This window comes from Ooceraea biroi, chromosome 9, assembly GCF_003672135.1.
Source record: "Ooceraea biroi isolate clonal line C1 chromosome 9, Obir_v5.4, whole genome shotgun sequence".
Classification (NCBI taxonomy): Eukaryota; Metazoa; Arthropoda; class Insecta; order Hymenoptera; family Formicidae; genus Ooceraea; species Ooceraea biroi.
Genome location: NC_039514.1, coordinates 9,423,619 through 9,531,589, shown reverse-complemented (window position 1 = coordinate 9,531,589; position 107,971 = coordinate 9,423,619). Strand labels below are relative to the sequence as shown.

Genomic DNA, 107,971 nt, shown 5'->3' with positions numbered 1-107,971 from the left:
TCATCTATCAATCTTCCGAAATATATTTTATCTGCGAATGAGGGCAGGTGCGAAAAGTACGTCCCGATTTACTTCTCCATGTCGTCCACTTGTGAATAACATTTGTGAATAACACAAAGTCGTGTCGAACTGATGATTACCCTCTTCCGCCGCGTTTACAGCGTTTCATCGGAGGAAGAATTCGAGAACAAGTAGTTACAGCGTTTCGCCGAGACTCTTCAGCATGCCCGTCGCATTGTTCGCGTCGTAGCATCTGGTTCCCCGGGTCCGTAAGCGGGTTTTAATTATGTCGCGGGGACTACGACGACGCAGATCTCTGTCGCGGGATTCCGGAGGCGCGCGAAACCTCTAGCGGGGTCGGTTTAATTTTCAAGTTCACGAACGGCGAGGCCGGTTCTCTCGGGGCGAACCGGAAGGGGCCCGCTCGTGAGAGGCCTCGCAGGCCTCGGAGAGTTCAGAGACCCGCCAGTGAAAGTCGATCGGTTAAATGATGACGGCGCGATGCACACCTGTGTAAGGTCCTATTCTGCCCGCAGGTACCACGTGTTCGTCCCGCCAAACGTGGTCTCTTTGATCTCTTTTCCTTGAAATCAGTAATCAGTCCATCGTGTGTTCAAGCTAACACGTGGATTCTCGGGCTGCGGAGCGATGCGCGGCCGAGGTCTCGTCATCCCTTGAGTTCTTCTCCTGAAATTTTCTCCCGTTGCTTTTGTTAGTCTGCCTCAAGGGAAAAACACGAAAATCGTAATAGTTGTTGTAATTGTTACTAGGATTACTCGTTGGAATTTAGTTGAAGTCGCGAGCAACTTTGTGTGGCATGTTACAGAAAGATGATCCAAGCTGCGTTTTAATCGGCTTTAGAAAATCGACTTTCACTTTTCGGGGACTCGGGGCGCTCAACGGTAAATGGAAACAGAAAATATTTCGTCTGACTTGACGAATATTGTTTGCGTTTAGTCATAATTATCAACAACTATCTTTTGCTATTATTACGAATTAATAATGATACTGATTAAATTGATTGAATATCATGTATGCGTGAAGGTTCCATTTGAAATTAATCTTTCGGAGAATATTCGATGAATCTTCGTTATACTTAATATTAAGGGGGGAGCCTGCTTTAGAACGCTGAAAATAAGGTATATTTTACGAATTGGTTTTGGAGAAACTATACAGCGGATCATTATAAAACTTTGATGCATTTATTAGTACATGTTTAAAGATAAAAAAAATTATTTTTTGATTTGAATATATCGCTTGTAGAGGTCGTCCTGAAGAAATCTTAGTGCAGCCGCGTCGCCGGCATTGCAAATTGGTGAGCATTCTCCTGCCTCCAAATTTCGTCTAAACTGAAAAATTGAAATATGTTCTCGTTATTTATGAATTCCCATCTTCGATGAACCAAAGAGAGAAGAAAAATGTTGAAAAGTGCCAAAATGGTGGAGCTTAGAACACAAAAGTACGATTTTTAGGCAAAGTTTTGAACTTTTTCATGCAAAAATAATTGTTTAACTTAATGTTTTTATGAATATTAAAGGTTCATCGACGATGGGAATTCATAAATAACGAGAAAATATTTCAATTTTTCAGTTTGGATGAAATTTGGAGGCAGGAGAATGCTCACGAATTTACAATGCCGGCTGCACTAAGATGCCTCCAGGACGACCTCTACAGGCGATATATTCAAATAAAAAAATAATTTTTTTATCTTTAAACATGTACTAATAAATGCATCAAAGTTTTATAATGATCCTCTGTATAGTTTCTCCAAAAAAAATTCGTAAAAGTATACCTTATTTTCAGTGTTCTAAAGCAGGCTCCCCCCTTAACAGAATTTTCGATAAAATCAGATGTACTAGCTATAAGATTTTGATGTCGCGGTGTCTCACGTTGGCACACGAGCACGATCGCAAGTAATATGGATCAGTAGGTAAGTGTGACCCGTAGTAACGCATAAACGCGCAAGGAGAAAGAGAGAAATTGCAGTTCCCTTGAATGCGGCACAATGTAACTAATACTAAGTGTATTATCACAGTTGAGTGAATCGCGTGCATCGCGAGATCAATTATAATTGTCGATCAATAATAACATTAAGGCACAACCAGTCGTTCGATCGGCTCGTGACGACATACAATTTTTCATCCGTAAAAGAGAGCACATGTCTATTGGTAATTCTCGTGACGATGATTTATGCGATGTTTGCCCGGATGTTTTTTATTGTCTCAGCTTCTCTCGACGGGTAGGACGTTCGTCGTCAAATTATCTCGTGAACGAGAAGAGCGAAAGAGAGAGAGACAGAGACAGAGATAAAGAGAATCTCGTGATCCACGACGATGGTGCACGAATCATGTAACGAGTTTCTCCTCTCGAGTCTCACTACGGGTCAACATCCGGCTTTCGGTATGCCGCATGGAAATCCAACGCAAATCCAACGTTTGAAAGTACGAGCGGACGTCTCTCCGCCGGCTAATTGAGTCTCTATTGAGACGCAAAGCGGGCCCAGACCGCGCTCGAATTCGTTTTCGTCCGAGAGCGGTGGCCTGTAAATTAGACGTACCACTTTCTTTTGCGTCTCGCCCACCGGCGACGCTATTTATTCACTTCTTTAAGAATCTTCCTCCTACCTCGCGCCATAAAAGCCTTCCGTAACATTGTCATCGACACATTCGCTGCAACGGACGTCAATAACAGAAAGAGTAAGGTAGAAAAATGGAAGAGTTAGTTTATTCAAAACAGATTTAATTCTCCATCCACGCGAGGCATTGCAAACAATGTATTCGTGAAGCTGACATAAATGATTATTAGGATTGGAGACACAGCATCTCGTTGGAACGCAGTTGGCGGAAAAAAGCTGTTTACGAAATCGAACATGGTCAATAATAAATTAAGCGGCGACACGGCCCATTAATTAGCGACGAACCTTCGCCTCAAAAACTCTAAAAAAACTCGCACAAGGTTACTGCAATTTGTATCCTTCACCCTGAATGGACTTCGATGCGCCAGCGTCCTCGGAGCATCTGCCTGTCTGTCGCAAAGCACGAGTTTAAAGAAAAACAAGAAGCGAAGATGCTTGATTACGTAATCTCAGCAACCAGGAAAAGCGAGACGCGCACGAGACTGCGATTTCCCTCGAGACGTCGAGAATTTCAAAATTTTGTTTGCACCATTTTCTGATATTTTGCGGAAGCTTCCTCGCAAGGAACCTTCGGCGTCCTCGAGCTGCTTCCTCGCGATCAGCGAGATCGCGTTCTCGGGATTACGGTCACGTACATTCGGGGTTGCATTGTACACATGTACAATGTGTCGTCGTGAGTGCGCGAAGGCCTCCTCCTCTCTCGCGACGTTTTCCAATATCGCTCGGCATCTCGGGTACACTCGTTTTCCTTGACATACCTATTGAAGACGATCCCACGTACGTCCTACGTAGATCCTCGCGACGTCGTGACGGAAATTCGCGGCAGGCGAGTGGACATCCCGATTTCTTGAACGTCCGGTCAAGAAGAGGATCCGTCCTAAAAGGAATCCTGAGTGTCTCTTCTCTCTTCTTTTTTGCCTTTCTCCTTAATTATTTTTTCTTTTTCTTCAGGCGCAAGAAGATGGAATCGCTCACGGAGGGATGCCCTCGCTCGCAACCCCAAATCGAGAATTAATTGACGGCTATCTGGAAGATCGCGGCGCGTCGTTCCGCACGCGTGTTCCGCAACACGCGCTTTCACGTTTTGTGAGCCGCATCACTTCCGTCCTGGTGAAACCCGCGATTATTGAAACGAGCCGTGCAACGTGCGTTGAGCCACGTCGCTGTTTAACTATGCATTTAACGGGCAAGACGAGGAGCAAGGCGGATGATGAACGACGATTTGCACATAGCACGACGGCGCGCGCGCCTGTAAGATATTTATCTTCCATGTAGCAATGTCGCGCGCGCGGAACCGACAGGTTCAAGTGTAAAGCCGTGAAAGCTTCATATCGCCTATACACCACATCTTGGAATATTTATGTGCAACGATAGCAAATAATGTTCCGTTATTTCATCGATGATTTATGTACTTCCTGTCGAAGGCTCGGGCATTATTTTTATTTTTATTATTTGATCCTCAAAATTGCAGGTCTTTCGCCAATTAACCAACGGTTGCGATAACTGCAACCTATAAATTCCTTCTCAAAGAAATTAATTCAAAAATATTTTAAGAATCTTATTTTAAGATAGTTTGAAAATATTGAAAGACACTTCAAGATATTTTAAAGATATAAGGTAATTTAAAATAGAAATTAATTCGGCCGTTCCGCCGTTGTTAAATTGGTCACTCGAACGCCCTACAAGATCCGCGCGTCTATCAATCATTCGGATGCGCGTTTGCACGTGCGTTAAGTGTGACAAATTGTTGTCGCGTAATGAGACCGTTGCCGCGACGGCACACATCATTTTCGCAGACTGTACGATTTAATTGTTCGTGCGCGATCTCTCCATGGAGAAAAGACGTGACTCTGCTCGTCGTCGTGGCTGCGTGGGTTGATGTCGCGAGTGGGAATAGCGTGCAATTATCGCGTTAAACTCGACAAGTGAAAACAAATCGCGCTATACGGGCAGCCGCGTTTAATTATACGCATGCATCCGTCTCGAAATATTAAGGCATTATATTTATGATAAAAAAAGTCATGAGTATGCGACGAAGCATGTCCTTATCGAAAAGTATCGATTCTAATTGTCCCTTATGATATTATTTAATATTATTATTTAATGTAGCTTGTAATATTACCTTGCTCGTCCATCCGATTGGCAAATATATATGTGTATATACGCGCCATAGACTACGTTGAGCGATACATAAAAATAATAAATAATATCTATATGTTCCATCAATAAATCATTAATTACATCAATTATAATTTCTATCGCAATACTTGGGTCGGTAAATTTTTAATTTCCTCAGCGATGAACGGATGCGAATTAGAAAAATATTCACATCGTGGGAAGAAATGGTGAAAGTCTTCTTCTTTTTTTCTTTTTCTTACACATGGGCGGAAGAAGGACCAACGCACGCTCATTTATCCCCGGAACACGGAATGCCTTGTCGCCTCATGCATTTTCACAAGGCGCGTAGGTCAGACGATGGTCCTCCATTTCCCTGAAGGAGAAAAGAGAAACGAGGAAAACTGACGAATTTTCTTCTTCTTCGACGCTTCAGTCGCGGGCAGAAATGCGTGCGCTCTTCCGTTTTACGAGCGATCTCGTTGCTCAACCGTGCTTGAAACGACGAGGCCTGCTCACGGCCGCGCAAAAGTAGAACCGCCGAGAAGTGGCTCACTTTCGATGCCAAAACCACCGACTAGCACGGCCGGCTTTCGTCGTTTTCGGGAAGCCAGCCTTATCGATCTCCGGAGAGATCCTCCTAATCGTCCTTGAAATTTTTCCGAGTGCCGGATCCTGGCACTTGAGCTTGGATTTAACTGACCACTGCGAGGAATTTGGTCGGGTTTCGACATCGAGTCTGAAACCGAGAGACGACTTTACCTCGCCGGGTTCGAGCCGGCGAAAAAGAAATCTTTTGCCGAGAATCCTCCACCGAGGACAATGACAAATGGCAGACATGAATAATACAATATTATCGAGGGGAGAGAAGCGGGAGATTAGCATGGCTTGGGCGAGTCATTGAACCGACATAATCAGAAGCGACGGTCGCGAGTCGCGGCGGGAATAAAATTTCGATTCAGGCATAGAATTTATGGAGGACCATCCAAGTGCGCGTAACGAAGAAATCGTCGGATTTATTTTACTGCGCGTCGGGCAGTCATTTCGCCGGTTATCTTTTCCGTATCTCGAGATAAATCTTTCTTTCTTTCTTTTGTTTTTTTCATGTGAGTCGCACATCCCGATTAGGACGTACATAACGAACGAGCGGCAAGCGGATTCCTGTCGCGAGGAACTCGCGGCGCCTCCTCATCGTGCTCAAGTGCGCTTCGAGCATATTCTTACGTTTATTCACTGGCGACAAGAGGGCCGGAGGAGGAGAGCAGGGGACGATCATTAATCGATTCGACTGTGTCGACGAACCGACTGGTTATCAACGGGAGACTCGTGGTCTCTCTTGCATTCCTGAAGTGAAAATGGAGAAGCGACGGTGCGTCACGACCCGAAATCCGATTCCTATCCGGTATTCGTCTCTTTTACTACACTCTTGTCCCTCTTAATTGCCAATTATCCTTTTATTGGCACGCATCCAGGCGTACATCTCTTTTCGTCCGACTTCTCTCTCTCTCTCTCTTGAACGGACTTTCGCCGCGATATGATATATTGACATAGAATGATATTTCGCGATGTACATTATTTTTTGCATCATCGCCCGCCTCTCTCTTTACATCTCGCGCGTGATGCTTTTAGCATTGCTGATTATGCGCATCGTTTGTCCTTTACAAAAGCGTTATGAGTATCATCAAGCAGATGACATGTTTCGAGTGGCACGAATAATAACGATGATCGTGCACACAGAGCGACAAAAAATACGTTCCAAATATTCTATGTTGTAAATGCCTCTTAAGAGACTCCAACGCTTAATTATAATACATCGCAATCGAGAGTCGCGAGGTAACTTTGTGTTTTCTTCCTCGATAAGTTAAATTTTATATCGCAGCAATTTTGCGGCAAGCAAATTACGCTGTACACAAATTCCCTGATGGTATTTAAGCACGGATGCAGGCTATAATTTTACCCGAGGTGCCCTATTTTCTCCTGCATCATTTTTTCGTGGCAGATTCTTTCGCTATGTCAATGCCATTTTTATCTTCGCCGGGAGAGATCGTCGCGTACTGCGGCTTTCTAATTACCAGCATTACATCTCTTTGTAATTATAATCATATAAGCCTCAGAGTCCAAAATAATATTAATTTGCAGTGAAAACCAAGCAAAATAGGTTTATTCTCGAAAAATTGAAGACAGACGCCTCCAAATTAATTAGAAAATCCTCCGTCAAAAAGTAACACATTAAAATCTCGATATTAGAGCAAGATCTGTGCGAAATACACGGGATATCAGTTATCAGCGAAATATAAATATCAAACGCTAACGAACATTAAATAACGTACTCTGATTTTCCATTTGGTTCCTCCTTTTCTCTCTTATTAATCAAGAATCGCGTGTACCGTCGCAGTTCTCGGACACGTGTAATTATTGTCAACGCTAACGTGTGATAATTGGTCAGCTGGCGTGTCCGTCGTCCGAAAGCCCGGTCGCATCCATAAATTCTTCGAGTCGCGTAGAGTAATACTCGCCGACCTACTTGTATCCTCCGCGATCACTACTTTCACTTGCGAGGACGAGGTCGACGCAAACGATGCACGGGCGGAACGAATTTCCGAATAACGTGCTGCCCGTTCGTCTCCTGACACTTCATTCTTAAGGATTCATTCTTAAAGTTCTCTCTCCTCGTTATCCAACGTCTACCTGTCAGGTGAAGAACTTGTCAGTCGCCGTATACAAAAGAGACCTCGTTTGACAATCGTATATTTTTTTATTAAGAATTATCGCTGAATTACATAACGTGACGTCACGTGCGGTTAAAGCTAGACTACGGTGGCAAGATCAACTGAGATTTTTTTCTGTTGAACATAATTTTCTTAATCCGAGACCAACTAGTTGATGTAACGGGGATATTATTCATTCGGCGTGATTATATGCGTCGTAGAGTGGATTGGAATATCATTGATATACGATAGTACTTATGATACGGGTTGATTTTGATGTCTCTAAAGGTGTTTTATCGGTTTTTGTACTTAAAAGGTGTTTTATCGGCTCTTGTTATTTAACGAAGTCGAAGACGAATTTGCATAATTTGTGAGAACATTGACGCGATAAATAAATGAACAGAAGAGCGAGCTTGGCTTCATGTGGCTGTAAAGCTGGTTTCTACGTTTCCTAAGTGGCCAATTAAATTAACAACTGATTGTCGTGCAGTCTTTTTTCTTCACGGCGCTGAACACCTCCCGAAGACCATTTCTCTTTGCGACGTGGTCCGGAGTTCTGCCAAATGTAAGTGCGTATTTTAGTAATCATAAAGAAATCATAAATCCTCATGAAAAATATTAATCTATCAACTTTGAAGAACAAAAATTGCTATCGTGTAAAAGATACTATCACGAAACATTAGACAGACAACAGACTTGCAAGACTAAAATAACAATTCTACTCGACTCTTACATACATAAATTACTCGCGGATCATTTTTTCTAACATTAAACAAATTGTACAACTAAACCGTATTAAGCTGAAAAATTATCATAATTACATCGATCACGACGCAAGAGGTTCATCAGGAACCCAAATACATTTGAAAAAGTTGATCACCTCGTAGCCAAGTTCCACAGGATGTTCTGCAGGATGTCGGACTGCGGCTCGCCACCGGCCAGGATCAATTCGCAGATCGATCGGTCCTCACAGACCTCGGAATGATCGTTGAGCATGCGACCTCGTTTGTGTTCGATCGGCAGGTCGGCAACCCGAAACTTAGAGAGGATGATGTTTGGCTGGCTAAATGGAATTCGTCCTTGATTAAAAATATACGAAACGCGGAGACACGTTTCTAAGTTTACTGACAAAAAATGGAAAGAAATAGTTAGTACTCACGTTGTCGTGTTAGTGATCCGCACTACGTTAGGCGTCAACGTCGCCAGCAGTAGACCCAATGGCAAAAAGGTGCCGATCAGGCGAGCGATCTTCTTCCAAGGCGACATCCTGTGAACAACATACTTCTGTTAAAAATTTGAACGAGAAATCACTACGAACGCATGTCAGAAATGGATCGTCAGTTTTATGACTCGATCGCGATTTGTCGAGAAAAATATTCTCGAATTGGACAGAGATAATATACAATTATCTCTTCCAAGTTCAAAACAAATGTTTAGATAATTTATGTAAGCTTCATAAATCTGCTATATCATTATCTACACAGTTAATCTTCTCGATTCCATCATTGGGACAATAATCCATTGCCAGCCAACGCAAACAACTCGCATCGTAAATGCTCACCTTCTCGTCCGCGGATGAACCATCGTCGAGTGTTGATGCTCCTCCGTGAACTGCGCCCCATGATGCTCGCCACTGCTCGTCGGCTGATAGAACTGATAAGGGAACTTGTGCTTTCTCGTGTAAATAGACTCCTGTTGCTGCAGTAGCAACACACCGTCGTTATCCGCAGGTCTGCGAATCGGCACCTGGAACACAATCTCGTGCGACGCCGGTCGAGCTTGCTCCTGATGCTGTTCCTGATTCTGCGCAGCATAATAGCTGATGATGTACGGAGTCGTGGTAGGTTCCAGATACGCGCCGTTCAACCGGTGATCACCCATCGTCTTCCCAAGGATAATCGGTGCATCATGTGTCTCCACGGGTCTCTCGACGTCCTGGAAGAACGACTGATCGACGTACACGTGACCCATGGCAGCGAGTCCCTCGAGTGGCGTCCTTAACGCGCTCTCGGTCACTCCGACCTGCCGATCATCGAGATGATGAGCTGGCGTTGGCGCCGCGACCTCGTCCTGGAACCGGATTCTGCTCGAACGCGTCGCTTCGTCCAACAGACCAGGCATGTCCCGGTACACGTCCCCAACGTCCTGAGACCGCTCGCGCTGCACCGCAATGAAGGGCTGCGCGCCGTCCTCGAACCTCACATGCTGCACGCCGTTGAAGGGATTGCTTACTCGAGCAACTGGTTCCTCGATCGCGCCTAGGTGCACACTGGGTCGGAAAATGTCAGACTTATTTTCTGGACGATCGACAACGGGCTCGACGACAGTCGGCGACGTCAGTCTTCGGTCAGTATCGGCGACGTCGGCTAACTCCGACGGTGTCGTCGCTTCGGGAACCGAATGTTGTTGGTTCCCCAAGAGGGTCGCATCATGGAAATCCTTATTCTCGGCTTCCGGGACTTCGGACACCTCAACGCTACTCGCGTAGACAAGATTGATGATTAGAAGATAAAACAGGAGGAGGAAATGACGTTCGAGAACTCGACGCAGCCGCATCATCTCTTGTTTCTCCAAAGGTTCATTCAAAGGATCCTCCGAAGATTTCGTCTCTGAGTCTCCAAGCGGGTGATCAGTGCTGAAGGGCGTCTGAAAGGGTGGACGACTAGCACGGGCGACGATGATAGCTGACCAAGACAGTTGTTTCCATCGCGAGGTGCCTAAGACTAAACCATTCAGCGCGGCGCACCGCGACTTTAACGCTCGCGAGTGCAACTCGCGGCATGACTCCTCTAAAAAGCGTGAACATGGAAACGCGGGAGATTCTTATTTCTTAATCGCTGTTCCCTTAATCGTCGCCGGCGCGCCGATTGTCGTTGACCGTGCGAGCGCGGCGACGACGACGTTTAGTTCCAGCAGCGTCTCGAACTCGGCGCGTGACGCCAACGCGAACGATCTCGGTTTCCACGAACGTTTTCTCAAGCGAGAATTAATGACGATCGATCGGAGAAAGTAACGCATCTCTCGTTATCTCCTTTTACTACCGCTTCCTTTTTGATCTTGCTTTTTTCTTTCATTTTCCTCATCGCGATTATGTACGCGGAGATTCGGATTATGTACGAGAAATTGCGAGTTTATCACAATCGCGAAAGTCATGAAAGCTCGGACCGTGATTTTTGCATCTCGCTAATGTTACACAGAAACGCGGACGTTAATAAGCAAATCTCTATTACCCGCGTGAATGCGGATGATTCCGAACGGTCGAAGAAGTAGGACTGCATCGAGGTGTTTCTCTCGATATTTTTATTTTACGACCTCACGGCGGAAAAAATTGCGAAAATTCACGTCGAGTAGAAATGAGGAGAGCATACCAGGCCGCTAAATTGCATAAGTGAGATAGGAGATGCTCCTTGCTCCAGAGCGGCACTCGCGGAACACGAGTAATGAGCGGAAGGGGTGAAAAGACTTTCTAAGCCAAGTTTTATCGCTGAGCGGTGAGAGTCTGACCCTGTTTCGTGGCGAGGTCATTTCGATATGTTCTATTATATATTCCTCGCGATGTGCATATTTTATTTTAATTCCGCAAACTTCCGAGAAAAAGAAACTATTTTTACGTCATCCGTAGAAAATTAAAAATTTCCATAACAGAATGTAATTTTTTTAATGAATTCTTTCTTTATTAAATTTCTTTAATAAGTTCCTATTTCTAATCATCTTTATAATTAACATATTTTCACCGGAATGTTACATATAAACTGTAACAGTTACAAAGTACATTTCGATTAATTGCACAAAATATCATGAAACATTAAAGATGCATATAAAGTGTACTACACCAAGAGAGATATCTTTAAGATTTCAGAAAATGCTCACGTGCATTGATTATAAGGAGACTGAACGAGTCGTGATGCGATAGAAACGCGATGGTTCCGTATAAGGAATCCTGACGGTTTATTCATCAAGTCTTTATACAAATCTACGACTGATTTCTTGCGGACAGTTGTTTATTTTTCTTACTTTTCACAAGACCGTCCGCGATTCATCGCGGTTTCACCGACGTAAACGTTCCAGTTTGGGACTCTCGCGCGTCAGCCTTCCCGGCGAATTATCTGATACCGATCTGCCTAAATACTTTCCTCGGAACTTTCTGTCATCGCGCGGTTCTCCAGCATCTAGGCTAGATCGCGGTACCCTTTTCACCCTCCCCCTTCTTCTCCTTCTCCACCTCTCGCTCCTCGCATATCGCTCTCGCGATCGCGACTCTCCCGCCGGTATGACCGACAATGAAAGTAGTCGTTTGCTACACTCGCGGACCATTCTTCCTTTTTTCAGCGGCGTTATGGTTGTTTTCGCGGTTAGCCGCGTCTAAGCCGACCCAATTCCGGTTTCGAGTAGGCCAGCTGACCGCGACGCGGCCGGCATCGGAAGCGTCAGAGGTACGAAGGATCGAAGATGACACTCGGTGACGCAACGCGTGACATGTCCGTCGATTCTGGTCCCGCTTGACAATCGACTGATTGATCAGCGCACCGCGAAAATCGACGGGAGCGCGTCGCGATGCCGCGCAAAGAGAGACGCGCGCGCGTTTCTGGGTCGGCCGCGCCGCGCAAAAAATCCTAGATCGGTGAAAATCCGGCGGAGGAGTCGGAAGCTGCTGCTCGTAAAACGGAAACTGCTGGAGGCGCGTTTCACTCGCCTGGACGACGAGCGGGCATCATCGGCGTCGCGGCGAACGACGCACGTGGAGAGGCCGCGAGCGCGCCGGAGCAAAAAGTGCAACGAGAGGTTTCTGGGCCGCGAAAGCGCAAAAATCGGTAAACGGCCGATTCTATGTTCGCACCGTGGGATTCCCCCCGTAGCACCTACGATCGAAGAAGGCCAAATCGACGATTTGCCGAGCATGAAAATCAACGGCGGCTTTCTTTGTCCTTTGCACGCCGCTCGCGCGCGTTCGCCGGCATGTCCTTAATTGTGGCCGTTCAGTCAGAAACTCCGTTTCCCGCGCACGCATTTAACTCGCGGATGTACACTGTGGAACGTGATAAACAAATGATATATCGAACAAGTGGTTTGCATCATCGGTGAAAAAATTATTACATTGGAATTATTCATTTGTGGTAGCAATATAGAAACAGCAGTGGCAAGTATACGTATTAGCTTTTCCAATTAAGATAATTAATACGATTTGTAAATTACATGTGGAATTATGAAAATTATTATTAATAATTTACTTGTGTACGTGGCTACAGCAACTACATGCGAAAAATCGATTTCTAAAGGGCCGGTAAATCTTCTTCACACATGCGCGATCTCTCCGGCGAAGCCGAAACTCCTCTAAGACCGCGCCTAGAGAAGCCACGGTCGAGAAGAGAGAGCAACCATCGTCGTCCCACGGAACGTCAGTTCCGGCGCGTTTAAACGGTGAAAGTAGCATTTTGACAAAAGGTAAAATTTACGTAGAAACGACAGTGTCACCCGGCGTCGTCGTCACCGTCGCAGGTGGCGAGCGTGAAGGCAACGCATCGTCATCGTCATCATCATCGCCTTCGTCGTCGTCATCGTCGTCGGCCGGACCGATTGTTACGAGCGCTGTGCAATTAGCGCGTGACGAGCGGTCTGGATCTGTTTCTTGTTATCGTCGTTCCGCTGGCTCATCGTCGTCGTCTCTCGCCGTACTCGCACGGACACGCTTCCAGAAATCGTCGCCGAGGGAGAACGACAATGTCCGTTCAATTAACGTGCACGATCAACGAGAATGATCGATGATCGAATTTACCGATCCGCCACTCGCGTCGCTTTCTCGGTCAGTCGCGAGGAAAAGACCGCGCGCGGCTCCTTCATCGTCGAGACAGAGTTGAATGGATCCGATGGCGATCGGCGCCGATCCTGCAAGATCGACGAGAGGACGCGTACGATCTGGTCTGGTTGCTAATACTTCGGATGTGTCAGACATGTCTCGAATTACCGGCTGGCATTTTTGCACGGCGCGGCGTAAGTGTGCCTGATAGACACGCTGATAAGCGGGAAAGCGCAATTGTGAATAACTCGTCGAAGTGATTGTTTTAGCCGGACCGATCACGATTCACGATGATTCGTCAATAACGGAAACGACTCGCGCGATGAGAGAAAAAGAAAGAGAAGTGCACGGGGATGCACGACTGGCAACCTGATCGGCGATCGATGAGCGGACGATGAATAACGTCAAAGTGTCAGCTTGGATCCGAGTTGAAGCCCTGAAGCCGAGTTAGACCGCTTGATATTAAATCAAACGCGATCTTCGATACATTCAATACCAGTATCTGATATTCCCAAGCGGAATAACTGTAAGAAGAACAACGCGTCGTTGCAACGGTGTGAGCGAAGCGGGAAATTTTCATATCAATCGCGCAGGTGGAGACTATCAAGATTGTTGAAGAAGCAAACACCTCGGGAACCGCTATTTCTCAGTGCCTCGCGTAAGAAATCCTAACCGCGCACCTTGCGCTCAAAGATACACCACTTCGGTCGGAGGCCGATGGATGCGATGGACTCGTTCGTCCCATCGATCATCGATCGTAGCCGGCGCGGTTGACCTCACCTCCTATTGTGTCCATTGTGTTCCAAGAACGATCGTTATCCAGGAGAAGGTGAGAGAAGGAAGCGTGGGGAACTTAGCTCGTGGGATAGCGATTGAAGCAAGATGGAGGGACTTCGCCAGGAGCTGGACAGAAAGGAAGAGAAAGAGAGAGAAAGACGCGCGTTCGCCAGGAGAGAGGGAGAGGCAATGTGGCGCCCGTTCTCCGAGAACTGTTGACCAAGCCGCGAGAGTGGCAAGAACGGAACACGCGGGACGGCGCCGAGGATCGGAGGAGGACGCAAAATGGACCAAGCCACGACGAAGTGGGGATCTGGATTAAAAGCAAACCAGGGCAACGTCTCGGCGACAGAGCCATCTCGGACCTTGGACGAGTCGAGGCCGCGACTCGTTTACTCCACTTCCGTTTTCCTCATTCCGGCTGCATAACGTTCCATTACTGTTGCTACTGTTACTGCTGCTGCCGCTGCCGCTATTGCTGTCATCATCCTCATCGTCTTTGCCGGTGAACGTCGTGCGTTCGTAACGGATTCTTCTCCTAGAAGCGACTGCAAACTCGAACGCCCCGTTGTTCATGTAATTAAAGGCGGCGGCGACTTCTCGGACGACCGACACCGGACACGGTCAGTGCGACGCGCTGTGCACACGGATTTATCGCCCTCCCTCGTCCTCCTTTGAACGCGACACGCGATCCACGGTGCGGAGAACGTCGAGCGGATCGGCACTCGCGTAGCTGATGTGTACACGAAACTTGTGCGACGTTCCGCGAGCCGGTGAACGGCTAGTGATGTCGACGAATACAGAAGAGTGCCCCGAACATTTATTTGGGGTTTCGATTTTAATTGCAACGTTACGCCCGCGCCCCTCGCTCGCTCGATTCCCGTGGTTGGTGAAGCAAACGAATTAAAGTTCTTCGTGTTGTTTCAGATGATGCCGAGGAGAGCGATGTGCCTGCTCCTGACGATCTTGACGTTGGGAGGATCGCAGGGCAGCACGCGGTACTTTGTGAAGATGAGAACGAATGCGTCGGAAATGTTCAAAACAAAGGCCGACAATCTGCGAATTCTTCAAGATCCAGTGGCGATCACGCCGAATCCCTTATACGACAACGTGAGCGAAGGTGAGCGCGAGTCCGAGGATGAGAGGAGGATCAAGGAAATCTCGAGCGATCAGTACGACCGCAGGAATTCGTTCGTCGAGACTTCTACCTTTAATCCAGACGTGCTCAATAAGTTCTTGGAGGAATATGCGAACAAAATAAAGAGCACCACCGAGAAGAGTTTCAAATATCCCTTTAGGATCGTGAAACCGCCCGCGGAACCGCTCATCCTCGAGATCGACGACGAGGAGACGACTGAGACTACGACCGTCCAAGAGGAAGAGAAATTGGATCAAAGTGCGAACGCTACTTCGACGGACGATGCGGTAAGAGATAACATGTTTCGAATAAAATAATAAAATAACGCTACATAGCGTAATAGATATCAATTTCTATTAATCTTTCAACGCTTACGCGTGAAAAGATAAAAATATTATATAAAAATAAAAACAAAAATAATATTCTATTAATTTAAAAGTTCGGCTACGAAAATTACAAATTCAGCGAGCTTCTTGTCGCTTTTGTTGGTGTAGCTGAGCGAATCGCTAAACGACACTTTGAAGAGGAACAAATACTACGGCTCGAGCACCTACGATGACAGGAACGGCTGGGTGACGCTGGAAGCGATCCCGTGGTCCAAGAGCAAGATCTCCAAGTGGCAGGCGAATCCCACCACGCAACGACCTTGGCCGGAGATGAAGCCCTGGGATAAACCGAGCGTGAAACCATGGGCTGGAGATTATTCCATCAGGCCCACTTATGAAAATAACAAACCGTGGTGAGTAGTACCGCAACCACCAATTTTCCTTTCACTGCGTGAAATTACATGCAATTCGCGGATGGGCATCGCACTTATTGCGACGAGAGATACTCGCCATTAGCGTCCAATTGAAACTTTCTTCCTCCCAGCTGACTCCCATCGCTACTTTGTTTCGTTCTATCACGTCGCAATAACATCAAGAAAAACATATTTTTTACAAATGTTCTTGCGAATATTTCACTGCTTTCTACTTCTTCAATCCCCTTTAATCATATCTATGTAGTATGAAGGAAAAGAGGACAATATCTCTATTCTCTTAATCTATTGTATCGAAGCCTTAATAATTATTCTTTTAGAATGAAGAAATTTTTATGAAATATCAATCGATATCGAATTGAACATCCGACTTTACGCCACATCACAAATCATAGATCAGTTTTAAATTTTAAACCCGAATATTCCAATTACAGGTACGACAAGTCGAAGCCCAACTGGGCTGATAGTAACGAAAAGCCATGGCAAAAACCGAGCAGTCGTCCTCCCTATCAACCGGACAAGTACGACACGTCGAACCAGGCGCAAAAGTGGCCGCCAGAACGGCCGTCCTGGAACAAGTACGATCCGCATCGTCCTACCAGCGAGATCATCACGGACGACAAACCGGCCAACTTTCCCAGCACTTGGTCATACGTAGGAAAACCAGGATATTTTGCTGATAGATTCTCGGAGAAGGACCAATCGGCAGATGGCAATAACTGGCACGACTATCCGAGCAGGTACGAGCAAGATCGGCCACGACCAACTTTAATTACCGAGCGACCGAACTTCTCACACTATCAGTATGTGAACAATCATCCACCAAGTCATCCAGCGAGCGGTGATGGTCAGTGGGTCCTGCTGTCGACGAATCGAGGATACTCCAAATCGCGGCAGAGGTCCATCAAGATCGACGCGATGACCTCGGAAGCGCTGAGCAGGAGGAACCACACTACCAATCATGGGAACGAAGACAGACAGGAAGATGCTGCAGTGGTGCCCGTATTGACCTCGAGGCGGCAGGTTAGGCTAGACGATCAAAGAAGACTCGCGCGGATGTAGCACCTTCGATTGAGACTCGAAATTCTTGAGAAATTTTCTCTTTTCATGTCACGTATTAATTGTACGTCGTCGCGATCTACATCAGTTAATTAATTAATTTTGTAACGCAATATTAATCTCACAAAATTTCTAATTCGTTAATATAAAATTAATGAATCTAGATTCTTAAATTAATGAGATTAAATTTCACAATACTATTAAAAAGTTCAAATTTAGTTTAAAAATGTTCAAGAATCAAGATTCAAACAATATAGCATGTCTTTCGTTTGTAAAATACCATATACATTTATAAATTATACTTAAGGTATTTTTTTTTTTTTAGAAAAAAAGTTGCGCTTAAGTAAATCTTAGTCTTTGTAAATTGATTCTTCGGGAGGATTCCTCAGGAGGATTACCATTGATGGCTGCTTTATGAAAGATCGTTTACCTAGGTCAGATTGACGGTGTTGCCGTCGATCAATGGCACGAACACGACGACGTCCCACGGAGGTCTTCTGGAAGTCGAGAAGACGTTCAAGAGCGTCGAGCAGAGCCGCAAGGAATACGAGATGGAGAAGCTGACCGACCTAAACATCCAGAAGAAAAGACCGATCAGGAACACTCTCACGCACACTCTAACTAGACAACCGTCAAGTTCGGCCGTTCTGGCAGCCGTTGGAGCAGGTACGACTGTAACATACAAAATTATAAAATAAATATATTAATCATTTAGATTTATTAAACACTTAAATTGAAAAATAAAAAATAAAAATTTTAAGGTTTCTCCGACATTTATATATAAAGTTTACAATTTGCACAAGTACGTTTAGTATTAATTATTAAAAACAGAATAAATAACGAATTTGAATACCTTGCAGGTATGTTACCCGCGACAATGGCGATGATGATACCGATGATGCTAGGACGTCGAAAGAGAGATCTCGGTCTGCTGGAGCACACCTTGAAGAATCCTGATCACTTCGCCGTGAATTTGCATGAACTCGCGACTAACTACGACATCCGACGAAGGAGACCAGTAGGACCGTAGATGACTCAAATCGAGATAGCTGCATAACTCGAACGACTCACCAGCAAAGGAAGACGAGTGCGCAGCACGTGCAAATGACATCAAAGTTTTGAAATGCCGAATGAGACTTCAGCGGGCTGGAACCGGAGGCATCATAATATTGGATAGCTCGGAGCCCAGAAATCGGACTCTACTCGCGTCGCGTAGAATGAGCACAGCTTGATTGAACGAAATCGCACGTACATATCATTGGCATACTCTGCAAGTTGTCGTGTATTTATTCGCAGTTCGGCACTCCGTATCGACGCGATTAAATTGCCGTTATTAACTACTCGATTGCGCGGAAAAAGACACAATATTGATCTTTTATCACCGTCCACGAGAATATTTATGAGCCGCGTCTCGAGTTTGATGAGAAAAACGCATTGTCACGTCTTATTATCTCGGCGGAAAGGAAGAAATTCGCAACTCACACATTCGCGATGAGCGGCTAACGTTTATCGCCGGCGAACTAATTGTCGATCGCGCAAGCGAAGTCGAATCTCTCACGTTCCGCGCTCGTGATCTAACGGTTCAGCCACTTGAGATTATACAATCCGCTCACAGATCCGAGAGTAAATGCGCGAGTTCTCTTTTCTTGGAGAGCGCGAGGCGCGAAAGAAACAGGCATATTCGCAATATTTGCAATATTTATTTACATAACGCATATCAGGGTATTACATAGATTTTGTTGCATACTTATTTATTTATTTATTCGTTTGTTCTTAACGTTTTGTCGTTTAATTATATAGCGTACTTTACAGAGTAATAGGTTGCCCAGCGCAATCGGCTCCTCCGTCTGCGTCCTCGCTCGCCCTCCAGCGAGAGGGTGACGGAGAGAGGGAGGGAGGGAGCATCATAGAATGATTGTAGAGAGATTAAGCGACCATCAATAAAAGCCTGATCGATCCCGGAAATCTTTCAGAACCCCTCCACCAATCCCACGCTATCTCGGTCGTCCTGGTTTCGAAGAAGTTTACTCCTCAACGCCACGAAGAGCACCTCGCCATCTCGAAGGTGTGTTCCGCGCGAGGACCCGAAGACCAACGTTTGTTATAAGCCTCATTGTCACGTTTAGTCGAACGTCCGTCGTAAAAATCTTTCAGACTGATTGCGTCTTCATGGTCGTCGATCGTCGATTCCTCGCGCGTCGAGCAGCGGCCGAGGGAATCCTGCGGGAGGATCCCGTCGCGCATTTCACGGCGATACCTTGAAGAGGAGAACACCGCGCGTCCGCGTCGCGACATCGTAACAGTAGTTCGCGCTTCTCTTCATCGTTTTAGCTTTCTAAGTGAAAGGACGAGCAGCAAGAGCGGACGAACAAAAATGACCGACCGTGAAATCGCGAAGCCTCGCGAGTCAACTCGGATCGACGAGGATCAGGGGGAGTCCCTCGCGTCTCCCCCGATTTACTCTACCGTTACGAGGTCGCCGCACTTCTCGGGATTGCGAGCGTCGTTGCGTCGTAATTGAGCTTTGCTCGAGAGATCCGAGTAAGTCGCTCAAATAACTCGTACAGCTCGAGCGGAAACAACGAGCGGCGAATCCTTCATCGCCCTATTATTCGTCTTTATTTTCAGGTTTTCGGATATCGAATCTATTAAATTTCGAATATAAATATCCTTCAGACAAAACGAGCTTCAAGATCAATCCGCACGCTTTAGAATATGATCCTGAAGCACGAATCGCTCCGCTCGCAACGTCTATCGTGATCCCGATGTGAACGTGACGCGGAGGCGGACACGAGGCGTCCCGACACCTCCCTCATCGCTCAAGTTCGATAATTTGATGGCGATCCGTCGTTCGCTCGTGTTCGCGGTGCACACCATGCCCCACTCGTTCTCATTCCTCGCCGTTAATCCGTTTTTGCACATGGCCCAGATATCGCGCGAAGCCCTCGCTGGCGTGTTTCAGGATCGTCAAACCCAGCCTGAACTTGATCTCGGCCACCTTTTTCACGAAATTGAACAGGCTGAAACCCTCCGTGGGTTTCTTCGTGGTCGAGCTCTCGAACCACTCGACGGTGGTTGCCTCGGAGTCCTTCGGGCTTGACGTTGAATGCATCTCCGCGTCGGAAGGAGATGAAGTAGAAGTCACGCCATCGTCGTTCGCCTTCTCGGCCGTCTTGGAGGTGGAATCTGTATTCTCAGGGACGCGCGTTGTTTCCTCCGTGTTACTGCTCATTGTAGTGAAGGTTTTCGTGGTGGACTCCTTGACGCGCGTGTTGGTCTCCTCCTGGTGTCTCTTCCTCTGTCCATCGAGATCTTCCACCTCGTTATTTTCACCATTGGTCTTCTTCTTCTGCTCCTCTCCACCTGGCAGTGCCGAATCGATGATGTCTAGAATCTCGTTGCTCAAGTCCTCCTCCTTCTCCATCTCCTCGCGTTCCTCCTCCAGCTCGCGCTTCGATGGTATCACCTGTATCACTGACTCCCTCTTGAATCGCGAGTGCCGCTGATTACTTTTATCAACGATTGCGGCCCGTTTGACTTTCAAGGATCGTGGTCCATGCTCCACCGCCACCGCCGTCGGCGTTATCTCGATCTCCTCGTAGCCGTCATCCGGTCTGCTGACGGTTGATGCCCCCAGATGTCCGTACGCGTTGTGCACATTAGCTGAATTCGGCGGGAAGTTGAAGCCCTGCGCGATGTCTCGCTCGAATTGCGTCTGTCCGGCAACCTCCGTTGACGCGTAGCCTACGACGCCTTTCTTGCTGCTTTCTACACCGATCGTCTTCACCTCGTACGGGTATTCCTTCGGCACGTTACCGACCACGAACTGCCGATTCGCCGATCCCGCGGATTCCGATCCATGATCTCCCAGGTGCTTGCGATCATAGTGGACCGGCGTGGTATGCGCTTCCGGATACCGGAAGTCTGTATTCCGGTACTTGACCGTCGGCAGCGTGTTCTCCGCTGGTCTGTAAATCGGCGAGGTTGACGGATAACGAGCATCGATCCTCTTCGTGGTGTGTGCATCGTAGGCGCCGTCGTAGTGCTGATAGCGATAGTAGTCACCGCCATGGTCCTTCGCTGACTGATACTTGCCGTCGTGACTCGTCATACCCTGAAGCACCTTGGACAATACCTCTTCCTCGCTCTGTCCATAATTGCCACCGTACTCCTCCAGGTTGTACTTGTAATTCGGTTCGGTCTCGTAGTTGCGTCTCGCGATCGTGCCGCCGAACGGATACAGGAAGTACGAGGCCAAGCCGAGACCCAGGCCGACCAGAGACATGACGCCGAAGCTGGGCATCACTTCGCGGCTCAGGAAGTTGTAGATCTGCGTGCTGATCGCCTTGGGCGGCTGCTTCTTCTTGAGTTTGATCGTGCTCGGGGCGATCTTGGTCTCAGGCGCGATCTTCGACTCCTGGATCGCATTGTCGACCGTGGCGATCTCGATCGCGCTTTCGTCATTTGCCTCTATCAACGTCACGACTGTCGTCGTACTTGGCGTCGTCGCGGTTGTCGTCGTACGGGACGGCTTACGTCTGCGTACCTTGTTTTTCTTCCTCTTCGAGTTGTGGCGTGGTCGCTTCGTCGTGCTCGATGCTGTTGCCGTCGGCGTCGTCGTCGACGTCGCCTCCGTCTGCGTCTCCACGTTGATCTTCGTCAGTTCAGGATTAAAGTCGAACTTGAGGTCTATTCTAGAGTTGCTTAGCTCATCGGTATCTTTATTCACGATCTCGTCCATCTTGTCACGATCGACTTTCTGGATCTTCAGCACCGGCGCATTCACCTTGATCGGTTCCACTTCGATTTGCGTGCTATCCTCTGCGGGCTTTTTCAGCTGCACCTTCAGTATGTTGTTCACCTTCGTGCCGATCGGCTTCGACCTCACTGGCACCTCCACGAGGTCCGCACCGGCCATGTTCGACTTGAATGTGGTAACGGGACTGGTCGGGATGGTCGTGATTGCCGGGGTAGTTGTAACCTTCTGTGTATCCATCAGCACAGAGGCCTTTATTTTGGTGACGAACATCGGTCTTTCAGTATTGTCCTGCTTCTTCTGCGTCGTCGTGATGATCTGGACTGGCTTGAAGGTCACCTTTTCGATCTTGCCGGTCGATGCGGTCTCGTTCTTGGTCGTTTCCAGTTTCACCGTGGTCCTCCTCGTCGCAGTCGGCTTTGGCCTGCCCTGCTGACCCGGTCGTGTCGGTTTCATCGTTCCTGGCTTCGCCGTTCTAGCCGTGGTGACCTTCGGCTTGGACGTAGTCCGTGTTCCTTGGTTCTTCTTCGTCGTCGCGGCGGTTGTTGAGGAAGAAGAGGTCGCTACGTCGCTCGGAGAGGTGTTGACAGTCGTAACACGAACTATCTTCAACGTTGTCGCGCTCGGAGTTGTTTCCACCCTCTCCGGATCCTGAGTAACCCTTTCGGGGCGCGCGGTAGTCACGATCTTCTTCAGTGTGGTTGCCGTAGACTTCTTCGTGATCGTGCTTACTTTTTCCGTGGTAATAACGGGGGTCATTTGCGGCATGGTGGTCTTCTCTGCGATTGTCTCATCCTGCGCGATTGTCTCCGTCACCCTGTCGACCGTGCCTGATGAGCTCGGTCTCACCGTCAGCTTCACCTCCGTCTGAAACGGTTGCTTCAGCTTCGTTCTATCGACCTCTGCACTCTTCACAGTCGTGGACGGCGGGTTCAGCAGGATCCATGTAGAGATGCCGCCTGTGGTAGTCGGGTGGTTCTTGTAGGCTGTTATCAGCCGAGTCGTGCTCATCTCACGCTCGAGCTCCTCTTCCGTGATCGCCATCGCTTGGCCAGGATGGCTGCTTTCGAAATAGCCGAACTTGGAGTTTATCGGTCGGCCAAAACTCACGCCCATCGACTCGAGGTTGCTAATTTCCGAGTTGACCTCTCTTATCAAGGCTCCGGCATCGTTCGGCTTCTCCGGGGACTTGGACGCCAAATCGTGTTCCGGTTTAATGCTGGTGGAGACTTTGACGACGTCCTGCGGACCAGTAACGTTGAGCAGCTGAGTGGCGACAGTTCTTAGGGACTGGTCCATGTACTGCAGGTCCTTCAAGTCACGGTGAGTGTCATTCGACTGGCCACTGAAATGAAATTCCGTTGTCAGACGTCGTCGCGAGTAGTAATTGAATGATTAAGACGATGCGGGACGATTGCGATGTTGTGTATGTAGAAAATACAAATTTATTGGATGTTGCTTTGATTATGTTGCACAATTCATTATTTTCGGTAAGACGATAAAATGAAGACTCGTTATATTATTGAAGGATTAGCATAAAATGTTACGCACAACTATGTTTGAAACGTTGTTCTTACCTTTTCTACGCGATAACTAGGGCTCGATATTTCGCACAGTAATATACATAGAATAAAATGGGCTCCATTATATCACGCATCGCGCATAAAATTAATTACGGTGAAACGGTGAAAAAGCAGCATGTATTAGAGCAGAACAATACATCTTGAAACGAATCATTGTGTCTAGCAAGACACAATGACTTGTCTTGGGAATCGAATAAATTAACTTGAGCTAAGATTCCTTGAAAGAATTTCAAATCAAGTTTTTTAAAATAGAAGTATCTAAGCACTTGTAACTTTCAAGTAATTTTAATATGATTAAATATTTTCTAATTTCTCTTCAAAAGGAATTTAATAATATTCAAACTTGAGACACAATTGCTAATAATTTAACATTACAGCATTACAAATTTAAAAATTGCATACAATTAATTCTTAACACAAAATTATTTTAGTTTCTGATTAAATTGAGGAAGAATAGAATAACATTAACTGTGTTTAAATGCAAATTTTGTAAAGAATGGTTATTAAGAATAATAATAAAGTAGGATTGAAGGGATCATAGGTGTGAAACAATAGGAATACGTGTATTTTTTCTAAAACATATACGGGATTACAAAAATGATACAGTCACCTATAAGAAAGTATTAGTTATTGTTTCGAATGTTTTATTATTGTTACATGTTTGTTGGCACACAAATACTGCAAATGTCCTGAAATGGTGTAATATGAATTAAAATATCAGCATACAATGTGAAATGTTAGTTATAAAAAATTATACATCGGAAAATATATACTCTCTAACGAAATTTGCAATATATTATAGGAAACGCATTATTATAATCTAGTTCATTATATTCTACAAAAGACCGTAATAATAAATGGTGAATATTAGTAATATGATAAATTACGAAATTGATAATTGTACTTGATTGTTATCCAACAACTCTAGTATGTAATACCGATTATTTTCGTACTACTCTACTTTGGCAAAAATAAGGCTAACATCATATAAAAATATATAATAAACGAGCTTATGCGCGCTATAATCATCAATTATTCCACATAAAATATATATCTATAATGGACGGAGATGCTTGAGGGTAAATGTTATAATCATCTAATTACTACGTTATTTAATTAATAGATAGACAAGCTTTAACTTGACCGAACGAAAATATGAACTGGAATTATCATTATATCTACGTCTTATCAACATATACATGCACAGATTCTAAAATAAATGTAATTATCTCTTTCGCATTCTCCGTTAACCATACGTGACCGATTTAAACTATCGCCAGTATACTTTTCCGAGTTCTGCAAATCCATTAATTAATTTCTCTAATTAAGATAACGGAACCGCACTTGTTTCATACAAGCTTATGCCACGGATTCTACTGATTCCCGAAGAAGAACGCATGATTCACAACGCGAATTCGATAAAGTAAGAAGCCTCGAAGAAATACACGAACATTACAAGATCGATCAGAAGATGATTCATCTCCTGCGCTTCCTACGCTTGCTTTTCCATTCGTTCAGGCGAGCATACTTGTGCACCGCTTGCCTGACGAATTCTTCGAGGCTCGGCCTGAAGCGGACGGTCACGCTGTCGGCGGCGCGACCGAGATCCAAAACATTCGGAAGTGCCCATGGAAATACGACCGCTGCGACGCCGAGCACGCCGGCCGCCATCGCGGCAAACGGCGCCGCGGCAAGGCTGAAGAAGCTGTAACCCACCGGATTCATGAAGCTGAAGTACGTGAAAATCGAGGCTATCGATTGCAACACGCCGCCCGGCGACATGTCATAGTCATCGTCATCATCATCGTCGCTCTGCACAGACGACGACCCTGAAGAAGCGGGAGGCGACGAGGGCGAGCCGATCGCACTCGCCAGGCCGGGCCTGATGGAGAGATTCGGCCGGGCTGGCAGCTGCAGGGTACCCAGGGCGTTGTTCGACTGACCCATCACGGTTCCAGCGGTGTGCAAAGATGGGACCTGAGCCGCGGACGCCCCTGAAGCCCCGTCAGCGATCGGTGATTCATCGCCCACACTGGGACCATCAATGGATGATCCTGAAGCATCAGGTGGTTCCGCGGTAGCTACAGAATCCGTCAATGGCGCACCCGAGCTGATCACGCTGATCTGGGTACCCTGAAACACCTCAACAGTGGAGACAGACTCCCCTGCGTCTTGGATCCCAAGTGGGTCCTTCTGAGAGTCGTAATTCTCCTCGCTGAGACCATCCGATTGTTGTGTCACTAACGGAACTGGACTATACGTGCCAGCTGACGCGGTTACGCGATTGATCGAGGAATCTTGTTGAAAGAGATCATCGCCCGCGTACTTGTCGCTTCCGTCCGCATCGTTGAAGTCTCCCGTCACTGACGGGGTTGGCTGATCTGGTTCGGCAGTTGGCGCTCCGCTCGGCTTGAACACGTTCGTGTTCAGCACGTGGGAATTGACGACTATATTGAGGTCATTGCAGCCCTCTTTGCTCTGGATCGTGTTGTTTACACGGGTATAAGTGTTGATCATGATTGTCGGACAGTTCGTGCCAAATGTCGATGATGAGGGGAAACTCTCGGTCTCCTGCTTCGTAGGCACCTCACCCTCCTCATCTTTCTGCGAAGTGAACATTATGTGCACGTTGGGTCTTGGCGGAGACTCCGCGGAGGATCCTGAAGAGACGTTCGCCTGATCGCTGGTCCCTTCGGGTGTTTTCAACTGTGTCACCGTCACATTCGGCTTTTTCAGGCCGTTGTTTAGTATGTGCACTACTGTATTTTGTGTCACGTGCGTTACAGGCTTAAAAACGGTCTTGTTTCTCAACAACGCGTTATTGATCTCGGTCCAGGCTAAAGGAGTTAAAGTGCTCAAAGAAGGATCCGTGAAGTCCGTCGTGTACTGAGAGTGCACCGAGCTCGGACTCGGCCATTGAGTCGCATAGTCTTTGTAATAACCCATATCATCGACATTCTGACTTTGCGGCGCTTCTTGAAGAACAACCTCAGTATCGTAATTGCCATCGTGATTGCTGCCCAGCGGACGATTAGGATCTAAATTCTCGTAAATGGATTCCAGTACCGACTCGATCGGCTTACGAACTTTATCATCGTCGTCCGCGAGACGCGTGTCGTTCGGCACGATCATTGGAATTTTTAACCATTGGATGATCTTCTGCACGCTGGAGTCGAGGACCGGATCCGGACGATTTACGTAACCACCGTTCAGCGGTAAAATCGGTGCGCCGTCGTCAGAGTGAACATGAGGAAGAACGCTCAAGGACTCTTCATGACTCGACTCGTCCTTCAGGGGCGAAGTGTACTTCTCATAATTATACAAATCCTCAATGCCCTGAAACGCCTCGTTCGGCCAGTTCTTTGAGTACGTGTCACTGTATTCATCTTTTGTCTCGTTGTTTTCATCGTCGACTCTCTCAGTCATCTGACTCGGCGACTTCTGAGCTAGCGACGAGTTACGATTCTTCGTTAACTCAAACGTCGCGCGATCTTTCAGGTCGGGCCGCTTCGCAGCTGTTCGCGTCGAATAGTCTTCCATCGGCTGTTGCCATTGAAGTATAGCGGACTGGTCATTGTTGTTCTTCAACTTCACTCGATTGCTCGCATTCAAGATGTTACTGGCATTCCGTCGATTGGAAGTTGAAGAAGAGAACGGATATCGCAGTTTGACTAAGTTTCTTTTAGACGTCACTCTGTTTCCGCGGGACGCGAATTGGCCGACGACCTCCGATTTCGGATTCGGGATCAAGGTCGGACGAGGCCTCTCCGTCGCCAGTTTTCCTGAATTATTCAGACCGTCGCGCCGGATGGAATCCTCAATGCGACGAGAAGAATTGCCGATGACAGCTGGCTTTAAATCTTTGTACGGAGTCACGGTGGAGCCTATTCTATCCGCGCTTCCACGAATTGTATTGCGATTCCCGTGGATCGAATCGGTGGCAACGTTCCGTCGGGAATTGCTCGAGACATTTGTTCGTATTGCTTGAAAAGAAGAGACATTCGAAGGCCGCTTCATTTTCCAACGCGATGTATTGTTATTGTTACTTTCATTCAAGATTGAACTAGGCCTAACGGAAGCAGATTTCCATTGACCTTTCAAAGCTGAAGAAATACCGTCGCTTTCCCTGCCTAAATGTGACTCATGATTTGCTGAGAAATTATTTTCTGCTAACGAGAACTTGACTGGAGGGACCACCGATCCGAAATTTTGATTCCAAGTCACGGCAGACTTCGATCTTTCAAAGACCCCGGCGTTCGTCATTTCCGAGTGACTTTTTCGATTGATTTTCAAGCTATCGTTCAATGCTAAAGCAGAGTTTGACAGGGCTATCTGTTCATAATGTCTCTTGTTTGAGCTATCAAGATCACGAAGCGATGATCTGTTAGTCTCATTTGAGTTTCGGACGACACTGACCCCCGCGATTCTACTTGACGTCAATCTCGATCTGGGAAGATCAAGAGGAGCATCTACTGCTCTAAATTCAGGCATCGTCCAGATATCTTCGATCTTGGAACGACGCGCGCTCTGGAACGATCGCGCCGGCCCGTTGCGAGCGGAGCTGCTCGCGCGTGAACCGTTCGCGTTGCGCTCGCGCGACAAATCGACATTACCGCGGAAATATGATGTGATATACGACTTTCTATTATTTCCGGAAGTTCCCGTATACCTGCTATCGTCTCGAACAATGTCGTGCGACTTGTTCAAGACACGGACGCTTCTCCATCCCGCGTCGCTTGTTTCCATCTGCGTCGCTGCATCCGCGCCTGAAAAATGAAAAAAATATTTCGTCAGTTTTCAAAAGCCTAAATTATGAATTGTAAAATAAGTAAGTCAAAGTATACATAAAATAAAATATAAAATAGTATATATAAGGCATAAATAAAGTCGAATTTTTTAAAGTTAAAATTTAAAATTTAATGATGATCGTTGACGAGTTCAGCGACGTTAGCGACCAGTTTGCGACATCTCGATAACGATTGCCAACGGTTGCTGATAGTGTGAAACCACCGGACATATTGCGACGCGAGAATTTCTCGAGAATGCCGTAAGTCCAGGCAGCTGGCGGTCGTGAACGCTTCCGTCTTAAGAAATTCGATTTTGCAAGGGACAAGCGTAGGTGGTAACGTCAACGCGCGCGACGAGCAACGCCGGTAATCGCGGCGTTTACGAGAAGAACGAGTCGCTATGGGACGACCGTGCACAATCGATGTTATTGAGTAATTACACGCTTGATGCCTCGCACGCGTTTTCTCCATAATGGGACGTCCGACGAGGCTCATTTCTTGAGGAAACGAACGACTCGTCAAAGAGGGATGAAGGGGAGAAAGAGGAGGAGGAGGAGGAGGAGGAGAGCAGTCAATGATTGAGAATAATCGTCGCACGCAAGTCTGTCAAGCGAATCGCGAAATAAAACTAATCAGGCCGACATTTAGAGTAAACGATGACCGCCGCGACAGCTGGATCTTATATACTCAGGCGCTCGGAACGATATTAGCATGGTACGTAACATCAACGTGATATTAATGTGGGAAAGATAACCGCTTTGCGATCAGATAGACACGCTTCATTAACCGCAATTGCATCGCGAACGGGGCATCAATTTCGCGGTAGAAAACGTCGTTTCCTGCCACCGACTCGTCACGTTGCGCGGCTTCCATCGGTGAGTATCATCGGGGCCGTCGTTTCCGTCGCATCGCAACCCCTATCGGAACATCGTCGTGCAATTTCACTTGCGAAACCTACCGCTTGCCTGAGGCCTGGCGTCGCCCGATCCTGCGATCAGCAGGACTACCGCGATCTTCAGCATCTGCATCTGCATTTTTGCACTGAAACAAAAATCAAACAGAACACCTTGAGACTTCCCAGGCAGCACACATCGGTTTCAAAACCGTTTCATAAACGTTTTGCCGTAACGTTTCATAACCATTTTATTGAAACGTTTATTTAGCAGAAAAATGTCCAACGAAACAACGTTAGGAGAAACGTTTCAGAAACCATCAGAAAAATATTTATCAATTCTATATATCAGTGCCTCAAAGATAGACAGAGTTAAGTCACATTTTTGTAAAAAAACTACATTTTTATATTTTATGAATTACTCTCTAAATTTCGTGTAGTGGAATCTCGCTCCTTTGAAATATCACTTCAAGTAACAGTGATCTCAAAAGTTTCAAAAGAAAAGAAGAAGAAAAGAGTATTGGATCGGTTTTCCGGATGGTTATTTATAAGGTGATAACGCAAATGTTACTTGCGAGAACGTCACGTCTGGCCTGGCCACCTATCGGTCGCTTGGTGAATCAGAGGTGGGAATCGCACACGCTTGTGTTGATTTTTGTCTCTTGTTCCATAATCGAGTACATTGAAACGTATGACGCAAAAATAATGAATACTCGCAAAATAAGTAGAAATTACTATTTTTTCTATATTAATTATATAATTTCAAATCAATTTAATAAAACACATTTTTCGTTTCTGTGGAAAGGTGAAAAATACGTTTTTAAAATTGAGGTCTAAAAACGGTTTCTATTGAAACCGTTTCTTAAATGGTGCTTTATGTTTCTTAGACATTAGATACGTCTAAGAAACATATATTAGGCTAACGTGTGCTGCCTGGGTTGTTACTTGATATTTGAGACTCAAAGAAAATCTAGTTAAATCACATGCGGTAATCTTGTTGGCGCAAAGGATGCGCCGCGAATCGTAAAAGAACGAAGGGAAATTCCGTGAATCAAAGAGGCTGTCCTCGACACGATGACCTACACTGAAATGCCGAACCTGATCTTGAGCAACGATCTAGATCGGCCATCTCGTTGCACGCGAATGGACTGTGTGCGACATCGAGAACTAGTCGTCAGGGCTCGCAAAAACAACCTCGCGATCGAGGAGCGCAACTGAGCAGATCGTGCGCGCGGAAAGAACGACGATCGGAAGTGGCGACGGTGATGCTGCAAGCGCGGAAGTCGAAGCTCTTAATTTTACGACGAACGCGCGACGCTTGCATCAATAATCATGAAGACAAAAGTGCGTAAGCGAAACTATTGCGGATGATAATTCGCGCTCTGTGCATTTACGTTTCCGTCGTCTTCGACGATTATCCTTGCAACATTTTGAAGATGCAACACGTTGCATAAAGCCTGGCCAGACATTAATTAGACATTATCTTTAAATTGATGGCAAGCAATAACGAATGCATGTAAAAACAAAAAGAAGTGACGTAATATAGTTGCTTTCTTTTATTTTTTTCTTATAATATCATGATAATCCGAATGCCGAAGATAACATTAAAGAAACACATCGACTAAAGAGTCCAAAACGCAGATCGTTAATAGTTCCCAATGACGCAATTCGTACCCATTGTTCAGACGATCGCCTTTGGCGATTTTACGCAGACTGCGCGACGCGAATCTTTAATCATCAATTTGATGACGAAGGCCTCGGCTGAGAGGATCGTTCGTATTCGATTCTCATTGCTGATAATTCCGAGCGCGGATGCGCGCAGAATGTAGACGTGGCATTATTGTATCATCGACGTTTACAAAAACTCAGGTATGTGCGCATCTATACGCGACGAAACCCATAGAATCATTCGTGCAATGACGTTTACAGCGCGTTAGTGCTATATAAAATTCATCCGAACACAATAATAAAGAATTATATTCTCATAAAATCACGCCTATGAACACAGAGGAACAAGTTTCTAAATACCAACAGAGATGGAAGAGAAAGAGGAAAGGTAGCGAGCGAGCGAGCGACTGCAACGTGTTTGCCACGCGTTGAAGTCTCCGAAACGAGATCTCTTAGAGCGATGTTGGCAACCTGTTCTTATATTAAGATTCTCTCAAATATAATCGCATAAAATGTTAATATACAACTTTCTTTATTATGATATAAGATATCTTCATTCTTTATTATCGTATAAAATAATAAAATGAAAAAGATATTAATAAAACTTTCTTAGTAGCTAATAAATATCTTAATCGATAATACGGGACCTGCTTTAACGCAAGTGCTGTGACTGAATTCCGGTTTGATTCCGGTTTGACTTAGCACAAGTGCCCTGACTGGATTCCGGAAACGATTGACGCGGAGGCTCATCGGCTTCAATCCGCGCCGAGCCGGGCGCTCGCGCGCTGCACCGGCGCGACGGAATTTCCCGGCGATCGACCGATTGTCACTCGCGGGCGTTTTTTACCGTTGCATCTTTTCTTGTTTTCATCGTTCATATTCGTGTCCACTAACGGTACCGAGCCGGGCGTCGATCTTCATCGGAGCTCCGCGGCGCGTCGACGCGCATCTCGGGAACGTGAACGCGAGAAAATGCGCGCGGGACGCTATTAGTTGGTCGGTAGAATGGTCCGTGGAATCCGACGCGTGAATTCTACGGCATGTACCGCACGTACCGTTAACCATCGCCGATGTTTCGTAGGAAAGGTTGCCTCGCGCGACATGACTCGAATCGTAGTTAACGTTACAAAGGAATCTCCAAACGCGCATGAACGTGATGAATGAAAGGCTGATTATTCAAATAAGTCGTTATTGTACCATTAAATATAAAATGTGAATATTATAGGAATTTTATGATCGCGTCTTGGATCTCAATTTTAAGGCGATCATGACCTTTTCGTTACACACAAACATATTATTGAAAGTTAACATTGAAAGAAATGTGCACCCACAGAAAAGATTTCTGGACTTAATGCTATTACTCTTCAATCTATCATAAAATAAGATCGCTATAGCGACAATCATATTTATTATTGAAAAGAAGCATATTTTAATCTTGAATAGAAAATTCGAAAATCTAGATTTAAATAATCTTCGTGCTATCTCATTCATTTTCTCAGAAGGATTTAGATAAAAATTTCTAGCAAGTTCAAAATATTCTTGATTTAAGAATATTGTGAGATCTAAAAGACATCTTATTCTATTCTTCTAAGAGAATTTGTAGAATCTGCACAAAACGGCCAATATTTATGTGTTGCAATCGAAAATCGGGAAAGTGTTTCTGTTATTTACAATGAATAAGTGCAATACTCTACAAGAAATATTAAAAGATATGGAAAGGTCTTATCTCGAATCTTATTTCTCAAGTAAGTATATTGTATATACTTACTTACATTTCCATATCTTTTAATATTTCTTGTAGAGTATTGCACTTATTCATTGTAAATAACAGAAACACTTTCCCGATTTTCGATCGCAACACATAAATATTGGCCGTTTTATCCGAATAAAGGACGGCGCTGAGTCGACGAGCGACTGTGAGAAAATGATGCGTCGCATCGACAAAGCCTATACTATAAAGTGGCGCTAATATCAAATTATTCTACATACAAGAATATATAAGCCTAAATTTGTACATGTTACTCTTGTCTGAAGACAGTAAGACAATCTTATTTAATTCGAGAGAGAAGAATAGAAATTACTGATTTAAATAAAAAATTGTTTTATTTTCATATTTTTTATACTTGTAATACGATTAAATTAGTCAAGAATATTTTTCGTCTTGTTATCAGAAATCCTTTCTGAGGGTGTGTGTACAACGAAACTGGTTAAGTTTCTCGTGCATTATATAAATAAATACTTAAATTGATAAATATCTCTCTCTGATGATTGTAACGAGATAGCCAGTTTTCACATTTTCGAGTGGTAGGTTAATACGTAGGGATCATGAGATCGGTAATCTTTCCTTGAATTGAGTAACCGCGGGATGGAACCGTTGTGTGCAACAATAATTATTGTAATTCGTGCCCCTTTTATTTACGCACTGACTATTTTCGGTGGCGAGCATGGCAGCAATTTTCCGTAACATTCTAACGTAAGTGGACGCAAATGCAGTTACGGGGCAACCGTTCTTGTGCCATGCTTGCCTGAGCTCGTTAAATAACGCGAGATTTAACATAGAAAGTAGCAGTAGGAATCGTAACGGATAAACAAAATGATAATGTCGATCTGCCGGACAGCGCGGTTACCACTTCCTTGAAGCTCGATATTCTCATTAATGTTATCAGGCCGATGATAAAATAAATTGGAGTAAAGCGAAATCGCACGAGATCGGTATCGGCCTCGAAACCTTTGATCCGATCCGCGGGAGAACAGCCTGAAGACGCCGCACGATTATTGCAGGATCACTACGGCCGGGGGAGGATCGGGCGAAGAAACGGAGTACCCGTTTCCGGTACGCTGAACGGCAGCGGAAAAGATCGCGTAACAAACGATACGCTGTTTAACAAACAGATCTGTGCTCCAACGAGCGCTCGAACGGTCCGTCGTCGCGAAAATTAGATCACGCCGGATAAGAAACGTAACAGAAAGAAGAGGAGAAAAGGGGACCGGCCATGAACGTTCCCTCGCCATCCGGATCAGTAAATCATGTTAATCTTGACGCGTTAATCCGGGACGGATCCTGTTCGAGAAGGCGGAAGGCGGACGGATAATCCGACCGAGGATTCTGATTTGTAATAATCCGCGGGGAAAAGCGATTCATGCATAGAGACATTGATCAGAATCGGATTATGATTACAATCAGATCGAACGCGGATCAGAGCTTAATTCATCCATGACGGAGTAGATGCGCCAGACGCGCGATCGTTATCGAATCGGAATATCGGGATATTCCCTCACCGTGACCGACCCGCACAATAGGCGCGTTCTCACGCGAGAGCGTGCCGCCTCCCATTGATCCTTAACTCGCCGCCGATTAATAACGATAACCCCCATTACCACGTTATCGTGGAAGCGTAACGGGTAGCTTCGCGCCTGCATGCAGTTAGACTTCATCGCGGGAGAGACATTTTCACCGAAGCGTGAAAGACCGAATAATTCAAGCCCGAGAGGAAGAAGGAAATGAACGGGGGAAAATTGAAAGTATTCATACGTAAGAGTAACGTTATTTTTCTCACGACGCTATTTTCCCTTTTCATCGAATTTACGCGACGAGCCTTCGGCGATCCATTGCGAGTGCGCTGCGACAGATTTGAAGAGCTGTATTTAACACGCAGGTATTTGATCATAACTGTTCAACGATCGTAAAAAAGAACAGTACTTGATGAAACCGCTTTAAGACAAGATTATTTTAATCGACTGTGTGGTTATTAAGGATCGTGCCATCTTCATCAATCACTAATTGATCCTAATCGATCCCACCAAAGTGGGGCATGCGTCATATTAATCGCGCCGATTATTATAATTGGCGCATTTGTTTCCCGATTCTTTTTGGAGCGTGGCTCGTGCATCCCCAAAGTGTTCCCGTCGTTTAATCGCCCAATCGAACAATGCGGTGGGACATCCGTGAAACGCGACCTGACAAGTGTAACGTAACGTAATGACGCAAAAAGAGAAACGGGAAGATGAGCAAGAAGCTTCTCGAGGAAGTGACTGCGATCAATGCACCGGCGCGATAACATAGATACGGATCCGTCATCAGCGGTACCGCGTCCTGGACCTAGATCGAATGCCACGTTCATTTTTGCAATCGATGCAATGTCGCTCGTTTGCATTTCTCGAGAAGGTGACGCCTCCGCGTCGAACTTCTATTAAGGAATTCGTGGTGATTAAGTGTGTCGGATCGAGCGTGCGTCGCGCATAGTTAATTGCGAGAGGAACAAATCGTCTCTAATGAACCGCCATAGGCGATAATACGCGATTCTTTCCGCTTTGGGAAATTGAGGAGCGCAATACTCATCAGCAATCGTGCATTTGACGCGGTGACGAAGATATTTTTGTATTCCACGGAATACTGTAAAATGTTCGTTAGGAAATCGCCGTTGAAAGTGACGTGATGTGACGGTAACGCAATTGATGACGGCAAAACACCCCGAAACATTTGAGAAATCAGAGAATCATGGGTTCTTACCTGTGTCTCTCGATTAAGACGCCGCTCGATGATGCATCGAATCACACCAGACGCGATTTTCAACGATCACACAGCCGGCGATCTCGCGGTGATCGCACGGACAAGCGAGACGAGCTCACCGTCGACCCGGAACTCCGAACTCTTTGAACTCAAAGACCGCACTCGTTCAGGAAAGAAATCAAGTCTCGCCGAGAGTATGCCAGAAAAAAAAACGGACAAAGAAACAAAGAAGCTCAAGATACAAGTCTTCGACGCGAACTCCGCGAACCGATGCAAAATCGCGATGTTCGAAAGGGTTTCGCGCGGGAAAGAAAAAAAAAGAGACGGCGAGACCGCGACCCGTCGCGACGCCGACCAAAGCGGACTGAGGACTATCGGAAGCGGACGCGCGCTCGACTATCCGGACGATCTTTCGACAATGGTGCACGGCTGACTGGCTGCTCGACAAGTCGTGCTCGCGTACTCGAGCGAGTTGGAGGCACTCGGGGAAGGTTTTACGGGACGGGCAGGTGAGGAAGAGGGTTCCGACGCCGCGTGCGCTCGCCAGGCCGAGTGCGCGAGGAGGTAAAGCCGAACGAAGAAGACGAACGAAGGTGGAGCGCCGGTGATGCCCGGCCGGCGTGCGCGGGCCTTGGGACCCGTTACTCGACGCGGTGCTACGAGAGATCCGCCCGAGTTGAACAACCTTCGCCCGTCGTCGTTACGACGCCAGATACAACGTGTATGCTAAGTGCGAGAGAGCGAGCGAGCATCCGAGCGAGTGAACGAGGGAGAAAGAGAAAGAGAGAGAGAGAGAGGCTCTTCCGTGGTGGCTCGACGGCGATCGATGCGCGAAGTGGGTGAACTTGACACACGGTGCACGAGGATACAGTGTTACCTCACGGGAGTACCTCGAGTATACCTGAGGAGTTAAGGATCTCAGAAGGACCTCTGAGCTGGAAACCCAGTTTCTTTGCTGCGACATCCGCGACGGTTTCGTTGCCTACTACGCGTCTTTCAGAGAAAAGGTTTGGAGGAATTTGTTCTGGAAGTATAAAAATATTGAACGGTAAATGATTTCGTGATATTCATCGCAGAGCGTAATTTTGGAAAATTTGGAGGTGTCAAGCAATGGAAGCGGACTCGAGCAAAGTGAGCAAAACGCGGCTGCGAGAAAAGTAGTAGTTTCGAAATAGATCAGGAAGTCAACATTCGTGCCTCGGATCAGGAAGAAAAGTGAATATTGGAACTTTCACGGGCGTGGATGCTGATATCGGCCAATCGGTAATGAAAGTATTATGTATAATATTTGTAATTTTTTCCCTATTATGATACGCAAGCACCGCAATTACCCATTAGAATTAATCGAAATTGAATCTCGAAATCGGACGTTGTACGGTTTTGTTGGATCCAAACGCACGAAAACAGCAAACGTGTTTCTCGCAATGAGAGTGTCTCTCATTTTTTAATTTCTGGATTTTCCATGTCACCTGAATCTATAGTCATATGCTGAATTATGTTACGCTGAAGTAGTTCAACCACCATCTGTGCTCCCAAAGTGAAGTAATAAGCAGAGAAAGGGCAAGTCATTGCATTTAGTAGCAGGAGAACGGCTCGCGAATTTGTTTCTCTTATTTACTTATAGATTTATTCATACACTGATCGAGAGTAATTTCTAGCAAAGCAAAACGTCCACCGGAGCTACCTGATCTTGCCCGTCATCGCCGCGCAAACAACGCAAGGTATCCATCCGGAAACGAAGCTGCAGAAAAAACTAGACGAAGACATCGGAAGTCGATTTCCCTGATCGTACTGCCCATGATGAACCGTCGGTTTTTTAGGATTGAGCTCGTCCGAGGAACTCCCCGAGGCTTCCAGTAGTACGTAGCAGTACGCAGGAGCGATTCGCGCAAAGTCGCGTGATCTTCTCTCGACGAAGGAAGAGATTTCTCGCCGATGCTGAAAAAAATGACAGAAGTGCGCCAAAGATACGGCTCGCTCGGGAGCCAAAAAACTCGGGAGCCGGACCCGGAAGGTACGTAATAACCGAACGCGCCGGTCGGCTGTCCCAGAATCATCCTACGCCGGCTTGGCTCTTATGTGGGACATAGCGGCACTTCTTGCGGGCTTAGATACCTTCGCCGGCTGACAGCGAGTGGAATCGCGTCGACGTCATCACGTGCGGGGAGCCGTTTTCGAATTAAATCCACACCCTCAGAAAGGATTTCTGATAACAAGACGAAAAATATTCTTGACTAATTTAATCGTATTACAAGTATAAAAAATATGAAAATAAAACAATTTTTAATTTAAATCAGTAATTTCTATTCTTCTCTCTCGAATTAAATAAGTTGTCTTACTGTCTTCAGACAAGAGTAACATGTACAAATTTAGGCTTATATATTCTTGTATGTAGAATAATTTGATATTAGCGCCACTTTATAGTAGGCTTTGTCGATGCGACGCATCATTTTCTCACAGTCGCTCGTCGACTCGGCGCCGTCCTTTATTCGGATAAAACGGCCAATATTTATGTGTTGCGATCGAAAATCGGGAAAGTGTTTCTGTTATTTACAATGAATAAGTGCAATACTCTACAAGAAATATTAAAAGATATGGAAATGTAAGTAAGTATATACAATATACTTACTTGAGAAATAAGATTCGAGATAAGACCTTTCCATATCTTTTAATATTTCTTGTAGAGTATTGCACTTATTCATTGTAAATAACAGAAACACTTTCCCGATTTTCGATTGCAACACATAAATATTGGCCGTTTTGTGCAGATTCTACAAATTCTCTTAGAAGAATAGAATAAGATGTCTTTTAGATCTCACAATATTCTTAAATCAAGAATATTTTGAATTTGCTAGAAATTTTTATCTAAATCCTTCTGAGAAAATTAATGAGATAGCACGAAGATTATTTGAATCTAGATTTTCGAATTTTCTATTCAAGATTAAAATATGCTTCTTTTCAATAATAAATATGATTGTCGCTATAGCGATCTTATTTTATGATAGATTAAAGAGTAATAGCATTAAGTCCAGAAATCTTTTCTGTGGGTGCACGCGTCCAGATTAACGTGCCCGTGTCTATTTTCCTCTCGCAACGGAGAACTCGTCGAGTCGCCGGACACGCGCTCTCGTGAATTTCAAAGTGCCAACAAGCCGATTCGTCGCTCGAGCGCTCGGCGGCACCGTGACCACTTCCGGCGTGCGATCGTCGGGACGACTTAGTATCGACGAGATCGTCGATTCTTGATCGGAATCCGTAACGACACTGTTTTAGGCATCCGTCGTAGCGTCATCGAGCCGATAAAAAGCTCGCGAGCGAGTGATGAAGAAACGGGAAAGAGAGGCCAGGCGTGGCATCATTCATATCCCGGAAGATTATAATGCGGAATCTCTCTGATTGCGATAAACGCTAATCCGGCACGAACAGGATCGCGCACAGTATACACAACTTGCACGAAAGGCGCATTCGCTCGCGCGCGATAAGATAGACGAGGCACGGCAATGATTAGGTACCGGTATTTGAGCAGCGTCGGTAATTGGCACCTTGACTCGCGACTACCGTCGTACACGCATATCTGCCTGGAAATCGGGAACTCCGAGAGAAAATGGAATAGAACGACCAAATCGGTTGGGAGGGGCTGCTCGATTAATTTCCTCTACGTTAATTCATGATACCAATTATTCGTCCCTCTCGCGTAATCAGGAATTATGCGAGCGGTGTAACTCGATACCGGAAGCAAGTTCCACCCGCTCGTTTGACGTTAATCTCTCATCTCTCGCGATATTCTAAACGTCTCGACTGCAATTTGGGAAAAATGCGCGATCGGAGTTTCACGAGTCTCGGAAATCCATCGGTTCTCTTTTTCAGTCCACGCTAGTTCGCGTCCGTCCAGCTGGGTCGCTTAAAGAAGAATACGATAGCAAATAAATTCGCTAAATTCGAAAAATTCTTAGCTGTATTAACAAATAAGTGTCTTCAATTCAGCAGATCTGTTTGCTGTCTCTTTTTTTCCATGTTGATTTATTACATCGCTGTTTGTGGTGGAATTTTGAGAAGTGAATAAGTAACTTCATGACCGTGCAAGCGTGCACAAGAGATGCGCGCGTTTACGACTATTTGTTCTAGCCCGAAAATGCTCGAAGCCATTCGGTGATAAACGACGCCAATGAGCCGCATGGTAGTTTTTCCTGGCACATCAGCACCGTTACCGGACACAAAATATCCCGCGATGACGCGATCGAGCGGATGGCTAGTCTTCGCACGATCGCTCGATGAAGTGCAGGCGCCGGCATCGCATCGCGCGCATAAATCCATTTGCCCAGAAACGAGCGACAGGATCCGCTCGAAGGCATACATGACGCGTATATATTTATAGTCGCACGTCGTCGAGATTGATAAGCACGCGTTGCGGTGGCCCATATTCGAGTGTGGCTTGCACGCGAGACTATTTGCAACTTTGAAGCGGAAATGGCGTTCTCGTTAGAAACCAATCTGAAAATCCGCCTGCAATCGAGTCCTCCTCGAGTGGTGAAACTTTTGCGTGAGATATGGCGAGTGATGCACCACGCGGAGATCAGAGCGATCAAGGATCAGCGTGAGATCGCGAGAGATCGAAAGCCGCTGCGGGCGCGGAAACCGATGATCGCGAGGAAAGTCAAAAGAAGCTGCTGCGACATTAATGATCGCAAGAGCTGCTAATTGCGCGAACAAGCCTGGCTGACGGATCGCGACACTGAAAAAGAAGTACTCCAAGATAAATTTGTTCGTCGCTGCGATAGGATCTCGATAAGATCGTCCAGCTGCGATTGTCTGCGATCTTTGATTCATGCTGTCTCTATAACGCGCTAATGGCAGGAACAAAAGGCTGAATTTATCGCGGACCATCTGTCCCAATCCTCGCGCGCGTGGCGCATCGCGAAAGTGATCGTTAATTATCGTCAAGCTTAATAGCTATTTAAATGGCTTGTTTGTAAACAGCGGCGCGCAGTCATCTAACAGTGATTTCCTTCATGAAATTCAAATGGAATGATCCACTTCGCCTACTACTCTAACGGACCGCTGAACCCTCAATCCGCCTCGCGCAATCCTCCACGTGTTCCAATCGCACTGCTACGTCATCAGCGTTTCATTTCTCATGCGGGATTGAGTACGAAATATTCGCACGTGAGAGATCATCGGTCACTCGGCGACTAGGCTTTCAGGAGTGATATTTTACAATCTCGGAAATGATTGAGCAGGTTAATGGAAACTTGATGAGGAGTTTGATTGACTTACCAGCTTCGCGCTTAATGCGGGTTAAATTGCAAGATTTCCACGGCTTTCGCTGGGCATCTTTCTGTCCAAAGACTCTCGAGGATGCGGAAAAAATCCTGTAGCTTCATATCCCGCGGTTCCTTCCGCAGTTGGCGATAAGCGAGATCGATGTCTGGGACGTGCTGGCGGAAGAGGACTCGCGCTGACACGGTCTCTCGTGCTCGCGGAGACGTTTACACGGCTGGCGGATTTGCGAGGCGAGACGTCCGATCTGAAAGACAAGCCTGCCATGAAATATCAGATTAAGTGGTGTTAATGCGAGACGTAAAACACCCGGCTCTCCATTCGAGAGAAATGCTGAGCGGAAGTCGTTCTTTCGCGCGCTTCGCAGAGTACCGAGAAAGAATCACCTCTTTTGTTCCTCTTATTTCTGAGGCTCACTGCCAAATGGACACTAAACCTAAATCGGGCAGACTGAGCAGGAATTCTCCGCTATTCTCACGAAATAAATCCGAGCCGATCAACTTGCAGCAACGTTTGTGAAACGCAACGTCGATTAGAAGCCGTTCGCTTTTATGGTGTGCACGACTGCACATCTCTTTAGGATAATTACATGTCTGTACCATCAGCATGTTTGCAATCAACTGATAATTGAGTTTGAACATCGCGACGCAAGATTGAATCCTTCGATTCTTCCCAACCTCAGGGTGCATTATTAAAGCTTTATGCGTGTATTTTATACTTTATCGTATACTTTATACTGTTATTATAATTACCGTTCAAATCACCGCGAGCACCTTCGAGTCTCCGATTTTTCCAGGCTGTTCCAGGCTCGTTCGGTCGATTCAGGACGCGAGGTCTCCGCTCGTAATCTCGTTCCTCCCTCAATAACGTCCAATCTTTCTCTTCCTCGTCTCTTTTCTTCCTCTCGGTTGTCTGTTTACGAGATGTGCGGGATTCAGATGCGCGTATTCAGACGTGGATAATGGCGTATCGCGATTAACGTCAGGCTGATTAATCGGTGCGTCAGCGCAAAACCACGCTCGTCCGTCGACACCGCCTCGTCTAATGATCCCGGCGAGTGATCGGCGCGGATCCACAAGAACCTAATACCCTCGACAAACCGCTTCTCCACACCTGCCGGCGAGTGTCGCGATGGATTTCACCGGCGGTTTTCCCTCGGCGAGAAAAAGGAAGAATCAGTGGAATCGCTCATTCGACAATTACAAGCCGTTGCAAATTCATGGTTCATTGGAAAAACACTCGTACGTCAGTAAAACGACCGCGTTTGACACACTCTCCTGCGCCAACGATAATCGTGACCATCGCGACGAACGGTCGCGGGAGTTTCTCCGCGTATTAATCTTCTTAAACGTCGCCGTACGATCACGCGCCGATTAAGAGCTCGATAAATCCGTGGGCCGCGCTACCGCGTCTAATCGCTCTATTGACAGATGCGTCAGACTTTCTGCCGCTCGACTGGAAAACCCTGAACGCTCTCTTTTAACGAGCCACTAGGTGGGATACGTCCATCCGTCCGACGTGCGAATTAATCTAGAAATCTAGAAATCGCTCGGGCGTATCTGCGTGTTAGAGTCCTCCAATGTCTCTTCCGCTGAAAGCGACGGCTCCTCTCTCGCGGCAGCTTTCGCCCGAAATCCTCACGCGAGACCGCGATGCGGCCAGTACGATTCAACCAGCGTGTGCCCAGTCTAATCGAGGTATACAATCGTGAGAGCAATAAAGGAAGGCAGATTCCCTCGGCAGTACGCGGTATCAGCGGTTGCGGCAATTATCGTAACTGTTGTTGCGCCTTTGTGGCTTCACGCGACTGACGTGGTCTGGCCCGCTCCGCGGGAGACCGTCCGTTCCATCAGCGTACTCGTGTTCTCTTCAGGATGAGCCTCGGAACGAATCCAAGAGGACAATGTAACCAGCACACTCGCCTCGTCCCGCCGCTAATTCCAAGCTTGCTTCTCACCGCCACGAAACCGCCAAATCGGTCGATCTCTTCTTCTTCTTCTTCTTCTTCTTGCTGCCGGTATCCTCTCGCCAATCCGCTTTCGCCGGATTCTTCCCGCGTTTCTTATCTGCACGCTTCGCTTCGCCTGCTCGACGTTTACGACGCCTCTTCTGCTGTCGAACGCCTGTTTGTGCGCCGATCCGATTTCCCGGCGGCGAGCGAATTTCGCGGACGAGCGTTACGTACGCAAATCGGTCAGCGGCTCTCCCTCTCGCCTCCCTCTGAGATCTCCCTATCGAGACGCAAGATCCGAGACTGCTCGATGCTACTCTGCGCGCCTTTGCTTTACGATCCGTGAAAAATAGTACCCCTTCCGCGGATTCGCAACCGGATTATCGGCGATATGTACGATATCCTCGATATCCTGCGCGGCCGCTTTCTCCAGATCCTCACGCGTCTCTCGATTTACGGCGATGGGCCTTGACGGGAGCCCCGACGTTTCTTGCGTTTCGTAGCGATACTGCTACGAAATTTACGAAGCCGCTTAGCACACTTTATTAATGTAATATGGATAACGGAGGTACGCCACGCATATCGTATTTCATCGTCGTGCCCTGTTCACGGCTCGCGTGGCACGCGTCATTGAGTCTCTGATTAAAGTCTCATCGCGGTCTTCTACGCGTCTCGTTCAATCGCGATATTACGATACGACGATAGAAATATAATTGTATTTCTCTGTTCCTGCGACCTAACGTCCTAAGGCAGAGAATCTCAAAGAAGATCCGATAAAGGATAAGAGGGAACGTAGTCTTCGTTTTGTTCTCCCTTTGCGTGATATCCTCGAAACGACGTCAAAAATCTTCTGGGATCTTTCTAAAATCCGGACAATCTTCTCAGATTCTCTGCGTCCCTCTCCTCTCGTTGCGTCCTTCCCGCGGCGTCCCAGATCCGGCTCGTCCTGAATACTCCTTTTCCTCGGGGGTACGCGTCGTCCGGCCGTGACGCGATTTCTCCGCGTGTAGACCCCACGTGGATCGGTTTACCGTGGCTCTCTTGTGGCGCAACAATAATTCGATATCACGCGAGATCAGGCGATATCTGTCCCACTGTGTTCGCGCGTTCCCGATCCAGTCTTCTCTGTCCGATGCTGCACGGTCGCCCTTTCTCCGTCTTCTTGCTGGATTCGCCGATCGTAAATTACACCCGCCACGAAGGCGTATCATCGGCCGCGCATCACCGAGTCCCGCGCCCACGAAATCGCCGCGATCCTTGCATCCATCCTCGCGTTTCGACCTTTCGCGCCCTGATCCCGATTCTTCGGCGCGCCTTGTCGGCTCCGTCGTGGATTGTCCACCGATGCAATTTTCCACGTATCTCAGTCATCCACCGTCCTCAGAGTGACTCCCTTCGTCTCTCCATTGTCCTGCCTCCTGCTCGTTCCAGCCGCGTAGTTGACACGAGCCTGGTGTCATCAGCGGATTCGCTCTTCCGCGTTCTTTCCGCTTCCAATGTGTCCAATGTGTCTTCATGCGATCGCAACGTCGTTTTCCTTGGCTGACCTTCTTGCCCTCTCGCTCGTTCCGCCTCGCGCGTTTTTCGAGTCTGAAGGGACTACGATTCACACGATTGTGTACAAAGAGCTTTAGAATCTCCAGATTTCTTCTGGTGCATTTCCATCATTCATGGTCTTCTTCTTCTTCTTCTTCTTCTTCTTCTTCTTCTCGATAGTAAAGTAGGCGAATTGAAGTTAGACTGAAAATTAAAATAGAATTAATTATGTGATGATAACATGTATTCGAACATGAATGCGTGATTCGTATCTTTATAGAATACTAGAATAGGTTTATCTTAGTAGCGTGATGTGTGTAATTTTTATAATAAGCGAAACCGTGGGAGGCATTTTATAAAATTTGTGTCATGATTATATATATATATATATATATATATATATATAAACTTAAATCTAAGAAAAGACTCACTTCCTATTATCGCACTCGCTTGTAATCCTCCTTGGATTCTTTCTTGAAATCTTCAGTACGTGCTCGCTTCTTCGCGAGCTCTCTCGACTGAATCCATTTCGGCGATGTGATTACACTTCCCGCGTGTTTTGTTCTTCTTTCACTCCGACTCCGAGGCATCGACACCGTTCACGAAGCAGCGTGATGATTTCCTCGCCTTTGTAACAGCCAGCTCGACGCACACCCGGATACCACCGAGTCGAGCTAGAGGTACGCTCGTTCTTTGTGGTGCAGACAGGCTTAATTGTGGGAACGCGGCTCCCTTTTGCCTAGATCACTCGCGGCCTCGTTCGTTTAATATTCCCGCCTCTGTGTCATTATGTTGAACACTTTTCGTGATCTCCCTCTGGCCTCCTCTTCGCACGCTTCATTCAAAGAACAAAAGTCCCAAGTTGTTTGCCATCGAACAATCACCAAATTACCTGCATTTTCCAGGCGGGCCACTTGAACGCCGCGCTTTTCCACGATCGCGCTCCGCGAGACGAAACGAACGCGAGCCTAGGTGTGTTCCTCTTCGCTGCTTAATTACAAATGTGAAATTAATTAATTAATTCGTCCGCGCGAGCATGCGCGTTCGTGCGCTCGAGCTGCAGGGAGGGTTGTCGTTATGGGATCTCGGCACAGTTACGGCAATCAGACGAGTTAGCGCTACACTCGAACTAGTTTCCATAACAAAATCTTTCTTCTCAAAGCCTTTTCTTATAGCCCAGACATATCTTTCTCAACGTTCATCTTGCGTCCATAATGAAAATAAAATGATCCCACGATGTACGGGGATAAACATTCTTGATCCTTCAACAACCCTTATCAGCGTCGTTTCCTTTCTCGTCTCTCATATTAATTAATTTTCGATCATCCGGCCGGATTTGTCCGGACTCATGGCCAACACTTGCCGGAACTCCGTACACTTGATGTAACTAAACTTGGCGGATGGTGGAATTGCACTGAGGCCGGATGGTGTCGAGCCGCCCCCAATGTAGCTCCTCCTTGCCTCGCTCGGCCGCCTGGCCATTTAATAGTGGGGATCCGGATCCCTTCTTCCGCGCGCTTCAAAGCCGCGGGGCTTCCTCGTCTACTCGTGTCCTTGCTCCATCCACGATCCGGTGATCCTCGTGATCAGGAGCAGTGCACCTCCCTACCGCCCTTTCCGCACGCGCGCGCGCACTCCCTCTCATTCTCACGGTTCCTTGGCTCAGTTCCTGGCTCCAGAGTGCGAATCCGTGTCGACTGGTACATTTTCGTTGAAACGTGGTTTTCGTTACTTCCTTCCTCCCCCGATCTGGAAATCTGCGAGTCCGTTGAATGCAGATGAGCGAATTTTAATGAAGACCATGCCTTCCGGGACGAAGCGCTCGTAGCGTATACGTGGTTCCTTAACTGTAGTTTTTGTAAATGTAATTTACAATTGCAAATCTGTACTTGAAGAGTCAATTTCGTAAATGCGAAAATTCGAAAATATAAATTATGCGCAAGAAAAGAATATCAAGGCAATTAATTAATTATAATACACTTACTTAAATTAGATTGACCGCTGCATATTTGCGATTTACAGAAATAGGTGATGTAAAATCGGTAAAAAATTAAATCGTTTAGTTTGGTTTGCTATGGCCACCTGTCATCAGTCGCTACTTTTCCGGTCCATATTATAGAGAAAACGAGAAAAATGTTACTGTCCTAGAATCAGCTGAAATGTCACGTACAAAATATTATTATTCACCGTGAGAATACCTGCAGAACACTGAGAAAATCACCGAGAAGGTTCCACCTAGAAAAAGGGATTCGCGGATTCTCACGCGGAACGCCTGCTCCGGTGGTGCTAACATTCGGCATTTTCTGGGACGGCGACCTCGATGTTTGCATATCGTGTATTCTGCCGGAGCGGAAGTGCTGCCCGTTTAATTCGTAAGATCGAGGATGCCGTCCATGCTGAAGGGCTCAGAGCGAGAAACGCTCGTGAGGCGCGCTAATATGCAATGGTTGTAACATGCTAATCAGCGAGCGTAACATGACGCGAAGAAATTTCGTGAGGAAATGAATGATCAACGTCAGCCATTGTTTAATATCGAATTCGTCCGGATTTCCGTTTTTCTTTTTGCTTTTCGGGTGAAATCAACTCGATATTTTTCTACGCAATGATCTAAAGACTGCAAAAATATTGGATCATGAAAAAATGGACGTAAATAACAGCTTCTCGGTTATCTTAATGAGTTGCGGTGGTACAAAAAGTAATTTGTTGTAAAGCGTGGAAGTGCCTTGATTTTGCCGCTCGAACGCTCATTTAATCACGGCAATTACAATGTCACGGTCTCATAATATCTTTAATACTCAGATAACCCTGATAAGTGCGTATGAATAAATTATCGAACAGTTTATGATAATATTAAACGATACGTTTCGCGCAAAATGCGTAATTTGCGAGATGAGAGGGAGAGAAAAAGAGCGAAAGAGATCTGCGAACCGTCAGCATCGTTGTGCTTCGTACCGCAAAACGATTTGGCCTCTAAATGATCTGGAAGCCAGATTAGAAGGAGCGAGTACGCATATACTCTAGCCGCATGTATAATTAAGGTAACAATTATTATTACGGTACATACGCGCGTGCTTGCCCCGGCGGAGTTTACGCGTTATAAACGCACCGCCATCTTTTCACACGAGGACGCGGCGTCTTCTCTTCACGCGAATTATACGGCTAATAGCCGTATCTCATCACTCTGAGATGATGGTCGCAAGAAACCCTCTTCCCGCAAATAATGAGAATGGTTCTTTTTAGCCAAACGCATATCCGTTAGCTTACTGTCTGGCGAAAATTGAGAGAATACGAACGGATCTGCTGTTATCTCGTAGCGAGCGTGAAGCAAAGTGATTTCGACGGCGATTAAATCTCGATTAATTTCGATTGAGGAGCAGAATAGCATGTTGAGGAAAAAGATGGCATTTCTTACGTAGAACAGCTGTCCATAACTATTTTTTTATCGACAATAACTTAAAAAATCGGTAATTAGATTGATGACAAATGCTGATGACCGATACTGTACCAACAGTGTTTTACTGAATAATCGTTTCATTTTACATTCGCAAAATTAAAATTGAAAGATTTTATAAGAAGAAAGCCCGTGTAATCCTGCAAAAACTTATCGTTTCAAAAAGAAAGATAGCACAAGGTATGGTATAAAGGATGAATTTTATATTAGAAAAGTATCTTTACTTCTTAAACTTTTACATTTTCGATTTGTTCGGAAGAATATAAAGATGTAAAATAATTTATATATGTATTTATATAATTTATATATCCCAGCTAAATGTTACTGCTCCGGTGAAACTTGCGTATGCATTATTGGCATCATGAACAATGTCCGCGGAGCCGCTACTTGAACGACGTTTTATAATATAATATCAACAGTAACGTCCATAATCTGCGAAACTGTCCAGGTAAATGATAGTCAACAAAATACAATTTCGAGTAAAGCACCACGTGTATGAAATTATACAGTGGACACAGAAGGCCAGAGTGAATAGCGGAAGGTAGCAATAAAAATGAATACAGCTGCGCGCAGAAGATAAATGTCTTGCGGTATTCCGCAGCAATGTTGAAGCGGTAAACGCGCACATCGTAAAAATCTAAAGACCTTTTCTTTCTTTCTAAAATATCATCACGATTAATTAATGGCACATGGTTTTCGCATTGTGATAGAAAAGAGAGAGAGAGAGAGAGAAAAAAAAAAGAGATTTTTGCATCGATTATCTGTTGATGGTCGCGTCGAATTCACGCGTGAACCGTGATTCTGAGACTCGCAGCCGCATTTTTGCATAACACACAATGTGAGAGTTAAACTGCCAAGAAAGAACCATGTCTATTGAATTTCCGGTGCCGCGTGGTTTGCTTAATGAGTTAACGGGTCGCGAACTCCCAAATTGTCTTTTAAAATGGTAACGGAAGTCCCGTGCCCTCGTCTTCGGGGCCACTCCAGGTCGACCCGTCACGAATTCGCGAAACTATTATTTCCTTGCCGCTCCACTTTTGACGATTGAACCATGGCCCGGAACATCTGCTACATTACGTCGGAATTCGTGCAGATTTGATGAACTGCCGCGATTAACGTAGAGTTTAGTGCCACGTGCCGCATGCGAAACGACTCTGAATTATGCGACCAGAATTCACGGGAATTTTCATACTTCTCGATTTGGGATTATCTTCTTCATAATTAAAATATCCAGGCATCAACAATTCTTCTTCTTTATCACTCGACTCGTGTGCGATTGAAACTGAAACATAAGATATAGTATATATTAGGGGTGTGATTTAGTTTTGCGGGTTTTTTTGCTCAAAAACGCATGTATTTAAATATGATAATGAATGAATACCTTAATCAAAATATTTTCCTTCGTTTTCTATAACTTTTTCCCATCTTTCTGGCAAGAGATGGATTCCACCACGATAAAATCACTCTTCTTTTCAGTTGATTCATTTGTCGACGAATTTTCGCACTTCTTCCAAATTATGAAAGTGTGTATCCTCTAAAGCGTGTTGCATCCACCGGAACAAATAATAATCGCATGGAACAATGTCCGGAGAAGACTTGCCATTCAAGCTCTAATAGTGTTTGCTTCACTGATAACGCAACGTCAGGTCGAGCGTTGTCACGAAGAAGAATCACTTTCCGTCGTTTACTCGCAATTGCTGGTCGTTTTTGGTCCAATGCTTGCTTCAACTTGTACAATTGGTGTCGATAACGATCAGCCGTGACAGTCTCATGCGGATTTAACAGCTCATAGTACACTATCCCACCAAATACAGAGCATTACTTTTCAACCGTGAATACTGCGTCTCGGAGTGGATGTTGATGGTTCGCCTGGATCCACCCATGATTTTCTGCGTTTCGGATTATCAAAATAGATGCACTTTTCATCCCCAGTAACGATCCGAGACAAAAGACTCTTCTTTTTTTGCCTGGCGATCAACGAAATGCAAATGTTCAACCGGTTCGCAATGGCACTTTCCGATAATTCATGTCGAACCCATTTCCCTTCTTTCTGAATTTTTCCCATTTCATGTAAATGTTTCGTAACTGTTGTACGATCAACATTTAATGCTCTGGCAAGTTCTGAAGTGGATTCTGTTGGATTTTCGTGCAATAATGCTTGCAAATCTGCATTTTCAAGCTTTCTTGGTTGTCCCGAGCGTTCTTTGTCCTTCACATCAGTATGACCACTTTTAAAGCGTCTAAACCAGTATTCACACGTCTTAATTGATGGGGCAGAATCACCATAAGTTTCCACAAGAATTCTATAACCGTCAGCCGCAGTTTTGTTTTGATTAAAAAACAAAAGCAACGCATGTCGAAAATGCTGTTTCGGAAGTTGCATTTTTACGATGATACAAACACGACTGTTATTGCATCTGTTGCTATAATGCTACTAAATGTCATGGATAATGTCAACACTGTAAGAAAGAACAGTTATCGGAAACAGCTATTGGAACAAACTGACACTACAGCCATCCGTTGCAAAACCCTCAAAACTAAATCACACTCCTAATACATAATGTAAAGTAATTACAAACTTGCAACTAATGTAACTATGAAACTTGCAGAAACCTGAAATATTAGAGAAAAGGAGAAGATATAAAATTACTCATTCTGTGCCTTAACTTTATTTATTTACACGTAAATATATTATGTATATATATAATATATTATATATATCACTGCCTCTTGTCGCTATACCCACGAGATTTACATGTAAATCAGCTATTATCTTCTATATAATCGTCGCTCTCTCGCTAATACAGATTTGAAAACATTCAAGTTCATCGTTATTTTCTCTTCTGACATGTAACAACACAGCGAAAAAGAAGGAAACAAGAATAACAAAACGGTTAACGTTGATGGGCCGAGCGCGTGACCGATTACCTGCAAATGAAGAATGTGCTTTTGTCTTTTTTACAATCGATTCAGTTCCCTGGCGAGGTGGCGATCTCCCGGTCGATAGCGACGCAACGAAGATCCAGCCTCGATAATACTGCTTAGACAATCGTCCTCTCGTCGATCCGCCATCGTTCAGTGCTTTCGCCACTTTCCTGCTTATTGTCAGATAATTTTGAATATTGAAAGAGAGCAAGTCACATGTGAAATTTTTATAAATGCTGAACAGCGACACGATCGCATAAATGCGAAAATTACAACCTTCCGATGTTGACGTCGCGAAACATAAATCATGCGAGTTCGCGATTCGATAATAATGGCACAGGGTGAAATGGAACTCCCGAGACGTCGTCGCTTCGTTGGCGGCTCTACGTCCGCTCGACTTTTGCATCGTGATTACTTTGTTTGATACCAATCCGGATAAAATTGACAGAGCTTGGTTTGAGAGCACTTTCTTTTAAGAAATAATAAAATTCTGCACATTTACTTTTTCGTTTGAAAAGAAAAATCAAAAAATGTAAAAAATAATATATTTTATGTAACAAATGTATCACGTGATTCAAACTTATATCTAGACTCGCATTATTCGTTAGACCCCGGGATAAAATAATAAAATTCGTTCTTATTCGTGTGTATATATGTGTATGTGTATTTAATTTAATGCACAGTAAAGTGTTCTCGATTCGATTTCTCCCTATTGCACGCGAGAGAACGGCTCGTATGTATGTGTATGTACACTAAGGTGCATTAATTCGCGTGGTAGCGAATATATATATTTATTAATATTAATATATATATTATATATATGTGTATATTATAATATTATATACATGTAATATATATGTATATATATATATAATATTATTATTATATATAGTAATATTAATAAATATTAATATAAATATTCGCTACCACGCGAATCAATGCACCTTAGTGTACGTGTGTATGTACATCTGAGGTCTAACACCATATGACAATTTAATTATTAACAATGTCTTTTACAAATGATCTAGCGATTGAGCAGTGAAATTTCAGATGCCTGAATTGTCGAAATTTAAAACATCACTATTTAAAATAATCTTAAAGTCACAAATGGTTGCCACTGGTCGTGCTCTTTGAGAGCACTGCCTTGCTGCCGACGTGTCTCGCAAAACCAAAATATTACACACTTTTACATATGAGAGATACAAAGAAACTGTAATGTCTAGCCTATCAGCACGAAACACACGATTATTTTTGTTGAATGTCATTCCGATAAATCCTAAAAGAGAGAAAAAAGAAAATTCATACTTAACGTTACATTCGAATTTTTTTACCTATCTTTCTACCTATCGGAATACCACGGTGTTCCTTATCGGTATCGCGGCACATTCTAAACGAAGGATGAGTTCATCACCTACTCGCGAGAGAACTATCGCTTGGAACTATCGCTCACGAGAACTTCTTTCAATGCCACATTGCGGACTCGACGACGAGAAACAGTCGTCACGAGCAAGTTTGTCTGAAATGCTGGCCAACGGATCCTTTGTCGAACAATTAAAATCTCGCTCAGGCACGTGGCTGCCGCTAATAACTTCCTGCGAAGTAAACGAGGACCGTATCGCAGGCCTCTCGAATGCGGATATTAGAGGAAAGCTGCTTGGAAGTTGCTTTGGTCATGCACTCGCTGGTAAATATAAACTTATGGCATCTGCTGTATACTTTTATGTGTACGTACGTGTATATGCGTGTGTATGTAGTAAATTCGTTGAAAGAACTCTTGATGGAAGGTGTTCGCCCGGCGTGTCTAAAAATTCGTTCTCGCCTCAAGTAGGAAAATCCATTAGGAAACACGAACTTTAAAACGGTGAAAGAAAAACTTTCTTCGCGTTACAAACCGTATAAATACGATTGTTAGAAATGCATCGGCGAACATGGCCTCTCGAAAAAGTCTCACGATTTTCGCCCGTAGAAAATATATACAAATCGTCTCTACGCTCGAATGGCGATATCTGCCGTAGCCTCGCTACTTCGATTCATCCTATTCAAACTCTAACTGTCCCGATTCGCGTACGCTTTCCGAGGAATTTTTAAAGTGCAACGGCTCCCCCGATCACACACGACAGTTAATCACATCGATCATATTTTTCTTTCGTGATGTACATGTATATCGTGTTTCTCTATAGTGTGTGACTGGCGCGAGAAGCTCTCGTGCAAGCACTCGGAGCAGCTTGTTCATCGATATGCGCTTTCCTGCTTAGCTACCACCGACGCTGCGCTAACAATGATTCAGTCTTAAGACGCTTTCACGAAAGCTTTTCTCCGCCATCGTAACATCTTCACTATATCCAGAATTAGCGTATTAATTATGTGTCTTGGCACACGTTTTCCTCCCTCGCGTGTGGATATCCGGTTCGCGTGAACGTTTCTCATGCGATTACTAGCGGCTCGTCGTCTGAAAAACCTCGAATCACAGGACTGTCCTCCTCCTCTGCAAGAAGGAAAGAAAATTAAAGTTTAAAATAATAAAATTATATAAATTAATTATACAAGAAAAATAATTATATTAAAAAAAGATTTGTTGTTAATTATTAAGCGTTATTATTAATCGATTACAATGCCTTATTATCTCATTTTCACATGCGAGACAATCCACTCACCTAAACCGTCCGTTGTGCCTGGGAAAGTAGCTTGTCCCCGTCTCGTATCGTAATGACTATTGGCAAATTGCGTAAAGCTATTAGACAGTCTCCTATGTCGAACGATGAAATATGCCAGAGCTGTACCGAGCGCGATGACGATCAAACAGATCGGTATCACGAGGGACAGTATGCTTGACGTGTTCATTATCACTGGCAACTGTGTTCCTGCTGAATACAGAATGTGATAAAATTATTTTTTAAAAATTATCAAAAATCGTATTTCGCAATTTCGGAAAGGAAAGAAAATATTTACCTGCGATCCGTGTGCTCCAAGTTTCGCTCAACGGGCTTTGATATCCCTCGTCTGTGACGAGACGAACGGCGAAGGTGTATATGGTGTCCGTTTTCACGTCCTTGTAAGTGTAAGGTGGTTTCGCGGCCCACAGGACTTTCGCAGTCGACTCGTTTATCGTCTTCGAGCCTTCGGTGACCAAAATTTCATAGTGCAGATTGCCATTCTTCACGCTCTCCGGCAGATCTTGATTCTGCCAGAAGATGTAGTACCCTATGTTATCATACAAGACGGCCAACTGATGGGGCGGTTTGATAGCCGGCGCTTCGTAGATAAACGGTTGCGTTGGTATCGCATTTTCGACATCGGTAGCTATCGTAATACTATACTTCCCGCCGTATTTGATGGAGTGGAATGTGTGCTTCATGATAGTATCATTGGTCGGCGTCAGTGTCACGACAATCTCTTTGTTGAGCACCATTTCCGTAACGGTAATCTGCAATAAGTAGATACCAGTTAAAGATGAATGGAACAAAAGCAAATCGAGATAAAAATACGTCGTTAAGAAAACATCCTCGGCAATGTTCGTGAAATCCGTGATTTTTTCCCTGTTTCTTGTAACATCATCTTCTCGGTAAAACATTTCGCAAGGGAAAATCACCGGAACATTTCACAAAATGCAAATGAAAAAAAAGAACAAAGAACTCGATTTGAATTTAATGCCAATGTGATGAAACGTTTGTTAGTCTTTTCACACTTGTTGTAATACATAACGCATTTTTGCATTAATCAGTCGCGAGTAATAAATCATTCATCCAACATGATCCTGAATGAAAACTTTGCATGTATAGATAGTTTTGTGGCTATTAATAAATATTTAATAACGGTATTGTATTTTTGCGGGAATAATTATTCTTTCACATTCATCTAACGCTGCGAGGAAAACCAGCACCATTTCAATTGCTAATTACGAAAGATTTTGTATATAAACGAGCAAATTCGCAAAAGGAAATCAGGAACTCTCAGGAAAATTAGCAATTCAATATCTTTGAGACAGATTTATCGCTTCATCAATCAAGCTTATCATTCCTTCGAGGCACACTTCGTTCCATAATAATCATGAAATTTGATCACATTGTATTTATTTAATGAGGTAGCTAATTAAATAGACAGACATTGACTCACCGTGTAACTAATCGGTTCATCGATCGTTGGGCAACTCGCGCTCCACGAGACGATGATCTTGTCGTCCTTCTCCGGCGGCGCTGTTACGCGCAATCTCTTCGGAGGCGCACGCTTGTTGAAGTGTGTCGTGACCGTGGTTGGTTGACTCAACGGTCCCGTACCGTAATCGCCGATAACACCAACGGCGAAGACGTACGACTCGCATGCCTCCAGATCCTTGATCGTAGCTGTGAGATTGGTGGTCACCATCTTGTGAGCTGCAAAACGAAAATATTTCATAACATGTGCTTCACAGTGATGAAAAAAATGAGTCAGCAACGATAAAATAATTATCCCATATCGGACATGAAAACAATCGTTTGAACAAAACGTACTATCGCGAATGCGAAAGCTCTACTTGCGTAAAGAGAATTCTGTAAAGTCCTCTTCACCTTTAAAGAACTCCGGCATGTTGGTGGCATAATAAATAGCGTACTGCCATTTGATCTTCCTGGTGCTCTTGGGCGGATCCCAAGTGAGTTTGACGGTCGTCCTCTGCAATTTACCCAGCTGTGCGTCCAGCTTCATAATCGTTGGCAACGCGGTGCCGTTTGTCGTGGCCGTTATCATGACGACCTTGCCGACGTACGTCTTCTTCATCGCGCCAACCTCGAATGTGTACTTGGTGCCCGGCGACAGGTTCTTCACCTCCATCTGATTCTCCAAGGTCGAGATGGTCTGCATAGTGGGATAGGCTGGCGGTGCCCGCGGCGTGATGTGATACCCGTCCACGTCCTTCATCTTCTTCCACGCCAAGGTGACAGAATGATTGCTGGTCGCGACTACTCGTAGATCTTCGATGTCGTCGATGTTGGCCGAGCCGTCGAACATCAACGTAGCGACCTTGGATGAGGCCGATTGGTACTGCCGGTTCCTCGCGACGACCCAGAAGGAGTAATTCTTGCCCGCCTCAAATGGCATGTCAATTATCGCCGAGGTCTTCTGCCGCGTAAACTCTAATGGCGGTATGGGCGGCGTAATATAGCCTATGTAGTCAAGGATGAGGCCATTCGGATGAACGGGTGGACGCCAGGACACTTCTACGCGGGTACCGTTCTTCTGCGTGACCGTGACGTTCCAGGGATCGGATGGAACACCTTCGCCGGTCATCACAACTAGGTACTTGGCTGGCGGGAACACGGTAGGCTGTCCCTTCAGCTTCACGTACACCGTCAGGTTGTACCGTGTGTACGGTTCGAGATTATTGAACTGATACTCGGTGTCCTCGATCCATTCGCTGGCGTTGGTCCACTTGGCGCCAGGTATCGTACGCGCAATGGAGGGTAGGAACTCGAAGGTCACGTTGGACGGTATCGGCATCCACCAGAAGAGGAATAGACTGCTGTCGTTAATGGAGCGCTCGTCTACTCCCATTACCAGTACTTGGTACACGCGCGTGTTGTTCTTTTCGCAGTTGAGTTCGTCGAATCCGTCGAAGCAGTCTCTATTGCCGTCGCAGTAGGAGGCGAGCGGGAAGCAGCGCGTCTCGTCGCACGGGAACATGCCAGCGTAGCAGGATGGAGTGGCGGCTGGACTGACTTCATGTTCCGTGTGGCAGCCGAGCTCGTCGCTGCCGTCTGGACACTCCTCGATACCGTTGCAAATGTTCAATAGCGGCACGCACGAGCCGTCCTGTCGGCACATGAACTGATCGTTCTCGCGGCACGGCGTGTGTATCTTATCGCAGTGCTGCAGCTCATCCTCGCCGGTCGGACAGTCGTTGGAGCCGTCGCACACCCACGCATTCTCGATACAATCACCGTTGTAACATTGGAACTGGTGCTCGCGACAAAGTCGCGGTTGTTCAGTCGTGTGGCCCGGTGACGTTGGTTCCAGAGTGACATCTGCGCCAGTGCCACAGCCGATCTCGTCAGAATCGTCACCGCAGTCGTCCACGCTGTCGCACTTCCACCAGTACGGCACACACTTCTTGTTGTTGCACATGAACATCCAATCGTTGCACGAGTTGGTCGGCAGAAGTGGAGAATACGGCGGCGGCTGCGGTACTATGGTAGTGTTGCAATTCAACTCGTCAGAACCGTCGGCGCAGTCCCTGTCACCATCGCATGCCCAGGATTTGTATATGCATCGGTGCCCGGTTTCCTTCTGCTCCCCCGTGTTGTTGCACGTGAACTGCCAAGGCTCGCACACCATGCTGTTGCACTCGGACTCGTCCGCTCCGTCTTCGCAATCCGGCTCGCTGTCGCATTTCCACGCGGCTGGTATGCACGAGTTGTCGGCCTTGCAGAGGACCTCGTCGGAACGGCACGTGCTTGGCTGGACGTTCCTGGTGCAGTTACGTTCGTCCGAGCCGTCCCGGCAGTCGTCCTCACCATCGCACCGCCAGCGATGCGAGATGCAGCGTCCGTTGTCGCACTTGAATTGCGTCTCCGTGCAGTTGGTGTACGTACAATTCATCTCGTCCTTGCCGTCTTTGCAGTCGCGGTCCAAGTCGCATACCCAGTACTTGGGTATGCACTTGTTACCGTCGCACTCGAAGTTGTTCGGGCTGCAGGTGGCGCGGTTGCAGTTGGCCTCGTCGGAGCTATCGCCGCAGTCGTTGTCACCGTCGCATTTCCAGAATTCCGGTATGCAGACGCCGTTGTTGCAGGCAAACTGGTTGGACGAGCAAGTGCTGGCGATGCGCGGGCACGTCGAATTAGGGTATGGCGTGATGCCACCCGGGCACATGCACTTACCGTCCGTCATCACCATTCCATCCGGACAGAGGCACACGTGGCTGTTGTTTGGTGCGCCCAGGCAAATGTGCGAGCACGTATGATTTGCGCACGCGTTAGTACCGACCTGCATGCTGTGTGCATAGATCTTAAGATCCATCAGCCCGGCGATTTGAAAGCCGACTATCGTGGTTATGCCGACCCCGTGGTCCTTATTGGCAACGAATATCATGGACTGTTTCCAGTCGTCCCAGTACAAGTTGTCCTTAAACACAGCGACCGCGAACGGATGCGAGACGCGCACGTCGTTCGCGATGATCTTCTTGAATCGCTTGCCCTCGAAATCGGACGAGGCGATGTAATCCGCCCGCGCGTCCACCCAGTAAATGCGCTCGGCGATGTGGTCGATAGTTATTCCGTTCGGCCACTCGACGGTGGGCTTGATAAACAGGCGTTTCACGTTCGTGCCATCTAAGTCGGCGCGCGATATCGATGCATTACCCGGAGCCCAATCAGTCCAGAACATGTAGCCGTTCATGGGATGGACCGCGATGCCTCGCGGCTTCTGCAAATTGTTCGGTCCCAAAATCGTCCTGCGCATTCTGCCCATACTGGACACATCCGTGCGGATGATCTGTATCCTCATTTTTACGCCGTCCACGAAGTAGAGCACCTTCGACACCCAATCGAAAGCCATACCCTCGATGGAGCTCAGGTCAGTCTCGACAAGGATCTCGGGCGAGCTAGTTCCGTCCTGCAGGCACTGCCTGCCGATCGTGTCATTGACGATGTCTGCCCAGTACAGACAATTGTTCGCCATGTCAAATTCAATCGCGATGACATTCTTCAGATCATGCACCGGCAGCATCTCCATCTTCTCCTCCACCAGGTCGAATCGCGTAATGTGCTCGCGCTGGGCGACCAATAGAAACTCCGGTCTCTCGTTCATCGGGCACGGGATCTTGTCGGGCTCGAAGTTCCTCGCCAGACCACCGGTACACTCGTCATCAGATATCTTCACGTAACCCTTGGTGCGATTGTAGAACTCGCCGGCGGGGCACGTGCTTGGTACCGCGTAAGGATCGTAATCGGCAACGGATTTGTTGCGAATGCAATGGTACGGATTACCAACGCGCATGAAGCCGTAATCGCACTGGTAATCGTTCGCGTCACAAGGACATATCTCCAGCTTCATCGGCCGATCGTAATCGATACCCTGGTAGCAGTTGGTGCGCGCTGCACGTCTCTGGTACGTCTCCCTGCGGCCCAGCACGCAGGACATGACCGGCTGCTCAGTACTGGTCGGCGACCAGAACTTGTAGTCATCCTTGGTGCATTCCCTCTCGAACACATTTCGCAGATTGACCTTAATAATGAGCCATTGGTGCTGCCCGCTGTCCGAGCCGAACATGGTGAACACTGTTGTATTTTCACCAGGCTCCGTCATAAGACCGTAAACTCGCAGCATTTTCTCGTTGAACTCGTACGTTTGCCACGTTTCGCCCTCGTCGGTCGAATACGAGATGTCCCGAGTCTCGCCACGGGACTTGAAATACTTGACCGCTACCAGCAGACCACCGTGATCACCCATATTGAAGAAATAGTAGTCCTTCAGCACTTGCTTCCACGTGAGACCGGCGTCCCGCGACACGTAAAGCGCCGGATGGCCCTTCAAACTCGTCCCGATCACGCCGGTGGCCATTATTATACCGGGTGCCGACTTGGAGCTCATGATCGTGACGGATCTCGTTACCGGATATAGCTGACTGAATCGCTGACTCAGATGCAGCGAGCAGTCCTTCCCGCAATGAATGTAGAAACCTTCATGATTAGCAGTGGGCGCCTTGATGCTGTTCCAGGTGACGCCGTGATCGAAAGTGATGAGAGACTCCAGGTGCTCCGGTCCGATCGTGCCCGATTTCGATGTACTCTTTACTCGCGATGCTATGTAGATGCCTCGAAGACCCTCGACTTTGTACAGATCCGTGAATGCCTCGTCTGCCACATCGCTGCACATGATAAATACGTATGAATACACGAGTACCAGAAAAACCATTTAATGGAAAAATTTAAAAGAATTATATATATAAAATATAAAAATATATAAAAATTATAATAAGATTTCAGGTTATACATCCATCTATTATACAGGGTGTTTCCTAAGTAAGTAGACAAACTTAAGGAGCATATTATTCCTTGGCTTATTTTAAGAAGAAAAGGTCATATAAACATATGTCCTAAACTGCTTTGTTTTCCAAAAAAAGTACATCACTGTTTTCGTTCACTTTTCGGATAACGTGCTTTTGCAGACGAGTCAACAGCGGTGGGGATGGAGTGGGGATGGTCTCGCGGCGCCGCAAGTGAACACTCGTTTCAGACACTCCAGGTATTTTTGAGCGTGTACGTCAATCAATGGAAAGGAGAGTCGAGGCGTGTATCATGGCTGCAGGTGGACATTTTCAGCAGTTACTGTGATGTTATTATTTTTCTTTTTAGTTACTATTTTCTTTTTCGTTATAATTTTTCTTTTTGGTTACTATTGTTTTTCATTTGTTTCATTTGCAATAACACAAACTGTTCTATAATAAACGAAAAGTGAACGAAAACAGTGATGTACTTTTTTTTCGAAAACAAAGCAGTTTAGGACATATGTTTATATGACCTTTTCTTCTTAAAATAAGCCAAGGAATATCCTCTTTAAGTTTGTCTACTTACTTAGGAAACACCCGGTATAGATCATAATAAATCCGTGTAGATTAATCTATTAAATTTTATCACTCACTTCAGCCACGTGTCTTTCCAGGTGCTGTTGGGGAAGAACGTGAGTATGCTTTCTAACGATAACGTGAAAATAGCTTTCTCGTGATCTATCACTTCTGATACGTAAAGATTGACCATAGTCTCGCTATGCGACACCGCGATAAACACTCGATTAGACGATACATCCACAACATGATAATCCCTGCAGTCCAGCTCCGTATTAAAGTGCGCCACGACAAACGACTGATTCTTATAGGAGACGTGAAGATCCAGATGCTCGGATGTACCGTTCTGTTGAACAGGAAATAAGAAACAAATATAAAACGAATAATATAATATATAAATACGAGCATATAGAAAAATGAATAATAAAAAATAATTAAATCCCGCTGACAAATCTCGCGTGCAGTATTCTGATCTTACCTTTGAATTTTTCATAGTGGCGAACATGTAATCACCCCTGATCTGGAAATCTTCGACGTTTTCGATAACAGTAGTAAACTCCTTTCGTATGGACCATCTTGTACGTAACGAATTATTCGCTCGCTGAAACCAAGGCCAATTTCGCAAATCCAACCTCAACACTGTGTTTCCCACGCCGTCTGACTCGGTGCGTTCCACATACAAGACACGCTGGGGGGACCAAAAGAACGCTTTCACGTATTGATGAATCGGCACCCATAATTTTCCGTGATCAATCGACATCCATAACTAAAATTTGAATAATTTGAGGTGAGATCTTCTTAGCGAACCTTTTATGATAAAATTTAATAACGAGAAACTCGCAACTAAATTACTACGGAAAAACAACCGAATTACGTAACAACGCAGACAACTTAATGAATTTAAATTATTTAAATGCCACCTTTCGCATCTGATCGACTTTGTCCAGCGCGATGAGCACTCGTGGATCTAGCTCATAAAATGAGACCTCACTTGGATGGAACGGTAACAAAATTCTTTGGATGGTTTTGCCATTATTCATCGTTGTGAAGATCACGTTGTTCAAGCTGTCCATAAAAACGCACTACAAAGAGAAGAGACTTGAAAACAAATCCCCTCGATTGAATATAAATCAAAGAGAATAAGAAATAACTTATAAACTTTGTACGCAAAATTACACTTACGTGCTGTGAGTATTTCGGATGATTGGTGAATTTGTCCACGACTGCATACTCGAGATTGGACATGTAGGGCAAGATCTTGAATAGTTCAGTTTTATTTTCGAACGTATCACCATAATCGTAACTTATATACACCGCACTAGGATGGGTCGGGGAAGAAAATCTACCTCCCTGGAAGCGCACCACTGGCGAACTGTCCCTCGCCAGGCATATTATCACGTTGGAGCCCTCCCCGACCCAGTGCACCATTAATTGTTGATGCGAATCATTCAGAGCGTTGACCTGCAATAACAAAAAGCCAAGTTGTACACGATTTGCGTCTAAATCATAAATTCATACAAATATAATTTTATATAGAAATTTATTTATTCGGCCACAAACTGGTTATACAGTGATGACAAATCACGCAACGTTTCGACCCAACTATTTCGGTCCTTCTCAAGCGTGAAAAACCCATTTGCGTTTCATCTGCTGTGGTGTGTGACACGTTCTCTTGTTAATCTGAGTGTCTTTTAAAGTTGTTTTCTGCCAAAAGCGACTTTTATGTAAAACTAAAGTTTGGGGTTTTTTCACGCTTGAGAAGGACCGAAATAGTTGGGTCGAAACGTTGCGTGATTTGTCATCACTGTATAACCAGTTTGTGGTCAAATAAATAAATTTCTATATATATATTGATTCACTGGTGATAAGAAGGAGTATTATTTGAAATATAATTTTACGTAAACTTCGACGGGCACAACGAGGTAGGTTCCTGCATGATGTTGCGCGGGGGATTCTCATGTTACCATGAGAAATAAAGATCAACGATAAGAGATAACAGATAACGTAATCACAAGAAGGAAAAGAATTAGTCGTGGAACGATTAGCGCGTTGGAAAAAAACCAGCACGTTTACGCGAGTGTGGAGTGTGGTTGCGAATAAGGAACAGAAGCACAATAAACGCGGCTACAATGATGCATGAGCCTGTTATGCGCCCGACGTGTTCATTGGAAGTAATTTTAGCTGGAAGCGATCATAATAGGAGAGGCATAATCATCATGATATGGATATGATTCATGAAAAATCCTCCTATCGCGACCAGTTTGTCCTTTCAGCAGCGGGCGTCGTGTTACTCTGGTCAACGTTCAATGCCGCGCGAAATATATATGTATATACATAGAGGAAAGTCCCCGATTATGAGATACCATGTCGATTTTGCCGAATGTAAGGAAATCTATAGGCAGAATTTAAAAATGTAATACGTTTTCTTGAAGAGAATTTAATAAGCTTTAGGTTGGTCAAATGAAAAATCTAATTTAAATATTATTTTTTCTGGAAATTAAAAAAATTTGAAAAAAGAGCTTTACGCAAGATCGCGAAAGTGTGCTCCTAATATAAGATACCTTGAGAAATCGGTGTTAAAAGTGCAAAATACATCAGTATTGCAAGTAAAAAACTTTATTAGATATTTTTATAAAAATACTGCTGCCACAGCCTTCGCCAAATCTTCACGATTCCACTGTCAACGCTTCCTCGTTTCTCTAATCTCCATAGTCAGATTCTATAAAAATTAAATACACAAAAATTCGTAATATAAATTCGTATTAACTTTTCTTTAACCTTAACGTAGTATTTTCTTTCTTTTTATTACACTACATAATCCTCATATTCGAGCAATAATTATCTCATATTAAGAGTACCCTGAATATCTCATTATACGAGCCACGCGCCTAGCGGTTCCGCGATCATGAAATCTAACCTCTACAATTAAGCAATTCAACAAATCGCGTATTTTCCTGTTACTACGATTCTACTCTATCATTGCATACTGAATTTATTGCCAACCATTTCTTTATTATGTAATAAACAAGGTTTAAAGACTTACCTTAAGTTCCTTTGACATGTTCACAATTTCACAAACCTTTTCTTGCAAAAGCTAAACGCAATAACGAACAATGAATTTTTCACTAAATATATTTTACACCAAGAGTAATAAGTTTATGGTGGAATTAACAGATGGTACTCACTAGTTTAGCAGAAATTCCAGTATCTCATATTAGGAGCATATCTCATAATAGGGGATTCTCCTCTCTCTCTCTCTCTTTATATATATATATATATATATATATAGTTTTTACTATTTTTAACAATATGAGTTGCAACTCGTATTATATATATATCCGTTTTTAAAAGCACTACACAAGCGGGACGAGTATATGTTACCCAATATATATATATATATATATATATTGCGTGAGCGTGTATGTATTGGGTTGTAATATATATTCGTCCCGTTTTGTTTTACTATTTTTAAAAATACGAGTTGCAACTCGTATTATATATATCCGTTTTATATATATATATATATATATATATATATATATATATATTGGGTAACATATACTCGTCCCGCTTGTGTAGTGCTTTTAAATATATATATATATATATATATATATACGGATATATATAATACGAGTTGCAACTCGTATTGTTAAAAATAGTAAAACAAAACGGGACGAATATATATTACAACCCAATACATACACGCTCACGCAATATGCACATGTAAAGCATGTTTGGTACTAGGAGGCGATCACGTCGGCTAATCAGCTTCAAAAAATCTTTACGCGAAGATGAGAACAGATCGCAGGCAACCCTGGGAGCAACGGAGTTAAAGGTCGATCAATCGTCCCGGCTAGAAGTGAAAGTGAGCTCTCCGGTGTTTTTCTTTTTTTTGCGGAGGAAATAATTATGCAAGACGGCACGAAATCGAGTCCGAGCGCGCGGTTCGGATGGCCTTGAAAAGCAAGACCTGATAAAGCCGTCCGTCACGTGACCTGGCAAACAGGATAGGTTCAAATTAACACAGATGTGATATCGATGCGACGGTGTAGTAATGACGTTGTACTAACGCGCTGCGAAATAACATGATTCACGAACGATAAAAACGTGAAACGGAAACGAAAGAGACGGGGGTGAGATACCAAAGAGGCAGACAGAGAGAGAGAGATAACAATATAAATGGTAGCTGACTAAGTTTGTGACTTTAGGTAGCCGTTATCTCTTCAAGTGACAAACTGCGCTTCCTTTGTTATCGCGCAGACATAAGTGGCACAAGTGCATGCACGTATCCGTCACGCACGTCGCACGCACGCGTACCGACCCGCATGAGCGCATGATTGAGCGCGCGCGTGCACGGTGCGCCCTGACGTGACGCAAGGGAGAGACGTACGCCGAAGAACGCCGCTTGCTGCGCACGCTGCACGCAACGTCGTTCTCGCAAAAACGCCGGGCGCGCTGCCGGAAGTACGGCGGCACCCCCGCGAGGGGCGGCGGAACTCTCGGAATTGGCAGAGCTCGCTGGAAAAGCCGCGAGGGAAACTCGCGGGAGAGATTTCCTGTTTACCAAGCTGGCGATCGATCCCTCGATCGCCGCCGCTGGTGGAGCCTCGAACGCTCTTCTCGAAAGAAATACGCCGACGACGAGCGGGCCGGGGAGGACGGGGGAGAGGGGGGAGAGCGAAGAGATGCGGGAGGGCGGTTACTGACCGGCCTGCGTGTCAACACGCGCGGACGCGGGGCCGCGGGGCGACGCTCCGTTTCGCCGGGATTGATTGAATTCACTCCGGAAGAGGGATAATACCCGGGGGGGGGGGGGAGGCAGGCAAGGCGGGCGATTACGCTCCCGCGCGCACAAAGGCCGCCGTTGTCGCTGCGCTCCCGATGTCCTCGCCGAGAATTCCGCGGGACCGTGCGTCGCGGCGCGGCCGGCAGAGGGCGGAGGGTTTTCCGTCCGTTACGGGGCGAACGACGCAGAAACGGAAACCGTGTCCCGCCGCGGAACCGAGACCCGTCGAGCAGCAACGGAAGAGGAAGAACGCCGAGACGCCGCTGTCCGCGGCGCGAAAGCGCGGCGAGCGGAGTTCGCGGCTCGAACCGCGACGCGTCGACGTACCTTCGTCGTGATGTTCGGGTTGTTGTTCGGGTGCGGATGCGGGTCCGGCGGTACGTCCCTGCGGACGCGCTCGAATGACGTTTCCCCGTCGCCGCGATTCGGCGCGCCGGCCGCCGCATCCCGCCTGCCGACGACGAGCGGCTTCCCGTGCCGCGACCCGCTCTCCTCCGCGACGTGCAGTCGCTTCGCGCCGTCACCGTATCTCACGCCGTAATTGCACTCGGTCGGGAGAACCAGATGGAGCGTCAACGCGAGGTAGCAGAGGGCCGACGTCGCGCGACCGGCCATCTTGCTGAGACTGCCTTTCCCACTCGCGGGAGCGGCGTATTATACCGATCACGCGCGGGTCGCGACGGCGCTGCTACTCGCGATCAACAACGGGCGAGCGCGCGCGACGAATTCGCGAATGCGCGCGATGACGGACCCGCAGTCGCGTTGCGGGTGCCGCCTGCGGTTGTTCGCGATTCGTCCCATCCGGTTCCGTTCGAGGACGCACTCGCCGTGCCGTTCGCCTAACCTGACTTAACCTCCTGCTCAGACGCGAGATTTGAATTTTCTTCGTTTATTTTTATTATTTTGGCAGTTATAACTTGCGTTTAATGAGGATTAGGTTAATAAAATGTCACGATGTAAAATCAATGATCTTTTAAACGTATTTTTATTTTATCCGAAAAATTTATCGCTCGTGTCACCACGCGACATTCGTGAAAGCATCGTAATTGATGAAAATTGCTGCGATTAGTCGATCTTGATCGGCTAATAATGCTTCTCCAAGCCGCGGGCAATCTGGATATAGTATACGATACCAGCTCGCACGCTAGCAAAAATAGATGCAAGCCGAGATAATGAAAAGGTTTACAATCCTGTTTACCATACAGCAGAGTATGACTAAGCACCTATAATGCGCGTCGTTTGTTGAATCGTAAATAAATTACGCGTTGCGTTCAGTAATACTCGAAAGTTGCGAAATAAAATGTTATTGCCACACGTAAGACGACGGATCGATAAGTGCATCCACACTTTAGCGTACAGCTTGCTTCTCATCTCGACTCTTATTTTAAAGAAGCCTCTTAAGGGGGGAGCCTGCTTTAGAACGCTGAAAATAAGGTATATTTTACGAATTGTTTTTGGAGAAACTATACAGCCGATCGTTATAAAACTTTGATGCATTTATTAGTACATGTTTAAAGATAAAAAAATTATTTTTTTATTTGAATATATCGCTCGTAGAGGTCGTCCTGGAGAAATCTTAGTGCAGCCGCGTCGCCGGCATTGCAAATTGCTGAGCATTTTCCTGCCTCCGAATTTCGTCTAAACTGAAAAATTGAAATATCTTCTCGTTATTTATGAATTCCCATCGTCGATGAACCAAAGAGAGAAGAAAAAAGTTGAAAAGTGCCAAAATGGTGGAGCTTAGGACACAAAAGTACGATTTTTAGGCAAAGTTGTTGAACTTTTTCATGCAAAAGTAATTGTTTAACTTAATGTTTTTATGAATATTAAAGGTTCATCGACGATGGGAATTCATAAATAACGAGAAAATATTTCAATTTTTCAGTTTGGATGAAATTTGGAGGCAGGAGAATGCTCACGAATTTACAATGCCGGCTGCACTAAGATGCCTCCAGGACGACCTCTACAGGCGATATATTCAAATCAAAAAATAATTTTTTTATCTTTAAACATGTACTAATAAATGCATCAAAGTTCTATAATGATCCGCTGTATATAGTTTCTCCAAAAAAATTCGTAAAATTATACCTTATTTTCAACGTTCTAAAGCAGGCTCCCCCCTTAATTCACTTTAATCGCCTAAATTGCCGAATAAGAACCCACTTGGGAACTTATTTCTCTTTGCATTCTGCGTTGCACCCGTATTGCACTCGCAACGTGCAATATATCGTCCTCGGACATACAAACGGAAGAGTTCGCTCTCGAGTCGGCACCCTGCTGCGAGATCGGTTCGAGAGCGAAGGCTCGCTCATCTCGATCCGCATATTTCACGAAGGGACGGGGAGACCCCGGGAATCGAGATCGTCAAATTATCGGAGCCGGGTTGCGACCTCGCGGCTCGATAACGGAGACGCCGCGAACGGAATCTGCCGATAAACGCAGCCAACGCGGGGTGCGGGCAAGGGGGAGCAAGTGCCTCTTAATGACGCGGGTCCCGCGGGCAGACGTAATAATAAAAGTATATTAGATAATGGCTTCCATTTCCTGACGCGCGCGTTCGAACACGGCGCGCTGGATCGCGCTGGATCGCGCCCGGTTCCGGCCCGACCGGTCGTCGCCTTCTTCAGTCGCGGCGCAAAAGGGAGATCGCTAAAATCGATAAGCGAACAGGCGATAGATAAAATCACGGCGCGCGGGAGCACGTCTTATCGCGCTTCCTCCGAGAATAGAAGATCCGGGAGAGAACGTAGGTTCGATCGGATGCGTCGTTTCTTCCTGGTTTTCACGAGCGATTTCGGTCTCTCTCGGCGAGACGCTACGGTCTTCTCGCTGGCAGCGACACTCACGCCTTCGTACACGTGTCGCGTCTTTATTGTTTCTCTCAATGAAGCTATAAAAAGGCACGTTAAAAAATTACACGCTGATCTTAACGAAGCTCGAACGTAGGGTGGATAATCAGTGCTGCAAGTACAAATACATCGAGAATGACAATCGATGGGGTGAGGGGAGACGCCGGTTTCGTTTTACGAGGAGATGCGAGTTGATAGTGCGAACAATCGGATAATTAACGTAGCGTTAGGTGATAGGAGTCGCTTCTCGCTTAGGAGAGCTTAGCGAGGACTCTGGAAAGCAGAATCGAATGTCCAATCGAAGTGGATGCTCGGTATGATACGTATCGCAAGTTCTTTTCGTGTTAAAGCGTCCCTTATTAGTTATCATGTACTCCGTCGGTTCGCTACGAAGTCTCCGCAAGTGTGCGCAATCTTGCTCGATCCTCTTGATCGATAAAACGTCGTACTAACGCCGCCCTCTTCATTGAGGATATATAATAAAATGCGCACGAGAGGAAGGCCGTTTTAAGACGAAAAGAACCACCTGTTAAAATTACATCATATATATATATATATATATATATATAATCTATTATATAATAATTCATTTTTTTAATCTCTTATAATTTAATATTCTCTTTATAATCTCTGTATTTATATATATCTATATTCATATTTATATATAAAACACATAGCTATGTATGACATACCAAATCTTGTGTTAGCAATGCGACTCTTTGATATCCACCACTTCTCATCCGCTAAATGCGCATACACGAAACCATAGAAGCAAGAGCGTACGACGTGCTTTTGATTAGGATTGATCATCCGCGCGCGAATGATGCGTGTATTCATGCTCCGTATGTATATACAAGTAGTCTCCGTAGTAAGCTTAGACGACGATGCGAAGAACTTGGGTATTTGCGGAGACTATCACTAGGGAAAGAGATAAAGAATTTAGTTTCAAAGGACAATTTACGATATTAGATCGATTCAGTCGAGTCGCATCGAGCTTGCGGGACAACGCCACGAGACGCACAGTCACAAGAATACCCCTGTAATTTTATGCTGAACCGAAAGAGTTCGAAGCAAAAGAGCTCGTAAAAGTTGACGCAATAAAGACACTTACACTCTAAGAAACGAGACAAGAACGTGATAAATATATAAAAAACTGATTAACAATTACAAAAGTAATGTAAAGTTGTCGGATTCGCGTCAAGCAAGGCGCAACAAGAATGAGTCGCGCAATGATGAACGACGAACGTGAAATGATTTGAAGCGCCCGCCTGACGCGTGTCCGGAGAACTTGAATATTCTCCCAATTCAGCAGAATCGTGATACTCGGGATCGTAAAGGGGGGAGGGGAAACTCTCCTTTGTTAGTTATTACATCCTCTTTATAATCCTTCAATGCGATTTTTCCCTCTAGGGGCGCAGCATATTTAACAATTCGTTAAAAGCTAGTTTATATATATATATATTTATATAATGTTATGTCCCAAGTTAGTGTGGCCCTTAAAATATATGGCAGTCATTCCAACGCAAACCGACGCGTTTGCAGGTATAAAGTCAAGTAAAATACTGCGGTGCAATAATATATGACGATGAAAGCGATACCTAAGCAATCAACGTGGTTTCAATCAATCAGTAGCCTTCCTTAACGCGATCAGAGATCCGATACCTCTCCTACAACGCGAGGATATCTGCGTGAAATGCAAGAAAATGCGTCAAAATGTTAAAAAAATCATCTTCGAATCATAGAAATCCGAATGGCCGTAACGTATACTAATTGTAAATTGTTATTGCAAATCCAAGATACGTCTGCCTCACGATTTACGAGTTCTTCGCGGACGCGAGAGGTCGTCTTCTATCAAATGATCAGCTTTATATAAATCGGCTCAACCGACTCGCCGACTTCACGGAGGCGCGTTGCAGAAACTTACAGAATATTTTGTACCATAAAGAAGACATCGTTCATCTCACAGAATGACGGGAAAAAATGATTGTGCATCTTAGCGCGCGACAAGAGAGATGTGCACGTAAAATATGACGGAATCAAAAATCGATCACGCTAACGTGGGACATTTTTAAATGTCGCTTGTTCGCCAACTAGCAATATTGCAAAGTGTCCAAAAGGATTCATCGAAGAACTAAATTCAATTAGACTTTCAATTAGCCTACACTTGTAAATATCAACATATAACCGTTAAATATCTCCGTTCTTCGAACGTAGGCGGTTTTTGTTTTCAAGGACTCGTCCAATCCTCCATTTCGTCTCACATCGTATCACCGTGGCCCATGTCTTCTCTAATCATTACATTAGCGTTGCTTTAACCATGTAGAGCGACGAAACATTTCTCATTAAACACGATGTTGTACAGATGCATTACGAGCGGCTTATACCGTACTTCTCACTGCTCCAGTTTAGCTGCAAATTAACAAACGCGAGAGGTAATAAGTATTTCCAGTTGTCTGCGTAATTACTATAATTATATACCATAATTAATGTAATTTCATTTCTAATCATTGTTCTTACTTGATAGTATAATACAATATAAAAAAATCAGCTAAAAAATGCGTTTTACAATTTCCCAGAGTAATATCTGATTCCGATTAATATCTGAGCTCGTTGAAGTTTAATATTAACAAAATTTATAATCAAAGTAATAACATAAATTACCGCTCAGAAAATATTCGTAAAAATACATCCTACTTCAACAATTGCAATTTATGTTGGTACGCTATATTATAAAAATACGTATATGCCATTATTATTATTATTTATAAAAATACGTATATGCCATTAAAATAATAGTATCATATTAAAAGTCTACGCATCGTGAAAAAGTATACCTAATATACGTAAAAGTATGAAATATATACTCCGTCTCTGAGGAGACACAATGTTGTAAAGTGTACGCGCGTCCCGTGCGCGTCCAGGACGAACGCGCGCGAAGACGACAACCTTTACCTCTACAAGTTATCTCAAGAGTTCCTGGGAATATTCTGATAGCAAAAAAGCGTGAAGAACCATAAGTGACGATGATGAAGAAGCAGGTGTGGCATGGGAACATAGCTACAATATAGAATCTGAACAACGATACACAACGAAAGATCCGAGTAATCTACAGAATACACTATCGTATGCGAAACAAAATCAAGTATCGAAAATGAAAAATGAGAGAAAGGCGAGTAACAAGCAAGTATTACGTAGATATTCATTAGATGACGCAGAGGATAGTTGTGCTTCACGTAGCTGCGCGGTCGCCACACGAGGATCTCGATCCATACAGATCCACACGGAAAGTTATTAACAAAGTTATGTAACAAAACATGGAGCATGTTCTTGAGATAATGATCAATGGATCAAGCGTGATCCTTTATGGGTGTCGTGGTTCATACGTGAAACACAAGAAAACTCTACGCGTCGAGATTCTCTCATCTCGGAGAACTCACGTGGTCATTCCGCATTCACAATTGGAAGAACATTCCTGTCCGTATTTCCCAAAAGCTAATTATAAAAAAAAAGCCAAATAATAAAAGGAAAAAAAAAACAACTGGAATGACGATCGATTAATCGTGCAGTAGTACGGCAAAGACGAACTAGAATTGTGTGCGACTCACCGCATTTCTAAATGTTGTTCCAATTGTGTACTGTTTCATATGTTCATTGGTTTCGCTTTCTACTTTTTGGCTTTTCTAAAATATGATAAATGCAACATGATCGAATGCGATAGGAACGATGAATAGGTTTCGTGTGAGGGTGAGTGAGAGCAGATGTTTCTCGGATCGAGTCGAGCTATGCTTTTATCGAGATGATCGTCCGTCACTCGTGAGTGTGATAATGACGGTGAATAATGTGCCCCATAACAACCAAGAATAAACTATTGGTTACCATACTTAGCCGCTAAGTATGGTAACCAATAGTTTATTCTTAGCAATCACAAATTGAAATCATTTCCCGAGGTGAGAGAAAGAGCTGAACATTAAAGAAAAAACAGAGATGAGGAACGCAAGAAATGCTAACTGTACAGAATATTATTAAAAGGGACGTGATGGATAATGACAAACGCGAATTTTCTCGTTGCTAACAGAATATTCTCTATCAGATTCATCGTGTCCAAAAAGATGAAAGCACAATGATAACTAAATAGTTTTATATACAAGAATAGTCTTAATTTGCTTGACGATGTTCGTATCACAAATATTTAGAAATATGAAAATATATCTTGTTAAAAATTCATGAATTCATGATATCACAAATGAATTTCTTGCTACATAAGACTATTTCATTCGTCAGCCAAAACAATAATCGCAGAATCAATTGATTTAGCTTGAAGTTGTCGCGCCATCAGTCGGTTCGCGGTATCCGTGTTGTCTGAAATTTCTCGGTGTTGCAAAGTAGCGAAACTTCCCGCAACTTACTTCTTCTTGAGAGTGAAGAAGCTACGCCGCTTGGTCTCGGCTTGTGTCGGTGCGGGCAGGGTGTGAGCCCTGGACGTGCCCGCGCCTGATGTTCCCTGCGCCGCTTGATTCAACACGGACACCCAGTCGTTCATCTCCGCATCGTCTTTGGCCTGGAACAGGAAGTCGGATCCGCTTTGCGACCTGCAAAAGACAATCAGTCAAACAAGCTCGTTTGTGCGGGCGGCAACGTTCGTCTTTCGGCACTGCCCGCGGGATACGACTAATTAAGCGACGAGTACTGACTTGACTCGGAAGACATGTTTCTTCTTAGTGTAATCACTCGCTACGGTGATAGTCGCGCCTCGTAGATCAAGGGGAGTTTCTCCTTTGTACGGCTGATCGGGCGACGCTTTGTACGACTTCTGGTCCTTATATACACACAAGCTCTGCCCGCGCACGACCATGTACACCTTGTCCCAGGAGCGGTTGGACGCTTTCTTCGTCGTACTCTCCCACTCGTGCTTCCGCTGCAACACCCCCTCGAACTCGTCGTCGCTCGGACTTCGTTGTTCTGAAAACGGTCAGATAATCATTAACACTTGCAACTTGATGCGAAGTGATCTTTTATGATATATATGTAGCTCAAATGCATATAATTAATTATAACATTATTTATATGAGAGAGAATTTATATGAAAGAGAGAGAAAGCGACATCAGCTTGCGCCTTTCGAGCCGGACCAACGACGAAGCTGCAAATAATTAATGCATTATGTGACAAGAGTTAATTAATATTGATATGCGTTATTAATAGAAATACGCCTTCGTTATCCCGGCCCAATCACAATCACGTTTGTTCGACGTTTGATTCCTCGACAAGCCGCGACATACGCCAATTTATACAACGGCACTCAGGAATAGAAATACTCGGTCCAATTACTGATTCGCTTGTTAGATACACTTAACAGGATCCGAATGCCTGCTGTATTCCAATATCGAAACGAGCAATTATCGCAGCTAACTAATGCACGATCATCATAAAGTAATCGTTAGAAGCTTGAAGCATGATCAATTAGTGAAGCAATTAATCGCCGGATACGAATGTGCACAGGAAATCCCAGCTTCCACCTGGACATTCAACGACAATCGTTCTTCCTGTTGGCAGCTCGAAATCCCATGTAGCGAAAGCTCGATCGCAAATTATTACGAATCGCATCGTTATCGAATATCGCGTCTTCGATCTTCGAGTAGCAACGTCTACCACTTGACCTTAGACGCTAAGATGGATCATTCGCCCTCGTGGCTGTAAATACAAGAGCGTGTGAAGTCGAAAATGTGCGAGCGATGCAAATAAGTAATCGAGGGAAAAGCGAAGAGGAGAGACGTTCATCGGGTGAACGTGCGACAGAGACCTAACTAGCGCTGATTGCGGTTCTTTTCTCACTTGACTCACCGGGGATGCTGTGCTCATCGTCACTCACGCCACTGCGATCTAAACTCGGCGACTTGGCGGACTTCCTCCAGCGGAAGCTGCGGAACGGCGACTTGCTGCGGCTGCGTTCCTTACGCCTTAAAGCGCCAGACTCGGAGCTGCCTTTCGGGGCTTAAGAACGGTGACGCAACACACATAACGCTTCGATTAGCCTCGTTTACTTACGTACACCTCAACACCTAGCTCAAGAACCGATCGCGGGTAAGCTACTCGTCTCAAACAGCCGCGTTATCGCGTTATCATTACTCCCGCATGCTCTTTAACTACATATTACACGATACTCGTGCAGCATGCTCATGCACAAGACGCCAAATGAGCAATGTGTATGCTATACGATATTTACCATTCAAACTTGGAGAGTATTACTTTACTATAGATAACAAAGGAAAACATTTCCATTATTGCGAGCAATTTACGTACAATTATCTATGTTTTGCAACTCTTAACTCTTTTCCAAAACATTTTTACTGATATTTATATGAATTTGCAAACATACAATTTTTTTAAAAGCCAAATATCAATGCGTGTCTGATTTTCCAAGTGCAGAGGCATTCGCTATTGGATGACAAAATTAATTCATAGTCTCAAGTGGTGAAGTAATCTGACAACGGAACCGCTGCACTATTCACAGCGTAAACGGAAGGAGAATGTAAAATTAGTCGTGAAGAGTCTCGCGTGTTAAAATAAAAATTACGTTCGTGGGATGCACGCCTGTTGTACGGAAGAGTCGGAGACACAGCGGCCGCAGCAGGTGCAATTAGTACCGGCAGTATCGCGGGTCGCGCCACGATGGTCCGGAATCGCGGTGATCGACATGAAGATGCAGGAACTGTCGTCGCGATCTTTTGTGGGGAAATACCTGGCGCTCTTATTCTACCCATGCAATTTCTCGTTTGCGTGTCCCACTGAACTGATTCAATTTAGTGATCGGATCGCCGAATTTCGAGCCCTTGGTACGAAGTTTCAACTTTTTGCCGCGATTGGATACTTACGTCTAGTTTGTTATAATTTTTGTTTTTCTTTTTATTTAAGATTGCATACTAGTTTTCAATAATGCTCCCTTTGACCATAATGTAAGCTCCGCGTGTTTAAAAATTACAAGACTTCATAAAATTTTATAAAATATTTATCGTATCTTGTGACGTAACGTTAATAAATTGTTAATAATATTACGCGAAAAATATATAATATATTACTACACGATAGGCGCGGAGGTGGTTGCCATATCGACGGACTCGAAGTACTCGCATTTCACGTGGGTGACGACGCCGCGGAAACAAGGAGGTCTAGGTGAAATGAAGATTCCGTTGCTCTCTGATAAAAGCCATCGGATTACAAAGAGCTACGGCGTGCTGAATGAGAGTCAAGGGATAGCCTATCGCGCTCTGTTCGTCATAGACAGGCAACAAGTCATACGCCACGTAACAATAAGTGATGAGGATATAACGCGATCGGTGGACGAAGCCTTGCGTGTCGTGAAGACGTGCTGCTTCGTGGACAAACATGGCAACGTGTGCCCTTATGGACCATTACAGGCGAAGAGCGTCTCCAGGGAGGAGTCGGATTACTTCAGCACTACTTGATCCCAATAAAGAGTCGTCAGCCGTGTTTTTCTGATCGAGACTGTTTATCCAAGAATTAACAATCCTCTTTACTTATTCAGCATCGAATTCTGCATTTATAAATATTTCAAATACTAAATAGATATAAAAATTAGATATTTTACATCCACAATGCAATTTCGATAACATGATTGATAATTGGCAGCATACATTTTTTAATAATTTTTTAATATATACCATAAATCGAGAAACACAGATCACCTGTTTTACAAACACTTACTTGTCGGTGTGCGGGGACCATGCGGCGGTTTGGCAGAGGTTGGCGTAACAGGCGGAGTGGTCCCTCCTCCCTCCCGGAAAGACAGTTGCCTAGGCTTTTGTGCATGCACTACACCACACCAATCACAAAATCACATGCTGTTTATTATTCGGATACATTGCCAATATATTCACGGTTATACCAGTACCAGTTTCTCATAATCACTACTACTAGCGTTACAAAAATCTTGCGTGTTCTCAACACCATCGTATCATCGAGAAAAGAAAAAAAAAATGGAAAAATTCCATAACGAAATTAAAAAATAACAATTATTCTACGCGAGTCTCATCAATTACAAGTGGTACGTCGTATAACCATCCGAATATTCCAAGTGAATGTTTGTACAATGTACATGAACGGGAAGGGAATCCGTGCTTCTACATCGTTCATACGTTCGCCGAGCGGGATGATGTTTCGTGCGCTTACCTTCCGACGAGGTATTCTAGGCGTAAACTGTCTACGTGGTTCAACGTGATCGTACGAAGGGCAGCATGAAACGTGCGATACGATTTGAGCGCGTCTACTTACTGGATCAGCAGCGTGAATGAAGGAAATGGATCGCAATCTCGGATTAGTATGACCAGAAACAATCGTGATTAATTAGAATTAAGTGAGAACAATTAGAATTTAAATTTCACTCGATTCGTTGGCGAATGCCAGATTATAGCTGTGCCGCTTCCGCAGTGCTTGTAAAAAATATTCTCTACGTCATTCGATAGGTTCGACAAGTTTCACGAAGCAATCGATGTCGGATGATTTGTGGCAAATGTGGCGGAAGGGACACCTCAGTCGGACTACATGGCCATCACCTGCGTAGGGAGAGAATTAATCGAAGCAAAAAAAACGGTGATTCGTGGGCGAGATAGCGATAAGTGCGATGATACTTTTGTTACGAGCACGCTGAAAGACATGAGATATATCGCATGTGACTTAAACGTTAATTGAACCCAGAAAGTGAAGCCGTCTCGGTAAGTACCGCTGCGAAGACTCGTTCGTCAACCATCCACCACCAGTTGGAAAAATTACAGAGACCTATATATATATGTACGCAAAATGCAATATCCAATGGACAGTGTAATCTCAAGACAATCGTGAGAAAATTAGGAGTAAGATGCATTCTCGATGTGGAAAATGAATTCTTATTCGCTTATGGTGATGGCTCTTATACGTAAAACACTCACCTTCCTTGGGCTTGTCTTGAGGCTGTGGTGTACGTGTGGAAGCCTTACGATGTGCCACTGCGATTCGTGCATTCCGTGCCGCATTAGGGTGCATGTGGCGAGGAGCGGGTGGACAGATGAGAAATTGGAGTCGTGGAACACGGATATCACGGATGAATCGGAATGAATTTGATGGATGTGGGTGGAAAAAAAGAGGCAAAAATAAACGTGCTGTTAGCAATGTCATGCTTATCCAGACAAAACCGGTAAACTGGCACTCGTAATGCCAACTTCTTGACTAGTCGAGTTTAGTTTATGTCAAAAGCAAAATTTCGGGCACCTCTATGACGATTATTAGTCGAGAAACGATACATTGCGCACGACAAACTCGGTCTGCTCTTTGATTTACTCTCTCAGTCACGAGATTACTGTCCTCACCAAATTTGCCACGCCAGGTGAACGAGAATTTTATGTACAACTCCAAATATTAGAAAAGCACTCGACATTTTATGTTTCAAGTAATTATTAAATACTGCTCTCGTGATATCAGTGTTCTTGCAAACGAAATGCAAAACCCGTATGATAGAATTGGGAGATGCAACAGGTACCATTCGATGATAGTCGTTACAGTTTCGATTAGTAAACCCAAAATATGCTGGTTAAGCAAAGTTATATTACCGTGTCCTTCATCTTCTCCGGCAACTCCGCTCGCTCCGTCGGTCTCAGCTCTGTATTAAATAAAATTTATTAATTATACAATATTTTATATATATTCATCATAGGTTATATTACAAATCAAAATAAGACATTCATACCTTTCACTGGGTGGCTCGTCTGGGCTTGTAACGGGCGTTGCCTTGGCCAGACGTGCAGCCTCCGCGGCTGCCGCCTCTTCCTTCTTGCGTCTTTCTTCTTCTTCTCTTTCTTGCTCTCGTCGTTTTAATTCTTTTAGTTCGAACTGCAAAATACGGACGATATTAATTTTCAATTTCTAAATATTTAACATATTAATAATTAAAATATTAATTTTTAAATACTTATAATAATAATTTCAATTTTCATATTTTATAATAAATTGTAATGATACATCACACAACGAAAAGTCTTCAATATTGTCAGGCTTTTCGAGCTTTTCTTGTTATAACATTACACATTTTGCAAAATGATGTTTAAGCTACTTACAGTAGTAAGTCGGTGCAAGGCACTAAACCTTTCCTCCTGCGCAGCTGCCGATTTTTCGAAAGCCTCGTGTTTCTTGATCAAGTTTTCGACTTCGTCGATAGTATGCTGCAAAAATAGTGATTATACTTAGCAATTAACATATTCGTAATAACCATTTATACAGTTTTACAAGATTTGCTTGCTTGATTAAAAATTCGGGTTCATGTTTAATGATTGATTACTTACACCGAGTTCCTGGCTCATCAGATATGGTTCTTGAGCGATTAGCCATGCTTCAGCGACTGCCGCATCTCGGGCGAATTGGTAAACCTCCAAAACTGCAGGCAAATAAACAAGTAGAATATTAAACACAGAACATTAAACGTTTCAATTATACAATAAAAAATTTAAAATAATCAAATTTATAATAAAAAAATTTAAATATATTTTTGAACGGAAAAGTACTTACTGAGTTGTAAATTTTCCCAGCGCTCCTCCCACCGGTGTAATAACGCATTCCTGTGATCAGTCAACGCCGCCAATTTCTCCTTGATCTGCACGCTAGCATAATGATTTCTGGCCAGCAAGTCCTTCCCGAGATTGATGCACGCCATCAGATTATCCTCCCTGGCATCGATCTCCGCTTTCAAGCTCTGATGATTATTCATGAGCAATTCGACGCCGGCAACGTCGCGCGGCTTCTCGGACGTGTTCATCTGACGCACAACGTCATCCATCCAGATCATCAGGGTCCTGACCATGTTGAGGAATCTGTACAGGTCGCCGGTATCCTCCAGTTTGGCTCGCCTGCCTTCGCACAGGGACTGCAAATTGTTCCATGCCGCTACGACCTCAGCCTCGCGATTCGTGATCTCTTGCGCCTTGTCGCCGGCGTAGCTCGCCTGCAATTTTGCGGACTCCTCCTCGATTTGCGTCACTTGGCTTTGCAACGTGGACAGGTCTTGGACGAAATTGCCATGCTTGCGCTGGAGGGCTGATACCGAACCGGCGTCGCGACCCAGTTCGTCCGACATGGCGTTCTGCTTCTCGAGGATCCTGCTAAGAACGTCCTTACAATCGTGGAAGAATTTGTGCAGCTCGCGGCTCGCCACCAGCATCTGCGTGCGCGTCTCGATGAGTTCGAGCAGATCCTGCCAGACCTCGTTCAAACCATCTTTCCATTCGGCAATGGTTGCCGCGTCCGAATGTCCAGTGGCAATCAGAGAATCGGCGATGCCGTTTACAGCTTCCACGCGCTCGGAACCAATCGCCTCGGTGTCGCGTGCGAATTCCTTGAATCTCTCCCAGAGCAAAGTTACATGATCGTAGTCTTGACCGAGCTCGTGGCTGCCGGCGACCAATTCTCTCTCCTGGATCCACTTTTCCAGATCGTCTACCTCGCGATTCAGCATAAATAGCTGAAGCGCCTCGTCCAACTTGGCGCGTCGCTCGCCTGCCAGGTCCTTCAAGCCGGCGTACAGTTTATCCACCTGCGACTGCTTCACGGCGATTTGATCAGCTAGTGGGTGCTGATCATTTATGAGCTGCCTGGCGGTCTCACCGAGCTGGCGAATTGTGTCTGCGTAGTCCTCGACCGCGTGCTCCAGTGATTCGTGTTTCTTCATCAGATTCTGGGCAGAGATCTCGTCTTTGCCGCGATCCTCTACCATCATGTACAATTCCTGCTCACTCATCCATGATTCCGCCTCGGTGGCGTCGAAGAAGTACTGCTGCGCCTTCTCGTTCTGTAACAGGTGCTTGTTTCGGTCATCCACCGCATCCTTCAGCTCGCGCCACTTCTCCGTCAGCTCGGATATCAATTTGCGGAACTCGGGACTATCTTCGTGTCCCTCGTCGATCAGTTTCTGGCCGTTGTTGCATACCAGATTGATTCTTGGCTCGTGATTCTCGATCTCTGTGCGCAGCGATTGATTCTTCTTTTTCAGCATGTGTACGTTGAATAGCGAGTTGCCGTACTCTGTACTGGTCGCCTGCGGCATTTTCTCGGCGATCCACAGTTTCTCGTCCTCGACGTCGCGTCGGAACTGGAACGCCTCTTTCTTCTTCTCAAGATGCCGTTGCCGATCAGTCAGCGGCGCCTTTAATTGGGCGAATCTCTGGGCGACTTTCTCCTTCTTGCACTTGATCTCCTCCATCTTGTCGTCGGGTACGGTACGCTGCAAGTGTTCTGCTTGCTTGTCGAGCTCGGTGACCTGCTTTGCCTTCACCGCCATTTGCGTCTCTATCATCTGTTGCTTCTGCATCAGTATATTCACAGATGCCAGATCGGAGCCAGTGTCGGTGCTCTCTATCTGTTTCTCTAATTCGTTCATCCATGAATCGATGTCGTCGCAGGTCTGGTGTATCAAAACTTCGCGGTTTGCGTCGAATAATCGCTCACCTTTGTCGTGAGTCGTGGTCTCGAGTTCTACAAACTGATCTGCCAGCTCGGTCATTTTTGGCTTGATGATCTCCGCCAGATCCGGTTTCTGTTGGATCAACTCGTCAGCTGCCTGTTGCAACTGCTGCAAGCGATCCTTGTTGCTCGCGATCTCCGCCTCGAACGCCTGATGACGCGTCCACTTGCTGTGAATAGTCTTGGCACTTCTGTACGTCTCGTCCTGCGCAGTGATATGTTTCTCCTGCACCCACTCGCCAAGCTCCTCGCAATCCTGCAAGAACATCTGTAACTGCAGCTGATCCTTGAGTTTCTCCATAAGCTGATTGGCCTTCTCGCGATTCACGCGACGACGCTCGTTGATGCTGTCGGCCTTCTTCTTCACTTTGTCGGCTGCAAAGTGCCCTTCATCAACCAAACGTCCGGCGAACTGCACGACCGAGTTGATCTTCTCGTCGTTGGCATCCATAGTGGTCATGAAAGCCTCGTGACGCTTGATCATGTGTTCCGCCTGCTCGAAGTTCGCCGGTGTTTCGTCCTTGGCCAGAATGTGTTCTTGTTGAGATAGCAAGACCTCCGCTTGGCGCGCGTCGCGGTCGAATACTTGTAGATTGAGAGAATTGGACAGTAAATTCTGACGATTTACCCACATCTGATGCAATTCCTCCCAGCCCATCTTGAGCGCGTTTAATCTCTCTCGCAAGAACATGTATTGCGTATCGCCGTCACTGGCCTCTGCCGTCAATCGTTCACCGTATTCCATCATCCTTTGGTAGTCGTCCGTGTAATTATCGATCTCTTCCTTGATGTTCTGATGCTGCGTAAGTAGTCTCTCGGCATCAGCGAGGCTGGTTGGCGTATCCTCACTTGCAACGTCAGTTTGCGTCTTCGTCAGCCACGCCTGGAAGTGATCGAGGTCGCGCAAGAACCGGTGAAGATCGCCGGCCTCTTCGAGCTTGGCATCGCGCTCCTTCAGCATCTGCGTCAGCTGCTCCCAGATTAGATGGATCTGCGTGACCCTCTCACGTATTACCGCTGCCTCCTCAGGGTGTTCTTTCTGTATCACCTCCGCTTCCTTTTCCAACGCATCCAGTTTGGCCTGAATAGCCGCCAAGTCGCGTTCCATGCTGCTCAGTCTGCGCTGCAATGTCATCACGCCAGTCAGATCCATCTCCAGGCTGTCGGTTTGCTGCAGAATACGTTTCTTGTCCTCGATCCACGAAACAGTCTCGCGACACTCGATATGGAATGTCTGCACACCGTGTGCGGAGTTCAACTCCTCGCGCTTGCTCTCCGCCTTTTCGCGCAGCTCGGCCCATTTCTGATTGAGCTCGTTCTGCCGTGCGATTATCTGCTCCGAGTTCGGATGTTCGACATGCAATAGTTGCCTGGCCAATTGATTCACCACAGCTACGCGAGACGCGTTCGAATTCATCTCCTTCTCGAAGCCGTTGTAGCGGTGCTTCATAATTTCCACATCCTCGATGTCTTTAGCGGGCACCATGGTATCCAGCATTCTGTTCTTCTCACCGATCCATTGTTCAACTCCGTCCGCTTCACTGAATACCTTGTACAACGACAAGGCGTCCAGCAGCCTTTGCTTGCGTACTTTCGCCAGCTCGAGAAGCTCTTTATACCTGTTGTCGATCGAGGTTAATCTTTCCAAGACCTCCGATGATTTAGCGTCCTGTTCGCCCAATGTAGATGCCTGTTGATGAAGCTGATCAATGGTCGCGGCGTAATTCTTGAGCTCATCCGTCACGTCCTTGTGCTTCTTCAGCAATGATTGCACGTTCGCCTCGTCCCTGCCGACGTCCTCGGACGAGACGAGTCGCAAAGTATCCAACATCCAGATATCTATATCGTCGGCGTCCGCGAACAACTGATGATAGTCGACGGCTTCTACGAGCCGCTTCCTCCTGAATGCTGCCAGATCTAACAGATGATTCCACATGGCCAGGATCTCCTGCAAGCGCTCCTGGATGCGATCCGCACCGAAATGTTTCTGTCGAATCAGATCGTCGCCGATTGCGGCGACCGACATCAACTGCGGTTCGTGCGACTGTATCTCATTCTCTAGTGCTTTATGCTTGGACAACAGCAAGTTGATGGTAGTCAGATCGTGACCGATATCGCCCGTGGAGACGATCTGCTCCTTCTCCTTTATCCAATTCTCCTCGTCGGCCATATCCCAATAGAATTGCCAGAGCTTCCGAGACTCCTCGAGCCTGGTACGACGCTCGATCGCTAGCCGGACCAACTCGGCGTACGCGTTCTCCAATTGTTGAACGCGTTCGACAATGATGCCTGGATCACACGGTCGATAGCCTTCTCCATGCTCTAGGAATCTCTGGCTCTGTTGTACGACGGCCTTGACTCTCTCGCCGAGCACGTTAATATCCGCCTCGACGAGAGAATGTTTCTGGAGCAGATCCTCCACGCCCATCAGGTGTTTGCCGTAATCATCCGTCAACAAACGCATCTTGATCTCTTCCATGCTATCGAGAATGTACAGCATCTCTTGGAAGTTTTGCTGCAGCTGCAATGACAACTCCAGTCGCATCCGCCGTGCCCGCAAGAGTTCCAAGAGGTAATTCCACAGTCGCAGCACGTTGTCCTTGCGCGCATTGATACGCTCGATATCGTGATAATTCTCGGCCTCCAGCTCCTGCGAGACCGCCATTACAGCCTGCACACGCTCCTCATACGCGAATATGTCAGTCTCTATGGCTTCGTGCTTCTTGGCAGCAGCTTCAACCGCAGCTAGATCAAAACCGAAGTTGTCCTGAGATACCAGACGCTGATTCTCCGACAGCCACGTCTCGCGCATGCTCGCCTTCCGATTGAATCTGGCGGCCAGTTGTTCCAGCTTCTCCTGCCGAATCAGTTCCTCGCGCAGTGCCAGTTCTCGTTCGTGTTCCGCTTTTTCCAGTCTCTCCCAGGCCTTGTTGATGTCGGATATCATCTTACCCTCCTTGGGCGTGTACGGCTTTTGATTGTTCGCACGCATCTTCGATTGCAGGGTGAACAGCAACACTTCGAGATTACCCTTCTCCACGAACTTGGGCGGTTTCTCCACCGTGCGATAATTAGAGAACTGCGACAGCTGCGATTGCACGCCGACCAAGGAGTTCGCGAACCTGCGATCGCCCAGTGCCTCGATCGTAGCCTCGATCCAGCGCAACAACTCGCTCGTCAGGCTCTCGTATTCATGTATCAAACGATCGTTCTCCATTGCAATGCCGACTACCTTACCGATTCTCTTGCCCTGCACGGTTTCCTGTTTCATCTTGGAGAAGTAATGGTAGTATGTGACGACGTATGTAATGATGGATTTCTCATCCGGATGATCGACAAAGATGTCCTCGGCATCCAGAAGTTTTGTGAGACCGAGTTTGTCCTCTGCAACGTTGAATGCATTGTTCAAATTATAGATCGCGTTCGACTTGGACAGTTTCTCGAATTGGATCAGATCGGGGCGGTGCTTGTGGATGATTGCATTGAAGGCGAGCCCGTCGCGCCAGGAGGTCGTAAAATTCCGCACGTTTACGTTATGGTAGCCAGCCGTCTTCATCTGGCACCAGAGCAGCAACGCGTCTTTCGCTGATTTCGTCTCCTGATTGTCCGTCTCCTCGATCGTGATATCTTGAATTTGGAATCGCAAGATGATCGTCCAGATGAGGCCCAGACTGAGCCGTGGGTTTCCGTCCACGATATCGTGGGAACCCATGTTCTCCAGGTGCACGCGCTGCTCGCGAAGGAACTGCAGCGCCTTGTCCACATTCTCGAGGCAGTGGATGCGCATCTTGCCCTTAGTGGGTCGCGGTAAACGCTCACCCGACAAGATCTCCAGCAGTCGTAGCAGCATCTTGCCGTCCCGTAGATCGGCGTAGAGATCGCTGATTCGGCACGAACATCGGACCAAGTGAGAGTTTACCCATTTTTGGAAGGTCTTCTTTTGCACTAATTCACGCTCACCTGTATTGAAGAGAGTCATGCAAGTGATCTCAATAAATCATTAACCAACATCAATGCTGAATCAAAATGCTTAATTAAGATCTTCTATACTTAATTAAAGTGCTACATCGTTAACTTAATATTCATGCCAGATAAAAATTAATGATAGAAAATTAGGTATCGTGAATTATAGTAAATTGCAGATATTTAATTTTTAATCTGAGAAATCTCGTAAATACCATAATAATCAAACTCAATTAACAGACGCCTGGAATAATAAATGCAAGATTTCTCTACCTCGTAAATCGAGCACGATTTTATCGTAATTCATCTTTAAGCTTAACGATTTGTGATTCTGACGTTTATTGTGCTCTCACTTTCGAACGATCAACATTAATCTAATCTAAGCAATTACACGCTCAATAACAATAAATTTGCAGCACGTTCAGCATTTTCACTCTTGTACAATACACATGTTTTTAACAACAGCCGTGCGTATCACGACCGCGTTCAATCTAGTCTGAGAAACAACTGCTCGAAAGCGCAAACTTATCGAATTCTTAAAATGATTATCAAAAGGATGTGGCTAGTTGATTGGTCGACTGTGCGGTTTTCTAAGTTCATAGCATCTAACTGCCATTCATCATGTCACGTTATATCATTCATTATATCGTACTACAAAACGATGTTATGGAATATAACGTTACGACACTTGTATTACACTTGTTGCAGAATCAACGACATAAGCAGATCGGGCTCTTCGTTATCTCTCCAAGGAAATGGTAACAAAAGAAGATGCAAGAAGTCGATCAGCTGAACGGCAACGCGAACCATTAGAGAAGGAGATAATCGAAGAATCTCGTACCTGCTAACGCTTTGATACGCGAGCGCTCGAAAAGTCTTGAACTCGAGTTTCCTCCGTCGTATTCGTACTCGTCGACAATCTCCTGCTGCAGCGTGGGATCCCAACCCCCGCGCACCACCGAGATGTCGGTCGTCATTCTGTCAATCGGACCAACAGCTCACTTCTGCGGAACCCTTAAAAAGGGTGCACCTGAAATAGCACGAAATAGAAAATTACATTAATTTCAGAAAAATCAAAATTTTCAATATTTTCAACAATATAGAAGAGAGAGATATATCTAGCACTGTGCACGTCTGGAAGAAAATTGGCAACATTAATTCACTCATTGGCAACGTTTATTCATTATATGTATTGCTTGCAGATTACTGTATAATTTCACGTTATTTCTCAGAGCAATTTGGCAATCCAGTTCTTCGAATGATAGTCAAGTAATGTGATATCGTAATATTAAGTAAAATTACGAGAAGCGAATACGAGTTTCTTTTTGCATCTCCAATCACGGAGTCTAGGAAACGTGGTATACCACGCGTCATACAAATGAGGGACATAATGGTAGGAATTTCTTCCTCTTACTGCCCACGCGGTGCATGGAGTAAGCAACGCGAATTGCACGATACGTGTCTCGGCAAGCTCTCGGTCAGCACGGTCTGTCGTGTCACCGCAGATAAGAATTGCAAGATAATCTTATCTAAGAGACGGACCTCTAACGGTGCTTAATAATTAAGTAAATAATAGAGACTACGTGGATCAACATTACGTAACATCGTTCGAAAAATATTTAATTACCGATGTTAGATACTGATCTAAAATACTGATCGGTGTATCAAGGCTTCAAAGAAAAATAAGAAATCAAACTGGCTGCAAAATAATTAAAGAATTCGTTCGCGAATTTTTGCGTACTTTTTCCTCTAACGCTCCGCAGCATTACGATGGTACGATATCTCACACCGCAAAAATTACACCCTTATCTGGAAGTAAATACTGATAAGCGTGCAAATCCGTTTCGAGAACAGCCACAGCGAATAAACCTTAACACCTGATTTACAGATTATCGTACGGTGGATTTAACACATCAGCAATCCATTAAAATTTAATCAGATGTAGTTCCTTAAATTCATCCACAAATTATATGCGCAGAACAGTGTACAAATTTTATTCTACATTTTTCATTTATTATTTCTCTTATTCATCGGCGAAAGGTTTACTGATCGGTCTCACTACTGAATCACAATGTTCAATCAACCGAGTGATCGATCAGAACCTTTCTCTTGCCTGAGGCTAAGGTCACTCTACGGAATTACCTTTTTTAGTCATTTTGAGGGAAACTTTATTTTAGTTAAATGAATTTAGTTTAAATCTTACTCATCGTGCAGTTTGTTCATAGTTAGTTCTCCACAGACTGTATTATTTAAAAAAGCGTTAAGTAAGAGCACGCGTTACGCGTCATAATGGTCGCTTTGGGCGAGAACTCATCAACGCCCATTCTTGTTCAACAGTCGTTACTTATATATGTCCCTGCAAATAATTACACTGCTGGTAATCGTCAAGTTTGCGCGGGGTCAGCGGATATTCAAGGAGGTGATGGTGAACGCGGTGTGTACTGTTAACGAGCACACGCGCACCCATAGAGAGGATACCAGCACCGAGTCCAACGTGTGTTCGCTTAATAACGCGCTGTTGTGACCGCGTGGGAGACGCGCCGCCTCGCTCACCATGATTACATCATGCGAATGATGTCACACACGCGAAATACACACACGTCGCATCGGCGTCGCACCACCAGAAGACACGCAACATAACGGGAAGGTAAATGTACGCCGACATTGGCGTAACGTCGCAGCCCACTTCACATTTCTGCAAAACTTCATTATATCATTTCATCGTATTATTATCTATACTTCCTATATTATATCACTAATTCTCTAGCTAAGCCTGAGAAACCAGGCTTTTATCGAGACTGGGTCACCTCGGCTGGAGAACCGGTGATTCCATCTGCCTAACGTTATGCAAGAGAGACCGTCACCAACGCGATTCCACCATTAAGGGGGGAGCCTGCTTTAGAACGTTGAAAATAAGGTATAATTTTACGAATTTTTTTGGAGAAACTATACAGCGGATCATTATAAAACTTTGATGCATTTATTAGTACATGTTTAAAGATAAAAAAATTATTTTTTGATTTGAATATATCGCTCGTAGAGGTCGTCCTGGAGGCATCTTAGTGCAGCCGGCATTGTAAATTCGTGAGCATTCTCCTGCCTCCAAATTTCATCCAAACTGAAAAATTGAAATATTTTCTCGTTATTTATGAATTCCCATCGTCGATGAACCTTTAATATTCATAAAAACATTAAGTTAAACAATTATTTTTGCATGAAAAAGTTCAAAAACTTTGCCTAAAAATCGTACTTTTGTGTTCTAAGCTCCACCATTTTGGCACTTTTCAACTTTTTTCTTCTCTCTTTGGTTCATCGACGATGGGAATTCATAAATAACGAGAAGATATTTCAATTTTTCAGTTTAGACGAAATTCGGAGGCAGGAGAATGCTCACCAATTTGCAATGCCGGCGACGCGGCTGCACTAAGATTTCTCCAGGACGACCTCTACAAGCGATACATTCAAATAAAAAATAATTTTTTTTATCTTTAAACATGTACTAATAAATGCATCAAAGTTTTATAACGATCCGCTGTATAGTTTCTCCAAAAACAATTCGTAAAATATACCTTATTTTCAGCGTTCTAAAGCAGGCTCCCCCCTTAAGCCGGGGCGTAATTCAGGCCTGGCGCCTAATTAAACGCCTCGTCTAATTTACGACGTCAGTCGGGCGATGTTTACTGATTAATACTGATAACGCTTAAAATGCGAACAGACTGCAGCGGGTGGCAGCTGCGCGCCGAGCGATTGCAACGATCGCGACAAATCTTCCTCGATGGACCAAACGCGTGCGGAGAAGACGAACATAGCGCGTGCCACTTTGGAAGCTCGAGGAAAACCACGGTGAACCGATACGGGTATCCACTAAATGCGACTATCTCGGAGACGAGCACTCGGAGGGAATATGTCTGCGATTGCGTCAATCCCCTGGAATTGAAGATGCATTGCCAGATGCGACCGCGGATTTTATTATCCATTATGCAATTGTGCCGATCGACGCTTGAACGACCGTTGACGAGCGTTCACGCAAACGCTGTTCTCATTTTTAATGTGCGAGCTGCGCAAGCGAGTGAAGCTAAAAATAAAACAATAAAATTGTATCGTTTGCCATCAGATAGCTTCATCAGGGAGAAGTATGTGATGTACATCAGCATAATGACAAACGCAGCTGGAATGAATCATTTTTGCATGAAACAGAAGAAAAGAATCCCGCTCGAGTCGTTAATGATATTGATAGGAAGTCGAGGCGACGAAATGGTCACATCGAGATCGAGGTGCTTCCCTGGATCGACGTTGAAAGTCTGACGAGCACGGCATGAATGACATTCTCGAATGTCTGGGCGGTCACTTACGGTGAATTAAGAGCAATTACGCGAGTGCCGTCATACTTAATGGCCGACCATAGTAGCGGGAACGTACAGATTAGTGCCTTCGTATCCAGTGGGCGGACTGAAATGAATCACAAAGTGAATGACACGGTAATTGGTGGAAGGTGAAGTTTAACCGGTCGCGCTTTTCACGCTTCTACATCCAGAACAGGAACCGAAACTGTCTCCCAAGAAAAGAATCTTAAAGTTCCACGAATGATGAGCTTATTCACGTGCATTAAAAATTCATATTAAAAAGAGAGAGAGAGAGACTCTGAAGAAAATTTAAGGGAGATCCTCTGAGATGCTTCATAATCCTTATTTTTAAAAACATGAATTTAAAAAGGGGGAGAATAAGCTCTTCAGAATGTAAGCAGTATCAGAGAAAATTTCATTTTTAAAAACACAAGAAATTAAAAATTTTTAATATAAATTTCTTGTCGAAGATGTACTCTACTCGTCTTCTTCGGTTGAAGTGCAAAAACTGCACTATCCCGTAACCGAATGTATTCTGCTGCCACGAAGAGGTATCTGACGCGAAGAGGCAAACATGGAAAACAAGAAGCCCGTTGTGCATCGAAACGAGAGAACAGGACCGGTCTCTATATGCAACGTGGATCCTCGCGCTGCTTCGAAGAAGTCCAGCTAACTTGTAAAACCTCTCTTCATCACGCAAGCAAAGAGATCGCTTCAAACTCTTCAGTATGACAATAAAAAAGATATCATGGAAAAGCCATCAAGTCCAAGAAGAATCTTGCAAAGAAGAGAAGTGCCATTAAGACTAAAAATATAATATAAATTATTAATCATAAATAAACATATGAATCGTATGAATCAATGAAATAAAAAAGATTACTTAGAACTCCGAGAATCTTTGATCTTTGTATTTGGGCTGCAAAATTCGCAAATTCTTGTTAAATCTGGCGATCACGGGGGAACTACATTTTTGTCGTAGCCAAATCGCGCAGATAAGCGTAACGTTGACTCCCTCGCGCTTCGTGGATCAATCTATCTTTAGATCAGCCAAAGACAAGAATGCAGCAGGACCATGACCAATCTGTCGCCTTTGATCAGTGTGTGTGCAACACCATCAAACCTCGAAGAGGCCAGGCGTTTTTGCCAGGATTTTCACCTCTCCTCCATCATGCCGAAAAAATCCGTGAACAAGCCCCCGGTGCATGTCAGTAAGCCGTAACGAAGGTAAGATGAACGCGACACGAGCGCGGCTCGAGCAACAAACACAAGGGCAGATTATTGATTTTCTAGTGGAGTCAACGCGGCGCCGCGTGTGTGGCCGCGGCGCAAAAGAGAGAATACGCCAAAAGAGAGAAAGAGAGAGAGAGACGGAACACCTGCATAAGTCTGGCGTACTCGAGGTAAATCTACGTTCTTGTGCCACCTCAACTCTGGAACATCCACCTTGAGCTGTTCAACAAAATGATGAGAAGCAAAGCAAGTACGTTGCTCTTTGAACGCCAGAAACCATCACTTTGTTCATTCACAGATCTTTCTCTTATCACGAGAGATCAGATCGTTAGAGGTGAAGTTTTAAACTAATTTATAGATTTCTGTATGTGCACATAGTTCTATATGTATAGCTTGATTATAGATTTACGTATAGAAATGCAGATGCCGAACGCGCCGGAACGGCCGCTACTAGTATCGCGGACGATAATTCTTATTAATTACGATTGCGATATCAAGAAGTGTCACTAATACCACGAAGATCGTTAACGCTGATAAGAAGTATACATAGCGCGCCTTGATCGTGCTTCGGTGATAAAATATTACGGTTATAATGACGATAAAATAGCACGTCTTGCTTCTTGGAATTACCTAGCACACGAGATCAAGAAATTTAATGTATATTATTTTACTTGTAATCTGATATAAATTAAGATTGAATCTCTCTACCGCTGCAGTTGAAAATTTCCGCTGCAGTTGAAAATTTAACCTGATTCTGGAAGTGCACACTGATTAAGGGGGGAGCCTGCTTTAGAACGCTGAAAATAAGGTATAATTTTACGAATTTTTTTGGAGAAACTATACAGCGGATCATTATAAAACTTTGATGCATTTATTAGTACATGTTTAAAGATAAAAAAATTATTTTTTTATTTGAATATATCGCCTGTAGAGGTCGTCCTGGAGGCATCTTAGTGCAGCCGCGTCGCCGGCATTGCAAATTGGTGAGCATTCTCCTGCCTCCAAATTTCATCCAAACTGAAAAATTGAAATATTTTCTCGTTATTTATGAATTCCCATCGTCGATGAACCTTTAATATTCATAAAAACATTAAGTTAAACAATTATTTTTGCATGAAAAAGTTCAAAAACTTTGCCTAAAAATCGTACTTTTGTGTTCTAAGCTCCATTTTGGCATTTTTCAACTTTTTTCTTCTCTCTTTGGTTCATCGACGATGGGAATTCATAAATAACGAGAAGATATTTCAATTTTTCAGTTTAGACGAAATTCGGAGGCAGGAGAATGCTCACGAATTTGCAATGCCGGCGACGCGGCTGCACTAAGATTTCTCCAGGACGACCTCTACAAGCGATATATTCAAATAAAAAAATAATTTTTTTATCTTTAAACATGTACTAATAAATGCATCAAAGTTTTATAACGATCCGCTGTATAGTTTCTCCAAAAACAATTCGTAAAATATACCTTATTTTCAGCGTTCTAAAGCAGGGGGGGAGCCTGCTTTAGAACGTTGAAAATAAGGTATAATTTAACGAATTGTTTTGGAGAAACTATACAGCGGATCATTATAAAACTTTGATGCATTTATTAGTACATGTTTAAAGATAAAAAAATTATTTTTTTATTTGAATATATCGCTTGTAGAGGTCGTCCTGGAGGCATCTTAGTGCAGCCGGCATTGTAAATTCGTGAGCATTCTCCTGCCTCCAAATTTCATCCAAACTGAAAAATTGAAATATTTTCTCGTTATTTATGAATTCCCATCGTCGATGAACCTTTAATATTCATAAAAACATTAAGTTAAACAATTATTTTTGCATGAAAAAGTTCAAAAACTTTGCCTAAAAATCGTACTTTTGTGTTCTAAGCTCCATTTTGGCATTTTTCAACTTTTTTCTTCTCTCTTTGGTTCATCGACGATGGGAATTCATAAATAACGAGAAGATATTTCAATTTTTCAGTTTAGACGAAATTCGGAGGCAGGAGAATGCTCACGAATTTGCAATGCCGGCGACGCGGCTGCACTAAGATTTCTCCAGGACGACCTCTACAAGCGATATATTCAAATAAAAAAATAATTTTTTTATCTTTAAACATGTACTAATAAATGCATCAAAGTTTTATAACGATCCGCTGTATAGTTTCTCCAAAAACAATTCGTAAAATATACCTTATTTTCAGCGTTCTAAAGCAGGGGGGGAGCCTGCTTTAGAACGTTGAAAATAAGGTATAATTTAACGAATTGTTTTGGAGAAACTATACAGCGGATCATTATAAAACTTTGATGCATTTATTAGTACATGTTTAAAGATAAAAAAATTATTTTTTTATTTGAATATATCGCTTGTAGAGGTCGTCCTGGAGGCATCTTAGTGCAGCCGGCATTGTAAATTCGTGAGCATTCTCCTGCCTCCAAATTTCATCCAAACTGAAAAATTGAAATATTTTCTCGTTATTTATGAATTCCCATCGTCGATGAACCTTTAATATTCATAAAAACATTAAGTTAAACAATTATTTTTGCATGAAAAAGTTCAAAAACTTTGCCTAAAAATCGTACTTTTGTGTTCTAAGCTCCACCATTTTGGCACTTTTCAACTTTTTTCTTCTCTCTTTGGTTCATCGACGATGGGAATTCATAAATAACGAGAACACATTTCAATTTTTCAGTTTAGACGAAATTCGGAGGCAGGAGAATGCTCACCAATTTGCAATGCCGGCGACGCGGCTGCACTAAGATTTCTCCAGGACGACCTCTACAAGCGATATATTCAAATAAAAAAATAATTTTTTTTATCTTTAAACATGTACTAATAAATGCATCAAAGTTTTATAACGATCCGCTGTATAGTTTCTCCAAAAACAATTCGTAAAATATACCTTATTTTCAGCGTTCTAAAGCAGGCTCCCCCCCTTAAAAAAAAATGTTTTTCTCTCCAACGTGGATCGCAGTGAATTGATTTTTATCTCTCTTATAAAATATATAAATTATATATTTAACATTCATAGAAGAATTTATTCGTATGGTTCGTCGTCTTTTTTGTATAGTTTTTCAGATAACGAACCATAATACGAATAAATTTGTCGAGCAGCGTGAGAGGCAAATATCGTCCGGAAAGATTCAAGTCGGAATCGAAGTCGAGATCGCAAGCTATTGTTAATCCGTGTTCTTTATTTTTCTTTTTGTATCGTGTTAAATATATTAGTTTATTTACTCGTTATCCACAAGAGTCATCTTACCCTCTGAGGACCCATCCTGACAATCAATATTACAACTCAAATCAAATTTATTCGTATGGTTCGTTATCTGAAAAACTATACAAAAAATTAATGAAAAATGTACAGTCCAACTAAATGTACACAGTCACTTCCGGTATCGTCTCGCTGTATCTGATTGCTCCGATTATTTCAGCGCGTTCGTCAGGCTGAATTCTCCGGAATGAAAGTTGCAGAGATCGACACGGATATAATCGCGAGCCGTTACAGCAGACGCGCACAATAGCGTTTCGCTGGAAACGGTTGCCGTAGTTGCCGGCTTTTATCACGGGACACGGAAGAATCACGGAGGCGTGAAGCGTGGGTAAACGCCCTTATGATGACCCAGTTTGCAGCATCCCTCCAGTGCTGTTAACTACGAGAGCTAATGAGATCTCAAGAACTAGGAAGACACTGATCGCGTTATCCAATCTAGACATCCGAAATTATGATTATTGAAAAGTATCACGTTTATTTTTATTATTGTAACAATCGTATTTCAAGATTAGAAAAATGGAATATTATTTCCAACTAGCCCTTTCTCTCACGAATTGGTTTTTGCTATCTTCCACGGAATTAACAATATTGGCTCGCTAATTACAATAAGTAAAATATTTACAAGCGTGATTCGGACAGAGGTTTAAGTAGGTACAATTTTCACGGGGAAACTACCGAGTTTCTCCGTGGAAAAGAGACAGACAAGAGAAAGAAAGCATAGAGCTTGAAAAGATCAGCGTCTCCAGAGGAGTGGCACGGGGTAAACGCCCTTTCGACGACCCGGTTTGCTCTTTGTGGCCGAGAGGCAATGAGGGACAGAGAAAGAAAGTCGTCGACGTTAAAGATCTCGTGACGCTCTCGGCATGGTCGGCCACTTGACCATGAATTAACGCGAAATAAAGCCGAAGCTGCCGCGACGAAAGCTCGCGCGCGATTCTCCCGGAATAATCTCGCGAGCAGCATTCTCGTAGCGTGTCATCAGCAACGAAAAGCTCACCCCGAGTCAACCGCGTGTCGTGCTTCCGCTGCTCTTATTAGAGATCCGTTAACGCTATCGGGTGAAAGAATCGCGCACTCACGGCGCTATAAATAGCGCATGCGAGATGCGCGACGTAAATCGCATTCCGGATACTCGGTAAATACCATGACGCCATTAATCCGCGGCCATCCTGGCGAATTATTGATCGCGAACAATTAAGCCGGCTAGGACCGGCACGGAGCAACCGTTTATCGATCGCCCCGCGTGTATTCCCGACTCGCTCGAGCTTATTCGGGGCTTTTGTATCTCCTTTCAGGATAAAGCATGTAAAAATATAACAGACTGTGTATCGGTTGCGGAGATAATATTGAATGAGCAAGTCGTGACACTGCTTTAATAAATAAATGAATAAATAATCTCAAATACGGATAAGTACTTGATTTTTATAGCAGAGCACCGCTAGGTTTTATTCATTCAACATTCGGCAGGAAAGACGTGTTTCAGTTTCGGTAAATTCGGCGGACGGCAATAAAAACTTGTTATCGGTTTTCTACCAAAAATGAACAAAGTTCATTAAAGATTGTTATTGCGAAATATATAAAGCGATCGTGCGCTCGAATAGAGCTACCTTCGACTTGCGTATGACAGATTATTATAAATAGCACACAATTTGCATTAGACGAATAATATTAACGAGACGATTGCGTACTGCTGCAAATATTCAGCATGGCGCCCGCCAAGTGGTTGATAAATAATGTAACATTATACACATACACACGCAATCGCCTGACTTTCTGCATTCTGAGATGTTCCATGTTTTCAACGTTCATATCTCAACAAGTCGTTTTCAAGGTTTGAAATAATATAAAAAGCATCGCAATGAAAGGAAGAAAAGATTGGAAAGAAATTGAGTTTTTTCTAATGTTTAGAAGGCTAAAGTGTGCATTGTCGCTGTAGTTGTCGATAGATCTGAGAAAATCGATGTCACGCCTATTTGAGCACAATGGCTCGCATAAACGATAATTGAGGAGCTCACTACTCAATCGGGCACTCATTAACGCAAATTGCTCGGTGTAAAAAAGAGTAAAGGTAATTAAGGTTGACTGATTAATAACAGTTCTCGCGTAACGTCACTCATACATATCGTGACTCGTTGCAGAGTCCTTTGAAATCTAAGTTCCACTCGCGAAGTTCATCTTTCGTCCCGTAAGCTCAATCAGCTTCAGAATTGGAGAGCCTAGATTTTTTTCTTGTCAACGTAACTCTTGAGAATCGAAAAGAAAAAAGAAGATACTAAGGAACGCAAAGCGTCAATGAAGTGGTTAGCAGCTGAATTCTTTACGTGCCAATTAGTGGGGGTGAATTTACGTGAAAGAAATTTTTCAACTGCCACTTCGCATCTACGAGCTAACAATTACGTCTACATACAATCGCAGCAAGCCGCGCATAACTAAGCGATCAATAATTAAGCATTTTATGGGTAATCAAATTTGATGGAGATTCAATGATGAAACTCTACGTGGTGCAGATAGGTCCTAATTAACGTAGTCGATTTTGTTTTAGTTGAATTGTATTAGGGGTGTGATTTAGTTTTGCGGGTTTTTTTGCTCAAAAACGCATGTATTTAAATATGATAATGAATGAATACCTTAATCCAAATATTTTCCTTCGTTTTCTATAACTTTTTCCCATCTTTCTGCCAAGAGATGGATTCCACCACGATAAAATCACTCTTCTTTTCAGTTGATCCATTCGTCGACGAATTTTCGCACTTCTTCCAAATTATCAAAGTGTGTATCCTCTAAAGCGTGTTGCATCCACCGGAACAAATAATAATCGCATGGAACAATGTCCGGAGAAGACTTGCCATTCAAGCTCTAATAGTGTTTGTTTCACTGATAACGCAACGTCAGGTCGAGCGTTGTCACGAAGAAGAATCACTTTCCGTCGTTTACTCGCAATTGCTGGTCGTTTTTGGTCCAATGCTTGCTTCAACTTGTACAATTGGTGTCGATAACGATCAGCCGTGACAGTCTCATGCGGATTTAACAGCTCATAGTACACTATCCCACCAAATACAGAGCATTACTTTTCAACCGTGAATATTGCGTCTCGGAGTGGATGTTGATGGTTCGCCTGGATCCACCCATGATTTTCTGCGTTTCGGATTATCAAAATAGATCCACTTTTCATCCCCAGTAACGATCCGAGACAAAAGACTCTTCTTTTTTTGCCTGGCGATCAACGAAATGCAAATGTTCAACCGGTTCGCAATGGCACTTTCCGATAATTCATGTCGAACCCATTTCCCTTCTTTCTGAATTTTTCCCATTTCATGTAAATGTTTCGTAACTGTTGTACGATCAACATTTAATGCTCTGGCAAGTTCTGAAGTGGATTCTGTTGGATTTTCGTGCAATAATGCTTGCAAATCTGCATTTTCAAGCTTTCTTGGTTGTCCCGAGCGTTCTTTGTCCTTCACATCAGTATGACCACTTTTAAAGCGTCTAAACCAGTATTCACACGTCTTAATTGATGGGGCAGAATCACCATAAGTTTCCACAAGAATTCTATAACCGTCAGCCGCAGTTTTGTTTTGATTAAAAAACAAAAGCAACGCATGTCGAAAATGCTGTTTCGGAAGTTGCATTTTTACGATGATACAAACACGACTGTTATTGCATCTGTTGCTATAATGCTACTAAATGTCATGGATAATGTCAACACTGTAAGAAAGAACAGTTATCGGAAACAGCTATTGGAACAAACTGACACTACAGCCATCCGTTGCAAAACCCTCAAAACTAAATCACACTCCTAATACATGCCCTGTAAAGAATCAACGATTTCCAATATCTGCATGCAACAGCGCCACCATTTAAATTACAGGCAAGCAACGTTCAATCGAGATCGCGCGAGGAGATGTCGGATGGAAGTTCCTATTCTAGGCGGCGAGCCGGTAGTTGTTACTGTACACGTAGCCACGTCACGTCCGCATTTGCGCTGATCTGCCTGTCGGACGACTCGTCGAGACGTTTCGGTACACGGACGGGACGTCGCGTTAGCCCTGAAGCGATTCCTGTCGCTAAACAAGGCCGAGTACTACAACGATAAGCACAATGCATCATCTGGATGTTAGTGTCAACGTCAACGTAATTTTCTAATTAAGGGAGCAACGTTTTTGCTACAACTCGCGTGAGCTTATCGCGCGATTCTAACGCGATTCTAAAGGAAGGTCGTAACGGTATTTTAATCAATGTCGTTCGATTGTTGGTCGACAATCAAAGCTGTAAAATGCCTAGCGCGATTGCATAACCCAGCGAAACGTTCTGTACGGTCATGTATAGACGTAACGAGGTACTGTTAGCTGACGCTCGACAAAGATGATGCGTCTGCAACGTGCCTGCAATAAAATATGGCTATAACAGTGACTCCGTATTATCTTCGTTCGTAATCATAGTGTTTAATTCCTGCGAAGATCTACCTCGTTACGTAGTTTTTTCAAAGGCTAATTTTCCAAGCTCTCCTTCTTTTCTCTTTCATTTAGCTTGCAAAATGAGGATGCACGACAAACGGTCGACGAGGCCTCCACGTCCCGTTTTTTGCGTTCGTGTTCCGTTCACATGAAGCTTTGTCCCATCGCAAACGAGGCTGCGCGTAATCTGGACATGTGCGGTAACGTTCTAGAAACTGGGTTGCGTCAGAGAGACCCTCCGCTCTCTGGACGGAAGCGCGCGCGGTGCTTCATTAAAAAATCGATATCAAAGACAGGTGTATCGAGTCGAAGGAGCGGCGCGATCGATGTGCCGCCTCTCCTCCTCCGTCTCTACAAAGGGAGAAACGGACGAGTGCACGCGCGCGCGCGCATACGTGATGAAAAGCGTAAAAACAGGTACCTTCACATCGTGCATGTTTTAAACGGCAACCGCGACGAACCGAGGAAGCCTCGTACGAGGCGTTTTCCGCTCTGAAAGTAAAGTGAGAAGAGATTAGATTATCCGTGTGTTTGTTCGGTTCTCCACGAAAGCGCGGTTACGCCTTGCAGAATCAACGCGATGTATGAACAGTATATACAGGTATAAACAGAGAGGAAAGCATCGATCCAAAGAATACCGCGAAAAATCGCACCCAGCTTTCCCGATAGCACATTATGTGATATTATCGTCTGTCGCGGTCCAAGCGGCACACATTAAAAGTCAATTCGGAATGTAAAACGTTTACGCGCGCCACTTGTGTAGAGTTGGGCAAGACATGAATGGAAAACAAAGAGATGAAGACAACACGATATATTGGCATTCTCTCTCGAGCACTGCGGTCGAATCGAATCTGATCTCAATTGAGATATCTGATATTCTTCCCGAGCATGCAGTAAACTCGGCAAAATTAAATCGTGGAGGTATTGTGTTTAAATTAATTAAAATAGAAAATTTTTTATTTCGGGAATGTGATGTCTGATATTACGCAGCGGCCGCATTATATCATTATCCTTGTTCGCTCGTTCAACCAACGTGGCAATTATATTTCTCGCATTTTTCCATCTTCATTTTGATCATAGATACATCCGAATCTTGTGGAGACACGAACCTGAGATTCTAATAAACATAATAAAAAGTCCAGATTAACTTTAAATTGTTTATTCAAATATCGAAAATAAGAAATGTTCACAAAATGAAAGACATTAGGAAAACGATAAAATAATGAAATTAAATTCAAATTAATTTCTGATGTCCTCTCGAGATCTGTTTTTTTTTTCTCTAAAAAGATTAAGTATGTTCTATAATCGGTTATGTTCAAAATAATTCGCGTAACATCAGCCATCACATTCCCGAAATAAAAAATTTTCTATTTTAATTAATTTAAACACAATACCTCCACGATTTAATTTTGCCGAGTTTACTGCATAATCAGGAAGAATATCAGATATCTGAATTGAGATCAGGTTCGATTGGACTGCAGTGCTCGAGAGAGAATCAATATTGTGCCAATATATCGTGTTGCTTTCATCTCTTTGTTTTCCATTTATGTCTCGCCCAACTCTGCACAAGTGGCGTAAACGTTTTACATTCCGAATTGACTTTTAATGCGTGCGCCGCTTTGAACCACGACAGATGATGATATCATGGGAGTAAATAGATAAACTGCCCGCGATTAACAACGTCGTGCATTATGCATCAGTCCGATTGAGTTACTCAGTCCTATTCGGGAAGACGAACCGCTCCGTACAGCGAGACGTAACAAACTTCTCGGAACTTCGGCTAAATATAATATTTCTATGATCCCTCTTCGTGTCCTGAGTATTTCTATATTCGCTATATTCGCCACGAGAATGCCCGTCCAACTCGGTCCCTTGCACGCACGATGTTCCTCATTAAACCCCCACACGCGATACTAAATTGAATATATTTTAAGATTTTTCTTCGTATTTTTAAAACAATTTTGTATTTATTACTTCCGATATACATCATGAATATAATATTTAATAAAAAAAAGACTGTGAGTTCTCGTATGCTCCATACTCGTGTCCAATAATGAGACTTGTATATCCAGATGATTTTAAAATAAAAATCTCTTTAACGAGGTTCTAATAACGACATGACATCGTTGCGCGACATTCCGCGAGGCTGTTAAATAAATTAACATTTTAATTAACATCCGCTCGCTTGCTAGATCAATTACATCGATGATCAAGTAAAGCAACTGGAAATTGCTCGAATAATCACTCGCGCCGAGCATTATTAAAACCATTAACAACATTTGATGGATTAAATAAAGAAAAGAAGACGAAAAAAGTGTTTCGCTGTCGTTCGTTTGACAGCGAAAACCGGATTTGCGTTCGAGCGTGGACGAACGTGAGTATATTATATCCCGCGGCTAAGCACTCGCCGCCGATTGTATCTCTTCAGATAATAACGCTCGCACAAGGTAACCGGCGAAATAAGGATACCGCGAATGTGTTGCAGAACTCTGCCGGGCAATTTTCAGTCTCGTTATTGTCGCACGCCCGTGGTTACGGACATTCGTGCTTCAACTTGGTCGATGCACCGGCGCACAATTCAATTAACCGACAGACAAGACTTCGGAGCCTCCTTATCGGCGAAGTGTACGGCGAATTATTCAGCGTATTCCTGTCTAAATCAACCACGGCTGCGAGATATCGCGGTGCTTCCCGAACACCCAGCAGCTCATAATCTTGTGACAATTAAATTAAATTAATCCTGCAAATAATAGAAGAAAACGTGTGAGTCAAGACACTAAAACTGTGCTGCTATGCAGCAACGTGATGTTCGAATTAATCTAATTTACATAATGTTACGTGGTGTGTGTGAAGCTGGCGTATCATTTCGCGGAAAATCATTAATTATTGAGAGTTCTGGCTCCCTGTTTAATAGTTCTAGAGTTCCTGATAGGTTAAACACATAGTTCTGGCCATTAAAGCGAAAAAATCGCATAGTGCAAAGTGAGACGCCAACTTCACGCAGCGTCTCACTTTGTCCTGCGACAGTTTCCGCCATAATTCCGGCTAGATTTTAAAAGATCTACAGTGCTACATGAGTTCTAGAAAGAGTTCTAGCGAAACAAATTTTTTTTCATCTTTTTATAATTATTAAAGCTAAAAAATGTTTAAGGGAATGACGACTGGTTAATTTCAGAGAGTTCTGTGCTTTATGAAATATTTCTCGTGTAGTTCTGAACATATTTAACCATTTTCCAAAGAGTTCTGAATGCAAACATTAACAATTATTTAATAAAAAATTTTTATCGTCCGAGAAAGACGTATCTACGGAGATATATGTAAGACGCTGGTCGATTTTCGAGAGTTCTGTGAAGATTAAAATATTTCTCGTAGAGTTCTGAACGTATTTAAGCGTATTCCAAATAGTTCTGACCGCAAACATTAACAATTATTTAATAAAAAATTTTAATCGTCCGAGAAAGACTTATCTAAGGGGATATATGTGAGACGCTGGTCGATTTTCGAGAGTTCTGCTTATTCTAAAACAGTTCTCGTATAATTCGGGACATGTACAATGCCTTTCCAAAGAGTTCTGACAAGAACAACGATTAGAAAATTTTTGAAAAAATTATTTCGCCCAAAGAGTGGACGTCTTCGACTTTACCAGTGAGACGCTGGCCGAAATGTCGGAGTTCTGGCTTTCCTAAAATATTTTTCGTATAGTTCCACACGTAATTATGAATTTCCTAAAGAGTGCTATGCACCAGCGACATTGCACAATTTTTAAAAAAATTAAAACTGCTCGAAAAGTGAACTTTCAGACAGAAAAGGTGAGACGCTGGCCGAAATGTCGGAGTTCTGCCTTTCCTAAAATATTTTTCGTATAGTTCCACACGTAATTATGAATTTCCTAAAGAGTGCTATGCACCAGCGACATTGCACAATTTTTAAAAAAATTAAAACTGCTCGAAAAGCGAACTTTCAGACAGAAAAGGTGAGACGCTGGCCGAAATGTCGGAGTTCTGCCTTTCCTAAAATACTTTTATAGTTCCGCACGTACTTATGATTTGCCTACAGAGTGCTATGCGCCAGCGACATTGTACAATTTAAAAAAAAATTAAAACGTAGAACTGTAGACCTTTTAAAATCTAGCCGGAATTATGGCGGAAACTGTCGCAGGACAAAGTGAGACGCTGCGTGAAGTTGGCGTCTCACTTTGCACTATGCGATGTTTCGCTTTAATGGCCAGAACTATGTGTTTAACCTATCAGGAACTCTAGAACTATTAAACAGGGAGCCAGAACTCTCAATAATTAATGATTTTCCGCGAAATGATACGCCAGCTTCACACACACACACTGTTACGTGAGGTCCAGTGACGCTACAAATAATGGAGAGTATTTAATAATTATCAAACCGCTTGATGACACGTCGCATTAAGAGGGGAGCCTGCTTTAGAACGCTGAAAATAAGGTATATTTTACGAATTGTTTTTGGAGAAACTATACAGCGGATCGTTATAAAACTTTGATGCATTTATTAGTACATGTTTAAAGATAAAAAAATTATTTTTTGATTTGAATGTATCGCTTGTAGAGGTCGTCCTGGAGAAATCTTAGTGCAGCCGCGTCGCCGGCATTGCAAATTGGTGAGCATTCTCCTGCCTCCAAATTTCGTCTAAACTGAAAAATTGAAATATCTTCTCGTTATTTATGAATTCCCATCGTCGATGAACCAAAGAGAGAAGAAAAAAGTTGAAAAGTGCCAAAATGGTGGAGCTTAGAACACAAAAGTACGATTTTTAGGCAAAGTTGTTGAACTTTTTCATGCAAAAGTAATTGTTTAACTTAATGTTTTTATGAATATTAAAGGTTCATCGACGATAGGAATTCATAAATAACAAGAAAATATTTCAATTTTTCAGTTTGGATGAAATTTGGAGGCAGGAGAATGCTCACGAATTTACAATGCCGGCTGCACTAAGATGCCTCCAGGACGACCTCTACAGGCGATATATTCAAATAAAAAAATAATTTTGTTTATCTTTAAACATGTACTAATAAATGCATCAAAGTTTTATAATGATCCGCTGTATAGTTTCTCCAAAAAAATTCGTAAAATTATACCTTATTTTCAACGTTCTAAAGCAGGCTCCCCCCCTGCTTTAGAACGCTGAAAATAAGGTATATTTTACGAATTGTTTTTGGAGAAACTATACAGCGGATCATTATAAAACTTTGATGCATTTATTAGCACATGTTTAAAGATAAAAAAATTATTTTTTGATTTGAATGTATCGCTTGTAGAGGTCGTCCTGGAGAAATCTTAGTGCAGCCGCGTCGCCGGCATTGCAAATTGGTGAGCATTCTCCTGCCTCCAAATTTCGTCTAAACTGAAAAATTGAAATATCTTCTCGTTATTTATGAATGCCCATCGTCGATGAACCAAAGAGAGAAGAAAAAAGTTGAAAAGTGCCAAAATGGTGGAGCTTAGAACACAAAAGTACGATTTTTAGGCAAAGTTGTTGAACTTTTTCATGCAAAAGTAATTGTTTAACTTAATGTTTTTATGAATATTAAAGGTTCATCGACGATAGGAATTCATAAATAACAAGAAAATATTTCAATTTTTCAGTTTGGATGAAATTTGGAGGCAGGAGAATGCTCACGAATTTACAATGCCGGCTGCACTAAGATGCCTCCAGGACGACCTCTACAGGCGATATATTCAAATAAAAAAATAATTTTGTTTATCTTTAAACATGTACTAATAAATGCATCAGTTTTATAATGATCCGCTGTATAGTTTCTCCAAAAAAATTCGTAAAATTATACCTTATTTTCAACGTTCTAAAGCAGGCTCCCCCCTTAAATCTTCAGCGCGAGACGGACGGAGGAAACGATCAACCCACTATTAATTTATTAATATATGCTGGAGAGGCACGCGTGTGCGCACAATTATACCATCCTCGCCGTGACGTAACTGTAAACACTCCACCCGGTCGAATCGATCGAGCCGATCGAGGGCGGCGACGGTGCACGTACTTTAAATGCAGTCAAAGGTCAGTGATACGATAGGAGGACTACCGATTATCATCGATCGACCTTCGCGCAGCGACGTCGCATCTCCAGCTACCTCCAGCCTCCAAAATTCGCTCCGCGTATCCGAATCTCATCCCTTACTTTTTCTTGCACCCTCATTCTTACGTTCTTACACGAAGTACACAAGCAATATCTAAAAATATGAAACAGATGAGGACAAGTAAGGAGCAGGTGTGTTCTCAAGTTCAGCCGCGCGCAGTGCTCCGGTCGTGTCCCGAAAATTACCGGGGGAGGACTTTATTAGCGACACGCTTCGCACGCGGACACGGCGCAACCGAAGCGGAAATCCTATTTTCCGGGGTTATTCCCCCGCGCGCTCGCTTCGCAACGGTCGAGAAACCGCACGATGTATCGAACGGTGTGTCGCTCGAGCGGACGTGGCGGCGGCCGTCCATCGCCGTCCATCGTCGTCGTCGCCTGGAACGACACCTCAACGTTCGGCCGGTACTCGAAGCGGCTCGACTCGCGCGAGTGAACGGACTCGAATGAATTCGCGAAGTGACTCAGCCCTCTAGATTCGGCGCCGCTGACGAAATCAACGCGTAAATCCGCACGGTGCGACCCCGCGACCCCCGCGTCGATACTTTGCCGATGCGCGCGAGGGAGGGGAGCGATTAAATGCTCGTCGACTCGTTACACCGTTAAGTGGGTCACTCCTCGACGAGCAGAAAACGGGGCCCCCGTACGTACACGCGTTGTATCCGCATTATACGCGCCGATACGAAGCGGGGATTAAGCGCGAGACGAGCCGAGGGAGAAAAAATACGCCGCGCCGCTGCGAGATATTTTTTTCAGCGCATTGCAAATTTTCTCGGGGAACTTCTCATCCCGCTGAAGTTAACCGCGAGTGGGCTTTTTTAACTACTTTGCTACTCGCTTCACCTTGACAGGTTAACGCCGTTGCGTGTACGCCCGAAATAGCGCGCGTCGGAACGACAACGGACGAACGCCGACGCGTAAACGCTTCTTCCTGCCGTGCATCCGCGAGCGAGCGAGCGCGCGCGCGCACGCACGCACGCACTCACGCAATACGGTTTACTTCCGTCGCGGCGGCGCACGGTTCTCGGAAGGGTCCTCCGCGGGCGGAAGTCGACCGTCCGAGTCGAGAAAAGGCGAGAAGAATCTCGCGACTCGCGGGTTTGCGATCGCCATAATTCTCCCGCTGCGCGCCACACTCTTCTCGTCCTCTCGTGCACGCGCTTGTTACACGCACGTACGCGCTTGCGGCTCGATCCAGGTGATGGGGGACGCGAGAGCTCAATCTCGCTCGATCGAACGCGATAGATCGCTCCGCTCGCCCTCCACGCCCATTGACACCAATTTAAAATAAACTACCACGCGCGTACTGCCGGTCGCTAGCGCTAGCGAGCTTATCCCGCGCGACGATCTCGCGTCGCCTCGATCGTCCGCGCCGAGTACTCGGAGTATCGAGTACTCTCCGTCCTTGTTCCCGCTTACCGAAGCGTGACGACGACGAGGCGTTCCGTCACGACGAAAAACCGGATAACACGTCTGCGTTTACCTCCTCGCGGCGCGGCGCGGCGTTACGCGCGCGGCGAATCTCACGTTCGATTCGTCTCTCCGCAAGCGTCGTTCGGTCGTTCAATGGAGGCGCCGGGGAAATTGGGTCACCGGCAGATAGGTCGTCTCTTGACAGGTGAACAAAACCCGCTGGCCAGGGAGAGGTCGATGGGGACTAGAAAAGGAAGAGGGACCGGGTGGAGGGGGGAGCGGGAGGGGGAGGGACGGAATATCGTGGCGGAAATTAAAGCCACCACGACGACGACGAGGAGAAGAGGCTATCGTTGAAAGATGCCGAAAGCCGGGCCGCGCGATCGAAACGCGCAAGAGAGAGAGAGAGAGAGAGAGAGAGAAGGAGCGAACGAGCGAGCGAGAGAGAGGAGGGTACAATCGACGACGCCCCGCGCGCACGAGATAATGTCGAGGGCGCGTCGGATGCGGCATCCGCGCACAAGGAAAAACCGTCGAAGAGGCGTCCCAAGGAGGCACTGATTCGATCGCGAAGTGGAAATACGGCGGCCGGAACGTAAATTTGCCTACGACGACGACGACGATGATGATGGATGATAATGATAATATGATAACCGCAATCGATGCCGGTGGGATCTCACTGACTCGACTGGGCGGCACATTAAGACGATAATGACGACGATGATGATGATGATGATGATGATGATGATGATGATGATGACGCCGCGACGGTCGCAACGCGATTTGCAATACCGGGACGCCGGGCTCCCCCAAGTCCGAGTGCGATCGAAGTGTTAATGACGATGACGGCAGTACTCGCCGTGGCGACGCACACGCCGGCGCCGAGGCTGGAGCGTCGAAGCTCACGAACCGCCACCGCGAACTGGCACCTACCCATGCACCTACGTACAGAAGCAACGAGCAGAGAAGCCGAAGGCAGCGCTCGCCATTTTTAATCTCGATACCGACATCCACCCGATATCGCCGCTCGACCCGAAGCCGCGCTGCCGTTACTATGACTATCATAAAGCACAGGTACACAAGCAGGTACTTACCCTCACGCAAGGACACCCCGCGGCACCGTTCCGTCCCTCGCAACTTGCATAAAAGCCTCGCCCGGTACACCAAAGGGAGAACGACCACCAAATAACCGAGCACCGCGAACGGACCATCCACGCACTCGACCGGCGCGCAACCGACTGAGCGCGGCGACCTACGCCGTCGTAGCTAGTCCCTTGCGCAAAGCGCGCCTGCGTCCTACGCATGCGCGCGCGATGACCAGTGGCGGGAAGAACGATCGACCTCGCTCCAAGCTCGCTCGCTTTTGGTTAAGTAAAATTTCAAATAGACTGTGACTAAAAAACCGTCGAAATATATCACGTGACGAATATATCTGTATTTGTATTCTCAATCTTCTATTGGGTTGGCCAAAAAGTAATTGCGTTTTTTTAATATAAATAAAAGGCGAATTTTTCATGGGAAACAAAAACTTTATTAAACAATATATTGTCCATTTTGTTTGATTATCTTTTGCCATTTTTCAGGCAACTTCATGATTCCGCGCTCAAAAAAGTTCTTATCTTTTTCAGCAAAAAACAATTCCAACAACGATTTCATATCCTCATCAGCAGTAAAGGTTTTACCATTCAAGGCGTTTTGCAAAGAACGAAACGAATGGTAATCTGATGGTGCCAGGTCTGGCGAATATGGTGGATGTGGTAACATCATGGTAACACATCCCATCCAAGCTGCAACAATTTTTCACGAGTGACCAAACTTGTACGTGGTCTAGCGTTATCATGGTGAAACGCAACACCTTTGCGATTCACCAATTCTCGACGTTTCTGTTTGATGGCATCATTTAATTTATCCAGTTGACGACAGTATACCTCTGAATTAATGGTTTGATTCCTTGCAAGCAGCTCAAAATACACAGTCCCACCAGACTGACAGCATAATCTTTCTTTGGTGAATATCTGCTTTTCAAGTGCTTTCAGCAGGTTCATCACGCTTGCTCCACGATCTTTTTCGTTTGACGTTGTTGTAGACGATCCATTTTTCGTCGCCTGTTATCATGCGTTTCAAAAATCGATCATTTTCCTCGCGTTTCAAAAGAGAATCGCAGATGTCAATACGCTTAGTGAGATGAATTTCTTTGAGCTCATGTGCTACCCAAATATCGAGCTTACTAATGTATCCAAGTCGTTTTAAATGGTTTTCAACACTCGATTTCGATACGTTAAGATTCTCAGCAATCTCTCGTGTCGTTAAACGCCGATTGGAATCGATCAGTGCCTTTATTTTGTCATCATCAATTTCGATTGGCCTTCCCGAGCGTGGTGCATCTTTCACATTAAAATCTGCAGATCGAAATTTAGTAAACCAATTTTGACACTGCCGCAGTTTTAAAGCATCTTCGCCATATACATGACATAACTTTTTATGAGCTTGCACAGCGTTTTTCCCTTTTCGGAAGTAATAAAACAAAATATGAGGAAAATGTTGTTTTTGATTTTCCATTTTGAAATCGACGGCAAAGAAACAATTGTTAACGAAATCGTGTACTTTCTTTTTCTAAAACAAGCTTGAACTGCGAGTTGCTAACTTACATAATGAATTTGCGGTTTAGAATGAAGTTAGTTACATTTCAAGACATGTATGTCCATCTATTGGAAAAAAACGCAATTACTTTTTGGCCAGCCCAATAGTTTCATATCTTGATCAAATAAAATGCAAACTGCGTGGGTTTGAAAGGTCTTACATTTAGTTACACGTTTCAAATCAAACTTCAATATAAATTTTTAGCATAGTGTACACTTTTTACACGCACATACGCGCTCGTGGCTCGCTCGAGTTGCGAAACGTGCGGGTGATGGAGGACGCGAGAGTTCAACCCCGATCGATCGAATGCGATCAAGATACACTTATTTTATACGTTTCGTTTGTTTCTATTCTATTATAATAAACCATACCAACCTAATTGGGTAAATAAAACTGTTATGTTACGTTTTAGAAATATATACATATTTTAAACAATCAGCGATATCTTTCTACAAAAGAAACATATTTCATGATACAAGAGAGGTCATTAAATAAAATCATTGTCTAACGTTTAGTTATTTGTTTTTAAGCTTCCAACTTTTAGATCATACAACCAATTTCGCTTTATTGT

The 107,971-nt window shown here is 44.7% G+C and overlaps 6 protein-coding genes and 2 long non-coding RNA genes across 14 annotated transcripts; 3 read left to right on the top strand and 5 right to left on the bottom strand.

The window, feature by feature from the left end:
- Nucleotides 1-7,485: 7,485 nt before the first annotated feature.
- LOC105284672 lies at nucleotides 7,486-11,046 on the bottom strand. Its single transcript, XM_011348355.3, has 4 exons — nucleotides 9,020-11,046; nucleotides 8,618-8,725; nucleotides 8,339-8,521; nucleotides 7,486-8,014 (listed from the first exon to the last, which is right to left on the bottom strand). The coding sequence occupies exons 1-4, from the start codon at nucleotides 10,015-10,017 to the stop codon at nucleotides 7,927-7,929; spliced, it is 1,377 nt and encodes a 458-aa protein (XP_011346657.1). The 5' UTR covers nucleotides 10,018-11,046; the 3' UTR covers nucleotides 7,486-7,926.
- A 47-nt stretch (nucleotides 11,047-11,093) lies between these two features.
- On the top strand, nucleotides 11,094-18,948 carry LOC105284673. 2 transcript variants are annotated; one of them, XM_011348357.3, is made up of 6 exons: nucleotides 11,094-14,652; nucleotides 14,957-15,454; nucleotides 15,662-15,906; nucleotides 16,359-16,947; nucleotides 17,418-17,649; nucleotides 17,844-18,948. In XM_011348357.3, the coding sequence occupies exons 2-6, from the start codon at nucleotides 14,957-14,959 to the stop codon at nucleotides 18,011-18,013; spliced, it is 1,734 nt and encodes a 577-aa protein (XP_011346659.1). In that variant the 5' UTR covers nucleotides 11,094-14,652; the 3' UTR covers nucleotides 18,014-18,948. The 2 variants fall into 2 exon arrangements, with proteins under 2 accessions (XP_011346659.1, XP_019888958.1); XM_020033399.2 differs by having other exon boundaries at nucleotides 17,423-17,649; nucleotides 17,844-17,984.
- LOC105284675 lies at nucleotides 18,664-40,690 on the bottom strand. The gene is made up of 4 exons (XM_026972642.1): nucleotides 40,454-40,690; nucleotides 29,068-29,150; nucleotides 24,800-28,088; nucleotides 18,664-23,084 (listed from the first exon to the last, which is right to left on the bottom strand). The coding sequence occupies exons 2-4, from the start codon at nucleotides 29,141-29,143 to the stop codon at nucleotides 19,874-19,876; spliced, it is 6,576 nt and encodes a 2,191-aa protein (XP_026828443.1). The 5' UTR covers nucleotides 29,144-29,150; nucleotides 40,454-40,690; the 3' UTR covers nucleotides 18,664-19,873.
- A 3,411-nt stretch (nucleotides 40,691-44,101) lies between these two features.
- Nucleotides 44,102-46,188, bottom strand: LOC113562604. Its single transcript, XR_003406991.1, has 2 exons — nucleotides 44,375-46,188; nucleotides 44,102-44,147 (listed from the first exon to the last, which is right to left on the bottom strand). It is a non-coding gene; the product is annotated as an uncharacterized LOC113562604 (long non-coding RNA).
- A 3,713-nt stretch (nucleotides 46,189-49,901) lies between these two features.
- Nucleotides 49,902-52,780, top strand: LOC109611317. The gene is made up of 2 exons (XR_002193678.1): nucleotides 49,902-51,076; nucleotides 51,293-52,780. It is a non-coding gene; the product is annotated as an uncharacterized LOC109611317 (long non-coding RNA).
- Nucleotides 52,464-65,283, bottom strand: LOC105284666 (sortilin-related receptor). 2 transcript variants are annotated; one of them, XM_020033387.2, is made up of 10 exons: nucleotides 64,968-65,283; nucleotides 61,037-61,315; nucleotides 60,775-60,936; nucleotides 60,333-60,620; nucleotides 59,932-60,200; nucleotides 54,864-59,158; nucleotides 54,433-54,689; nucleotides 53,269-53,743; nucleotides 52,974-53,180; nucleotides 52,464-52,804 (listed from the first exon to the last, which is right to left on the bottom strand). In XM_020033387.2, exons 1-10 carry the CDS (start codon nucleotides 65,253-65,255, stop codon nucleotides 52,743-52,745), a joined length of 6,582 nt encoding a protein of 2,193 aa, XP_019888946.1. In that variant the 5' UTR covers nucleotides 65,256-65,283; the 3' UTR covers nucleotides 52,464-52,742. The 2 variants fall into 2 exon arrangements, with proteins under 2 accessions (XP_019888946.1, XP_019888945.1); XM_020033386.2 differs by having other exon boundaries at nucleotides 52,974-53,183; nucleotides 64,968-65,281.
- A 2,832-nt stretch (nucleotides 65,284-68,115) lies between these two features.
- On the bottom strand, nucleotides 68,116-106,008 carry LOC105284665 (spectrin beta chain). 5 transcript variants are annotated; one of them, XM_011348337.3, is made up of 13 exons: nucleotides 105,855-106,008; nucleotides 84,790-84,978; nucleotides 78,039-83,945; nucleotides 77,816-77,907; nucleotides 77,591-77,695; nucleotides 77,224-77,366; nucleotides 77,087-77,136; nucleotides 76,430-76,486; nucleotides 75,210-75,317; nucleotides 73,329-73,478; nucleotides 72,181-72,448; nucleotides 71,896-72,078; nucleotides 68,116-69,898 (listed from the first exon to the last, which is right to left on the bottom strand). In XM_011348337.3, the coding sequence occupies exons 2-13, from the start codon at nucleotides 84,923-84,925 to the stop codon at nucleotides 69,895-69,897; spliced, it is 7,203 nt and encodes a 2,400-aa protein (XP_011346639.1). In that variant the 5' UTR covers nucleotides 84,926-84,978; nucleotides 105,855-106,008; the 3' UTR covers nucleotides 68,116-69,894. The 5 variants fall into 5 exon arrangements, with proteins under 5 accessions (XP_011346639.1, XP_011346640.1, XP_011346642.1 ...); XM_011348338.3 differs by lacking the exon at nucleotides 76,430-76,486; XM_011348340.3 differs by lacking the exons at nucleotides 73,329-73,478; nucleotides 75,210-75,317.
- On the top strand, nucleotides 74,466-75,096 carry LOC113562615 (thioredoxin peroxidase-like). Its single transcript, XM_026972460.1, has one exon. It carries the CDS (start codon nucleotides 74,663-74,665, stop codon nucleotides 74,948-74,950), a length of 288 nt encoding a protein of 95 aa, XP_026828261.1. The 5' UTR covers nucleotides 74,466-74,662; the 3' UTR covers nucleotides 74,951-75,096.
- Nucleotides 106,009-107,971: the final 1,963 nt, after the last annotated feature.

Excerpts from the sequence above, each read along its gene's own strand:
- LOC105284672 (XM_011348355.3), bottom strand. The coding sequence starts at position 10,017 with ATGATGCGGCTGCGTCGAGTTCTCGAACGTCATTTCCTCCTCCTGTTT. Across the intron at positions 8,726-9,019 it reads GTTCATCCGCGGACGAGAAG|GATGTCGCCTTGGAAGAAGA; the intron begins GTGAGCATTTAC and ends TGTTGTTCACAG. Across the intron at positions 8,015-8,338 it reads CTGTGGAACTTGGCTACGAG|AACTCCGGACCACGTCGCAA; the intron begins GTGATCAACTTT and ends TACATTTGGCAG.
- LOC105284673 (XM_011348357.3), top strand. The coding sequence starts at position 14,957 with ATGATGCCGAGGAGAGCGATGTGCCTGCTCCTGACGATCTTGACGTTG. Across the intron at positions 15,455-15,661 it reads CTACTTCGACGGACGATGCG|CTGAGCGAATCGCTAAACGA; the intron begins GTAAGAGATAAC and ends TTGTTGGTGTAG. Across the intron at positions 16,948-17,417 it reads TATTGACCTCGAGGCGGCAG|GTCAGATTGACGGTGTTGCC; the intron begins GTTAGGCTAGAC and ends TCGTTTACCTAG.
- LOC105284675 (XM_026972642.1), bottom strand. The coding sequence starts at position 29,143 with ATGCAGATGCAGATGCTGAAGATCGCGGTAGTCCTGCTGATCGCAGGA. Across the intron at positions 28,089-29,067 it reads CGCCAGGCCTCAGGCAAGCG|GCGCGGATGCAGCGACGCAG; the intron begins GTAGGTTTCGCA and ends TTCATTTTTCAG. Across the intron at positions 23,085-24,799 it reads CGTAGGAAGCGCAGGAGATG|TGGCCAGTCGAATGACACTC; the intron begins AATCATCTTCTG and ends ATTTCATTTCAG.
- LOC105284666 (XM_020033386.2), bottom strand. The coding sequence starts at position 65,255 with ATGGCCGGTCGCGCGACGTCGGCCCTCTGCTACCTCGCGTTGACGCTC. Across the intron at positions 61,316-64,967 it reads ACCCGAACATCACGACGAAG|GTCAACGCTCTGAATGATTC; the intron begins GTACGTCGACGC and ends TTGTTATTGCAG. Across the intron at positions 53,184-53,268 it reads TTGGAGCACACGGATCGCAG|CAGGAACACAGTTGCCAGTG; the intron begins GTAAATATTTTC and ends TTCTGTATTCAG.
- LOC113562615 (XM_026972460.1), top strand. The coding sequence starts at position 74,663 with ATGAAGATTCCGTTGCTCTCTGATAAAAGCCATCGGATTACAAAGAGC.
- LOC105284665 (XM_011348337.3), bottom strand. The coding sequence starts at position 84,925 with ATGACGACCGACATCTCGGTGGTGCGCGGGGGTTGGGATCCCACGCTG. Across the intron at positions 75,318-76,429 it reads TCAAGACAAGCCCAAGGAAG|TGCATGCACAAAAGCCTAGG; the intron begins GTGAGTGTTTTA and ends GGTGTGGTGTAG. Across the intron at positions 72,449-73,328 it reads CGATGAGCACAGCATCCCCG|AACAACGAAGTCCGAGCGAC; the intron begins GTGAGTCAAGTG and ends GACCGTTTTCAG.